The following is a 144,179-nucleotide window of genomic DNA, read 5'->3' on the forward strand; positions in this document are numbered from 1 at the left end:
CCCTTTAATTCTTGTTGCGTTGGAAAAACTTTATTGAATGTACTGTGTTACTAGTCTGTACAACACTATATTCAGCTATATTAGTAAAGGGATGTGCAGCATAAAGAGCTAGTATATGAATGAATCAAGCTGGAGTAAAAAAAAATATAATAGTTTTTTTTATAAAACATTAAAATGTTGCTATGTTTCTGCATGACAGCAAAATACCTCAGCAAATTTGTCATTATATCCAAAATACAAATGTTTAATTGCTTTATAATGTTTAATATCAGTGTATTGTTGAAAGCAGGCTATCAAAAATGTCTGTTCATTATATGAACAGGAATTGTTTTTATCGTTAATTTACGATCCCTACAGTCATAATGTAGTTTACACAGCAATGGATGCTGTGTTTCTTCTACCCAGAATGCTGCAGTGAGAGGAAGTTGTATGTGCATACGCTGTAACACTCAGTATAACAGCACAGGCAGAGAAGACGACGAGCGCAGACTGGAGAGAAGAGACGGCAGTGACGGTTGAAGATGGTGATGCGGCGCGAGCTGACAGAGATGATCCCATTAAAACGAACAATATCTTCAAAAAGAATGGCTTCGACACGTTCAGTTGAAAGAACTGATCACAATGGTGGGATTAGGGTAAGATTTCGTTATAGATTTTAATTTATTAACGTGTTTGAGCTTGTGGTACAGACGCACCAATATGGTGGAAAACGAGAGGGTTCGACGAGGTGTTGTAAAATGGCCATGATGGGGCCATTGCCAAGGACTGAAAAATGGCATTCCGGCGATTAAATCGACGATTTCCGGATCAAAACATCGTGTATTTTTTTAGGAAAACTATACTTTGTTATGTTATAGGAAACGTGTGAAGATTTCATCTGACACCAGCGAAGAGAAACAGAGATTTAACTCACTACGCATTTTAAATTTGCTTTGTCCTTGACAGGACAAAATGTCCTTGTAACATTTGAAAGCCGAAAAAATATTAAAGTTGAAATATTGTTGTAAAAATGCAACTTTGAACGTACCATCTCCAGCACACAACATTTTGGTGATCTTCATGTTGACTTTAAATGCTTTAATGCCTTAAATAAAAATGTATTGAATATTTCAGTGCATCTATTGTGTGTTCATTTCTTACAAACATGATTATTTTTCTTCGGATGTTCATTGTTATTGAATTTATACCGAGCACATTTTGAGTGTCAACTTGCCATAGGAATTAATTTGTAATTTTGATGTTTTACTTTATTTTATGATTTTATTGTTTTCTGCATAACATGTAATATTTAAAGTTATTCATTTAATGTTTATTTTCCTTTAAAGAATGAACATAGGTAAATGTAAACTTGTATTTATGTTTCTAAAAATATTTATGGTTTATTTTTCGATGTTAAATAATAGGGTGTTGGCTTTTAACCCTTTGGGATCCACAAGAGGACATTTTATTCTTCAAAAAAATGCTGAAAATTATTTCACATTCTGTTTTTACATTGTGTTCAGAGATTTGTGTGAAGTACATTTACACATGATTAGTAACATTTAAATTACTGATTGACCTAAAAATTTACTAAACTGATTGATAAAAATATAATATTTAACATGATTGTTTTTATCCAAAGGTTGTTACCAGAATAGAATAATAGAAAAGCAATAGTATAACGTCACTATTTTATTTAGTCTTACTTAAAAGTATAAAACCTTAATTTTTAGTTAGCACGAGGTCTTGGCTGTAAATACAAGTAAAGAATAAACTTATTAATCTGCTGCTGTCCAGAAAATGTGTAACAATGTAATTTTATATGTAAGCGTAATTAAAAACAATCTTTCAGTGATTATTCCATGTCTTAGAGATTTTTGATTTGTGTATATTCTTTTGTGTATATGAAGTTCTTTCCCGTTACATTTTGATTATTTAGAAAAATTTTCAGTTCTGTGTTTACCTTGATGCTAGCTAAAGAAATGCATTTCATGCAGAAAATCTTCTTTTGAAGATTTTTAATGCGGAAACAAGTGTAAATGTTCAAAGTAATTTAGCTAAAATCAAACAAATTCTCAATTTCTTTTTCTCCGTATACAGGCATCAAATCAAATGGATGAAGGATGAAGGAGTTTGGTTGAATATCATTCATAGTTACCGTAAGTTGAATTAATGCACTACTATTTTATTTTTTTTTTTCTAAATTGTGATCTGTAGATAGTGTTGGCGCAATCCTGTGCGCTTTTGTTACTTTTTATATCATTGATCACCACTAGGTTGTGCTCTAAATATAATAGTAGTATTAAATCTAATATAAAATCCTTTGTTATTAAAGGTTCGTGACCCTCCTTATGTTGAAGATTGACAAGGAAAAGGATTTCCATAGTAAGTATTGCACATAAAAGAAACCTTTTAACAATGCATTACAGCAGTATACATTTCTTAGCTTTTCTTATACGCTTTAAAAAAAAAGGGTTTTAGCTACTTTAGTAATGTGCTATTTTTTCTAATGCTCCAAATCCATAAAAGCCTGAAGACAATTTTTTTTACACAACATGAGCGCAAAACAATCAAATCACCTATAATTTAGAGTAGGAGAGTGATCTCAATTTTCGTAAACGTTTCAAAATGTACACCGCGCCAAATGCTGGAACGCGTATTTCTGCTCAAGATGTTAGGTAAACTGTCAAAGGAAATCATGAATTTAAATTTGCTGCGCTAACATTATGTTTTTAGGTAACGTTAACATTTAGCTACTCCCTATTAATTTCTATGTTGAGGAAAATGAGATGAAATCTCAAATTTATACAAATCTTTTAAAATTTAATTTCAGCTATTAATAGAATAAAAAAAATAAACATGCCACTGTATTGTGCAATATTGTTAATTGGGTAGGTTATGAAAAACTTAATGCCCCATTGGACAGTGTACTTTATTGTGCCTACACATTTCCTATGTACATTACAAAAATGGATAACTTTTTCATGCATTAAGAACATTTTTGACAGTTTACCTTTATTAGTCTTACACAATACCTAACTACATAACAAAACAAGCCACTTTCAAATCAAGCATCTCGAGAATAATTTACTATTTATTGAGCTTCTCGAGAATTCTTTACTATTTTACCACTCTGGACAATATACTTTATTGGGCGTACATGTTACCTATGTACCTAACAAAGCTTTTTCTAATTTTCATTTCATAGCATGACATGCACTCCAAACCTGAAAGGTGTTATAAGTAATACAACTTAAGGGTAGTCATCCACTCTTTTCAGACTAATTAGGTGATCTATTATTAATATTTTAAAACATTTCAACAAAAGTCTTAAAATGATTAAAAGCTTTCACTCTCAAGAAAGCTCTTCGCATATTAACGCACAAATGCAAGCAAGATTATTTTTGCAGAACCATTAATAGAAGTCAAACTGGTGCAGTTACACGTTGGACTAAAATTGAAGAATATTAAACAGTTAATTTAAACTTGATTAATCTTATCTCATTTCACCTCTGACTAATTAATTTTTGGTTAGGTGTTGTTTTTACTAACCAATCAACTTCTTTCAATTCAGTCTTGTTGAGTTCAAGAAATGTGATATGAGTGCAGCATTATCTGCTCAAACTCTTTGGTTGAGGTCAAATCTGGAAATATTTATGGTAATTTCAGATAGGAAGTTAACCACTTCAGTGCAAACAGAGTAATAGAGTCTCCATAGTAATTCTTGCCAAGGCAAGCATCATCATTATTGCAGCTCATATTTTTTATTAGGGGTTTGTTCTAAACACCTTAAGCCAGTTGCAAGAAAACCGTACTAGACACCTACAGTTATTAATAGTGGTTTTCTTAAAGGTGCTGTAAGCGATTTTTATTTTTTTTCATGGAATTGTATGCAAAAAATGTTTACCTGTCCCTGAAAGATCTTAATGAAATTAGGAAAGTGTCCTGAGATATCTCACCGGTCTCTGTGACAGCTCTAGACTTTGTAAACGGCAAACAAAAACATGTTCACGGACAATGACGCTTTGCGCGAATTGAGGCTTACTGCCATTTCTATGCCATGTTGTTCATAACAGTTGTCAGTTGAGGGTGCTATTTTGCTGCTGTTGATTTTGGCAGCCGTTTCTGCTTTTGTCAGTCTCAGTAAAGCTCATTTGGTATCTTTTTGGGAAAGGGGGCATGGCTAATCCAACTGCTGATCCTGGGGAAATTCTAGAATAGTTAAAATCGCTTACAGCACCTTTAAGGGGTATCTTGCAACTGGGTCTTATCCTAAGTATTACATTTAGGTCTGTAAAAGCACAGGTATGCTTCGTTTTGTTTTGTGTATCGGGTTGCCTAGTCGACCAATTTGCCTTTCAAAGTATACTCTTTTCACCGTGATTGAAAATGAATGCGTTTTGTCATACTCTTTTTAGTACAGTCAATGGCAGGCACATGCACCAACGATAGTTACAGACACGGACTGTATCTGGGCTGGACATGGACAGTTCGCGCAGACTGTGCTGATAATGAAATTTGCATCACGCATACTGTGCACAGAGCGATCCGCAAACGTGGCCAACGATACTTTAGCTCAACTCAGCTGCACAGACATGAATAAACTGTACTATTTTCCGAGCAATCAGACTTTACCTAGCAGCACCTTAGCAATGACACAATACACCTTAGCAACTGCTTAGCAACATGCTAATAACCACTCAGAACACCTTAGCAACCACAGGGCAACCACCCAGAACACCTTGGCAATATGGTGGTGACGAATGCACCGCTAAGCACCACTCTTCGGAAAATGAAAAAATCTAATTGTTAGTACAGTTGGCACATGTTTGCAAAATTGGGATCTGACCAATGGTACATTAATGCATTTAATGCCTAATTAGGTCCACTGCCAAATGGATGACGACATGTTTTACTTGAATTATTCATGCTAACTGCGCCGTCTCATGCTACTCACAACATATGTCATACTGAGGAAAGAAGGAAAGTGTTTTTTGTTTTATGCCTCTGATCTCAGTGATTGTCTTTCTCTCTGCAGATCAAGTTTGCCTGAGGATAGTGAACCAAATGTCCAAGAAAGAGAAGACTACTCTGTAAGTCCTCACAGTGTTATATGTTTGTAAAAATGGCGTTACCCATATGTCTGTCATATTAGCTTAATTTAGACCCCTAGCAAAAGTTCATAATTTGGCCTTGGGTAGTTAGGATTATTGTACACTGCATTAAATATAAATTTTGTGACCATAATTAAGAGTTGCTGCAGTTCCTTCTAAAGTTTATGCAAAAAATTTAATCCAGAACCTTTCTGAAATGTAATCCAAAGCTTAAATAATTAATGCACTAAGGATGTGTATTGGGAAAGGGCTTCCTGTTACAGCTGTATGTTCCACTTTTTATTGATGAAGACACATTTACTTTTGTACCTGGGAACGCTTGGGTGCTCTCATCATTGGATCTTGTATTCAGTGGAAACCTTTGCTTAAGATCAGTGACTTTTGATCAGTGATCTTTTCTTGTGGAGCTTATTCAGCTTTTGTGTAACTTGTTTTACACATCTTTCTTGATTCTGTGCCACAATTGGCCTCCTTTTGTTTTCATTGGCTGTTGCATACCTTGTTGTGCATTACTTGTCCATTTCTTGTATGACATGGGTAGAGTCATGGCTCTCAAGTTCTGCTTTTGATTTTGGCTGGTTGGATTCCCTGAGAAACATTGAACTGCCGACACCAATCTTTGAATGAACAAAAACATGGGCTCTTACCATTGCACATGAAATAGTGGGCCTCCTAGTCTTTGGTACCATGTCCTTCACATAAAGTGACTGTTTAATTGGAGCTGCAAACTAATCATTCTAATGAAAATAATTGTGGGTTTGAATCACTTTTCACCAACCTTCAACAATTTAAATGGAAGTCAAGTCTTAAAGTCAGTATCAAAATTGTCTCCTATTTACCTTTTAAATGCACATTCCTGGTCTTATTGGTCATGATTCATGTCTGAAACTATGCGACTTTTTGGATACCATCACTATCCTTCTTACTTTTCAACCCCTCACGTCCAACCACCTGGCTCAGTTGTAGCATAGAACACCTACTTTTCATGATCCAATCAATTCCCAATGGATAAAATCAAACCTGTCCTTGTTGAATATCTTGTTTCACTCAAATATGCCAGAAGTGGTTGCAGGCTGCGTTGCGTTTAACTTTGGTTCATCACGCAACTCTTACGATACCTAGCGACGATTGGGCTGCTGACATTTTCATGCAGTGACCAAATGCAAAACGTTCTTTGTGAATTAAGCTGTGTCTTCAATCAAGCTTAACTCTTTTCACCTGGCAAATTTCAAAATGTTTCGCTTTTATAAAAATGTACTTAATGATTGCACCCCTTTTGACCCCTCATTTGGTTTTCATTATGGGCTGACATTTTTTGTAAGCCTCTCTTGAATTTCTATGTTTGGTGAACTGAACTCTGGTGGTCCGTGAGGATCTTTTTTTATATATTTTTTTTTTTTTTTTTTTTCCGTCAATTACGAAATACTTTTGTAAGCTGTCCCATTCCTGAGTGACAAAGGTTTTGGTGCAGTTTTACCATTTATTGATTTAAAATTGAAATATTGTTTAGATATTGTAATGATATTGTTATTAAACCGTAAGGACACATGTTCTTTCAACCCTTCATTTCATTGCTAATTCGATGCTATGCTATATATTGTAGCTTCGACTTTTTAGACTTTACTTTTTATCACTTGGATACAATATTCTTGTATCATCAACGATAATGGCCATTACTACATAAAAAGACAAGATACTGTTGAAAAACACAGTTATAGCTAGAAATGGCTAAACACAGAAATTACAGCTTAATGACAGACATATGTTAGAGCTGTCCACTGTTTCAAAATGGTTGATGTGGTGTTTTATATTCTTGTAATACATGTAGGATAATCTGAAATGCTGGCCTATCAAGCTTTTTTCAGAGTACCAATAAGTAAATTTAGACTAGTTCTTCTGGTAGTTGAAATTGTTTATGCAGTTTTGTTATAATGCTTAATTGCATAAAGAGCTTCTTAATAAAATCTCAAAAGTATAAGCGACAACATGCATGTGTGCTGTTGCTACTATTTTATCGTCAAACATTTATAAATGGAGAAAAAGGCTTTTTATAATTGAATATTGACTATTATAAGTTGACTAATGGAGTTGTGCTTGTCAGTCAGTCAATGTTCAAGTTGCCCTAATTGACGATATAAATCTACCTTGAGAGATGAGGCATTTGTCTTAAACTTTCTCGAGCTTTAAATACTAGCTTAAGATCTTTATTAAAGAGGATTCTATTATGTCTGATTTCAGAAATAATGTAGTCTTGGATTGTTTTGTGCGTAGCTAGCTATACCATAGCTTGGTCTATGCCTTACAATTTTTATGAAAAGCTATCATTGCATGTTGAAGAGTAAATTGGGGGTTTAAATGTTTTTCCTTCTCCTTTTTGATTTAATTAAGAACCAATTCTGGACAGTCAAGTGGAGACTACTGCTTAATGAGGAAGATGGCGGCTCAGATTTTGCTTTTGGATTTGAAAAGAACGAGATATTTAATTTGTTTGTGATTTGCTCTGATATTCTGATTGATTCGCTAATGTGCTCAATTGTACCTCAAATGTAAATGTATCTCAGCTCACTATCATATTTTGCTATATTTGTTTTTGTATTAATTACATTTTGTCTGTATCTCATTGTCAGTGTGCTTTTTTTTTAATAAAAAATTTGTGATTGAACAATTTCGACTTGCTGTTTTTGGATGGAGAAAAAAAAGTGGCGTTTCTCAAAATATTTCTTTTATTTTTGTGCTTAACATAAAGTATTTTTATTTTGACCTTAGTTGGTCTGTTGTGTTGCTTCGTTTCACAACTGGGAATTGAGGTTTATTGACAAGCTGGCATTAGTTGTCTGATGTATTATAAAAATGAAAAGGTTTTATGTTCGGTGTTTGACTGGCCTCTTTGTTATTTAAAATTTTTGGTCAGATAACCTTGTTCGTTGTGTCTCAACGCAAACCTCCTGACATTTCTGAAAATATTTTCGGCTTATTGATCCATACTCTCTTGCATTTTAAGGATACCATCACATTCTTTATTTTAATTAAAATAATTGCGCATTTGCTCGCAAGTGGCCGACTGCAAATTCTTTGTTGCATTCAACTGTCCCCTTTAAAATATCACGTTAACATAATATAATACAATTACATGCACAAAGCAGGTTCAAATGGTTAAAATTGTCTGAAATGGTGTCCAGTGTAGTCCAACACTGCAAAATGGCTCCTCTTGTCTCATTTCCTGTCTGTGCAGGAAGTGAAGGCTCACAGAAATAATATCAATATCATAAAGAAAAAGGATCAAACTGCTCTGGGTGCATACTAATCATGTGCTTCAATACTTTAACTGTTGTTTAGCATTAACTTTACCATTTAATATATCATTAAAACAACTAGTTTTTATTTTATATAAAAGGGGTGGGACTTTGGTTCATCACCTGAGCTCTGGGTAAATGGAGAGAACGTCAATCAAAGGCTAAAGCTCTCAGAGCTGGGAAGGAGCTTTAGATGGCGGATGAACCTTGGGAAGGGGAGAGCGTCGAGCCTCGCAGGGCTCTCTTTAGCACTTGTGTCTCAACTTTGGTGAACTTTGAGTCCAGCTCAGGAAGCCATAGTCACGCAAATTCGTTCATTTTTTTTAGTTTTGGAATCTAGAAATGTTAATGCGTACGTTTTGTGACTTTATTTCGTCGAAAAATGCTGTGCTGCGTGCGTAGAGTGGCCAGTCGTTGTTTTCCCTGCCTTGTACTGGCAGCCATGGCGGTCCTCCATTTTTAGTGCGCTCTGCTGGGCTCTCTCACACACTCTCTCTCTCCAGTGAAAAGCCATCCTTGGATTACTGCTACTATTTTTCTTTTCGAACATTATTCCGATTATTATTTTTATCAAAATCATGGAATATTTTTGATTTTAGATTTTTTTTTCTAATGGACAATGTAACAAATCGAATTTTTTGTCAGATGTGAAAGTACTGCTACAATCCTTCTCCTGTCAGTGGAATAGGTATGTTTACATTTGTTTCTTTTTTTTATTTTGTTTCATCGTGATATTTTAATCGTCCTTTGTGTGATGACGCAGTAAGAATTTATGCATGTGGCTATGTGAATCTATTGCCTTGAAATGCCTTCGACATGCGTTATTTCACATCGGATAGAGTCAAGCAGGTGTTCTTTCAATTCCGATGCTTTTTAACAAGAATTATTGTAAACATTTATATCCTCGGATTCCAAGTTACTTTTTTTTTTTCCATATGTCGCAAATGCAGGACTTTTTTTGCTGTCCTTTTTAAGCCGACTGACTCGATGGTTCATCCCACTTTAAACTTTTGACAGTTAATACCTGGACTAAAGATCATCATTAACAAAAACCCCAAGACAAAATCATGATGAAGAATAAGAATAAAAAGCAGGAAGACGAAGTCTCGACCCAAAGCAATGCTTCCAGGTACGATCTTTCATATTTTTCTCCTATTTTAACATATGTCTTGATTGTTTACCTTTACAAGCATGGTTGATCACCTGTGCATTTGTTTAAACCACAATGTCTGAAATATATGGGTTTCGGATCATTGACCTTGATGTAGATGTATAGCCACACCCTGATTTTGTTTGCATTTTTAAAACTGAATACAAGGCCTATGGGCCTCATTGATGGACTTTACCTAAATCTGTGCTTAAGATGCCCAGTGTTTTTATACAGATTTGAGTAGTATTCAGAATTGTAATGTTTGAAGTTCTAAAGTGACTGTATGAAATGACCTTGTCTGATTAGTATGTGCTGCATTGCACCACACTATGTTAGGTTAATTACATTTTAAACAGTTTTGCTTTCACATCACACATGTTGAGACAGTTCAGCAATTGATAACTTAAATTGATGTTGCAGTTCTTTTATACAGGACCTGTTCTGTATTATACAGAGACAATCATTTTGGGATTTACTTGACCATTTTAATCCACAACCCACAAATACAATGTTTAAAGTACATTTATTACATTTTAGATAAAGTTAAGTTTTATTACACATAGGACAATGTATATAATTTAAATTTTTATTAAATGTCGCACCGGAACTTATTTCTTTTGACTGTTTACTGTGCACTTGTCTTTTTTTAATTTTGCTGACTGGCCATTACATTTGCAGGAAATGTAATTACTTTTATGTGTCAAACGTGTTTTATTTAAAAAGATGATTGTGTCCCATCCTAAAGTGTTATTTGTTTGAGGCTCACACAGGGCCTGTGTAAATTAAAATCTTTATGTTCTATACTTTCAGGTTGTAAATGTTCATGTAGAATACCCTAATGACATGTGGTGTGTAACCTCATATTACCATATTGCATTACGTGCTGAACAATTAATTATTTATTCTAAAACCCCTTGAAATAATTTACTGTATACAGTAAGTAATGTGCTTAATATTTTAGCATTCAGTATTTAATTTTTTTTCTTAAAAGGTGTATTCATTATTAGCATTGTTGATTACCAAAATATGTAGTTTTGTCTTGTCAGAATGGTTTTCAACAACAATGCTACATTTGTGTTTGCACCTGAAAGACAACTGATACAATCTACGATACAAGTTATCTATTGTGAAAAACTATGTTCCCACATTTTCCCCTCACACACCCAAACAAAAGTAGAAGGGATGTCTTGTCCATATTGGAAAATGCATGGAAGCAGATTATTACGGTCACTGCTACCCTCACAATTATACTTATTTCCACAAGAAAGCAGGAACTGTTGAACTATTTGGGTTGTAAAGATTAACATTGGGATCATATTAACAAAAACTTCTGCACAGCTTGGCATTCATGGGTATTTCTTCTGGTGACATGCATTCTGCTATAAAAATATTTCATAAAAATGTAAATACATTTGAATTTGAATTTTTGCAAAGTACCCACCAGATGTCACATGACAATGAAAGAGTTCATTTGAAATGGTTTGTAAGTCTGACATAATGATGTATCCACACAGCCATAATAGTGACATGGAATGGTCATTTATCTTGAATAGTATTGTATACACCTGCACACAGCTTTTATAATTTGCTTTAATGTGCTAGTAGCAAATTAAAAGGTACCTGATGAGTGCATCCCTTACACTTATATCAAAAGTGAAAATCATATCTGTCTAAAAAAAAATATATCATTGAAGATATAAATATTTTGATGTACTGTGTTGTACTTATGATCTGTCCTATTAATAAGGTTGTGCCTGTCAATTGTTTTCCTATGAATGTTTATATTCTAAATGGGGAAACTACATTTTAACAACATAAACAACTCTCTCTACAAGCTTGAGTGTGTGCTATTCAGAATAAGATGCAGCAGTTTTATATAATAGTTAGTGTATAGATTATCTAGAATTGACATGTAGCCCTGGCTTCAAAATAACATGTATGCAGACATTGACAGGTTGAAAGTAAATCATTTCTTTAGTGTTAAAGATGCATATAAAAGCACTAATCAATTTGATACCCTTAGAAATGTAGCTTCACTGTTGTTTGGCTCAGGCAGCCATTTTCTAAACATTACTGTAAGAATAGAACTGAAAAAGATGTCACAGATGCTATATTTTTTAATGTTGAGGTCCGTGTGCTTTATTTTATGTCATCACATGGCTCAAATTTGCATAAAACACTGCTCTGTTTCATCCATGTTTGAAACTGGCTTCATTAAATGGCTGAATGTCCTCAAAGTCACAAAATGGCTCTTGCTTTGTGCTGCATAGCTTGTATTAGTTGCTGCATTGCATAAAAGGTGCTTAGAACTACAGGAAGTAGAAGCCAGAAGTATTTTGGAGATCATGTGACTTCATACTGAGTTTTGATTGGACCTTTCCATGTCTAGCAATAAGCAGCCAATGAAAAATCAGTTGAGTGGTAAGGTCCAGCCCATATGTGATGTCAGAAGCCATATAAGGACAGTCTGGCTGGTACAGCTGCTTCCTCAGGGGGAGGAGGTTTCTGTTCTCTGTCTCATGTTTAACTCTGCATTGTGTTACCATGAATGTGTCAAATTAAATATTTTTACTTGAGGCCTAAGGAAACATTTTGCAATATATGATGAAATACATTAAGCACAGTTTGGAGGAGTATTTAATATCATAGTTGCTTAGCTAATCTTTTAACCATGTAAGGAAGACATGAGCTTTCTATTTTAAGTTGCAGTTTTGTTTATAGTAGGAAGGGGGAGGGCCTTGTTTCACATTGCACTTCATTTTAGACTCAAAGGGACAGCAGATCAAGTAGTCTGACACAAGATGACGTAAGATTATTTTGTAAACCTTTAACTGCAGTCTATATGTTTATGTGGGACGATCACTATATATTTAGGGGTAAGGTTATAATAGGGTTGGATTAGCACATTTTAAAAATACCTTTGCCTAATCCACACATGAGTTGAATTATAACATGAATAACCATTATTGTATTTTAATGTCTCTTCACCATTGAGCAATGTAAATGCAGGAAAAAATATTCTTAAAACTGAATTAAATGAATGATTCCAATTGAAAAGGTGTTGTCAAATGTGTCCATGTTTAAGAAGCATTCATTTAAAAAAACAATTGATGTTAAATTCAGCTGAATGCAAGGAAGTTTCCCATGCCACATTTGTTTTTCCCCCACTCCCAGTTTAAATACTTGGAATGCTATTGTTTATTATGACAATAACACTGCATGGTTTGAGACTTTCCTTGCTTTTCATTGGTGGACCAAGATAAAAAGGTTTACTAAATGGGCAGGTCTGCCAGTCTACAATTGGTTCTTAACATGATCAATGATTGTATGTATTATGAACATGCAATGAATTTAGCAGCCAGTGAATTGCTCCATTTTACTAAATCAAATAATAAAGTGCTTTAAAGTAAAATGATGATTTAAAAACCACTTATTCATATTTACAAAGTGAATTATTGAGGTCCAAAATATGAATCTGGGTTTTTCTAGGAGATTATTAAAAGCCAAACTTTGTGCACTGAATATGTTTTTTTCATAACAGATTGTTTAGTTTGAATCTATAAACATAGTTCCTACAACATTAAACTAATATTCTGGGTTCAATACAAGTAAAGATCAATCTTGGTCCTCCTTTTCTTAATAAAAAAAAAAAAAGCAATGTGGGTTACAGTTAGACACATATAATGGAAGTGAATGGGGCCAATCTGTAAATGTTAAAAGACACACAGTTGTATAAAGTATAGCCACAATACATAAACAATATGTGTTTTTAATATGATTTTAGTGTGATAAAATCACCTACTAACCTCTTCTGTGTAAAGATATAGCCAATTTTACAGCTTTGTTGCCATGATGACATAGCGTAAACCCTAAAACAACTGTAATGATTATTTAATCAACTTTACAGCTCAAATAATGCACAAGTTTTAACAGAAGATTTAATGTAAGGGCTTTTATAATTGTGTAAGCTTTACATTTCCCAAATTGGCCCCATTCACTTCCATTGTAAGTGGTTCACTGTAACTTAGATTTTTTGGTTTAAGATAAGGATGGACAAGTCAAAATATATATATTTTTTGTGGTAATCAACATTATGCCACACAAATGCTGTCGATTGAGCTTAACTTGTATTGAACCTGGAATATTCCTTTAATGGAGGTCAGTCACACTGTTTAGGAACACCAACCACATGAAATGTTTGTACTCTTTCTGAACATACACATCTTTAATATTGTAGCAACTCAGCATCAGAGGAATCTAACCGCTCTGGATCGGAGTCTGGGAGTCAGTCGGAGAGTGAGCAAGGAAGTGATAGGGCCCGTTCCCGCCGTTCTGTGTCCAACAGCACCTCTGATTCTGAGAGTCACTCTGAGTCAGAGAATGAATCCACTGGGTCTAAGTCCTGTCAGACGTCAGAACATGTCAAAGACAAACCAGTCAGGAAGAAAGACAACCTGGCAGATGTGAAGAAGGTAACGGTACAAAAACAGGCCAGCTTGCTCATTTAATATTTATACCAATATATTCCCATTGGATTTAACCATGGAGGTAAAAATAAGTTGTTGACTGAATGGTTAATAATTTTAAATGAATTGTATCCCTAATGATCATAGATGTGGGAGGAACATCCAGATGTTTATGGTGTGAGAAGGTCCAGTCGCAGCAGACAAGAGCCTGCCCGTCTCAACATTGGAGCTGAGGTATGCTGGTCGTCCGGAGATTTCCCTGTCAACACTGAACCCTAGTGGTGGCTTTCATGCTACTTCAACAGTAGCTAACTCACTGAAATACTTGGTTGACATTTGCAGCAAGTTGACAAGATGTTCTGCTTCTCGGACTTAAGTAATTTCTAACATGGTTGTTTAATAAAGTGTAAACAAATTTATATTTGGCCCTAAACCCAGAACTGATCAAGCTTTTTCACATTAACATATATGAAACATGACATTTTCATGCCAATAAATCTGAGTACCATACATTCAAAATGGATTTTCATGGATTTTTAGGGCAGCAGTGATTCAGAGAGTGAGAGTCCCAAAAGAAAAGGTCCACGGCAGAAAAAGAAAGAGTAAGTGTATTGAATGCTTTAAAATTGGACCGGCCCATTGTTTTCCATATTTACTTGCTTGAAATGTGTGATGTATGTTTTGTTAACCAAGTTTCTTTCCATAAATCTCTCTGTATTTAACATTTCGATTTTTGTTTTCTTCATAAAGTTACCCACATCCTTCTGACCTTGTGTTATTTCTTTACACGTCAGGCCTTTTTCATGAAACACAAGCAGAACAAGTTTGTGTCTTGCATAAATTGTCCTATTGAATTAAACTTGCATAAGAATGATTTTACTAATGATTTATGCACTAATTTGCTCTGCTTGTGTTCCATGAGGCCTATAGTTTATATTCATATACAGTGGCTCCTACAAGTATTTGGACAGTTAAGATAAACACTTAAAATGGATGTATGCCACTACATTAACAGCATTTCAGACCAAGTGGCATATATTTTTTAAAATAAATATGAAAGCACAAGCATACTTTAAAAAAATTATAAATATTTCACAAGATGTTTGTTAGGTTAAATTATAATACATATTTCATAAAAACAAAATACTGTTCAAAATGAAGATGAGAAGTATTGAGACACTTGCTGGTTTTCAAACTTGGAATATGTCCAGTTATGTGATGTACCACACCTGTGGTGTGTTAAAGGAAAATTCTGGGTTCAATTTAGCTCAATTGACAGCATTTGTGGCATACAGTTGATTACAACAAAAAATAATTTTCAACTTTGGGGCCAATTTTTGGAGGGTTTAAAGGCAGAAATGTGAAGCTTATAATTTTACAAAAGCTCTAACATGAATTCTTCTCTTAAAACTCATGTGTTATATGAGCTCTTATGGTTGTTAAGGATTTTAGGGTTTACGGTTTTACATTGTCATGGCAATAAAGTTGTAAAATTGTCTATAACTTTACACAGGAAAGGTTAGTAGGAGATTTGATCACACTGAAATAATGTTAACACACATATTGTTTATGTGTTGTGGTTATACTTTTGAAACAGAGTATTTTAACGTTTACAGATTGGCCCCATTCACTTCCATTGTAAGTGCCTCACTGGAACCCAGTTTAAACATTTTTAAATTTTTTTTAAAGAAAATGAGGGATGGGTCTAAATAAATATTTGTGGTAATCAACATAACACCACAAATGCTGTCGATTGATCTTAACTTTTATTGAATCCGGAATGTTCCTTTAATTTGAGGGGAACTGACTACTTCCATTTGATTAAAATGACCTTGGGATCAGTTGGTTAAAAGCAATTGAAAAGTGGTTGCAAGTTAGTGCTGAGAAAAGGTCTAATATTGTGTGGTTGCAGATGCCACTTGGTTTTAAATGTTATGAATGCAATGACATTAATACACTTTTAATTGTGGCATTAAATAAAGTAACCAGTGTACCTAATAAGGATGTATACGGATATTTGACACATACGAATTTTGAGTTAAAATTAATTTGAATTTACCATTTCTTTTAAGTTTTTCACTATTGTAGTCACCTTTTTGCCTTCACTAATGCATTTAATTCGTCTTGTGGTGTGACATACACATTTTTAAAAGTGCCAGTATTCCATGAAGTCTCCATTAATATGATATCATTAAAGCTGCATGTATTAGAAAATAAATGGCAAAATGCTGTTTAAAATAGTTTTAGTACTGTATGTCACACTGCAAGACATTTCATGTTTTTTACTTCCCATGCTCACATTCTGTATAGAAATCAATGAATTGTAATAGAATACAGTATCTCACAGCATGTTAAACTGCCTGCGTGATGGGGAATAGGTGGAACTGACTGGCTTGCAGCATTACAGTAGGGTCGCAGTTGAAGTCATTAGAGGCCCAGTAGTTGAACCTGTGGTATTTCTGTGTTAAAAGAAATACCTGGAAAGATGATGACTCAAATGATGACGAGGATGATGATGAGGAAGAGGCCAGCAGTTCAGAGAGTGAGCAGGAAGAGAAAAAAGTTAGATCCAGACGACTTCCTGCTAGAAGGTAAGAGTGTAGCGAAGCCTGGCCTTCAGACAGCGCTAATGAATAATTGAGGATGTGTCTTAAATGCTGTTTTATTAAATTCAAATGATGATAGAGCTGTTGCAACTAATTAATGGGCTTGTCTATTAAATGCTATGCTTGCACTGCAACTGGTTGTGTGATTTTGCTCTATCATTAATTGTTAAAGCATGTTTCCTATTTCTGGCACAGTGGTTTACATTGTGCAAACTATACTTCAGATTAGAACTGGTTTAAATGTGTGAAAGCTGTCTCAAGGCCATTGGCTCATGAGTCAGGTTGATAGGCGTAAAAATGAATCGCGACACTAGCAAATAGATCAGGGACACAGGACGAAAGGCAAGAGCATGGTAAATGAGTGCATATAAATATACATGTGTGCTCTCCTGCCAGACCACAGACCAAATCCTCTGCAGGCAAGCAGCAGTCACAAAAGGGACGGAAACAGAGGAAGCATGAGTACTCTGATGAAGAAGATGACGACGACGATGATGATGAGGAAGATACCCCAAAAAGACAAACAAGACGCCGAACAGCTACTAAAGTTAGGTATGGATTGTTCTCATCCAGTCTGTGTGAATGGAAGACACCGTTCCGTTTACTACTTGTTGTGTCTGTCACAGTGCCCTTGTCAAGCAGCATGTTTTTTTAACATTATCTGCATAAAGTATAATGGCCCAGTGAAAAAGTTACGATGAAGTGCGTGTTTGCAGTTATAAGGAGGACCAGAATGATTTTGAGACAGACTCCGATGACCTTATCGAAATGGCAGAAGGAGCTGAGGAGCAACAGGACGATGACAGTGAGACTATCGAGCGGGTTCTTGAGACCAGGATTGGCAAGAAAGGAGGTAAAAGCACTCTTGTTAGTTTCTTCCCCACTTTATATTCAGTGATAGTTAAGTTTAAGGGATAGGTCACCAAAAATGAGAATTCCTTCATCATTTACTCACCATGGAACACAAAAGATGATGTTAGGAAGAATGGCGATCTAGTTACCAAGATAAGAAGATGCAAAGAAAGTGAAGAGTGACTGAAGCTGTCGTTCTGCCTAATGTCTTCATCATCCTTCATTTGCATCAAAACAAAGGCAACCTTGTATATTAATTTTAATCAGAGTTCTGTTCCTCCTTGTTAACAGCCACTGGAGCTTCCACAACCGTCTATGCTGTTGCTGAGAATGGGGACCCTGGAGCAGATTTTGACTCTGAGAAAGATGAAGGGGAAACTCAGTTCCTCATTAAGTGGAAAGGCTGGTCCTACATCCACAACACTTGGGAGAGTGTGGATTCCCTTACTCAGCAGAAAGTTAAAGGGATGAAGAAGTTGGAAAACTTCAAGAAGAAAAATGATGAGCTCAATGCTTGGTAAGTGAGATGCTGCGTTTCCATTTTATATATATGATCTATAAAAGTAGCAAATAAGCATCTGTTAGCTAATTGTGACCGTTAGTTAAAAACTAACAGCAAACTTGTGCAAATTACAATTATGTGTTTTTTATAGGATGAAGAGAGCATCACCTGAGGATTTAGAGTATTACAACTGCCAGCAAGAACTAACCAATGACTTGACCAAGCAATTCCACATAATAGAGAGAATCATTGGTATGTCTTATTTTCTGAAAAACATCACAGATGACTCACAAATTGTAATACATTGTGCACTGCAAAGAATAATTAAGTAGGGCTGTCACAATTATGACATTTGGCTTTTATTATTTTAGGACTTTCTCGATTATTGTCTTACAAATTGTCATGTTTTTATCTTGGGTGTATGTGTGGTTTATAAACCTTAAAAAGTTTTACATGTTTTCCTTTAAGGATTTAAAAACTTATGAATGACATTAAAAATGATCTTTTTAAATATCAAAATACTTAAAATATACTTAAAAGTCTCTTTATGGTCAGTTTTAGTCTTGGTCCATTTTGCATTTACACAGTTGTTGTTGGAACCCAGCCAACCTGAATAGCTATTATATTAAATGAAAGAGTGTAGTAGTAAAATATTTCTATCCAAAATGTGTCACTTTCACACGTTACTTTAAGGCTGTCCGATTAAACCCACAAGCCCTTATTTCACATGTTTCTTTATTCTATTGTCTCGGGCGGGACACAGAGCTCCTCTGTCTCATTGCTTGTCATTAACACTGTGTGTATGAACCCATAACGACAAATACAATTTGTCATTACACAATCAGTAAATGAAAGTGAAACTGGAGGGGTTTGCATTCACTAAAATCCGCATTTATATTTTTGCTTGAGTTTGGTGCAAACATTTGCTGACAGCCTGTGCTTCAAAGCGCTTCAAGCCTGCTTCAGAAGCAGATAATCTTCACATGCTCCTCAGGAGCTGCTCTCAGTATGGTCTGCATTGCAACTCATTGAGATGGTCTGAGTTCAATTGAATGGGACCTGCAAATGCGCCATTCATTCCCTTATCTGGACAGTAAAATTTGATTGGGATTTAAATTGCACAATAACCGCGACCAGAACATTATTTAATAATCACGACAGGCCTATTATTGTATTAATTTCCTACCCCATTGGTAATCTTTTTTTTTTTCCTTCACATTTTAAGCATAAACCTCAATACATATTGTTATGCTTAAAAAATAGAGAGAGAAAATACCACTGGGGTAAAGAAAATAAATAAACATAAGTGTTGTTATCTTAAACAAGTTTTCTTTTCAAGTAAATTTATCTTATATATGACTTGATATTGAGTTTTCTTTTTCTCTTGTTTAACAGCAACAAGAACAGGGAAATCACAAGTACCTTCAGATCTTCCCTGTACGTTCATCATAACTCATTGATTTTGTATTTCTACTAATTAAGCTCTACATGGTCAAAAGGTATGTTTACTATATTTTTACTAATAATTGTCTGTTGTTTTGCAACAGCCAATAAAACCACTTCCAATGATCCAGAGTATCTGTGCAAGTGGATGGGGCTGCCCTATGCTGAGTGCACCTGGGAGGATGGAGCATTAATTTCAAATAAATTAAAGAAATTTCAGCCCTGCGTTGATAGTTTCCTGAACAGGAATGTCTGTAAGACAGTCCCTTCCAAAGACTGTAAGGTGAGTAAGAGAGTCATATAGTTCAAGATTTAAAGTGTTACTAATGAAGCTTTGATTTATTCATGTTTTATTTTGAGAAAAGTTCAGCCCACATGGAATCTACAGATGTTTTTGCACTGAGCTTGACACAAAATCTGTGGAATTCTGTAGAAAGGATTCCAATTATGTATTAAACGGAGCTGAAAGTACCATATTCTTATTGATTACTGAAAGCATAACCAGATTGGCCAAAATATGCAATAAACAAACATGTAAGGGATTTTTAACATTATGAATGTCAGGAATTACAAATCTGCGTAACATTCTATAGAGTTCTGTGGATCTGTTAATGGGTGGTAAAGCATTAAACCAATGTTTTGTGAACCCTACTGTCTTTTTCTGTCCAAATGAAAGGTGTTGAAACAGAGGCCAAGATTTGTTCCCTTGAAGAAGCAGCCTTCTCATATTGGAGATGACAACCTTCAACTCAGAGATTACCAGTTAGATGGACTGAACTGGCTTGCACATTCCTGGTGCAGGTACGTAACATACAAATGGAGTTTTTAGTCAAGAATTTTTCACATTAATTACTTTGTACTATTATGCTGTCATATGGATTCCTTGTGATCTTGGAAGGATCCTTGACTCCAACTTTCTTTGTATAGATATTTTAATTCATCTTTGATTCCTGTTTTGTTCTGCAGGTGTAACAGTGTTATTTTGGCTGATGAAATGGGCCTGGGGAAAACCATTCAGACGATCTCCTTCCTGTCCTACCTTTTTCATCAGCACCAGCTTTATGGACCATTCCTGTTGGTGGTACCCCTGTCAACCCTCACCTCATGGCAGAGGGAGTTTGAAACCTGGGCCCCTGACATGAATGTAGTGATCTATCTGGGAGATGTCACAAGTAGAAAGACAGTAAGACAGTTCTCATATGCTGAGATCATCTAACCTCAAATCCAACAACAACTTTACAGTGCCATTTGGATGCTTAGTTTGATATTTAATTATCTGTTTTTGACCAGATCCGTGACTATGAATGGATCCACCAGCAGACAAAAAGAATCAAGTTTAATGCACTTTTGACCACATATGAAATTCTACTGAAAGACAAGGTATAAAAAATGTAATTGATTCAACCTAGTGTAACCACCATGTGTGTCATTGAAATGAATTATTCTGTCATAGCAAATTGTTAAGTAAAGGCCTGTCTGTGTGTGCAGGGAGTATTGGGGAATATAAATTGGGCCTTTCTTGGAGTTGATGAAGCTCACCGGCTTAAGAATGATGACTCGCTGCTGTACAAATCTCTGATCGACTTTAGATCCAACCACAGGCTGCTCATTACTGGGACCCCATTGCAGAACTCACTTAAAGAGCTGTGGTCCCTTCTGCACTTTCTTATGCCTGAAAAGTAAGTGCTCACATTTATACTTAGCATCAACCACTTGTTCGTATTTGAAGAGATCAAAGTTCAGATTGTGAAAATACAGGCTCATTTTTGTCGTTAGTTTGGTCCATTTGTAACCAGGGTTCCCACACATCCTGGAAAACCTGGAATTTTGCAATGCTGTTCTCCAGTCATGGAAATGTAGAAAATTTATACCTAAATGTCCTGGAAAATAATTTTTTGTCCTGGAAAATATTTAAGGATAATAAAACGGTTTGACTGTTGCTAGCAAGGTTTTAATGATCGGGACGAGTCAAATACACAAATTTGAGTCGTTTTGTCACTGCCGGCAGCTGCGCATTGTGAAACATCATCAACAGTTAAGGGGGCTTACACCCTCATGATTAATTATTGCAGCAGCCAATCATGTGCTTGGCAATCGTGGTCCAAACAAGGCAGATCACTTGATTGGTTACAGCTTGCTTGGCCACAGCAGCGCATGCATAGTTAGAAGCGGCACTCTTCTCATGCTTCTCATTCATAAACAAACTGAATGAACTGGTACATGTACTGACTAACTGACCATTTGAGTCTACCTTGTTCATCATGGAGAGGAAAGGGCTGAAGAGCTATTAATGTGTAAGTGACTGATGTTTATACATGTTGAGGGGCTTTCACATAACTCGTGTCAGTGCTGCCGAATACATTGAAGTCTATGAAGTGACGTGTCAGCGCAACCTCGACTCCAACTTCACACATGTTTTGCCTCTTTGAGAGTACAAAGCTACAATAAATATTTTAAAACTGTCCAAATTTATTAACGAGTTATAACCTTATCTTTTCCGAGTATCCAGGGACCCCAGTTATTTAACTACAGTAATTGCATTCACCAAAAAAAAAACAAAAAAATGCTAAGACAAACATAAATGAGCCCTATTTTTATTTTCTGCAATCAAAGCAATTGCCATTTTTCAGTGTTTATTGTGGACACCTCCCACTTTCTTGCCTGGCAAGCTCATAAATTCGCCCCTCCATGACGCTTTCTGCAACGCTTGTCATGTGGAAGGGCAAAGCGGCGCTTGACGCTGGCCTTAAACGGAGCATTGACGCCTCGACTCAACTCCTGTGAAATGCACTTTACAATGACGAAAGGACATTATTGAAACTCATTATTATTATTAGGCTATTATTGTTGTCACAATTATTTTTGTCTACACTTTTCTTGTTATGGCACAATTATTGTTGTCTACACTTAAGTTAATATGACGCCGGTGAGGTCGGCTGCCATCGCGATTGCTCCGTTGCCAGTCAAACTGTTGCTGCTACTCTACATCTGTTACAATGCACTATTTCATATCATATGCATACTTTGTACATATAGTTTATTCTCTTTCCCCTATTTTATTGTGTATTTCATTGTTTTTAAATTGTGGTTTTACTTCTATTTCTACTTCTTATCTATATACAGTATATATATATATATATATACACTCACCTAAAGGATTATTAGGAACACCTGTTCAATTTCTCATTAATGCAATTATCTAATCAACCAATCACATGGCAGTTTCTTCAATGCATTTAGGGGTGTGGTCCTGGTCAAGACAATCTCCTGAACTCCAAACTAAATGTCAGAATGGGAAAGAAAGGTGATTTAAGCAATTTTGAGCATGGCATGGTTGTTGGTGCCAGACGGGCCGGTCTGAGTATTTCACAATCTGCTCAGTTACTGGGATTTTCACGCACAACCATTTCTAGGGTTTACAAAGAATGGTGTGAAAAGGGAAAACTGCAAGATGCTATATACAGGTGAAACTCGAAAAATTAGAATATCGTGCAAAAGTTCATTAATTGCAGTAATTCAACTTAAAAGGTGAAACTAATATATTATATAGACTCATTACAAGCAAAGTAAGATATTTCAAGCCTTTATTTGATATTATTTTTATGATTATGGCTTACAGCTTATGAAAACCCCAAATTCAGAATCTCAGAAAATTAGAATATTGTGAAAAGGTTCAGTATTGTAGGCTCAAAGTGTCACACTCTAATCAGCTAATTAATCCAAAACACCTGCAAAGGGTTCCTGAGCCTTTAAATGGTCTCTCAGTCTGGTTCAGTTGAATTCACAATCATGGGGAAGACTGCTGACCTGACAGTTGTGCAGAAAACCATCAATGACACCCTCCACAAGGAGGGAAAGCCTCAAAAGGTAATTGCAAAAGAAGTTGGATGTTCTCAAAGTGCTGTATCAAAGCACATTAATAGAAAGTTAAGTGGAAGGGAAAAGTGTGGAAGAAAAAGGTGCACAAGCAGCAGGGATGACTGTAGCCTGGAGAGGATTGTCAGGAAAAGGCCATTCAAATGTGTGGGGAGCTTCACAAGGAGTGGACTGAGGCTTCAAATGTCATATTCCTCTTGTCAAGCCGCTCCTGAACAACAAACAACGTCAGAAGCGTCTTACCTGGGCTAAAGAAAAAAGAACTGGTCTGTTGCTCAGTGGTCCAAAGTCCTCTTTTCTGATGAGAGCAAATTTTGCATCTCATTTGGAAACCAAGGTCCCAGAGTCTGGAGGAAGAATGGAGAGGCACACAATCCAAGATGCTTGAAGTCCAGTGTGAAGTTTCCACAGTCTGTGTTGGTTTGGGGAGCCATGTCATCGGCTGGTGTTGGTCCACTGTGCTTTATTAAGTCCAGAGTCAACGCAGCCGTCTACCGGGACATTTTAGAGCACTTCATGCTTCCTTCAGCAGACAAGCTTTATGGAGATGCTGACTTCATTTTCCAGCAGGACTTGGCACCTGCCCACACTGCCAAAAGTACCAAAACCTGGTTCAATGACCATGGTATTACTATGCTTGATTGGCCAGCAAACTCGCCTGACCTGAACCCCATAGAGAATCTATGGGGCATTACTAAGAGAAAGAGGAGAGACATGAGACCAAACAATGCAGAAGAGCTGAAGGCCGCTATTGAAGCATCTTGGTCTTCCATAACACCTCAGCAGTGCCACAGGCTGATAGCATCCATGCCACGCTGCATTGAGGCAGTAATTAATGCAAAAGGGGCCCAAACCAAGTACTGAGTACATATGCATGATTATACTTTTCAGAGGGCCGACATTTCTGTATTTAAAATCCTTTTTTTATTGATTTCATGTAATATTCTAATTTTCTGAGATTCTGAATTTGGGGTTTTCATAAGCTGTAAGCCATAATCATCAAAATTATATCAAATAAAGGCTTGAAATATCTTACTTTGCTTGTAATGAGTCTATATAATATATTAGTTTCACCTTTTAAGTTGAATTACTGAAATTAATGAACTTTTGCACGATATTCTAATTTTTCGAGTTTCACCTGTATATACAGTATATATACAATATATGTGATATATGAGTACAACCCTCACATTTTTGTAAATATTTGATTATATCTTTTCATGTGAAAACACTGAAAAAATAACAAATTTAGTGAGTGTACAGCTTGTATAACGGTGTAAATTTGCTGTCCCCTCAAAATAGCTTAACACACAGCCATTAAATCTAAACCAAAGAGTACAAAAGAGTCAAAATGTTCCCTCCCTGGTGTCATGTGACTCGTTAGTGTTACAAGGTCTCTGGTGTGAATGGGGAGCAGGTGTGTTAAATTTGGTGTTATCACTCTCACACTCCCTCATACTGGTCACTGGAAGTTCAACATGGCTCCTCATGGCAAAGAACTTTCTGAGGATCTGAAAAAAAGAATTGTTGCTCTACATATAGATGGCCTAGGCTATAAGAAGATTGCCAAGACCCTGACACTGAGCTGCAGCACGGTGGCCAAGACCATACAGCGGTTTAACAGGACAGGTTCCACTCAGAATAGGCCTCGACCAAAGAAGTTGAGTGCACTTGCTCCGCGTTATATCCAGATGTTGTCTTTGGGAAATAGACGTATGAGTGCTGCCAGCATTGCTGCAGAGGTTGAAGGGGTGGGAGGTCAGCCTGTCAGTGCTCACACCATACACCGCACACTGCATCAAATTGGTCTGTCGTCCCAGAAGGAAGCCTCTTCTAAAGATGATGCTCAAGAAAGCCCGCAAACAATTTGCTGAAGACAAGCAGACTAAGGACATGGATTACTGGAACCATGTCCTGTGGTCTGATGAGACAAAAAATAAACTTATTTGGTTCAGATGGTGTCAAGCGTGTGTGGCGGCAACCAGGTGAGGAGTACAAAGACAAGTGTGTCTTGCCTAAAGTCAAGCATGGTGGTGGGAGTGTCATGGTCTGGGGCTGCATGAGTGCTGCCGGCACTGGGGAGCTACAGTTTATTGAGGGAACCTTAAATGCCAACATGTACTGTGACATACTGAAGCAGAGCATGATCCCCTCTCTTCTGACACTGGACCGCAGGGCAGTATTCCAGCATGATAACAACCCCAAACACAACTCTAAGATGACCACTGCCTTCATAAAGAAGCTGAGGGTGAAGGTGATGGACTGGCCAAGCATTTCAGACCTAAACCCTATTGAGCATCTGTGGGGCATCCTCAAATGGAAGGTGGAGGAGCACAAGGTCTCTAATACCCACCAGCTCCGTGATGTCATCATGGAGGACTGGAAGAGGACTCCAGTGGCAACCTGTGAAGCTCTGGTGAACTCCATGCCCAAGAGGGTTAAAGCAGTTCTGGAAAATAATGGTGGCCACACAAACAATTTGGACATTTTCACTTAGGGGTGTACTCTCTTTTGTTGCCAGCGGTTTAGACATTAATGGCTGTGTGTTGAGATATTTTTAGGGGACAGCAAATTTACACTGTTATACAAGCTGTACACTCACTACTTTACATTGTAGCAAAGTGTCATTTTTTTCAGTGTTGACACATGAAAAGGTATAATAAAATATTTACAAAAATCAGAGGGGTGTACTCACTTTTGTGAGATACTGTGTTTGTATATGTGTGTGTGTGTGTGTGTGTGTATCTATATATATGTTAATCGTAAACTGTGGGGAGAAAAGTCGTATCAAGAATTTGATGGGCCATCTGGGACATCACACATGTCGTACTGTGTATGGTTATGTATGTGACAAATAAAACTTGAAACTTTTTATAAAAAGTCATGCTCAGCAGTAAAAATACTGTAGGAAAATGATTCAGTAGATCTGCATTGTTCTTATAATGCTTAAACATTCTACTGAAATAAGTAGATTTGACATGCAAATGTTAAGAAATGAGAAGGTAAGGACGTTTTTAATATTATTATTATTATTATTATTATTATTATTATTATTATTAGACTATTGCTGTCTTTTTGGATGAAAAGCCATGCTCGGAAGTTCACAAACTGAATGGAAATTACAGATCTGCTTTGTTCTTATAATGATTAAATACTATAGGTCTCTATACTATATACTATAAGTCTCTTGGCAGATTTCGATGGTGAACCTCTTAAAATTATTCAACGACTCACTCATTGCACATAAGGCGCTCATTTGTCGCCACCTAGTGGCTTCTCCAGAAGTGGTCACTAAACAAGTAAATTATTGAAACCTAACAAATTTGGGAAAACAGAAACAAGCAATGCCAAAATACACTTTATTTTTTTTGCTGCTAATTCTGCACAATTGTGCAGATCATTTTCTATACTTGAATCCTTTAAATTTGTGCTTTTAGCATATTCTTTAAAAAAATAACTCTGGAACCATAAACATGTCCGTGGATCAGTGGTTGTCTCAAATTTTGATCCTCATGAGGTTGCATGACATGGATTAAAAAAAAAAGAAGAAATTATTTCACACTTGGTTGGTAGCATTGTGATTTGGCCTAAATACTTCAGAATGTGAATTGCATTGTCTGACTCTGGCACATAATTATTGATGCAGTAGCAATAAGCAATAAGTTCTTACATTATCAAGATCAGGATTGTGCTGCCTTCAAGTTCACACGTTAGCTCTGTTGATGAAAGAGCAGGTGATAATGCTTTTGACTCCCATCAGGTTTGAGTCCTGGGAGGATTTTGAGGATGAGCATGGTAAAGGCCGGGATAATGGTTATCAGAGCCTACACAAAGTTTTGGAGCCTTTCCTGCTGCGTCGTGTCAAGAAAGATGTGGAGAAATCCCTGCCTGCGAAAGTGGAGCAAATCCTTCGAGTCGACATGTCTGCCCAACAGAAACAGTTCTATAAGTAAGCACTGTTTCATCCAATTACATGGCACTGTACAAGCCTTTGTGCTTGGTTATTTGAGATGATAATGTAGCTCTCTAAATGAAGGGGTAATTCTTTGATTAAGCCAAATCTTGATAGCATGACTATATGCAATTGTAATACGAGTGTTTTGAGTACCTGCCAATCTTAATGTGATTTATTTTTTTAAGGTGGATCCTGACAAGAAACTTCAAAGCCCTGTCCAAAGGCAACAGAGGCAGCTCTTCTGGCTTTCTTAACATTGTGATGGAGCTGAAGAAGTGCTGTAACCATGGTTTCCTCATTAAACTGCCAGAGGAGGGTGAGAATGAAAAGCCTCAAGAGCACCTACAGGTATGACTGGCTTAGTTTATTGGAACAGAATAAGCTTGTTCCTTGGAGAACATCGTTTTAAGGATGTTTGTTGGTTTGATCAGGCCCTGGTGCGTGGCAGCGGCAAGTTGGTTCTCCTGGATAAGCTGCTCACACGACTGAGAGAGCGAGGCAATCGTGTACTCATCTTTTCCCAGATGGTCCGCATGTTGGACATACTTGCTGATTACCTGGCTATGAAACGATATCCATTCCAGGTATGATCCATACTGCACTGCAAACTGTTACAGTTAAATGGTTTTATCTGTACAGTTTCAGAAGTAAAGTCTTAATAGCTTAATGTGCAGTGACAACTATAAAGAAGCCATTTGTAGTAGGTTGATTTCCCAGAAAAGTGTCTCAGTTTGGTGCTGCTAGTGGTGCAATAATTACTCCTTTAAGTCCACATGCATACAGTGTGGATTAATAACTAATTACTGAGAAGAATAAAGATGTTCATATGCATCTGGTCATTTATAGGTTGCATCATCATCTGTTCTAAGCCTAGATATTTTTGTAATGGCTATGGAAAGTTTCAGAAGTGTAGTGTATATGAAACTGACTAGCACTTGGATAAGGTGATTTAAGGAGTCATGTGTCAGGGTTGCAGTATGTAAGCTCAGACAGCAAGTTCCCAGAGCCTATTTTTATCCACAAGTTATTTTTTGATCGCCACTGCTTTGAACATTAGCACAGCTTGTGTTTTGGTCTGGCAAAAAATCTTCAGTGTCATCTTAATATCTGACAAATTGATGACTTTTAAGATATAAGAAGGTTTAGGGATTTCGTTGGAGCTTTATCTAGCTGTGGTGCCCTAGTTTGGTCAAAGTGCCAGGCTTGACATTGCTTAACCGTACCTGTGTTTATTCTAATGTTCAGCGTTTGGACGGCTCAATCAAGGGAGAGCTCCGAAAACAAGCACTGGACCACTTTAATGCTGAAGGCTCTGAGGTAAGAACCAAAACAGTGTTGTGTGTTTTGTTTGTTTTTTTGTTTTGTGTTTTTTGGGCAGAGCTTCAATGTCCACAGATATTTGTCATGGTTGTGATGGTACATTCAAGAGTCTGGGAATGCTTGACGCATGGGAAATTCAGGCCTAGTGCAATTATCAAGAGATTGCAACAGCAAGAGGACATGTAACAAAAATCTAAATGATTGTTGTGTTTCACAAAATAAAACTATCAACCAACTCTTGATATACATTAATACAGTATATGTATAGTTCCATAAGGTAGATTTATCATTTATCGTGGAAAATCTTTATTCAACCATTAGGGTTCCCCTATGTTATGGTCACATATACCTTAGCACGGTGAAATTTATGTCAAATAATGATCTTAAATGTAGGCTTAATTTTCATAATGCAAAATATGTATTTTTTTTTAAATTCTTTTTGACCATGTTTTTATTTTTTTTGTGAGAATCACCCATTAGATGTCACTAAGCAGACACTTGACCCTTGTTCTCACTGTCCCTCTGTGTCTTCCTCAGGACTTTTGTTTCCTGCTGTCCACCCGTGCTGGAGGGCTTGGAATTAACCTTGCCTCTGCCGACACAGTGGTTATCTTTGACTCCGACTGGAATCCTCAGAATGATCTTCAGGCCCAGGCCAGAGCCCACAGGATTGGCCAGAAAAAGCAAGTAAGTAGACTTTGATCTTTTGACCTAATATGGATCCTGCTGGATGAACCTCACTCATAAGCTCATAAGTAACAGCACAGTATATTTATTAGAATTATGCATTCAAATATTCTTTTTTTGTTCTTTGCATAGGTGAATATCTATCGTCTGGTCACAAAAGGCACAGTTGAGGAAGACATTATTGAAAGGGCCAAAAAGAAGATGGTTCTAGACCATCTTGTCATTCAGAGAATGGACACCACTGGAAGAACCGTACTGGATAACAATTCAGGAAATTCAAAGTGAGCACCTTTTAAATCGAACCGAATAGGAAAATAAATAAAATAACTGGAAAAAGAAAAGCGTCATTTTCTGATCATTAATTGGTCTGATTTTGTACTGAAGCTACTGAGCATATAACAAAAAACATGTATACCCATGTGTTTGCTATTTCCAGTTCAAACCCTTTCAATAAGGAAGAACTTACTGCAATCTTAAAGTTTGGAGCAGAGGATCTGTTTAAGGAACCTGAGGGGGAGGAATCAGAACCACAGGTAATCATCCAAAACAGATAGTGGTTGATCTCTACATTTATCATAGACAGAGTTATAGTGTATATATGTCTCTCTCTCACAGGAAATGGACATTGATGAGATCTTGCGGCTTGCTGAAACAAGAGAGAGTGATCAGGGATCTAGTGCCACCGATGAGCTGCTGTCACAGTTTAAGGTACAAAAGTCTATGGGCAACAAACTCAGAAAAATCTGTAAAAAATAGCATTTGCAGTCAGTAAACTACCTGAATCAGTCAAAAGTTTGGAAACACTATTTTTCATATTTTAGAATATTAGAATAGTACAGTCATCAAAACTATGATAAACACAAATGAAAGTATGGGAATTATGAAGTGACCAAAAAATTTAAACAAATCAAAAGTATCTTGAATTTTAACTAATCAAAGTAGCCACCATTTTCCTTAACAGCTCTGCACACTTTGGGCATTCTCTTCACCAACTTACTAATGTTTCAGGATATGTTTTAAACAGTATTGAAGGTGTTATCAGACTCAGTATGCTGGGCACTTGTTGGCTGCTTTTTCTTCATTATCTGGACAAAATCATTTATACACTCATTGAGCACTTATTAGGAACACCTGTAAACCTTAATTTTCATCTAATTAGCCAATTAGCTTAATTATCTAATTAGCCAATCGTTTGGTAGTAGTGCAATGCAAAAAATCATGCAGTTAGGAGCTTCAGTTAATGTTCACATCAACCATCAGAATGGGGAAAAAGTTTTATCTCAGTGATTTAGACCGTGTTTTGATTATTGGTGCCTGGAGGGCTGGTTTGAGTATTTCTGTAACTGCTGGTCTCCTGGGTTTTTGAAGCATAGCAGTCTCTAAAGTTACTCAGAATGGTGCCAAAAACAAAAAACATCCAGTGAGTGCCAGTTCTGTGGACAGAAACCCCTTGTTGATGAGAAAGGTCAACAGAGAATGGCCAGACTGGTTTGTGCTGACAGAAAGGTTAGGGTAACTCGGCAGAATAGCATCTCAGAATGCACAACATGTCTAACCTTGAGGCGGATGGGCTACAACACCAGAAAGCCACGTTGTGCACTTTATTAGGTCCATAATGTTCTTAATAAAGTTTGTTATATGTAGGCACAATTATATTTGTCTACAAAACTAGTATTAAGCATTTAAACATTAGCACTTAAAATTAAACGATCATGATAAAAATAAATTCATTGTTTCTTAACTTTTGATTAGTAGTGTATTTGAACATTGATCTTAGTCCAGGATTGTTCCTAATGTGGGGGTTTCATAACCAGCTCTTAGATCATTGAATTCAGATGTGTAGCCAAATGATTAGTCTGAAGCATGAACTATGTGTGTTTCTGGCAGGTGGCTAACTTCACCATGGATGAAAGCATCCCAGAGCTTGAGGAGAAGCCTGTGAGAGACTGGGATGATATTATTCCAGAGGAACAGTGGCGCAAGATGGAGGAAGAGCAGAAACAGAAGGAGATGGAGGACATTTACATGCTGCCCAGAAGCAGAAGCTCCAACAAGAGGGTGAGAAAGTGCTTCTAGGTGTACTGTCTATGGTTGTGCTGACTCAAATTGGCTAATAAGGTGATAAACAAGAAAGCCATTTTATGGTTGTCACAGTAGTGCCGTATTGATACATAGTAACTATTGATTGGATGTTTATGGTATTACATTATTGCTCTTCAAACCATGACATTTCAGCACCAATAAAAGGCAATTATATGTAATTCCAAAAAAAAACAAAAACAAAACGTAATATGGCTGTCATAAGATAATGTTAGAAATGTAAACCTACATGTAAATCAGTTTTGCTGATTAATCAGCAAAGATAACAATTTCTGGAACTATCGTTATCGGCAAAAATCCACACCGTTAATTTTCCCCCGTGCTGGATCGGCTGGCAAGGGCACACTGTCATTATACAGTATGAGAGCAGCCTCTAGAGGCGAAATAAAAACTATCATTGATGCCTCGTGGTGGTTGTTTTGACACGTGAGACTGCACGTTGAATGCAGCGGAACACTGCACAGAGCTGAACAATGCAGATTTAAAACACAACAACTAAAAGGTATGTATACAGTACATGTTGTCATATCATTATAAAGTAATTCATTTCTTGAATAGATGCTGCATTAATAGAGAACAGCAGTATGTTTGCAGACCAGGCTGAGAGGAAGCTAACATTAAAGCTAACCTCAAGTGTTTTGAACAGTGTGACAAAAAACATGCAAGTCCTACCCAAATGTTTAAATAAAATGTATTACCATCTATTTGCATTAGTTTATATCCAGTCACATTTATGCTTTAGCCAGCTAAGTTGTATATTTAATGGTAGTGAGAGATTTGAGAAAAATATCAGTCAAGAGAAACATATAAACAAATCAGAAACAAATACATTTTTTATCCTTACAGTAATACATATTTTTGTAATTTTGATTTAGATAATCATCAACTGACCGTGTGTGTGACGAGTTTCTTGGAGAATGTAAATCAGCGCAAAATACAAACAAAAATATCACTGAATCTCATAGAAGCTTTAAAAAAAAGCATAAGACATTGCAATTCACTAGTTTGCCCTAGTTTCACATTAAAAGACCCCTCACCAGAAGTGAAGTGATCAGTCACTTAAAGATGTGCATTAGCTCTGTGAATCACAAAAAGCTGTGTTTAATAAGTAAATATATAAAATGCACACACAGCGCCAGCGTGTCTGCTCTGTTTGCAAACACACTCGCGGCTATTTTTAGCCTTCACGTGGTGCACAATATTTGAACGATACCCACGAACAGCATCTCTGATGTAGATGCTCAGCAGGTCGGTTCACTTATAACATGCATTTGGACAGCACTGGAGGTGCATTTGACCAGAATTTGAATAAGAAGCGAATTAAACTACTGTGAACTTGCCTACAAACAGAGACATACAGGACTTCCTGGAGAGTTTGGATGGAATGTCAAATTTAAAAGCGTGAGGGTTTAAAAAGTGCACGATTTAAATATATTACTGTTTAAAATAAAATTATTTATGTATTATTATTATTGTCATTTGCTTACAATTTATAACAATATTTAAATTGAATGGGTTCCAAAAAATAACTGTGTGAATGAAAAGTGGACTGATGTCTTACAACTAAATTGAACAAAAAAGAGATCTGAATCCTTTAAAGTCCAGATGTAAGTTGAAACATTTTTAAATAAAAAAAAATAAAATAAAAAAAAAAATAAAACACTGGTTTCTTTTCTACTGAAGACTGGGATTACTGTTAATTTGCTGCTACATTATCCAGTATAATAGTTAATAATAAAATGTTTCTTAATAAGCTATAAGTTTCTATTGAAATAATGTGTAGTTATAGGTTTGTGTTTCTTTACATATTAAACAGTACTCTCAATTAGTTCCACACAATAACGTAAGGATATTCTAAACTGATTATGTAACAAAAACAACAAAGGTATCGGATCGGGATCGGATCGGTATTAGCCGATACTGAGATTTCCGGTTTCCGAATGGGAAGAAAAAATGGTGTTATGTTACATCCCTACTTTAAATGCAGTTTTTTCATTCAATATCAATTTTAAAAACTATCGGCCGATTAATCGGTTATTGGCTTGTCTTCCCAACTTAGTTATCGGGTTCAGCAAAATCCTATATTGTTCGACCTCTAACTTAAAGAGCTATCTGTTACTGTTCTCATTCATCTTGATGAGAGCAATGAAAGTACTCAACCTGCATGCTGCCATTTTTGCAAATGTGCATCGCTTGATTTTGAATTAATCACCTGAACCGTAAATGCCACGTGACTGTGGAGCCGCTGGAAAATGCCGTACTCCTGACCCTATACACATACATGTAATGTGATTATCAATAGCACTGTCCGCAGAAAATGATCCACTTATCAGCATGCATAATACTGTAAATAATTGCATATCAGCATACATTAATATGTACTTTATAAATATATGTATGTAGCAGAGAAGTGCTCCCTGTGGCTTTTCAACGCTTTCATCCTCACCTGCATGCTGCATCTGTAATAACTTACGCAGAATTTAAAGACTCATTCGATTTTATAGCCACATGCTGCATTCCCTTGTGATAACAGCACATGTTCATGTATGTGGCATCATATCTTTTGGAAATGAGTCATTAACTTTTACAGCATGGCAGACTCCCCAGCGATATGGCAGTGTGTGTGAGTGTGTTTTGCAGCCACATGCTCATTACACTTGCTTTGAGCCACAGATGATTTAAACCAGAGCAGAACAGAGGCATTCATAAAATATTCAGTGAAACCACTATTTTTATATTCTTAGAGCTGCTTTTGAGAATGTCTGCATGCAGATGACATATAAAGAGCAAAATACATATTTTGATTGCAGAAGTTGTTAGGAAGTACAGTCTGCAAGGCTACATTACATCATTTGGAAAAGGTGTGTGTAAAAGTAGTATTATTATGATTCATCTTAGGCCCGGGCCAATGACAGCGATAGTGACGCGGGATCCAAACTAAAGCACAGATCCTCAGGCTCTGACAGCGAAACGGACGACACTGATGATGACAAACGGCCCAAGCGCAGAGGCCGCCCGAGAGCTCGCAAAAACAACGTGGAGGGATTTAATGATGCAGAGATCCGCCGGTAAAAACAGAATGTCAAGTCACTTTTTTAAGTTAGAAATTGCTTTTACCATTGTATTAAGTACATTTTTGATTCATTCTAGGTTCATAAAGGCATACAAGAAATTTGGAGCCCCACTTGAGAGGTAAGAAATGCAACACCTCTGTTCGTAAATTATCCAAAATGATAAAGAATCATGCCGTTTTTGATAGTGATTTAAGAGTAATTCGTAATAAGCTATATTATATTTATTTATTTGGTTTGCTTGCATATTTTGTCAAAATGTTGTTATGACCAAAATTAGGTCTTTTGGATTTTAATCTGTCCTGTGACAGACAGGTTTGTCTTGGTTCAGATTTTTCAGTTGTGCGCTTATTGCATTTAGCCTTTATTGGGTTGTATTGGTTTCACAATATATTGCCTTATTTTCACATTCTTCATCATTATGTAGTCCAGTTAAAGCTATACAGAACTGTTGCCATGTTTTCTACAGGTTAGAGGCAATTGCCCGTGACTCTGAGCTGGTAGATAAGTCTGTTGCAGACCTGACGCGACTGGGAGAACTGGTGCACAACAGCTGTGTGACTGCAGTACAGGAGCATGAGGAGCACATGAAGGAGAACCCTGTGGAAGGTTTGTGGATATTAAAGGAATAGTTCACCCAAAAATGAAAATTTGCTCACCATCAGGCCATCCAAGATGTTTTATTCTTAATCAAAACAGAATTGAAGACTTTTAGGATTTTATTTCAGGCCTCCTCCTCTAAACACTGCAAGTGAATGTACTCCATTTTTGTTGGTCAAAAATGCATAGTTAGGGTGCATCAAAATAATCCTCACGGCTCCAGTCGACAAATAAAGTTCTTCTGAATGCAAACGATAGATTATTTTGAGAAAAAAAAAAAACACATACTTTTTAACTACAAATATTCGATCTCCACGGCCACAACAATTGTGTCCTGAGGAAGGCACTTAACTCCAGGTTGCTCCAGGTGGATTGTCCCTGTAATAAGTGCACTGTAAGTAGCTTTGGATAAAAGCGTCTGACAAATGCATAAATGTAAAATGTTTGCTTCCGTACATCTAGGGAATGACGAGAGGGATGACTTAAGCTCATTGGTAAGGTCACGTGTCACGTGGAGGAAGCACGTCATTTTTATTGTCTGTTAATTTGTGTAATATCTTTGTTGCAGCTAAAGGCCCAGGGAAAAGACGAGGCATTAACATAAAGATCTCTGGAGTTCAGGTCAATGCCAAATCCATTATCCAGCATGAGGAGGAGTTTGAACCACTACATAAAGCTGTTCCTACAAATCCTGCTGAAAGGAACAAGTAAGTCCAAATTAAAGGCATTAAAGCTGTTACAGATTGATTCCTAATTAGTTTGGCTGCACTTGAGAGTATTACCTGACTCAGCACTGTGCTAAACTCATGATGTAAGCACACTATTATGTACTGCATTGCTCATTGTTGATGTTGAGTTCATCCCCACTGACATTGGATAACTTGTACAGTTTCAAAGTTTATCCGCATGAAAAATAAATATCCATTTGTGAGGCTGAAAAAGGTGAGTGATGTATTTTTCTTTCTTTGAACAGATTTCAGCTGACATGTAGGGTGAAGACCCCCCACTTTGATGTGGACTGGGATATTAATGATGACACACAGCTGTTACTGGGTATCTATGAGCACGGCTATGGCAACTGGGACCTGATCAAGGCCGATACAGACCTCAAACTGTCTGATAAGGTAAATTGAGTGCAATTAACTAAGGGTTCCAGACAATTAAAAGAGCGAAATCAGAGAAATACGCAAGTTGCATTGACTTCAAATGCCTTGTCCATCTATGTAGATTCTCCCAGATGACCCTAATAAGAAACCTCAGGCAAAGCAGTTACAGATGAGAGGAGACTACTTGCTCAAAATGCTGAAGAAAGAACAGGAAAGCCAAGAAGCTGGTAAAGCAGGAGATGAGGTGATCATTGGGTTTTCTGTTTTTTTCGTTTAGTTTTTTCATCTGAAATGTCTTGCGACTTATAGTCCAAAGTGACTTATTTACATCATTTAAACGTAATTGATATCGGCCAGTCAAACACACTGCACACCAAAACACATGCTTACAAACGGATAAAAACATCAGTCTTGGAGACAGTAGAAGCATTTTAAAGTAGCAAATTCATACAGTAGTAATTACCTTTACAAATTACTCTATGCAACGAGTTAAAAAATTCTGTCCATCACAAAATTATTCTTCTAACAAACTCTAGACCACTGCCAAACACATCAAATCCCCACAAAATGTTGTGCAAATATCAGATATTAGACAGTCGCTAACATTAATGAATGAATATAATACAACAGGCATTTTGTTTTACTCGCAGACTAAAAGCTGTGTATTTGTGTACAGCACAGAGTTACATATGTTATAAACAGATGTGGCTTATTTGTTGCATTTGTTTCATGAAAAATAAACAGAATATTAAAAACTGTTACACACGATTACTTAAAGCAGATGCACCCAATTAAAACAAGTTCTGTGAGATGAGCAAGTTCTGCGCAGAACCGATCAATGGTGATCAATGGCAGGTGCATGCTGGTTAGAAATATGTCTGAACTTGCTGTGATGTCATGGTGACTTATGTCAACAAGGCAGGTGGTGCAGTTTGTTTTCTCCCAGCTGTGCAGACTGCAAGCATGACTTGAAATGACTTGCTGATGACATAGTTGCTCATTGGCTTAAACAACTGTGATACTTTGTTCTCTTTAAAAAAAAAATATTTTTTTAACTATCATGTTTTTATGTCTGTAAATTATGTGTAAATATTCCTAACACCCTCACCGTGTTATCTTTGTATGGGATATGTGATTATGATCATATTTCTAAAATATCTAAAATGCTTGTCTTTATTAAACTTATTAAAAAAGTATGGGAATGACACAGCTTTTAGGGAGAATTAAATAACAGATACATTTGTATGAATTGTTCATCATATTAATTTTAGCAACAAAGCACATGAACATGAATCACGCAGTTTCTGCCTTCGATCTCATAGATGGCTGATCTATGAATAGAAGTGAGAACTGTCCAACATGACAGCACTTATTTCACTCCTCCCTTTATTGCATCCGCCTGCTCTAGTCTACTTTCAAGGTGAGGCATTTGGCATCTCAAACGAGCCTAAGGCCAATGACTGTCATACGATACACAGACCCTGAGGTAAACTTCATGGAACGCGTCGACATGCTACTGAGCAGCTCAAAGGATGTCAGTGGTTTGCTGCTGAACCGAATGCCTGCCGCAACCTCTGTCAGTATGACTTGTACAGAGATGCGTCTTATCTGTGTGTTTTTTTTTTTTCCGTCTCAACGCAAATTTGACCAGGTGCGATTCACTGAATATTAAGGTGCGACTTTATTTTCGGAAAATAGAGTATACACATTTCTGGCCTGAAGCTGATGGCAAATGGATATTTATATTTAAACATCATCAAAATTGAATGAGAACCAGATCAAACCAAGGTACACCAAAGGTTATCCAGATACAATGTATAAAACACTTCTTTATTTGTTTTGTTTATTTGTATTGTTTTGTGACTGATTTCAAGTCTCTCTCTGTCAACTTCCCAGCCCAAAGTCAAAAAGAGGAAACCTCGAATGAAAAACAAGACACCTAACAATGAGCTAGTGAATGATATTTCTTCTCGTCTCTCTGACAACCCTTCAGAAGAGGGAGAAGTGAAGGTATGTTACTTGTAATGCATCTCATCTTGTATATAACCAAACGTAAACAATTAGGGTTATACAAACACAGAATCCATAGCAACAACCAGTCAGGCTGCATTTTAACAATTCTCTTTTTTCCAGGATGATGGAGCTGAAAAATCTCCCACAAAGAAGAAACAGAAGAAGGATAACAAAGAGAACAAAGAAAAAATAGGAACTCCTAAAAAAGAGAAGGAGGGCGACAAAAACAAAAAGCGCTCCAAGTCCAAAAAAGAGAAGGTAATCTCAGTCTTCAGTATTATGTTTCATCATGAGACCTTTCCTTTAGAAACTTGAAGTACTATATTTAATTGTCATCCTATGCACAATGGTTGTTAGTTTTTTGGATCAACAGGTTGACACAAACCAATGATTCAGGGATAAATTATACTGGTATTAGAATTAAATGTACTATATTATGAATATAACTCCTTTTTAGAATTAATTTACACTTTTAATTTTTTTTTAATGCAGATTGGATCAACCCCAGTACTTGAATAAATGTGTAGTATATAAAGGACTATTACATGTGACTGTGTTTCTCATAAGCTCAAAGTATTCTTTCACATTTTCAGGCTAAACCAGGAGGCAAAGGGAAGAAAGCTCAGGGCCCAGTGCACATCACCGCAGGCAGTGACCCTATACCTATTGGAGATGAAGATGATGAGCTGGACCAGGAAACATTCAGCATTGTAAGCATTTAAATGTCAATGCTTCATGTCTCTTTTTTTGTCATACTTCAAGTTAAGCATTAGTATATTAAATACTTTGTTTTTAATTTTGTAAGTGTAAATATATTTTTGGATAGTTCAGAAATGACATAATACTGATAAACTGTGATTTTTATTTGATTGAAACATAATATTTTGTGTAATGTGTGTGCGCAGTGTAAGGAGAGGATGAGGCCGGTGAAAAAGGCTCTGAAGCAGTTGGATAAACCAGACGAGGGTCTGTCAGTGCAGGAACAGCTACAGCACACTCGTACCTGCCTGCTGAAGATTGGAGACCGCATCACTGAGTGCCTTAAATCTTACAATGACTCTGAGCATGTCAAGACCTGGCGCAGGTATCTCATATGCACGATAAACGTCTGAATTGATTGTCCATTCTTAAAGGGATAGTTCACGCAGAAATGATCATGTTGTTCCAAGCCCATATGACTTTCTTCAGTGGTAATCAAAAGGAAGATTTACATTTATGCATTTGGCAGACACTTTTATCCAAAGCGACTTACAGTGCACTTATTACAGGACCTACACCCCCCCGGAGCAACAAGGAGTTAAGTGCCTTGCTCAATGACACAATGGTGGTGGCTTTGGGGATCGAACCAGCAACCTTCTGATTAACAGTTATATGCTTTAGCCCACTACGCCGCCACCACTCAAGGAAGATGTTAGGCAGAGTGACACCTCACAATTTACTTTGATTGTATGAAGAAAAGATGCAATGAAAGTGAATGGCAACTGAGACTAACATACTACTGATGTTAAATTTGTGGGTGAACTATCCCTTTATATTCCCATGGCTTTTTATTATTGCAGCCTTTTTGAACTCTGAGACAAAATGTTACATTCAACCAATTTTTGTTTAATATTTCAGAAACCTCTGGATTTTTGTGTCCAAATTTACTGAGTTTGGAGCCCGGAAATTACATAAACTATATAAGATGGCTCAAAAGAAACGCTCACAGGAGGAAGAGGTAAGCTCAACTTAAAGCCTCAATTCTCAAAGACACTGGTCCTCATGTACCACTCAGTCACACCTCGTGTTACAGAAAGAGCAGAAGAAGAAGGATGATCCTGCCAAGAAGAAGCCCTTCAGACCTGAACCATCTGGGTCAAGCCGGGATTCAACAGGCACCCAGCCCTCAACCAAGTCCCACCCTCCTGCCAACCACCCGCCTGGACCTCCCCCTCATGGCCACCACAGAGATCAATACAACCAGCCCAATAAAAGGCACTTCCCTAATGATGGTTAGAGGAGAAATTATTAAGAGATTAATTGGATAAAATACTTGATGTTCAACAACCACAAATTAACTGAATTATAATTCCAATCCTTAGTTCTATAATCAGCCATTTGTGTGACATCTCATATGGCATTTGTACATCTTTTGGCAGATAGGGGAGATTGGCAAAGGGAACGTAAGTACAACTACCCAGGCAACAGCAATCAACCCTGGCAAGGGGATCGGCACCACCCCTATGACAGTCACAGGTACAAGGACCATCACTATGGTGACCGCCGGCCTCATGGTGATTACCGCAGCTCAGGAGGATACCGTAACAGCGGCTCACCTCGCAAACGACCTTATGACCAGTATGGTAATGATAGAGATCATCGGGGCCATAGAGACTATTATGACAGGTGAGCAGAGAGTATTTGAGCATCGAAACTCTTTAAAGCTGAAATATGTAACTTTTCAGTGTTAAAAATCTCTTTTGTCCCAGCTTAATATGCAGAGAGAACTACAAGTAAGCCATTCATAAGTAAATTTTCTCGAAAACTGAAAACACTGAGTGCATCTAAGTCAGCTCCCTAATTCAGTATTTAGGGCACTGGTCAGGGAGTGGGCCATTTCTAGAGGTGTCTCAATAGCTAAATCATTCAAGTGCACTGAAATGTTCACTCCCTAAAAAAAATCACAAAAACCATGGAGCATCATTGCTCACTATGTTCTCTTTACCGGAAACATTGTCTTGTTTTCTGAAGTCTCTCGTGTCAATAGATTGCGAGCACAAGTGTAAATAAATGATGTCAAAGCCTTATTTTCTCTTTAAAAGAGATGTTTGTAATGTCTTTCATCAATAATTTAAAAAGAAAAGTGAAACAATTGTTTAAATATTAGTTGGTTGGTTAAAAATACACTTTTATTTCTTAATTTAATGTCATTTATCTTTCATAATAACACTGTATCTTCAACGAAAATAAAAGATAGTATCATTTATACATAGGGATGTAACGATATCAAAATCTCACGGAACGATACAATTTCGATATTGACCTCACGGTACGATATTTATTGCGATATTGTGGAAAAGCTCACGGTATTGTTAAATAGCTCACGATAGTGTTTGTGATGATAATAGCGAAAAAATACTGACATTTATTCTGCTTTTGCCAGTCAACAGGCAATTTATTGTTGTATTTATGGATCATGACAACATAAAACGCTAATCACATAGTGCTTTTAAAGTGCAAGTTGTAGTCAGGAACATCAGTATTCTGTATAGTAATATTTGGTTGCATAACTGATTCTTCTGTGCAATGTTCAAGTTAAGAAGCAACTAGAACAATTGTAAACAATAGGGAATTCCCTTTAAGTGCAAACAAAGATCAAGTTAAGTCAGGTTTATGCACAAGGCAAATAAAAGCAGCCTTTTAAAACTGGTATTTAGGAACATAAACTTAAAATAGTCAGTCAAAAAGCCTTAAAAACACTGACCTATCATTTAGCTTATGTTCACGTTTTTCATCAGAAAGATCAAAATATCTACATTGCAAGGGAGAAGAAAAAAAAAAACATAAAAAAAAGAATCCTTAAACAGTCTGGCAAAAAGCCTTCTGAAAAACACTGAACTATCCTTTAGCTAATGTTCAAGGGTGTTTTGACCGGACAGGACTTGATTTGTGAGAGAATCTGCAAACTTTTCGGGATGATGGGTCGTCAGATGACTTCGCATGTTGCTTGTGTTTCCCGTGTTGTATCGCAGTTTACTGTGGCAGTGCTTGCACATAGTCCATTGTCTGTCCGCCACCTTCTCTCCTTTTGCGTTTTTTGACACGGCGAAACCAAAATGTTTCCAGACATCTGATTTAAAAGCTGCAGGGGCTGGCACAATCTCAACTTCGGGGTTGTTGTTTTCATCCTTACAAGTATCGCTGTCGGCCATGCTGGCTTGCTGTGAGCTTGTGTGGACAGCGTGCAATCCTATTGGCTTAACAACGGTTGTTGTGACGACGCAGCGCAAAGGATCATGGTCTATGTAGTTAACAATGATTTGTTCCGCGGGACTGTGTTTAATCCTCTTGTTTTTTGACGGACACCTGTCCTTTTAATATTGTAACCCAACCACGACGATATCGAGACACGTTTACCACCGCGATAGTGCGATAACGTCAATATCGTTACATCCCTATTTATACAGCGATAGTGCTGATTAATAACAGTTGTGCTTGAATGCGCTAGCTCGTTATCATGTTGCAGGTGATTAGTGTCCCAATGTTCAGTGTGTCAACACCTTTTCCAGTGCCCAAATTTGTGTTCACGATATACTGATTCATGACATTGGGAGCTAGGTAGCAGATTGAGACGCACCCAGTGTGTCTCTGTGGTGCTATACAAATTTCTGTGTTTATTTTGAGGGACCCACTTAGACTCCCCAACAACATTACTCAACCAATGGTGTTCATTGGGGGTGGGGCTGTATGTCCATTCAGTGTTGCAGAAATTACACACTTCAGCTTTAACTTCGGCCTTCAGACTTATTATGTGCAGAAAACATTTGACTTTTACCCCCAATGTTGTGTAGAGCACTAAGTTTTGGCTCTTGCTTTCAGACATCCGGACCCTAAGAGGAGGCGCTCGGATGAATACCGCTCCCCAAACTACCATCAAGGGGGAGGAGGACACCCTCAGGACTTCAGAAGAATGACGGATCATAGGGGACCCCTTGGAAACCATGGCCCTCCTGGACCAGATCACTACCGCCCCTTCCACCCAGACAAACCCCCACCCCTGATAGACCCCCGTTCCCCTCAGGCCCAGAAATCCCCCCTTGAGCCAATCTCACCTGCAGAAAGAACTGCAGAGCAGAAACCTGTGACAGACTTCAATTGGAACAACAGGAAGACATGAGATGAATAGGTAGTCAGAGCAGAGACAGTCCATACAGCCAAAGGACATGGCAAAGGAGGGGATGTAACCAGCCACCACCAAACTCCTCCTTGGACACTGGATACTGTGTCTGGTGTGTCCTCTGTTTTCTTGTAGGTCTGCCATTTTGGACTGAGGATATTGAACAGCAAGGCATGGTTAGTCCTATGGACAATGATGTGACTGAACTTGATAAAGTGTTGTAGTATGCCTGAAGTTAGAAAGTGCCTCATTTATTTGGTCTTTTTATTTGGAGTCATTAGCAGAAAGGGACTATCCCTGAAGCAAAATTTACTTTGATGTTCATGTCTTGTTTTGTGTTATTTTGATTTGTGTAAAAGATTATTTGAAAAGGAATTATTTTAATTGCACCTTCAGATGTGACTTCATTGTTCTGTTGAACTATTTGAAACTCTAAAATGTAGATTATGCTCTCCAAAATATCCAGACCCTCTTTTCCTGTAATCATCATTTAGAGGGAGAGTATGGTCAAACAAGTAATTACATAGATATTTTTGTCTCTGATCTTCTCAGTTATGTAAAAGTCACAAATATTTGTGGTGAGCATCAGCTGCAACAAAATTACCGTTTTTCTCAATTTCTTGAATTAGCTTAATGTGTCATTGCTCTTGCAGATCCTCTGTTTGTTGATAATGTAATGTTCAGACACCCTGTCATAGGACAGTAGCCTTATTTAAAAAAGAAGAAAAAAAGGCTGGACAGTATTCGGGGTCTATGTAGACCTTGTCAGAACACTAGATAATCATAACACGTAAGCTATCCTTGTCTTATTTTCTTTATGACTGTAACGCATGGCACCACTTAAGCCCACTTTATGGTAAGTGCTTGTATGATCGGTACTGTTGCATCTTTATATTGCACTAAAAAAAAGTCAGTACTCACAATTTGTTTTTGAGTGTGTAGTAATGGTAGACATTACCTGAATTTGATTTTATTTTTTGTTTAGTTATTTTCTCAGTATGAGTGTGCTGAAATGCTGATACCATTGACCTTTACGTTGAAATATGCGTACTGTATGAATGAACACAGTAGTGGGTGGGTGTTGCAAGCTATTTTTGGTGAACCAGATTTTGTGCCAAAAAAAAAATCACAGACTGGCATGCTGGTAAATACCATTCTTTGGTTGTTCATTTTATGTGTTTCTCCATCTGTGCCTTATTCTTGTGTAGATTCAAACACCGGTTTGGTATAACGTCTAGCTGTCTGAAACAATGCAGTATTACGCTGTACAATTTAAAACATTTGCCAGGATGGAGTTTTTACTAGATGCAAGTTAAGCCAGATCTGGAGAGTGGGGAACAATGTGTTATGCTGAATTCCAAAAGTTCATGGTGGCAGGAATCAAGAGTAAGAGAACTGGTGAGAAATGTGAAATACTGAAGATGCTTCTCCTCTTCCCACTCAAGCTCCTGATCACACTCCACAGACATGTTTAAGATTTGAGGGGGGTAACGATTTAAAATCATTTATATTTGTGAAAAGCCACTGTTCAGATTAACTGTACTGTACATATGTTTATAAACCTAAATGTATTAAACTTTCCTACATCATGGACAATGTCTGTCTTGTTCCACAGGGATGCATGGCAAATACTAATATTCTAGAACCCACAAAGTCGCATGCACTTCATGCAGAGCAAAATGGGTTTTCCCCAAACCAAAGTTTGTTTTAATGGGATATTTAAGACGAATTAAAAAAGGTTAATCTGATCGCTCACCGTACAAGTTTCAGAGAAGCACGTGCACACTTGCAAGAACGCTTGACCGAAATGGCGCGAATTTCTGAGGTGAGTTATTTTTGCTTCAGGACAGGTAATTATTACAAAAAAATACAAAAGTAAAACGTGACATTGAGGCGGATATTAGTAAAATACAACTGAGCGCTGCTAACGTTCCAGTTTTTGAGATTGAATAACATTCAGAATGGCGAATTAGTAACTAAAGTCGTATTTGATTAAATATTATGCTTTGTATTTAAAGGTTCTAGAAAAAAAAGTGTGAAACCATCTGTAACTGTCTCAGCCTACGTTCTGGCCCTGAAAATAAAAAATGATAATACTTTTTTACATTTCTGCAGTATTATACAGTAATCAACGTTATATAATGTAAAATGCTTAAAATATGTAGGAATTATGTTCTCTAGCTGTAGATACCCCTTGTTGTTTCCCAAAATTAAGCAAATTAATGGGTTTTTACAGATTGTGCCATCAGATGGCACTCTTCGCCAAACGTAGTTGATAACGTACACTTCTTTGTCTTGGTTTTACAATTGTGTAGCCTGAACACTTTTACGGAAACACACACACACACACGACTGAATACAAAGATACACACATAAAAACAAATCAACATGACACTTTATTTTTTCTTCAATAAATAATTTACAGTATATACAGGTGGTGTGTGGCACCGCTTTAGTCCTACATACAAAAACAGACTGTCTGGCATCTCCCATTTAATGTTAATACATAAAAATGATATCTTTCATTTTCATATCATTACGAGTCTGATAACATCTTTTAACATCAAGTTAAAACTAAATAAGAGCTAAGTTAAAGAGAACAGAAACATAAAGTGCTTTTATTACAACAACACAAACACTGCAATTCACAGGTTTCCTACGTATTATTTAGTTACATTTAAGGACAAGATATCTCCTTTTTACTCTTGTACCAAATTAAGTCATAATGAATCCCTTGTCCTATGTTGTTGTGGTGTTTGTGTACACAATATCACTTTAAATTTAAAGGCAAATTTCACCATGCCCTCCGCTGTACCAAACAAATTTCAGCACAACATATTAGGCTATTTGCTAAATCAACAACTCACACAAACTTATATACATGTCACATTACGCATTTAAATCCAAAAAGCACTGATGACACAACCACACCTAAACACAAATGTCACTACAATCATTTTTGTATGCTTTCAAATTTATCTTTAAAGCCATTGACTGCACCAAACACGAGCTTTCTTAGCAGTAGTAAGGCTCACAAAACTTTACAGTGTAAGAATAAATTACCATGAAGCAATTCTATCTCTCAAAGAATTACTTGAGTATTATTAATATCTAACCCATAATTTCATAGTTTAAGCTAGTTATTTAGAGAAAAAATAAACACTGTTAAGATACGAGTGTGACAGATGTTCTTAGAAACTGGACATGGAGGCCACATGCAGGTGTGATCTGGGCATCATTTACTTTAACTTCACCCTTGGTAACGTCATAGTTTTAGTAAAGTTTTAGTTAGAGTGTTGTTTCCAAATCAGCATTGTTTGAACATTACTGTTAATACACATCTGTTTAAAATATTAGAATTACATTTCATTGCATTTCAGTGCTTTATAATAGTATGTTATATCCGCTAATTCCACAATATCTGATGTTTAATAATATGAGAAATTACTCATGATGTGAAAAAAAGTCTAATTCCATCTTCAGTACCCCTGTCCCTCAAAATAGTGGTGCTATGTAAGCATGTGTTTAGAGTGCCAATACGGCTAATGCTATCTAAAATACTGAGTACCAATACACATGAGCTAGCTCACGGCTGAAGAGAAAATGTCCCCATTTCAAACTGTCACAAGAAATGCATGGCAGATGCCCTCAATAGCTCCCTGCACTGAAGTCCATGCACCACACTGTGGTTAGCAGCACCTTTGAATATTATACACAATCAGGACATCTGGTTTGAGCCCAAATACTAAGAGAACCACAATGGTCCCATGAGAAAGTGAGAGAGAGAGAGAGAGAATTCAGCTGTATGGGAGGGAAATTGTTGGCACCAGGACTTGCTCTTCGGCAAAAAGCCTCCGCCATAAATTCACAGATCTACCAAGTCATGAATTAAATGGGGCCTACAGCACAGCCACGTCGACACCCTTTTGAAATGGAGAATGAGGGTTACTCTTTAAGAAGCAGTAAGGATGACTGATCTGCCTACAGGGCTTGTGGATCCCATCTTAAATGCCAAGAGTTGTATTAGGAACATGGCTCTTTCCTGGATATAAGTTGATTGTAAGGCTACATACTGCAAACTGACATGATTATTTTTTTAATGTTCTACTTTTTTTTTTTTTTTTCAGAAGCAAGTGTTCTTTTCTCATATACAACTGTGTCTTTGACCACAACATCAAATGGCTTGAATTTGTTTTTTGACTGAACAATGACATTTACTTTGTAAACACAAAGTAAAGAGGGAAATTTTCTGTGATTAATACACAACCAATATGACAATGGAGAGAATACAATAAATATTTTCAAGATTATAACACCTAAGCAGTGTAGGTGCTGTTTGACATGATTGACTCACTGAAAACACTTTTTATATAAAATTAACGAAAGAGCTCTTGGCAGGCAGTAAAACTTCTTATTGACACATGAACCACCAAACCAGAGCTACATTAGAACCCTGGGGGCAATATACAGATATTAGGACACACACACACACACACACACACGTTGGTGCAGCTGATGGTTGGTGAAAATAATTTTTATACTGTACAAACTATAGATTCTATCCCCTAACCCTACCCCTAAACTTAACCCTCACAAAAAACATTCTGCATTTTTACATAAAAAAACAAAACAAAACATAGTTTAGTATGTTTTTTAAGTGATTTGAATTATCGCGACACTAGAAATGTCCTCATAAACCACATTTATATCATAATAGCCTTGCAATTTCCAGTCTGTAACCTAAAAGATTTCCTCATAAACCACCCAAACCCACCCACACACACATTCATACAATCACCTACGCAATAATACACAATTTGCTTACACACACACTTACAGACAAACTATACAACAGGCCTGGTGTTATGGCCTATTAATCTCCACTTTAGACAACATGTCAGACTTTCTAGTCTGACATGGCCTTGGCCAGGGGGTTTCCTCTTGAAAGCTAATGCTTTTCCAAAGATGGAGCTTCTTGAAATAGTGAACTCCTGCTGGCCTCCATCTTTAGGAGACATTAATAAAAGCTCGTGTCATGTCCTCCAGCCTTGCTCCGGGAGAAATACTTCACCACTCACTTGGCATAAAGTGAACTGAAGACCATCTCCAAACTATTCTTTCTGCAAAGGACCATCCCAATCTCACTCCTGTCAGTAGAGGAGAGTTTAATCTAAGCCGAGTCTCAGGACCTCTTCGCACTGCCATCTACTTTGCTGAGCAGTTATGATCACTGCAGTTATGGGTGGAGCTGCAGAAATGCTCCTTCTCTGGCCTGATGAACAAACATGCATGGTGATGACAAGATGAGTCCATGGCTGAGATGAGCATGACACAAGACACACAAGAGTGAAAGCCCTCGTCAGAAGCTTGGGTTTTAGCTGAGAAGCCCAGCCTCCGGTAGATGAAATGAAACATGGCGAGAGCAGCATTTCACATGCACACAGCTTCTTACAACCATCTATTAAAAAAGGATGTCCAATGGGAACTACAGATAAATGGAACACAAGTCCGTCCACAACTTTGCGGTAACAAGGCTGAAAAGGACAAAGAAGCTAATACCAATGTTTTTGGAGGCAGAATTGAATATTGTATCTCTTTCAAAGAGATGGTACTTGTCCTTGTTTGAATGTAGAATTTTAACATCCTCAAAGGCATAGTAGGCAGCCAGGGTAAAGTTGATGTCCCCAGAAGATATCAGGTCAAAAACACAAGATTGGAAATACAAATCCTCGACTGGAAGACGTTCTTTGCACTTGGCCATGGCTGACAGGTAGGTGAAGCCATGGGCAGGGCTGCCTGGCCGGCCCCTACCTAAGCCATGGCTCTCTGCAGCCCGCATTCTAAAAGTCCTGAAGTCAATTTGCTGGTTGGCAGGGCAACCATGCAGACACAGGTAAAGATCCTGGTTGTCTTGGTCTTCCACCGAATTCACCACCTCCTCTGGCATCCGCACTGCAAAGGTGAGGTAGCGGCCAACCTGCCGAACTACAATAGTGGTGCCAATGTATCGTGCCTGGATCTCCACATGTTGTCCAGGCACCTTTTCTACCACACGTAGGGTGTTGGCCCCATGGCGGTCACCTCCATTCTTTGAACCATCAGCAAAAGCAGCTGGAAGCTCATCGGTCTCTGCATGGTACATCTTCTGGTCTACACACTCCTGAAAGTTCTTGAAGATGATTGTTAGCTGTGGAAAAGAGGAAATAAAATTAAGTTAGAGCAAGCCATTTGTACGATTATTTCAGCAGTATAGAGCATAACAGTGCCAGTCCACTTTTTCAGCCATCTTGGTTCTAGAAGTGTTTTTCCATTAATTTTTTTCCATAGGGATTACATGAAATCCTTCATAAAAGAGTTCTAAACCATGAATTAATCTAACCAGCTCCAAGAGGAATAACAACATTACAAACTTTGATTTGAAGAAAAACTGTTGAAAATTGGACAAAAAGATATTTGACATCTTTATTGAAGGAATTAACTATAATCCCATGAAGCATTGCATGTAATTAATGTAATACAAATAAAAATGATAGAAAATATAAAACTATTGATTTATAATTGTTCATTATAAGTATAGAACCAATAAATGTAAAGTATATTGCAAAATATTCATATATATTCAAATATATATGTAGTTTAAGAGTGTAGGGAGAATGACTTGATAGCATCGTTCGGATCAAACCAGACTGCATCATCATGGGAGTCAACGCTGGACACTTTTGCCGCAGTTTGTTTGCCGGGATTTTCTTATTAGTGGATTCAGGATCATGTGTAGTATAGTTCTTCACCAGGAAATCCGCTATTAAACTATATTTTTATCAAATACATTTGAAATAATGCAGACTAATGGTTTTAGCAGAAGCATATACCATAGATTAACAACTTTGGAACTCATACTAGATCTGTATTCCAAGGTTTATAAATTATCATTCAAAATCATTTCCCATTTGGAAATATTTGAGATATTTACCTCCAAAAGCAGACCGTTGCTCTCTATTAAGAATAATTTTTATTTTGTCCATAAAATATTGAAAATATAATACAACAATATAATATAACACACAGACTGCAATAATTCAGGAACTGAAAAATGACCAAAATACACATTTAATTGTAGAAATGGGTCATATTAAACAACAGCATTTTGAAATGGCAATCTAGACAAATTTGTGTACAAAAATACATTTGAAAAGTTGTGTACAAAAATAAATAAAAGTGCACAACATTTTGACTTGATTAAAATGCCACATTTGTTTAATCAAAACAAGCCAACAAAGAAAAGTCAGAGATATCAAAACAATTTAAGCACCACTGCATAATGATTTTGGCTAATTACTGCATAACTGAGCCTTGTCTATATTAAACCAGAGGATTGTGTAGTGCAAACCCTCCAAGCCTAGCAGCTTTCATAATGTCACATTTCAGCAGCAGCTCAAGATACAGGGGGCCAATGTAAACGCACTCTGGAGAAAAACAGGTCCAGTCTATGTTACAGCAGGCCTCAGTATACAGACACAAAGACAATCCATTCATGCTGCTCAGAGCCTGCCTGTGAACCTCGGATTCAGCTCCAGGGAGTGGACTAGTGCCAGCTAGAGAGCACAGCCTGCACAGGGGCTAATTAGAGAAGGCTGATCCTACCTCTGACTCCTACAGCAAGCTGCCATTAGGAGGCCAATAGGCTGCTGACACATACGTGACCTCGGGATGTCCAGGCTGCTCTGATCTTAGTGAAGAGAGGGGAAAGATGTGTGCAAGTGTCTGTGTATGTTTGAGTTGTGAGGACAGTCAGTTTAACTAAATCACCCTATAATCACTAATGGTCAGTAATCTGCCCCATTATCCCCACCCACCCAAGGCTAGTTCTTCTCAGTACAGCAAGAGCTTGTTTAAAGCAAAGGGCTTAACAATAAATAAGGGACGACTTGTTTGCACAGGTGTCATCTGCCTACAATATTGTTTTCACTTTTGCCTTGCTAAAATAACCTCTGAGCCACTGTCATTTATTTAAAAACAGCCAACTTAACAAAAATATAATTATCCCTTTCCCTTAGAAAAAAATGTTAATGGTGAATCATTAGCGAAAATTGGTCTGTTTCTAAATGTGACTGAGTTAAAAGTTCTTGTGTTGTTTCTCCTATCCTCAGTGATGCTCAACGGGGGCCACAAGGAAAAATGTCAACCCCCGGTCAAACAATTAGAGCAGTCTAAAGGACATTAGATGAAATAAATTAGGATTCTACAATCAGACAAAAAAACTTGGTAGTCCTTTCACCTTAGGCTCCACAACTGGCCAGTTCTAAGGCAGCTCCCCAGTTTGTCCAATGTACCGTAAAGAAAAATAATGATAATTTATGAGGTATGAGGGCCAACTAATGCAGAGAAAATCCTGGCAGTTTCCTGTATGGACTGAGCACTTAGTTAAAACAACAAGGCTATTCAATCACATGCAAACAATGGCAAGGACTACCACAGATATAGTAGCATTAGTCTTGGCAGTCTGAAAAAAAGGAGCTGAAGCCTGATAACATTCTAAGTTATTACCTCTTTTACTGCTGGCATTCCCTTAAAAAAATTTTTTATCAGACTTTCATCAATTGTGTTGCTTATCACGTCTTCATCTGTTGTGGACCAGATCCAAATGTAGATCCAAAGTGCAGACAAGCGTCTGCACTCAAAATTCTGCGTTCTCTTCCCACTGGTGAAACCACACTTTCACCATTAACTAGTTCCTTGCTGAAACTTCTAACAACTCTTTTTGGTTGATTTATGGTAGAGGAGAAGCTTGTGAATTGTTACCACAGACTGATGCTGAAATTATATTTGTGTATGTAAGCGTTTTAGTTTTTTTACCTTGCTAGTAGCTGTAGCAGAAGACCCAGGCACAACAGGAGTGTTCGTAACCTGCACAGACAGGTACTTATTGTGAATCAGTGGCCAGGCTCCCTCAACTTTACAAGTCTGAAAGTCATCGTTGAATGTGCGAAGGTGTGGGTCTCCAAAAAAGCCACAATGAGTGTAATTTGGGGGTGCAGTGTCACGTGGTAGACTCCGCTCGTAGTGGCACACCTCTGGACCATCCGACGGTACGTGGATGTCTGGTTGGGGTGGTGGCTGGGCTGGGGGAGGGGGCGTCCGTGCACGAGGTTGGGTAGTGGGCCCTTCTTTGGAGCAGTTGTGTTGGCTCATTAGATCCTCTATACCATGTTGGGCTGAATGGTAGGCCAGGTCTCCCCGGCATGTACGGGCAGTGCGTCGGACACAGTTGTTGTATGCTCGCAGAGCTGTGCAGAACTCTTCTTCTGGGCCAGAGCTGGAGGTGGAGGCCCAGAACTCTGAGTTACACTTGAGGATCTTACACTGCAGAGTTGCTGTAAATAGAAAAGATAGATAGCATAAACATACTGGCGAGAGCAAACAAATCTTTTCGGTAAGCTGTAAGAAAATAAGCATCAACTAGAGTAGCTGACAAAACTGATTTAGCTTTTTAATTGAAAATTAACAGTTAAAATGAAATAAAAAGATGTTGGAGAAAAATGTCAGATTTCTTTAACTCTTTTAATCAAGAACAGTTAATATTCATTTACATCACATTTTATTACTTTTCATATACACTATAGGGATTGCATATCTACTGATTTTTAATAATTGACTAGTCGAGCCCATTACTCGAGTCAAATTAGACTAGTCATTACGTCATTCCACACCCAAACCACCGCAAAGGAGCAAACCGCATCCAGGTAAGCATAACACTGGTATTTTGGTTATATTTAAAGTCTAATTTGCATGTATTGCAGGTTACCATAGCATTTGTTTCATCTTTATCAAAGTAGCCTATGGAATGTTCTGAACATTATCAGTGTTGATACATTGCTCTGCACTTGTGCAATACAGATACAGAGAATGCATAATGTTATTGTTGATACATCGATACCTTGCGTTGTTGAGCAGAAGAACAAAGAAAACAAACACCATTTCTAAGGTGCATTCTGTGTGTGCGTCTTTGAGTCTGACAGAACATCACACCCTATATTTGAACCTTTTCAGTGCAGAGCCACCGGGTTAAACAACCGCTGTATTTCCTACTGACGCGTTTTATAAATCACGAGGTTAGTGACTAGTCTACTTCAGACTGACGTGTCGATTACGTTAGATGTAGTCGACTAGTCTGTGCAACCAAAAATACACATAGTCATAGACTTCAAATTATTTCAGTACTGAACTTTAAATAAAGGTCAGTTTATTATGTTCTGTTCATGAATGCCAGTTGTGCAGCAGGCCCTTCTAACAACACATAAATTCTCTCTACATCTGGACAAAGTGAGGCTTTAATTTCATCAGTAATAAAAAACAACATTCCAAACTAAGTTCCAAGTTTCTGTGTTTTGCCAACTTCCTTGAAGTATAAATGCTCTTAATGCAGTATAAAGAAAGGCTGTTGTTGTTTTGTTGTCTTTTCAAAAAGAAATGTAACAAAAACATGAAAATAAGCCAATTAACATTGTTGATTTTATGTGAAACTTACAAAAATTGTAATGGAATATTTGTATTGTCTATATAACAAGGGAGTAAAAACAACACGTAACATCTATTGTAATACAAAACCAAAAGCAATAAGCATCTAAATAGGCATCATTACAAAGTAATGAACTCTCGACAGGCTTATCTAACTTCATTACCTCATGATGAATGACATCACTTTGTAATAGCAAATGGATTGTGTGCTTTATCGAAAAATGCTTGACTGATTCCAAGATCTTGGTTGGATTATAGTAATTTCACACTGTATAAGGTGCAACTCAAATTAACAGTTTTAAGACAAATGGGAAGGAAACCTGTAAACTGACATTCACACAGACAAAAGTATATTAGTTAGAAGTGCTAATCATCTCATATCAAATTCACACACATTCACACCAAGTGCTCACTTTGCATTGCTAAACAGGTTCTGGGGTGCTTTTGAATAAAGCTCTGTGTGTGTCAGCCACCTTCTCTTAGGAGCAAGGGCAAATGCACATCTGAAAATAAAAATCACTTAAGGTTTTAACAGAAGGGGGTAGCTGTTTGTGTAAGTGTGTGTGCGTATGTGAGGGGTGTGCTCCTAGGACTCTGAATGAAGACAATGCAATTTGCCATTGAGAGGAAACCAGAACAGTCATAAATTAGCCCTGTGTAAAGGGATTAGGTAGAGTTTCATCAGCCATGCAGGGCAGGAGAGAAAGAGGCCTGAGGATTGCCTTAAAGAAACAGGATCTCTGGAAAGAAACTGGCTCTAGGACCAATGGGTGGAACATATAGTAGGTCTCACCATTCCACAGGTCAAACGGGATATGAGATCTGTCCAGAGCAAAAGGCAGTAATCAAAGGCAAAAGCTATTTTAATCACATTCCCCTTCCTCAGATTGCAAAAGCTGAAATGAAGGTGGAAAGCTTTTCAATCCTGTTTTTTATGATTTAAAGAAGACCTATTTCATTTGATAAAATTATGATTTGCAATATGTGGAGGCGAGGGAATGGTCGAGCCTTCATCTGGAAAGACAGTAAGCGGTAAGGGTTCTCACCTGAGATGAATAGCTAGAAATAGCTTGTTTCTGTGTTCGCAGTGAGAGACGGGGGAAATAAAAAGGGCCAGTCCTCAGAGTGTGGGGTGAGAGAGAGTGAGACAGACACCTGAAGCTGTGTGTGTTGATTGCCCGGCTCTTAACGATAGATTGAAGCTTCTCCGTTTTGCCTTATGCGAATGTGTTTATTGTTGTGTGTATTAATAAAAAGAGACTGTTGAACTGTTGAACTGTTACACAATAGATTCGCATAGACATGCCAAAACTAAAAATGTAACATGGCACTTTCCTCTAAAAACAAAGCCAAAACTTTACACAGTACAATTGTTAGATTTTATTAGAATGTTTTTAGTTGTTACCAAATTATTGTGTATATTTCTTTGTAGGCTTTGTCACACACCTTCCACTTACTAGCAACAAAGTGCATTTACCACTCGTCTGATAAGGGACAATAAGCTAATTTAAGAGGTCAATGACTAGCTCTTGCATGATTGCCTTTTTTTTTTTTATTTTATCCTCTTTTTATCCCAATTTGGAATGCCCAATTCCCACTAGTGGAGGACAAGTCTCACGTGGCTCACTGTGCTTGACACCGCAGAGATTCAGAGCACGTGGAGGCTCATGCTACTCACTGCGATCCACGCACAACTTACCACGCGCCTCATTGAGAGCGAGAACCCCTAATCCCCTGACCACGAGGCGGTTACCCCATGTGACTCTACCCTCCCTAGCAACCGGGCCAATTTGGTTGCATAGGAGACCTGGCTGAAGTCACTCAGCACGCCCTGGATTCAAACTCACGACTCCAGGGTTGGTAGTCAGTGTCAATACTCAATGAGCTACCCAGGCCCTCGGCAGGTGGTTTTAGTGTTGTGGCTGATCGGTGTATGCTAAAACACCCCATTATACAGGTGAAACTCGAAAAATTAGAATATCGTGCAAAAGTTCATTAATTTCAGTAATTCAACTTAAAAGGTGAAACTAATATATTATATAGACTCATTACAAGCAAAGTAAGATATTTCAAGCCTTTATTTAATATAATTTTTATGATTATGGCTTGCAGCTTATGAAAACCCCAAATTCAGAATCTCAGAAAATTCTAATATTACATGAAATCAATAAAAAAAAAGGATTTTAAATACAGAAATGTCGGCCCTCTGAAAAGTATAATCATGCATATGTACTCAGTACTTGGTTTGGGCCCCTTTTGCATTAATTACTGCCTCAATGCGGCGTGGCATGGATGCTATCAGCCTGTGGCACTGCTGAGGTGTTATGGAAGACCAAGATGCTTCAATAGCGGCCTTCAGCTCTTCTGCATTGTTTGGTCTCATGTCTCTCATCTTTCTCTTGGCAATGCCCCATAGATTCTCTATGGGGTTCAGGTCAGGCGAGTTTGCTGGCCAATCAAGCACAGTAATACCATGGTCATTGAACCAGGTTTTGGTACTTTTGGCAGTGTGGGCAGGTGCCAAGTCCTGCTGGAAAATGAAGTCAGCATCTCCATAAAGCTTGTCTGCTGAAGGAAGCATGAAGTGCTCTAAAATGTCCGGTAGACGGCTGCGTTGACTCTGGACTTAATAAAGCACAGTGGACCAACACCAGCCGATGACATGGCTCCCCAAACCAACACAGACTGTGGAAACTTCACACTGGACTTCAAGCATCTTGGATTGTGTGCCTCTCCATTCTTCCTCCAGACTCTGGGACCTTGGTTTCCAAATGAGATGCAAAATTTGCTCTCATCAGAAAAGAGGACTTTGGACCACTGAGCAACAGACCAGTTCTTTTTTCTTTAGCCCAGGTAAGACGCTTCTGACGTTGTTTGTTGTTCAGGAGCGGCTTGACAAGAGGAATATGACATTTGAAGCCTCAGTCCACTCCTTGTGAAGCTCCCCACACATTTGAATGGCCTTTTCCTGACAATCCTCTCCAGGCTACAGTCATCCCTGCTGCTTGTGCACCTTTTTCTTCCACACTTTTCCCTTCCACTTAACTTTCTATTAATGTGCTTTGATACAGCACTTTGAGAACATCCAACTTCTTTTGCAATTACCTTTTGAGGCTTTCCCTCCTTGTGGAGGGTGTCAATGATGGTTTTCTGCACAACTGTCAGGTCAGCAGTCTTCCCCATGATTGTGAATTCAACTGAACCAGACTGAGAGACCATTTAAAGGCTCAGGAACCCTTTGCAGGTGTTTTGGATTAATTAGCTGATTAGAGTGTGACACTTTGAGCCTACAATACTGAACCTTTTCACAATATTCTAATTTTCTGAGATTCTGAATTTGGGGTTTTCATAAGCTGTAAGCCATAAACATCAAAATTATATCAAATAAAGGCTTGAAATATCTTACTTTGCTTGTAATGAGTCTATATAATATATTAGTTTCACCTTTTAAGTTAAATTACTGAAATTAATGAACTTTTGCACGATATTCTAATTTTTCGAGTTTCACCTGTATGAGCATTGTGCGCTGTGCTTGTAGTAGTAGATGACAGAAAAGAGCAAACATTCACTGTGAAGTGTGCAGCGGCTGCAGACTATATACTTTATATATACTTTATATAATTAAATTGCAGCAGTTTTGCTCTTTCATAATCTCGCTGGGCAATATAACCACTGTCTAATCCAGAGGTGTGAAACTACTGTCAAAAACACAGAAAATGGAAAAGCCTTCACATCAAAATAAAAGCTTGATTCAAAATAAAATGTTGACTCATGAAATTGGAGGAATTGCGACAGAATTTTTTTTACTAAGGTTAATTATAATGTAATATATTTACTGTTATAATAATTACATTAAAACTATATCTAACAAACAACAGCACTATACATACTGAATAGAAGTTTTTATCAATGTTTTCATTTATAATGTGATGCTCTGTGCAGCACTTTATTTAACTAAAATAAGACCAGTGTTGTGTTTTAGATTATGCTGTGAGGATCTTTACTGAAGCACTTCATTTGATAAAAAATTGCAATGGTATGATGAAAAGTAATTGTTCTATTTTCAACACTTCAAGGAAACATGTAATTGATTTAATTTATTATTATTTACATTGATGCAGTTTACCTGGTTAAATAGCCTTAAGAAAAATGTTCAATACCATATTAACAATTTTTTTGTGGTATCGAAATATTGTACAGAATACAGAAATGTTGGTACTGTGAAATCCTAACTGAGATACAAATTATTTAATAATCACATTCTCAAAAACACGTGCGACCCATAATCATGTGAGAGTGCCTAATACACATCCAGCCCGCTTTTAATGACAAAATTACCATTCCCCTTTGGTAATTTTCTGGGAACTCCTAACATTTCAGGAATGTTCTTTTTAGATTATATTTTCATAACCATATGCTAACCTTTCCAGAATTTTTTGTAAGAACCTAATAAGAACCAGACACCACAGACTTTTAATTATATTAACATGCTAATTATAATTACTACACACTAAGGTTATCTCTAGGAGACATTTTTGGCATTTTTAGATTTTAAGACTATGCAAGATTATTTGGCCCATTTATGAACCATGTTTTGCTACTTTTAAAAGTTTGTTTAGAGAGGCTTTACTGTGTTTGAGTGAACAATGTTTGGAAATGTGTCCCTTTAATCAATTTACCAAGTATGGTAAAGGCATGTTATAGATGATGAGAAAATGCCAGTAATGCAGGATTGCCTCCCCTCCCCAAAACACAACAGCACGTCTCTGCCAGAACTGTGGGGAACACTGCAGTAGTGCATTAGACTCGAATCCAACTTTAGAATCCAACTTTAGAATCATTGGTACGTTTCATTCATGCAGTTTAAACAATTGCTTTATCAATACAACTCTGAGAATCAACACTCCAGCGTTGCACATGAAAAGGCAACATTTAGCAATTATTTTTTTGCATCTTCTTTTTTATTTTTAAACTAATTTAGATAAAAAGAATTGAACTAATTAGCGACATTTCAATACCATTTCAAATCACTATTTGTAGGAAACAGCTTGAAAGCTATTTTTAAAATAATAATATTAATAAATCACTATACTGTACACTGACGTAGGGCTGCAACAACTAATCGATAAAATTGATTATTATCGATAATGGAAATCATCGGCAACGAATTTCGTTATCGATTATTTGGATATATGCTGCAAGCACAGAGAAGCTCTGTCAGTGAAGTCACTTTAAGCTGCAGACAAGCTGGAGCAGAAAAAAAAACACAACCTAAGTTGTCCAGTGCATGAGAGCACTTTATAAACACTTTAAAGAAGATCATAATAAGCCTACAGTTTAATGTGGAGTGGTTGCTGCATCAGGTGTGTTGAAAGAGTGTTTGCTTAAGAGTTGTTTCTCTCCAGCACATGAAAAAATTAACATTTTACTGCTATTTTCTGTTTTATAATGTATACATGTTATTAACGACCTGGATCGGTATCGGCTCTGATACTGACATTTTAGATGGATCGGGTATTGTCCAACAAGTCCGATCCAAATCCTATACTGTGTGTTAGTCATGTTCGTTCCTGTCAAGCTCCAAAAATGACATAAAAGAAGCAGAAAAACACAACTGAAGTAGTTAAAATGACTCGTGCATTTTATTCAAAGCCACTTGAAGACCTGTGATAGCTCTATCAATCAAAAAAGGCTGTGTTAATAAGTAAATGTATAATAAGAACATGCCTACAAACAGACAAATACAGGACTTCCTGGTGAGTTCAGTATGTCAAAATAAAAGTCAGAGGGTTTTAAATTTAAAGGTGCATGATTGAAATATATTACTGTTGTGTTTAAAATTCTAAAAGTCAATAATAATAATAATAATGTATTATTATTATTATTATTTGTTTACAAATGATACAAATATTTATGTTTAATGGGTTAAAAAAAATAACTGTGAATGAAAAGTGAACTGATATCTTACAAATAAATTGAACAAAAAAAGAGAGATCCGAACCCTTTAAAGTCCAGATACAAGTTGAATATTTTTTGCAAAAAATTAAAAATAAACTGCCTTCTTTTCTCCTGAACACTTAGGCTGGAATTACTGTTAATTTTGCTGCTGCTTTGATTACTCGTGCAACATCATATCGCGCTTTCAGTTTCAATGTAATCAATTGTGCAGCTTTCATTGATGTCACGTTGATGTCTCACATTAAAGTGTGCGGTTTAAGGTGTTTTAGATGTAATACAAAGAGCACCGGGGTAAGACTTTTCAGCGCGAGAGTGAATCTACACTGTATTTACAGATGACTGTACTATATTAAACTGTACATAATGCTGAATATAATGTATAATAATGCTAAGGGTCCTGATATTTGTTAGTGCTCCAGATAATGCCAAATGTAATGTCTGATTCCACCAGTAAATTTATACCATCCACATATTTGTGAAAGAATATAAATATTTAAGAAACATGTAATCAGCAAAAATAGCATTTTAAAACATACAGTATTTTTTGAAAATATTTAAAATGTATATAATCTGTGACCGTGTAAAAGCATACTGTATGTATCTAACATAATTATGATTTTTTCAGCTGGACAGAATTATTAATATTTATATTCTGTTACTATTGCCCTCTGCTGGGCTGATTTTTTTGTTCCACTCCATCCCTGGTGGATCATTTTACTCTTTAAGGAAGAGTACTTTTTGTTCTACAAAGTTTTACAAGTAATGAAAGGAACTGTTTTGCACGTATACTGAAATAATAATAATAATAATAATAATAATAAATTCAAACTTAACATTTCATGATTCAGGCTTGGTTCAATGTTTTGTGAGAGTATAGAATCATGAATTCAGTAATCTAAATCATTCCAAATACTTATGGCCTTTATCATTTCTGTTTTTTTTTGTTTTTTTTTATAATATTTTGATAAAATACAAGAAATAAAATTTCCTTTTTTTATCAGATTAATCGATTAATTGAAGAAACAATCAAAGACTAATCGATTATCAAAATAACTGTTAATTGCAGCCCTACACTGATTCATTTTATATGTAACTTTTACAACACATAACTGGGTCATAATGACTAAACAAACTACACCCAACTGCATTTCATTTGCAACCAACAAATTGTGTTTGTCGTCCTTATTATACTGCTCTGAATGTTCGCTGTTTTTATTTCAGTGTAGCTAATATAGAAAACTTCATTACTTCGACTACTAAATACAAAGTTATATATACATACAGTATCCTCATTTTCCACTCCTAAAAAATGTATTCATTATATTCTTTATGACTAATCTTTTTCTTACCTGCTGGAAACAGACAGAGAAACACCACAAGGAACTTGCAGACTTCTAGCGCGGATGGTCCTGCTCCTTTCCCCATAACCATCCATCCAGCACGGGACAGCACTTCTCTCCTCTCCCTAGTCAAAACAACAAAGTGAAGGTAAGCGAATTAGACCAATGCTGCAATTTTACGCTTGATTATTAGTTGTTGAATAACATTCATAATAACTCCGAAAACATGCCGTCTTTCCTTCGCACCAATCTTGTAAAATTTGTCATAGGTGTTCTCTGTGTTCACACATTCCCCAACCCTCCCTAGAAACATGCCATCGATCTTTCAGTTTGCTAGTGCCAATAAGGTGCAGCCTTCTGTGAAGTGCACCAATAAGAAGTCGATTTTTTAACACCAACCCCACTAGTTTCAAATTACTCCTGAGGTTTGAAAAGTAGTTTGCCATGTAGGCTGAGAACCCATGCAATTGAGAATAATATTTGTTACTCTTTTACACATAGTAAAATAATCATAACTAAAGTCTGAATAATAGCCTACTTTACAGCATGGTGCATGCATGTTACTTTACAGCATGGTGCATGCATGTTAATTTCTGACAAACTATTGATTGTAGGCCATATGTTGATATATCAAGGTAAATGTATTAGCCTTCATCATTTTCACTGCTTAACAAATCAACAGTGCAATTGATACCATTCACTTGTCTCACAAAGTTTATTTCACCCATTAAAGGCACATGAATTCATGAAAAGCAAGAGAGGGCATGCTAAAATAAGTTATGTATCATGTTAAATGATTATTAACACTGACATATAAATTTAGTCTTCATTAGAATACTGACCAGAAAACTAAATCTTTTTGACTCCAAAGCCCTGCATTGTAGGCTACAAGACAATATTCGAAGGTCCCCCAGAAACAAGGGAGTGTTGATAGATTAAAATACTTAATTACAATTAATTTTGACATTTTAGCTGTTTTAACATTAGTTAGGTTGTAACAATATAACTCATTTTAAATAATATTAAGTCATCTTGTGGCCCCCTTGGGGGTTTACTGAGCTGGTTGAGATCCACTGCACAAGACCAACAACAAATTGATTTTAGGGAGTGCATGGGATGAGCGAGATGCTTCAATGTCTAATCCAAACCTATATTTCAAATCAGAAGTGGAAGTGAATGCCACTCCACATATAACTAAACTGCAACGCCATTATTCATGCCGACCTGTGACATGCATAGGTTATCTCTGTCAACATAAATCCCAACCTCCGAAGCCAACATATTTAACAGGAGTTTATTCTTCCAACAATATATTGTAGTATTGCAAAGATTGCGGGCTGTGGCCCATTCCAATCACTATAAGATAACCTACTATAAGTAATGTGCATTATACTGTATGTCTTATAGAAAATAGAAAATGTGCTGTAACACTAGTCAAGAAATATTTTCAGGTTTGTGTCAAAACACATTTCTTTCACTTACAGACTGCCTGACAAATCCATTTTCCTTTTTAATAAGTTGCATTACTAAAGTATGTGAAATGGGTATATAATACACATATTAATAGTAAAATGCATATAATACTGTCAAAACAAATGCTGCCCATCTAAAACCATAAAAGCTTTAAGCAATGTAAAGATACTATCCACCAAGAATACAATGTTCCAATAATGACATCATTTGATTTTAAAGTTCTTGTTGAAATATTAACAACTCGTGCATTATTTGAAAGGGCCTACAGATGAGGATAGAGTGTGGATATGTTATAGGCTATGGTTGTGTTTTGATGGATCAGCTGTTACAATCCAATAGATGGCGCTTGCACAGTGTTGGAGAATGAATGATATATCCAGAGATGCGTTCTCGTCCATAGTTTCATTTATGGTTCTCTCATTTATAACTGTGAAGTCTTCATTTTCTGTAAATGTTTGAGAAAATAACTTGGATGGAGGTAGCCTACTGCATTAAGCCAAAACTATATATGATATCCCATCTTTAATGAGGTAGACAGATCGTGTCAACTCAACACCAATATAAGCTAACAATATGGGAATTTGTTTGATTTCTAGATTAAACTGTTAAAACGCAGAGGTAAGCTACATAATGTAGCCTATATAGCAAATCATTGTAATGTTAATATGCATATAACCTAAAAGTATAATTGTCTCTCCTCTATTTTAACTAATTAACAAAACATCCTTAAAAATAGTAAATACAAGCCTTATTTTATTTATTTTATATTTTTTGTCTAATCTTGAAGCAAAACATTAGGGTCACTTGGAATGAGACGCAGACTTCAAAACTTACCGTGAATAACTGTAAAAATGGAAACCCGATGCAGTGAACATACATTTTGGCTATATCATTTGATAAGAGTGGTTGAAGATGACAAATCAAATTAAAGTACCGCTGCAGTGTGTTACGACTAATAATGCATTTTAGAAGAAGTTGTAAAGATACGACCGAGTACCCACCTTTTCGAATGCATGGAGCTCTTCAACTCTTTCGGGTTGAATTTCTTTGCGGAACCGGGATGAAGCTCGTGGGTCGAATCCGGTTTACAGCGTGTGCGAGCGTGTTTTGTATTAGTAATCCGAAATTCTATACATCGATGTTAAACTTGAGGTAAAACGCTGATGTTGTCCCTGCATGGTGTCCCCTATTCCGTACATGCAATATCAGATAATTTTGATGTCGAGATAGGTATTTATCTAATGACTGTTAATCTACTTGCGGTGTCTAATGTTATTTTCGTCTCGTAGTGAAACGACGACCTCCGTAGTACCCGTCAACCAGTTTAGCGACACATTCACGATAAAAAAGAAAACCTCGCAGATATTTTCGAATCAACAGTGTTCCTCATTTTTCCGCGCTATTCCCAAATTCCTCTCTGCTCTGTCTCTCAGGAGTGTAGTAGGAAGAGCCCTCGGGGCAGTACTGTTGATAGCGCTGGCTCGTTTCCTCGCCTCAGTGTTGTGAAATGACTAGTTTGAAAGTGTGAGACACAACGATCAGCGCTGCGTGACGCCGCTGCAGTCTCAAAACTCCCCTTACTGCCAGATAGTGAATGCACATCTCTATAAAATCAAGCCTTAAATATACATGATCATGATCAACACGTTTGATATCACCCAAACGACTATTTGAATTCTAAACTAGGCTTATACAATTATGAATTATAGCACACAGACACCTATAGGCTACTATATGTGTGTGTGTGTGTGTGTGTGTGTGTGTGTGTGTGTGTGTGTACTAACAATTCATTATAATTACAATAATTTTAAATGTAATTAATTACAATTAATTCATTATAATTAATTACAAGTGTTATTACACATTGTTTTGTTGGAGACACACACACACACACACACACACACACACACACACACACACACACACACACACACTTTTTAGCCACTTGTGAAAACTGTTGAATAGTGTGGATGTCTTCAAAAATAATGCCAAAAATTGTTTTCATATATCAATTACATTTTTTTTTTACATTTTTATGCATTTGAAAGACGCTTTTATCCAAAGCGACTTTCAGTGCACTTATTACAGGGACAATCCCCCCGGAGCAACCTGGAGTTAAGGGCCTTACTCAAGGGCCCAACAGTGGCATCTTGGTGGTGCTGGGGCTTGAACCCCCGACCTTCTGGTCAGTAACCCTGAGCCTCAACCACTGAGCCACCACTACCCCATTAGTGTCATACAAGGTGCAGTAAACATAAAACAAGCTGAATCAATATATTGTGTGACCACCTGTGCCTTCAAAACAGCACCAGTTCTCCTAGGTGCACCTGGACACAGTTTTTGGTTGTTGGCAGATAGGATGTTCCAAGCATCTTGGAGAATTAGCCACACATCTTCTATCTATAGGCTGTCTCAATTGCTTCTGTCTCTTCATGTAATCCCAGACTGACTCAATGTTCAGTGGGGGACTCCATTGGGTTCATGGCTTATGTTACAGGGTTCCCTGTTCTTCTTTTCTGTTCTTTTCTTTCTGCAAAAGTAATGGTTGGGAGTCTAAAACTGAAGATATAAATAACCATCAAGACAAATGTTTTTTGTTAAACATCTTATGTGCCTAACACTTTTGCACAGTACTGTGTGTGTGTTTATATATATATATATATATATATATATATATATATATATATATATATATATATATATATATATATATATATATATATATATATATACATATATATATATATATATATATATATACATACATACATATATATATATATATATATATATATATACATACATACATACATACATACATACATATATATATATATATATATATATATATATATATATATATATATATATATATATATATATATATATATATATATACATACGTAATTAATATATACATACATACATATTAATTGTTTACATTTACATTTACATTTATGCATTTGGCAGACATTTTTATCCAAAGAGACTTACAGAGCCCTTATTACAGGGACAATCTCCCCAGAGCAACCTGGAGTTAAGTGCCTTGCTCAAGGACACAATGGTGGTGGCTGTGGGGATCGACCAACAACCTTCTGATTAACAGTTTTGTGCTTTAGCCCACTACACTACCACCACTCAGCACATTGTTTTGTTATTCCTATTTTATTTAAGTTTGGTCTGTGTAATAGTATATAGTATGTGTGAAATGGGCACAGTGATTACATGATAACAAAACATGTCATACAAATGAATTGCATCAGCTAGATTTTGCTTATTGTTGGGTGTAATGATGCAACATCACTCTAAAAACAGTCAACACACTGTTATATAATTAGACAATTTAAATGTAAGTGGCACGGATCCAGAAAGTAACTCAACCTAGTAAGTGCTAAAACCAAAAACTGGCTGCTCTGAGTCATGTACTGGTATACCAAAAGAGCAAATTCACATTTTAGAACCTTGAACAACCTGGCTGTTGGCAATCATAAATAAAAAAAGCCTAATGCTTGACAACCTAAAATGCACCTTGACTTAATATAGTTACATGATTGTGTACACATTCTATTTTCAATGCTATGACAATGTCTTTATGAAAATTACAAATGCTTAAAGGGTATCACTTTTACATTGATCTGCTAGTTTTCAAAAGGATAGGCTTTCCACCCTGGTGTGAAGAGAATGGCTTTAAAACAGCCGGATGCTGGACATACACCTCAAACACAGCTGGTGTAGGACAAGAAAGAGTGGGGGTGCAAGGGCAAACAGAGAGTTTGCTAAAGCTATATGCTCAGTTGATATATATTTGGCTGACATCTGAGTGATAAACCCTGCATTTGTGAAAAATGTAACTTGCAATCCATTATAGGCATTAACAAAAATGTCAGAGGACGATATGCTCTGAAATAAATTGTATGAACTGTACAGCATTAATTCCATGATAAAATTGAATGTGTCTCAAATTAAAAAAAAGAATCATACCATAAACAATTAAACACTGAGGAAAAAAACACATTAAGTAGAAATGAGAATTGATAAAGAATGCAATACAAGTCTGACAGAGACAAAACAACATAAAAGATGACAAAAATATATCAAGGCCACACAGCTACAAGATGCCACACATGCACTGAATGAAAAGAATGTAATTTATTATAATTCTACCCAACACAAAGACTTTGACTTCAATATATTTTAGCAGTCACTCATTCAGATATGAAAACAGATGCAATCAGTTGTAGTTATTACCACAAGAAATGAAAAAATCAAAAATCAAAAAGGCCCCTCCTTTTTTGCTACCCCTCGATTTCCTTTCATTTGCTTCATGACTGAATACTGACAGGTCCAATCTCATTATGTTTCATGTAATTCATTATAGACACTGTCAGTTTTAGGCACCCACCAAAGGTGAGGATTGGATTTGCCAGAGAGTGAGCTATTACAGCCAGTAATTATGGGAAGAAAGCATGGGATCCTTATGTGGGTGAAAACCTTTAATTTTCCAATTTGTCTTGTGAAAAGGCGAAGGATTGGGCACAGTCTGGTAAAGCGCTCAAATCTGACCGATGTTTATGTTTGTGTAAGAGGCTGCTTTAAGGACGCTATGAGGCATGGTCACACATTTTAAAAGACCACTTAAAAGAATGGGTGGACTGACTTTTCCCTTTCGTTATGGTCTACTTCACTTTATCAGCAGATATGTGGGCTTGGGAATATCCACACTATCTCTCTAAACAGCAGTTTGAAGAATTAAACAGGGCTATCTATCTATCTATCTATGGTAAATGGTCTGCACTTATATAGCGCCTTTTTAAGCCTTAACGGTATTCAAAGCGCTTTACATTGAGTCTCATTCACCCATACACACACACACACACATACACCAATGGTGGCAGAGCTGCTATGTAAGGTATGCCATTGGGAGCAACTTGGGTGTCAGTGTCTTGCCCAAGCACACTTCGGCATGTGGAGTCGTGTGTGCCAGGATTCGAACCACCAACAACACTATTTTGGTTGAATAGTTTTCCGACAGAAATCTCACACTATTCTATTTGTAAATAGAAGTATACATGATAATACACACAATAGGTTGGCTTTATAAACATTGCTGTATTTCATCTGTGGAATCTTATTGCTTCTCATAAATTCAGGCTATGACAGAACTGATGAATTCCGGTTTGTTTACATTCTCAGTCAGCCCTGTTTTTGCTTGAGGAACATTCATTTTAGTTATGTGTTGTACAGGACCTATTTTGGCAAATAGATTTGTCTCACTCATCAACAATTTTAATCATATGACTCATAATAGCAGAGAACTATTATCATGACATGACCTCGATCAGGTATATTGCATTTAAACCAATAATGTAGGTTGTTCTGTACTGATATTGTTTTCATTGATCCTTTTTAAAGAATTCATCAATAAAGAGTTTAAAAACACATGCATTGAGGCAGTAAAGAGTAGTACCTATTTGTAAAGGCAATCACACATACCGTATGTTCACATTAACAAAAAAATATTTCCCCTTTTCCATTCTCAGCACAACAATTGCTTCTCACAGAATGAGAGTCTGATAATTCAAAATTACTCTCACCAATCTCAAGCAGATTGACTTGAACGCCAGACTGACCCTGTCGTCAGTCATTCCCTGCTGATAAGGTATAGTGATTCAGCAATAAGTAATAACAAATGAAGCCAAAGCATGTCGTAGACAAACTCCAAACAAATATGTCAAAACAGCCGACTAGGAACACCCCCATCTGGGACTGCTGTGCCAACTGAAATAACTACCTTCATTTATCTCTTTCTCCCACAGCGCAGATCAGGATAATCCCTCTCTTTTAGACTTCATGCATAATGCATCAAACTAATCCTCAAGAATGAGTGGCAGGTGATTATAATTACTTAGGTATGACCGCATCTAAAAAACTCAGGTTTCCAATTGTCTCATTATCTCAAATGATCATTATACATTCTGATTGTAATATATTCAAATTAAGTGAATAGCTATTAATTATGGACTTCCCATGGAAATCATGGATCATAGTTGTCTATGAGGAATGGAAAGATTATCTGTGTGAGTGGCAGCATGAGTTGGGAAAGAGTGAGAAATGTCTTTACCATCCATTGAAAAGAATCCCAGCTCAGCTTCATGCAATGGTCATTATTGAACTATAGGGATAAATTAGTCCTAAACTGACATCTCCATCTAGTTGTTTTTAGGGGCTTGGCTTAAAGGTAAATAAATGAGGAGGTGGAGTTTACAATACAAATACACAACAAACTGTTTGCACACATACCAAATCCCAGACTGATCTCACAGTGAATTCAGAAACAGTAGGTTGATATTTCTAAAGCAAAACTCAATCAGTGCTTAACTAAATTAGAAGCACTGCCTCCAGTGGCTGAGGCAAGAAGTATTTTTTGAGTGTATGGGCATGTGTGAGTTCCAGCCTGATCTCATGAAATTTATGTGTCAACAATTATGCAAACTAAAATGACATGCTTAATTTCAAGTTTTGCTGCAGTTTCCCAGTGACATGTCCAGCGGTGGGCACCAAAAGAGAGTGAAATGATGTTGTAATCAGACAAGGTTTTTAAGGTCAATATTAGATGGTTGTTATAATGAGTAAAAAATACCTCCCTAACCTAAAACTTTAGCCTAAATGATAATGAGAGGTGAACAAAACAGACTTCATTACACTAAACCAACAGCTAAATCTAACCGATAGTATTCAAAAAGATAAATGAGAGGTGAACAAAACAGACATACTTACCCTTAATGCCTAAGCCTAACCCAGAGCTGTAACCACAATATACTTTTGAGTATTTGCCCCCCCAATAATCAATATCCTTGTTGCTGTTCTGCTGAACCACTCATCAATGTCATATGCCAATCATATAAATTAAGGTGAGACTTAAATTTAAAAAGCTAAGCGGAAACCTTGTGGAGCACTGAGCATCAGCAAACAGTTCAGGTTAAGAGTGTTTGTGTCATGTGAGACGTGCATATCTAACTAAACATGCAATATTTGACCACTGTTTTATGATTGAAATGTTGTACCGACCAACATTAGTGACCCATCCAAGGGTGCAAATTATTCACCAATTGGCAAAATTCGCCTTTTTAAATGTAAAATATGTCATGTACAGTACGTGATGTTTATGTCATTCATAACTGTGAATGTAAAAACATTAACAGAACAGTTTTCAGCATGTCAATCTTAAAACAAAGAGCAAATGTGTGTATATTGTAAAGGAATTGAATAAATGTGGTAATCTGGTAGGCTTTTGAAGTAGCTTTATAGAAAATTTTCTTGACATCGTCTAAGAAAATTATCTTTATAAAAAAAACACAAAGTACAGCATTATTATCACCCTCAGATTAGAACAAGAACATGATAAGACCTGTGAATTGTGACTTCTATTGTGCTTTTAGGTTTTGGCAAGGACAGTGTCATATGTTCTTAATGCAAATATTATTAGATAATAATTTAAAATCAGTTTAAGATTTTCTAAATAATTTCATTGTCATAAATTAATTCTGAATTTTCAACTGCATCTCCTAAGTGTCTACTTTTATAATAGATTGTATTATTTTGTGTATGTTCTTGTCAGGTCTGTGCTTAAAAAATGAGCCACCAGTTAAAGGTGTAGTTCACCTAAAAATGGAAAATGTACTTTTACTCACTCATTTAATCACCCTTATGTTGTTCAAAACCTATATGCTGGGGTTTTTCTTGGAACATAAAAAGAGATACTTTAAACAGCTCTATTCCATAGAATAACAGTTTATAGTGTGCAAGAGCTGTCAAGCTTCAAAAAGGACAAACACTTTTACGTTCTATTAAAGGTTCAGTATAAAGATATCAAAACAGTAGTCCATATCACAAGTGCACTATATTCCAAGCTTTCTGGGGCTGTACAACAGCTTTGTGTAATATGGACTACTTTTATGGTATTTTTATAATGATTTGTTTTTCCTCTTTGGACCTTGACTGCAGTGGTCAGTATGAACTGTTTTTGTGTGGAAAAGAGCAGCGTTAGGATTCTTTAAGAAAATATCGTGTTAAGATACTACTGGGAGGAAAAAACAATGAGGGCAGTAAATTATTTTTCTATTATCTTTTTGCTAACCAGCTGATGTCATGTAAGTTTACAGATACATCAATGATGAAAAGAAACTCAAATTACATTCATCTTTTCTTTGAGGCAGCACAAAAAAGCAAGAAAAGATGTCTGAAACAGGCAAATTGCTAGCAATGCAGACACAGTTTTTGTCTTGTATTGTGTAAACTTTAAAAATGCATGCATCTTTTAAAACCAAAAATTATACACTTTTGGGCCTTTATCGCATTTCAAGCCAGTACCAAAGAAGACCATTATATTTGTGACCTCAACACCCGTGACACCCCACCCCAAAAATGGTTTGCCCGACCCCCAATGTTCAAGACATGGTTACGGACTTGGACTAACAGATAGTGTTTTAAAAGCAAATTCGACATGAAAACCACATTTACTGAAGCAAATCCCTCATTTCATGTCACTTTTAGGCACTTCCGCTTCACATTCGCTCCAAGCATCCTTGGGTTTAAGGCTGGGTCTCCGAGTCCAAAGCCCAACACTCTATCAGGTGAGCTAGAGCGGAAGCTTTATGTTGGAATATGTGTGTAAATATAGATGGGTCTGTAATACATGCGTTAAAATGTATATTTTATTTCAAATAATTCCTTATAGTAAAAGTGTTTCAATATCATAACATAGCAAGGTGTGAGTAATAGAGCGAAAAACAAGTGTAAACAGCCATAGTACCTGTGAATTTTGTGAAAGTGAATAAAAGGACAGTTCTTGTAGTGCCTCTAATATTCATTTCACCAGGAAACTACAGCAAAACTTAGAGATCAACATGCAAAACTCAGTTTGCAAAAATGCAGTTAGAATAACGTTCATTCTATGAGACTAGGTTGGTGAGTTACATTTTCCAGGTTAAATTTATACAGAGGGGCACCCAAAGCGAGTTGTACAGTTGTAAATGATGTAATACAATGCAGAGAAAAGCATATTCGATTAACTCTGCCCCTAAATCCAAACCCCAACCCTAAACCTAAACCTGACCATTAGTGGAGAACAAATGTATTCTTAGAGGGAAAATGTAAACTTCGAATTGCACTCATTACTGGTTGTGCAAACGCAATGACTTACTGGTTTTAACAGGGGGAAGAACCTAGTTCTCCGACGCTACTGACGCAGCATTCCATCGTTCGCACAACAGAAGAAGGAACACACAATTGAACTGATGCAAACATGTCTAATGGGAGAAGGAACTTTTTAGAAAATGGGCAAAATGTGGCAGATTGTTTTTATGTTATGCTCAACACAAAATTAACAAATACATTTTTAAACAATGGAACACAGTTTGACGTAGCATATTTCATTCAGGAGAAAAAGTTTGGATTTTTTCCATTGTATAAATTTGGCTTAACTGACCCTGAGAGCTAAGCTTTACATCTGTGCATCACAAAATGTAGAACTAATTGCATGTTAACACACCTTTATGTTTAATATGCCAGATGACCTGATAATGCTATTTGCTTTTCCCATAACCTCCAGTATATTCTGCACACAAATACACACAGGCACAGACAATACATAGTCCTCGTGTGCTGAAACCCCACTGATGACTGCCTATAGACATGAATTATGCATTAGGAACGTTTGCTGAATAAAAGAGGAAAGGAATCAGTGGTGTGCTGTGTCTCAGTGCACTTACATCACCCCGGCTTATTCTCCTAGGCGTACAATTTCCCCCTTGATGAAACACAAAATTAAATGTGTGGCCCTGAGAGCAAATGAAAAAGAAATAGATGAGAATTGATATAAAGGCAGACAAGTGCCACTTGCAGGGAGCTACCAACAACACAAAGAATAGTGCAAGACTTAAAAAGGTGATCTATCTATGTGTGCAACTGAGGGTTTGTCTAACCCTCTCGGAAACAAACCATGATGTGGAGTGCTACGAGGCATCATTGCATTCACTTTATCAGACTCAGACAGCATTGATATGTGTCCTAGTGGAGGACTATATAAGCAGACACCTTTTAGGTGGAAGAATGGGGCGGAATGCTCCAAGCCTCATTATGTAAACATATCGGTCCACCAAGAGATATACATGCTTTTAATCCCCACTTTGCACATAGAAGTCAGTATGGTCTGCAATTGTAATTATCCCAGAGGCAAATAGAGTTGATGAAAATGAAAACCATTACCATGTAGGCTAGTTGGTTGTAAGGTGAATAGCAATGTTTTGACTCCTGGAAATGAAAGCTCATAATGAATGCATAGACAGTTTCAAAAAGGTTCTAAAATTTAGGTCACCAGTTTTAAGTTGTCTTCTGTCTTTTCTTTTTCTCTTCTCATGTAGTCCTCTATAGAGCATACAATGCAAGCAATTAAAGTAATGAAATTGCTTTTTAGATACAGATCTTTTCATGGGGCAAATCATTCAGAGCCCAAAGAACAATATTTCTGCAGAGGTATTAAGCAAACCTATTTGGAACCTATCTGGTGTAAATTAGGGTTTATATCTCAGTGGCCTTGCAAAGCAGAAGATATTTGACTTTTTTTTTTTTGCTTTTCACTGGTGGAATGATATCTCTGGATTTTCAGAGACTCTGCTCATGGTAAAAAGGAGTCCTCAGAATGACTCTGTGGCTGCTGTCATCTTTGTTTCCATGGCAACTAACCACTAATGGCAAAAAATTAAAAATCTAAATTATATAGAGGACTAAATTTTAGTTCCCTTCCCATTATGAAGCCATAGGACAGTCTAATTGTCTTATTATTCACTAATCCAATTTAAGTGCTAGTTTGTCAATCTGTCGAGGTAGACTTAAAACATGTTCTCACAGAACGTTTTGTAGCATCTGTTTGCTATATTTTTTTGGTCTATGTACACATGCATCAGACAGTCTCACTGTGGTTGCATCACTTTTTATTTATTTTCAACGTCTCATGCTACAAATGCTGCATTTTTAGGCCTTTTTGCTCGTTTAAACGTAGCTTAATTTTGTTTGTGCTCCATCAAGCTGTATTTAAAAGCAAGAACACATCCTACAGTGTGAGGCATCTTTACTCATTTTGTGAGTGATTTATTATCTGTAAAGGTCGGAGTTGTGCTGACTGTACATGAAAATCGCTATGAAGTGTCCTGTATGCACGATCAGGGGGCATGATTAATTGCGGAAAAATTTTAACACATAATTTTTAATATAATATAATTAATGTGCTTGTTAAATCATCAGCCCTTGTAGATATCTTTACACAAGGGCGTAGATTGGCTTGAACATTGCATTTCCATGTTTCCATTGACCGTGGTATAAATAATGGGGTTGGTTATACTCGCTTGTTTTGATTATTTCCATCTGATTATTTTGATTATACCCCCCCCCCATCTATGACCCTGTTTTTACACCTTAAAAATTATATTTTACAAAAAAGCGGGCATCAGAGAGAACAATCAGAAAGCAACTAGGTGGTGATTCATTTCAGAAACATGCCAGGTTTCTAATGGGTGCGTTGTTAGATTGGAGGAGGGTCGTGCAGAGTGGTCTTGTATGCACAGCTGTAGCGGAAGTCCTTTTTTCCTTTTGTAATGTCCATTCACCAAGGCCAGAGATACAGAGCTAAAATTACTACAGCTGCAATCCAATTATCGACCCCTCACAATTCTTCACAGCTACTCGGTCTGGGAGATGGAAGATGGCAGCTGCTCTGAGAGCTGTGATGGACAAAACTGATGTATTTGACTCTAAACCCTTGGATAGTGTATGCAGGTTCTATAGTGGAATCTCATCCCACAGATGCACTTTAGAACATTCTACAGTGGCTCAGGTGTTTGGAGATATAAGTCTGGGGATGTGCAATTGTGAGGGATTTCAAAGCAATTGAACAAGTTGGCAGGACTCCACGTAAAACTGTTGGCTAAATCACTTTTAATTAGGCAAGAGAAAAGCATAAAATCCCCATTCTAGCATACAAGCTGCCCAAATATTAAATAATTTTGCCAGGAGTGGTTACATGGTTTTACCAATAGCTCTTTTTGAATGTATGCTTCATAGACTGATGTTTCGATTTGCTGCTTGATATGGATTAAGAGCTGTAACTCAATCAAATCAATCAATCAATCAAATGATCAATCAAATTAAACTCTGCTCAAGCTCTGAGACAAATCTTTGACAAACATATTCCGGGTTATTTTCAACCTAATATCTGGAACACACTCACTGTCAATTACCACAGAGAGTAATTTTGACTCTTCCCTCCAGAAGTTATACACATTTAAGACATTTGAGCCAAGTTAAGCTCAATCAACAGAAATTGTGGCATAATGTTGATTACCACAAAAATGTATTTCAACTTGTTCCTCCTTTTCTTAAAAAAAAAAAAAAACACAAATTGAAGTAAAAAAAATCTTCTAAAATCTTGTTAACACACATATTGTTTATGTCTTGTGGCTATACTTTTGAAATAGTGAGTATTTTAACATTTACAGATTGGCCACATTCACTTCCATTGTAAGTGCCATCACTGGAACCTGGATTGTTTTTTTTTTCTTTAAAGAAATGTAGAGACAAGTCAAAATAATTATTTGTGGTAATTAGTGTTTAACTTGTACCCTGAATATTCCTTTAAAGAAAAATATGCATCTCTGATAATAAAGTTGCATGATTATTGTAGATGAAAAAATACATCTAAAATGCTGTGTCAGAAATCACCATTTCCTAAAGTTTAACTACATTTGTTCATCTAATCAAGTCATACCTTCCACAAATAATTTGCTTAAATCTGAAAATGTTGTCATTTTCAACCCACCCTCATGTTGCTCGAAACTCCACTGAACACAAAAGGAGGTATTATCAAAAGTTAATGTTTTCCATACTACAAAAATGCTTGGTGATCACTAGCTGTCAAGTTCAGTTGCACCTTTGGCTTGCTTGCAACCAAATATATTATATACTGCATATAGTTTGGGATTGGTCCCTGTGTGGGCTAAGCTAATCCGGGTGGCAGAGAATGAATCTCAGTTGCCTCCACGTCTGAGACCATCAATCCCTGGATTGAGGTGAGGCACAATGCCATCCACAGACAACTCACCACGTACCCCACTGAGAGTGAGAACCACACACTATAGTGACCACTAGGAGGTTACCCCTTGTGACTTTACCCTCCCTAGCAACCGGGCCAATTTGGTTGCTTAGGAGACCTGGCTGGAGTCACTCCAGGGGTGGTAGTCAGCGTCAATACTCGCTGAGCTACCCAGGCCCCCTATAATAACAACTTTGATATTTTCCAATCTTTTCAAACAAAATTTTGGATAACCCTTCCTAAACGTAGTTTGGCAATTCAGATGAAACATGGTTGTAAAACCAACTGCCGGTCTAAAATATATCTTGCAGGTTCTACAGTGATCAATAAAAAGAAGTAAATTAATTTGTGACTCAATATTTAAAGAAGATACATTTGAACTACTGGTTTTCATTAGGTGTTGCTAAGAATAGTCTTTGTAAGAGTACATTTATCAAGCAGTTAATGTAAACAGTAACAAAATAACAATTCTATTTGCTGGGATTAAATGTCATTGTCATGTGTGCTCGGAAGAGTACGTGAGAGGTTAACAGGATTTTATTTGATGCACTCTCTCTCATTAATGAGTTGCTTAAATGTCACTGTGGAGGACTAGATTAATTAAAAACCACAGACAGCTGATTACCGGAAAATGACTTACAGATATCCCACCAGCCTTTGAGACTCAAAGCCAACGTTCTGATGAGCTAAATTACACTATTATTGATCGCTCGCAGTAAAATTAGACTGTGATTGCTTCAGCTTGCCTCCAGTGTAACAATTTAAGATGGCGCAAATCGTACAAACAACATAAAAAGTATTCTGGCACTAAATGACAAACATATGAAAGTAATTTGTGGGACACTTAGTTGTTCAGCGGGGTGGGGGGTTGTGCTCTTATAGGCACTTCCGCTTAAAGGGGTACCTTTACATTTGTGATTTGTGCACATCAATGATATGGAGTCCTGTTAACCCTTATTATCACATTTATTTCAGTATTCGCTGACAGATGTATGATGTTGAACCATATACATATATGATGTTGTAAGTCACAGTTTGCATTTAAGTAGCAGCTTTTTGTTGTTGATGTCCTTGCTATAATGAGAAGTGTCAGATGCAGTACAATTAGTTTGACAGATTGTGGTAATGTTTATAACCATACTCCAAATAATCTTCATGTGTGGTTTTCAGTATATAGTTGCACCAATAGTATGTTTCTCTTGTCTTGTGCCATCTGTATATTTATCAGGGTAGGGTACAGAAAGCCCTGAGAATTAGAAACTGGCTCTGGTCAAAAGTTGCTGAAACAGAAAAAGGCAGAAGCCCAACACAACTGTCATTGCCAATATAATACCAGTGACTCATAGTTGCCTTCAAGCCATGCTGCCATTCTCCTCCTGCTTCAACATGCAGTCTGGTCTTCTTGCCATGAACTTTAATTAAACACACTATATAGAGAGAATACAAAATTTTCACAACTTTGCTTTCTTGAAACACAGAAACTGAAGAAACTGAAAGTTGTGATATTCTTCAATATAATCTTTGATGCTTTAAGTACACTATACAATCTGGATACATGCAGTTGTTATTTCTAGTAAACACATGGGATGAAAACACTGCTCTATTTGCAAATATTCAGATTTCTTTGTGCAAAAATTAAGTTTGTGAACTGGATGGAAACATGACTAATTTTACCGTTTCGGGTGGTAGGGACGCTCAAACATACAGAGCAATATTTTTATAGTGCCTCAGAAGAACCATTTTTACAGTTTTCAGGTATATTAACTTACAAGTAATTGTCCCTGCATATTAAAATGGGACTGGAGAGAGTATTTTAAAATCAATACATTTTAACATTTCCACTTTAAATAATATTTCTGACTTAAATAAAACCTGTCAACTTAGATAATAGCTGTTAAAATGTTTTTAGTTACCTGATGAAAATATGTTACTCTTTATTCTGCCAAAAAACACATGTACTTCTTTTATCTAGTTGGAACAATAAAGTATGTGGTATATTTAAGGGTTAATCAGGACATCTCCAGTGAATCAGGGCTGGAGCGACTTCAGCAGATGTCTGCATGCTTTGGTTTCCCTCCCAGAGTGGGATGGGAGTCGATTTATATGTGCAATGTGGGAAAAGGAACGGCAAGCTGCAATCCATGATTCCTCCATTACATGAATAAAAAAATCTGTCAAGCTGAAACAATACCTGGCAAGTCCCTTGAAAATAGCTCTGTTGTCCAAACCAAGTAAAGTGTGGGTGCCTCGACCTCTCAGCCAATACAAATTCTCCTGTACTATAACAGGATTGGTATTCAAGCAACAAGCTGCAAGTTTTAAAACAAGTGTTTGGAAATTGTAGAGCCAAGACCGGCCATCAATTTTCTGAGTGAAGTTGGAACAGGATGCCAATTCAGACACGGTAGTGGAGCAGTAATATTCGCAGCAGTTTTAGTGCTTAGGTCTCGTAGAGCTGAGTAAAAGCAGAATGATAGTGTTATGTAACCACAGTCCGTTCCAGTCTGTTCGTATCAACCAAAACAGACAGAAGCAGCTTTGAAAGGAGCAAGCAGTCCAGAATGCTAAATTAGACTGGCACATCTTTGTAAACAGTTAAATGAATTCTTTGTTTGAGCATAAGGCAGGATGCACAGTACTTTCTACAACTTATCCAGATGGCAAACACATGTTCGGTCCTGCTGCTGTCACCCTCTCCCTTTTTTTCTATGGTAAGGTGATCTGCACCAGGAGTCCCATCTATATCTGCCTGTTTGGCAAGCTGTATCATTTCAGTAGTGCAGCGCCTTGATCTAAACTCCACCACTCGCAGTTAAGAACCACCTTTATTCCATTTGGCAAAGGCCTGTAAGCATATACACACACAACCACAAAAGAGGGAACGCTATAACACATCCCCAGATGGTGCAAAGTTTTGAAGAGGTAGTGGAGAATTGAAAATGTGTCTCAGGGTAATCCTGACAACTGCAAACCATTTCTGCTAAATTCACTATTGATTTGGACCTATTGATTTGTGCATGTATGTGTGTAAGCATGCACGTGTTTCTGTGTGTGTGTGTAAACAGCTGCTCTTGTGACACATTGGCATTCCTGCCAATATCTGTCAGTATGGAGCTCTGAAAATAAATCCTAGGCTTTCAGCTGTCTCAGCCCACACAGAGGAAATTTGGAATCACACAGCAGTTTTAGATAAGAAAGTCACACAGCTCAGTTCCTGCCTGATCAGCCAGCCAAATAACTGCCCTGGCTACAGATGCTGTCCATACTTGCCTCTTTGTTGCATCTATATCAATATTTAGAAAAGGTGTTGGCCGCTTTTTGTAATTTTAAGTATGAGAGATACTGAGTAAATGGCTGAAGAATGAAGCCTCTCTTCTCATTGTTGTACAGTAGGATAGAAAGAAAGCCCTCAACATAGTTCAATCAGCAGCATGTGTCAGGTTATCAACAGATGATGACTGCCAACTTTGTCCGAGTGTATGCTTGATGTGAAGTTTTGACCTCAGAAAGTTATGTAGATATAGACTATTTCTCACAATAAACTGGTAAATATTTGCAACAAAATCTGCTGTGACTTGCTTGTATGTTTTGGAATTCACTCTGACATTAAAGAGATAGAAAATTCTTTCATCATTTACTCACCCTCATTCCATCCCAGATGTGTAAGACTTTCTTTCTTCTGTAGAACACAAACAGAGATTTTTAGAAGAATTTCTCAGCTCTGTAGGTCCTTATGAAGAAAGTATGGTGACCAGACCTATAGATCCAAAAATCAAATAAAGGCAGCATAAAAGTAATCCATAATACTCCAGAGGTTAAACCATATCTTCAGAATTGATGTGAGAGGTGTGGGTCAGAAACAGATAAATATATATAATGTTTTACTATAAATCTCCACTTTCACTTTCACATCATTTTACATTGTGAAAGTGGAGATTTATGGTAAAAAAAAGAACTTAAATATTGCTAATAATCTGTTTCTCACCCACACCGCTCACATCGATTCTAAAGATACCCTTACGAAACAAAAATACATGTTTATGTATTATATTTGAAAATATAATGTGATATATGAAATAATACATTTTCATATATGGAATCTAGTGCTTATTCTGCAATATATGCATGAACCATGTATGGCTATATACTGGTACGTATTAAAAAAAAATATAGCAATAACCAGACAAAAACTGTACCACAGTTTTACATGTACTAGCTTTATTGAAACACTCAAATCATTTATCTTTCATTAGTTAACGCATGGGTTTACATACAGCATTAAATGTCTCAAAAATATATTCCCAATCAGCCTACAAAGGTCCCCAATTCTTTACAGATTCAGGAAAATGAAGACATAAATGTAAATTCAGTGAAGATTTGCTTTCCACATAGTATTTCAAACCGTTGGACAGAATCTACAACCATTTTGTTTTATTTTTTTTACATTTGTACACACACACACACGCACGCACGCACGCACGCACACACACACACACACTCAGAATTGTGCACATATATATCACAAACAAGTTCCTATATATATGTTAACATATAGTGCATATATGTTCAAATGTGTTTATACACAATATGTATATATTTACAAATATAGAATTACATAAATATTCACATATATGGATATATATTACAGTATATATTTCCCCAGAATTGTGTTACTCATACATATTCCCATATAAATGTGACTATATATACAACATATTTCTTTAAATATATTTAAGCACACTCTACCATTTTTCATCACATGCACATCTATATATTATGAAGTGTATTATTGAATATAAAATGACATGCATTACAATATATAAGGACATATATTGTCATATATTTCCCAACATATGAAAAGCTGCAATTCCTTATGTCTTTCTCAGTATATTGTAATATATTAACACAACATATTATTATATATAATTATGAATATACTGAAAATGATTTAATATATTGGACCTTAATATATAAGGTGTATGGGTATGGATTTAACATTTGGAGTCTTATAGATTACTTCTATGTGATTTTTGGAGCTTCTAAGGTCTGGCCACTATTCACTTGCATTGTAAGGACCAACAGAGCAGCAAAATAATTTTAAACATCTCTGTTTGTGCTCAGCACTTTTTTCTGCTTTGGAACACAAGACGAGAAATTATAAAGAATGTTGACCCTGCTCTTTTTTTACATGCAATTAAATTGAATGGTGACTGAGGCTGTCAGTAGCATGTAATATCTCCTTTTTATGTTCCACAAATGAAAGTCAAACAAGTTTGAAACATCATGAGGGTGAGTAAATGATGACAGAATTTACAGTTGTGAGTGAACTATGCACCATCCCTGTTACTTTATTTATAAAGGCGTCCTTTTGCACCTGCAAATCCTTTGACACAATGCAGCTGTATGACAGAGGTGAAGCCTTCAATCTCATTGAGGCAACTGACAACCATTGAAGCTCCCAAACAAAAAGAAGAAGAAAATAAGATTCTTTAAAGGTATCCAATGGAACGATAGGAGGAAACAGCTAAAAAAAAAAAAAAAGAAAGAAAAGAGCTGTGGACATAAAGTGTGTGTGTGAGTTAAGAGTGTGTGTATTTGAGAGAGAGAGAGACAGAAGAAACGAACATAGGCAAGCTTTGCCACTCAAAGCAGCTCATCCCTCTCTCTGTCTTGCCCTTTCACCAACCTTTGTCAAACAAAGAAATCGTGACTTCTGAAAGTTCATTTGAGCTGCAACAAAATTAATTAAAGTGACAGATTTGTGTGCAGTTAAGCTAACACTCCTCTTCATAACCTCTCAACTGTGGTTTCGCACCATGAAAAAACCAAACAGATTAAATCAGCCTCATGAACTGTTTGCTTTGTCAGGCCTAACTGACTTAGTTGTGGGGATGAATTTCAGGTGAAAAACGCAAAAATGAATATGATCAAAATTAGGAGAGGATTATTAAAAGTGGGTCATTCATGCTTCATAAAGAAAAAAATGGAGAAATTGTGGGATAGTTTATCCAAAAATGAATATTCTGTCTTAATTTACTCACCATTAATTTGTTCCAAACCTGTACACTGTAAAACATGCATATGGTCAAATTCAAAGAAATTACTTCACATCTTCATAAAAACACATGTTAGACCAACAATATTCCCTCAAATGTTGTCTGAACAAATAATATCATATTGATCAGTGTTGCTGACTTGCAAGTTCACTTTCTTTGTGGAACACTAAAGGATATGCTAGGCAGAATGCTAGTTAGGCACTGTCAGCCTTTGTCCCATCCATTGTAATTGTATTGGAAAGAGCAGCATCAACATTTAAAAATACATTTTTCGCAGACTGTGAGGATGTTTTTTTGCCTTATTTCCTTCTTGAAGTTTAAAATGTATTTTCATTATTTAGTGTCAATGTATTTATAACAATATTATTTGTGTTATGTTGCCATTAAAAATGCCAACAACTAATCGCCACTGCTGTAATGGGGTTCAAATAGCTCATACTATACCCCACCTCTTGCAAACAGTGCAAAGTGCTTTGTCAGACACCTGGGATATGACTCATATGGACTGGCCTTTCCCTGTCAATGAAAGCCAACAGAACCGACAGAATCTGCAAGCCCCAAAGCATTCAAACAGCGGTGAAACATTTTAAGATGTGTTATATTAATACGAACAGACAGAGAAGTAAGTTTGGAAAAGCAGAAACAGAAATAAACCTTGTGTAAAGTGTCATGCGAACATTTAGCATTATGCTAAACTTAAATACTATTTTGAGCCTTTTTGCATGCACTTGTTACCAGGCAGGATCATATTTGTTCTTTCAAGAAAATCCACATTAGATCATATGTTTGTTTTAGTAATTTCTCTAGTAAGACCTTTGATATAAGGGCAAAAATCTTATTCTTGATGATAATTTAAAAAAGTTAATTTTTTAAAAATATCTAAAATCCTTAAAACAACAAAACTAGGCTTTTTCAGAGAATGTACTTTTAATATAAGTGTATTTTGTCTTACTGTACTGGCAGGAAGCTGTTACATTCATGTAGACAGGAACATCGCCAGTACTTTGTAAAATTATTTCCAAATCAGGCCCAAAAACAGCATGAAAACATTTGTTATTTTTGAAGGAGCAATAACTGTTGGTGGTGGTGTAGTGGTCTAAGCACATAACTGGTAATCTGGTAATCAGAAGGACACTGGTTCAAACCCCACAGCCACCATCATTGTGTCCTTGAGCAAGGCACTTAACTCCAGGTTGCTCTGGGGGGATTGTCCCTGTAATAAAGGCTCTGTAAGTCGCTTTGGATAAAAGCGTCTGCCAAATGCATAAATGTAAATGTAACTGTTAATAAAAAAAATTATGACTCAAAACAGGTTTTTCAGTGGGTTCATCATGTCGAATGTTATGGAAACTACATTTTTGGAGTATACTGTATTTATTTAAATCCTTCTGGAGGTTTTAAAATTAAATTTTTTTTTTTTTTTTTCAACTACATAAACTCTATAAGGCATTCAGGGAGAGGCACATACATTTTTTTTTTCAAACAAATGAGACACATTATTCAAAAGAAACTAATACAACAAGTCAGTTGTTGCACATTATGTATTTTCTCAGCCCCACCCACGAACCCATGTATGTCATGTATAACATGATTTAGGGTCATTATCACTCATATGTATATATATATATACACTCACCTAAAGGATTATTAGGAACACCTGTTCAATTTCTCATTAATGCAATTATCTAGTCAACCAATCACATGGCAGTTGCTTCAATGCATTTAGGGGTGTGGTCCTGGTCAAGACAATCTCCTGAACTCCAAACTGAATGTCAGAATGGGAAAGAAAGGTGATTTAAGCAATTTTGAGCGTGGCATGGTTGTTGGTGCCAGACGGGCGGTCTGAGTATTTCACAATCTGCTCAGTTACTGGGATTTTCACGCACAACCATTTCTAGGGTTTACAAAGAATGGTGTGAAAAGGAAAAACATCCAGTATGCGGCAGTCCTGTGGGCTGAAAATGCCTTGTTGATGCTAGAGGTCAGAGGAGAATGGGCCGACTGATTCAAGCTGATAGAAGAGCAACTTTGCCTGAAATAACCACTCGTTATAACCGAGGTATGCAGCAAAGCATTTGTGAAACCACAACACACACAACCTTGAGGCGGATGGGCTACAACAGCAGAAGACCCCACCGGGTACCACTCATCTCCACTACAAATAGGAAAAAGAGGCTACAATTTGCAAGAGCTCACCAAAATTGGACAGTTGAAGACTGGAAAAATGTTGTCTGGTCTGATGAGTCTCGATTTCTGTTGAGACATTCAGATGGTAGAGTCAGAACTTGGCGTAAACAGAATGAGAACATGGATCCATCATGCCTTGTTACCACTGTGCAGGCTGGTGGTGGTGGTGTAATGGTGTGGGGGATGTTTTCTTGGCACACTTTAGGCCCTTAGTGCCAATTGGGCATCGTTTAAATGCCACGGCCTACCTGAGCATTGTTTCTGACCATGTCCATCCCTTTATGGCCACCATGTACCCATCCTCTGATGGCTACTTCCAGCAGGATAATGCACCATGTCACAAAGCTCGAATCACTTCAAATTGGTTTCTTGAACATGACAATGAGTTCACTGTACTAAAATGGCCCCCACAGTCACCAGATCTCAACCCAATAGAGCATCTTTGGGATGTGGTGGAACAGGAGCTTCGTGCCCTGGATGTGCATCCCACAAATCTCCATCAACTGCAAGATGCTATCCTATCAATATGGGCCAACATTTCTAAAGAATGCTTTCAGCACCTTGTTGAATCAATGCCACGCAGAATTAAGGCAGTTCTGAAGGCGAAAGGGGTCAAACACAGTATTAGTATGGTGTTCCTAATAATCCTTTAGGTGAGTGTATATATATATATATATATATATATATATATATATATATATATATATATATAGAACTTAATTGCTCATGACATCATAACAGTGAAGGCACTGCACTGCCATATTGCTATGCACAAACATTCCAATGTCCCTAGTGACTTTATAGGAAATCATCTAATTTCAGCGAGTAAACATTAGTCATTTAATCACTGATTTTATTTCTTAAATCTGCATGTACATCCTTATAACACAAATGTCCTTCACATGTAATTATCTATTTATTTAAGTCTGGAATGTTTCCTGTTTCTTGAAATCCTGAGCAAGTTATGCATATCTATATCAAACAGTATCCACCTCTCACAAACTTCATCAGCGAACAGATCAGCTGAATGTAAAGAAGTTCACTGAAACTGAGGACAGACATTTTCAGACTTATTTATTGTGATCATCAAAGTGTTTGTTCTGAGTTACTTGTTTTATGTTTTTATCAAAAAGTGCCTTTATTCACTTGAAAAAGAGCGAGCACGTTCTCTCCCTCCCTCTATCATACGTGCAGCGCCTGAGGGAGACACATAAAGCAAAGCTGGTTAAAATTAAACTGATGCACTAGGTTTAAATGGCAAATGAACACGTAATTTATGACATGTATCCAAGGATGACTACACCGAGCACTTCAATATGATAATAAGAAAATCTAGAAATCCAGGTCTGACTTTTTTAAAGTCCGTTTCATGGGTAAGGACGTGTTGTCACCATAAACAAGCAGATATTACAGCTTTTCCTACTTAAATTACAATAAACAGGTGAATGCTCTGTCATCGAGATCCGCTTATATCTTCTCCCTCGTAACAAATATTATCCAAGCAAGCAAATTAAGTATTAAACATCATTGTTACTAGCGGGCGAAATGCAACTGTCGTATCCGCAAGTCGGAGACGGTGAAATTAGGGTGATTTTGCCTGTCAGTCATTGATGCTCTATTAGAGTTTGGGCATTCTAAGATGGCCGATCGAATGCTTCCGGTGGCTTCACCTCCTGTTGGCAGTTTAACGTTGCATCAGCGATCCAGTTATAGATATTTATCAGTGATCAATATCCTTTTCACAACCCACTATGGTTGTCCATGGTGAGAAAATACTCCAGTCTGTCTATATAATTAGACAATATGTGACAGGGCAATAGCCTACCTGTAAATGGGGCGATGCGGGGCTTGCAGAACAAGCATTGGTATGTATTTTCTTTCTTCTTTTTTTTTCTTTGTTCAGCGGTAACACTGTGGCGGGTACGTAATCTTAGGTTACAGTTGGGATATGATCACACAGGAAATCGCCAGGTAGCTTCTGAAATATGATGTACCCTGAAATTGACCCCCATACAGCTGAATTACTGATAAGTGGCATATCCATACAGACATTTGTACATCATTTCAACCTCTAAGACACAGGTTCTGGTCCTGTGGGAACCAGGAAGTAATTGTGTTCACATAAACAATGGTTAGCATGATTTGAAGTTGTATTTTTGGTCTAAAATAAAAAAAAAATATTCCACTAAAGGTTAGGTTTAGGTTTGGGGTTAAAATTTAAATATTAAATAAAATATGAATTCCTTTTGTCTGAATTACTTCATTTACATCTAAAAATTCTACTCGTTTTTGAACCCAAAATTGAAGCAAATGCTCCTATACATTCAACAACACTTCCAGCTTTGGCCAATGGGGGCAGTGGTTGTAATTTCTGTAAGTTTGTTTTTAAACACAATATGGCCAGTAATTTTGACTGATTAATGAATAGTTCCCAAAAAGTCAAAGCAGGATAAACCATTGTTTGTTGCACAAATGTTGTGTAACTGACAGCCCATCTGAAATGGCAAAAACACAGACAAGCAGTGGGCACGTACCAGTTCTGTTATACAAAATATCAGCACTCTTGGTACACAACTTGTCCAGTCAAATTAGAACTAACTATTGTAATAAAAAATTATGCAGTGACTATAATTAAATATTTTCAAATATTCAGTGGTGCATTCAAAATGAAAAAGTTAGCTCAAATTGTCAGCAGTCCAGATGCGGATAAAGCGTGCTGAAAGAACAAAAGAGCCACAGGTGCAAGCTCACTTTACACCTTGACCTGGTTTGTCAGCTTTTCTGCTGAATTTGTGCCACTGCAAAGTGCAGTGTCAAAAGCAGCAAATCTGGGTTGACAGGAGGGGGATTAGGGGCAGCGGTTGCAGAACAAACACGAAACTCTTTGGAGAAGGAGGGAAATTTCCGACAGATAAATACGTTTTTCACACACTTAAGGTTTTCTTCAAAGTCACACCCATTGAAAGAGTGGATATTTGATTGGTTGTGTTTAAATTTCAATGTGCTTCAGGTGTGGAAGACTTGGGCCTAGATTGTAATTGGATATGTTAGGTATGTGTGCTTTGTCCTTGAGTGAGTTCACATGTATTTGTTTGTTGCTCTTTGGATCCATGAATTGAGCAAGGTGATACAGAAGGAGAAAAGCAGACACAGCTGTTAAAAGAAGGTATCACACTTTAGTCAAGTCTTTGTTTGTTTATTTTGTGTTTTCTTTGTGTGTGTGTGTGTGTAGAAATAAATGCACCTGGGGGTGTCCATGCTTGAAAACCCTCTGAAAACCTCAAAGCTGTGCTAGCTGAGACATAGAATACCTGCATCATTGTCACTTCAGCACCTTAGGCAGGCAGGAGGCAGTGGATGTGGAGAATAAGTCATGTTTCAGAGTGGGGCAAGTTGAAACTACAACCCCATTTGTTCCACTAGAGCAGGTTATGGATCCAGCTAATGAGAAGAGACAAGGTCTTGCACATTTTCAAGCACACACACATTCACATGCAAACATTGACTTAGCTGTACACACACACACACACACACGATACTTGCTGTAATGCAGTCACATGGAAAGAGAGCGGGAGAAAGAGTGAAGTTAAAGTGTCTAAGCTTTGTCATATGTCTACATTACACTGAATTGGTAGATGTGAACAGTCAACTGAGTGGGTGATGATATTTCGATGGCTTCATAATCAAAAGAGCAATTATTATTCATCTTTAAGTTTCCAGAAGTTATGATGTGTCAAGAGGCAAAACTTCCTCTTGACATCTTCTGACTCATAAAATAATTACAAAAAATATCCTAGACTGTAAACAATATTTAGTGAGTTATCTTAAAATATGCTTAATATAATATCTAAATGTACAGGTTTTTTAAATAATAAAAAAATATTAAATTATTATTTATTATAAAACATTTAGTCCCAGTCCTCCAATCAAATTGGACAAGCAGTGTTCCAATAGTATTAATATTTATTGTTACCAGATCATTTCAAATCTTATGTAAACGCAGGTTTCTTGCGTTGTCGTTTTTTTTTCAATAAGTGGATTACATAGTTCATACTTATCATATTTTTTGCTATGTATGTTAACATTGTTTGCTATTTTTTGCTATGTATGTTAACATTGTTGTGTGCTATGTGCTCATCATTAGCAGCCTGGAACATGGTCCTTCTTCACAGCCAATTTTGGCAGCTGTTCTCAAACCAGTCCTGTCACCTTTCAGTGCTATTTCTGTGACACGGACATGCCTGTCAGCCAAACCTCACTGCTGCACTTTAAAACACTTGTGACTGCACAAATGCTACATTGCATCTCCATATGTGGGATCTGGCAACACAAATTCCTCCCTAACAAAATACAGCCACCAAAAATAATTAGACACTTTTGGACACTTAAAGGGATAGCTCACCCAAAAATGAAACTTCTCACAGCATTTACTCACCCACCTCATGCCATTCCAAAATGTGTACGATTTTCTTTCTTCTGCTGAACACAAATAAAGAAGTTAACATTCTCACAATGCAAGTCAATGGGTATCAAGTTTTAAAAAGCATATAAAGGCAACATAAAGTAATCCATATGACTCCAGTGGTTAAAGCTATATCTTCAGAAGCAATATGATAGGTGTGGGTGAGAAACCCACCTAATATTTTAGTCCTTTTTTACTATAAATACTCTGCCCTGCCCAGTAGGTGGCGATATGTATGAAGAACGCAAATTGGCAAAAAAAAGAAGAATGTGAAAGTGAAAGTGTAGATTGACAGTAAAAAATGACTTTAATATTGATCTGTCAATGTGACTTCTGAAGACATGGATTTAACCACTGGAGTTATATAGATTACTTCTATGTTGCCTTTATATGTTTTTTGACATAGTAAAAGTTCTGGCTACCATTCACTTGCAATGTTTGGACCTACAGAGCTGAATTATTCTTCTACATATCTTTGTTTGTGTTCAGCAGAATAAAGAAAGTCATACACATCTGGGATGGCATGAGGGCGAGTAAAGGCTGAGAGTTTTTTCATTTATAGGTGATCTAACCTTTTATGAAATAACAAAATATTACATTTAAAAGTGGCATCTGCAAACAAATTATGCTAAACCTTTTCACAAAAACTATCCAAAACCATTTTTCAATTTCTTTTAAGCAACTGATCTCAAGGTGATTTCAGTAGTTGTATATAATCAGTTCCCCTCAAGTTCCAACTGGTGCCCTTGCAGAGTATCAACAGGTGTAATTAATCACATGTATTATGGACATGTTCCACTAACATTTAACAACTTAAAAAGTGTTGGCAACTAAAATTCATTTTGAACAATATATATATATATATATATATATATATATATATATATATATATATATATATATATATATATATATATATATACTGTATATATATATATATATATATATATATATATATATATATATATATATATATATATATACTGTATATTTGAAACCTAACAAATGATATTATTAATAATAAAATTGCTTCAAAAGTGTGAAAAATCTTTCTTTCTTTAAAATAATTTTTAAAATAGTTTAGTTTTTTTGTTTTTTTTTATTATATAATGCAAAGACATTCATAAATGAGTGTGGCTAAAGTGTCCAAATACTTTTTGGAGCAACATAATAAGCATAGGTGTTGCATTAAGAAATATTTTTAATATTACACACTCTATAAAGATATGGCCAAAGGCATGTACAATAAAAAGATAATTAGCCACCTAACATTTACATAATATACACCTACAATAAATGTCTACAGATAAAAGGCACTTCAGAGTAGTTTTTGGTCTGAAATTGTGGCAGTTAAAAGGCTAGAGCTTTAGTATCTGTCAGCCATGAAATGTTTAATGAAGAATCAAGAGTTATGCAGGAAGAAGTGGGACAGTGCATATGGGAGTTGCTTTTCCACATTTTCCGCAAGTCTGCCATCTGACTGGCATGTCTGAGCACATTCTGTAGAAAATAAAATGGGGGGGTGGGATAATACAGTACATTGTTGAGAGGATTACTGTCACATCCATTTTAATATATTTCTCCAAGATGTTAAATGCAGGCTACCCTCATTGGCTGCTTCGTTCACAAAACTGTCCTCATGAGAAAAAAAAGGATGTGTCCATCTTAAAAATGTATAATCAAAAGTACATAGACATGACTGGGGCATTGCTCAAGGATGAGTTGTCTGTAAGGGGAAAGAATGCTATACATCTCTCTGGCACTGTTTGGTAAACATCTAGAGCCATCTTAATGGAGCAAAGGATGAGATTGTGTTTTTCATTGTGCCTTGCACTTTTCAATCCAGCTAAACATCGCTGATTTTTACATTTTCTTGTTTGTGCAGTCATATGTTAGTTATAGGAAAGCGATTTTGTTAAAATAAATCTTAAAAATATGAATGAAAATAAAGAAATAATATACAAATTAAAGTACAATTATCAAAGTTAATTAAAAATGAATTATTTATAAGATTTTTTGGAATGACAGATTACTGTGCTTTATGATGTTCTACACATTGAGCTCAGACTACCCTCCAAAATAGTTTAAGGAGAGTGTCTCAGAGTCATTCATTTTATGAATGGACATGTCATAATCTTTATGTAAAACTGGCATGCCATTTTGTGCATATGGATGTTTATTTTTTTTACTTCATCCTTAAATTCACTTACTTTATGAGTACTTAATAAAACAATTCAGATGAATGGCAAGAAATCTTGGATTCAAATACATTTTTAAAAGGCATATAACTAATGGCATTAAAAGTGCATTTCAGGTTTTAGTTTGATTTAATAACAAAGACGTCAGAACCAAGCAAATAATACATGAATACATAATAATTTGTAAGGCATGTGCCTAAAACGCAACAACTGCTTTATTAAGCACAAAATAGACTGCTTGGAAAAAGCCAAAGCATTTAGTTCAAAACATGCTTTATGAATAACAGAACTGTAAATACATTTTACCGTTTTTCTTTTTCAAATTGGCTAGCAAGTCTAATAAAATAGACAGATGAGAGAATGGGTCAAAGAATACACCAAAGCAGTTTTGACACTCAAACTGCAATGTTTTTGTGGCAATCCAAAGGTGCCATGATCTAATTTGAAAGCTAAATTGGACTTTATTGTGGGTCACAGTGTTTTTTAGAGAAAGGGAGAAAAAACAACAACGGTCCTCATTATTATTTATGCTCATTTTCTATAATGGTATTCTAACAGGGTCTCACCCAGAAACTGCAATCTTTGATAGGCAATCCAAATGAGGGAAGAACCGAATAAGACTGCTGGGTCTCATTGTGTGCATCTCTCTTTTTCATTCCAAGAGTTCCGTAACTAAGCATTTTCCAAACTGCAAAGAAAACATCTGATCTGTGCCCTCTGTTTCATTTCCACGGCCAACTAGTTGCCCCTCCATCTCTGTCACTCAAACACACACACAAAACAATCACAAATATGTTATTCAAATCATGAAACAAGCACAGACATCTAATGTTGACAAAAGACCTCTAGTGACACCACAAAAGACAAGCAGCATTGGAGCAATGACGGTTTTGTATGGGCGACAGCTTGTTTTGTTAATGTTGACTGAGAACAAACTCAGTTGTGCTGGAAGGGTGTAAGAAAAGACCTCAGAGATGTCTGATTTTGGAATGACGGCACAACGATTCTATCCTGTCCATTCAGCATGGACGGAAGGATTTTCCCATCCCAGTAGTTCTCACGCTTAGTACTGGATCTCAAATAAACCTCCTATGGATTCCTAACTTCAGAGAAGAGGCCAAGGAAGGGTTAGTGGGAGTGGGGCATTGGGGTTGGGGGAGGGAATGGGTTATGCGTAAAAAGGCGTTTTATAGAGATGCTGATTTCTCATTCAGCACAGGCTGTGGGGAACAGAGGCCCAGGAAGGAATGCAAAGTTTGAGAAAAGAGAGTGAGAGAGAGAGAGAGAGAGAGAGAGAGAGAGAGAGAGAGAGAGAGAGAGAGAGAGAGAGAGAGAGAGAGAAAGAGATAGAGAATGATCCAAGCTCTCTATACTGCATGATATATTTTGGAGTTAAAAAATATCTCCCTGCTGGGAATGCAGTGCCCTTTGAACTCTGACCCCCCAAAAAACAAAACACAATCCTCTGCTAAAGCACTCAAAGTTCAAGGTGCCTTCTTCTCACCTGCAAAGAACAGATTGTGAGAGAGGGTGGGAGGCACACCTAAATCCAAGTGCTTATCTGAAGCCCTGTTCTTCTTTTGCAGCCAGGCGAATATATACATGTATACGTCCCGCTTGATTATGAAGAGATGTGGATTTGCCAGATTGTAATCCTGTTCATTCAGGAAGACCACTTACAAGGCACACAGGACTTTAGCAATACATATTCCTGTAGCACTTCCCTTTCTCCTTTTGTTGTGTGGCAGATCAAGTTGTAGACATTTCCATGCATGAAGATGAGCGTGACAGAGAGCTATCATCCATGATAACGATTGTAAACACAGTAGACATTCGTCAAACATCCATGAAACAGGTTACAACATATACAGTACAAACCTTTTATCCATGTTTAGCTTTGGGAACTTTTTAAATACTGTAGTCCTTAACTATGAGTGAACTACTTGTTTTGTGTTTACAATTATTTAATATCCATTAGTGGATAGATTTTTGTTAATATTTTGAATGAAAGATCAAAAGGAGAAACAATAATGACCGAATTTTTCACAGCCTTCTTTGCTCTGGAAAATGGTTAAAGAAGTCTATCTAGAGTTTGGGCGTTTTCCAATTAGCATTTTTGCATCCTTGAAGGGCACTGCTGAAAGGGGACGCCTCACGAATGGTTGTTCCAAACTAAAGTAAGAAAGTGATTTTTTTCACTAAGGGCCCTTCCACAAGAGTCTTAGAGAAGGGTGCATTTACACAATAATGCCACGCTCCCTTCAGTGTGCCCACATCAAGAGTTCTGTCCTTAGGAGTTAGAGTTAGTAGGTCATAGGGATGATCACTTTCGATTGGAGTTCACCCCTTGTTTACCTTGAAAAACAGTGCAGACTGACGCAAAAACGAGTTCAGTGTGAATGGCCCCTTACTACACTTAAAATTAAAAATGTTTTAATACAATGACCAAGAAGAAGAGAGAAAGGGAGAGAAAATGCTTAAAATGAAAATAGTGTATTTCTTCTTGGATAAGTGTCATTGTTTTGGCAGGAAATAGTGGTTATCACAAGGGAAATGTTAAAAAATCTAGTTAAGAGTTTTAAATCTACATTATGTTATTTTTGGCCCTATAGCGGTTAAAAAATAAAACTGCTTGCATCTTGCGGAAGAACATTGTTATGGTTGTGCTTTGGCTCTGCTCCTCTGCGTGCATGAATGTGGTTTGAGGAAATCAGAGCAAATGGACAAATAAATAACGAAAGAAATGAAAAGACGGATATCCAAAAACATGTTATCTGATCAGGTAAGTGCCATATGTTATGCTGTAGTTTTGATTTTTTGAAATAAATGACATTACAAAAGTTAGGCAACATTCGATAACATTAGACATAACGATTGCTAGTCTGATAAGGTCAAACTTTGTAAATTTTTTATAACTGAAGGATATTCAGGCCAAATAGACCACAATAGTAACTAATTTATAGATTGTCATTGATACCAACCAGTGGTCAACATCATTTCAAGACTCACATGTCCTTGGTAAGCCTAGGACTAAAGGAATTATTTATTTGCTGTTATAAAGAAAAATACACACGTGTGCTAGCAAGTGAAAAGTTTTGCACCGATTACAGTATAATTATTGTATTATACTACACACACATAGGCATGAGTGTGTGTGTGTTATTACACAACTATACATAATATTAATAAAATATCTTACCTGTTGAGTAAGAAAAAAGCCATCTCTGGGTTGCTTTAAACTCCTTTCAGATCTCGGAGTTGTCACCACATCTGAAAAGCCAAGCCGATGTTGTTTCGAGTTTTATTATAGACTCTGTTGCTCTCCCATTTTGCTTGAAGACTTTGCTGTGTTTGGGGTTTCTTTGTTTTTACAACCGACAATTCCCTGGAGGTTTGCCATTTTGAATGATCCATGGTCAGATTTTCTAATTCGTTGAGACAACAAACTTTCAGCTTCACGCTACTCCCACACCATACACAATCTACAGTAGCCGGAGCTTATTTTCTCTGTGTACGGATATGACATCAACAAGCATGGGCGAATGACGTATGTATGCAAATTCCCGCAAAATCCATCCCGACAGCTCTAAAATATAAATAATTATTATAGGTTTATCAAAGAGTATTTGGGTAAAGTAAAGACATGGTTTGGAAGATGGATTTTTGTTACACTCATTAATAACATTGTATTATTTTTTTAACAAAAAAAAGTTACATAGTGTAGCTTTAACTAAACCTGTACTACCAAACTGTTCTTTTGCATTAAAAGTGCTGCAGTTTTTCTCACCGTCACTTAGCTGAGTCTCTCTCTCTTCCAGAATGAACACAGAAATATGCAATGGAATGTAATGCCATGTCATGAGTAGGCGCATTTAAACTCACAATGAGGGGAAAGAGTGTTGGGTAACGTTACTTTTAAAAGTAACTCGTAATTTTGTGTTGCGTTAAAATAAACTTCCATCCATCCATCCATCTTCACCCGCTTATCCAAAGTTGGGTTGCGGGGGCAGCTGCTCCAGCAGGGGGCCCCAAACTTCCCTATCCCGAGCCACATTAACCAGCTCTGACTGGGGGACCCCGAGGCGTTCCCAGGCCAATGTGGAGATGTAATCTCTCCACCTAGTCCTGGGTCTTCCCCGAGGCCTCCTCCCAGCTGGATGTGCCTGAAACACCTCCCTAGGGAGGCGGCCAGGGGGCATCCTTACCAGATGCCCAAACCACCTCAACTGACTCCTTTCGACGCAAAGGAGCAGCGGCTCTACTCCGAGCTCCTCACGGATGACTGAGCTCCTCACCCTATCTCTAAGGGAGAAGCCCGCCACCCTTCTGAGGAAGCTGATTTCGGCCGCTTGTACTCGCGACCTAGTTCTTTCGGTCATGACCCAACCTTCATGACCATAGGTGAGGGTAGGAACAAAGATTGACCGGTAGATCGAGAGCTTTGCCTTTCGGCTAAGCTCTCTTTTCGTGACAACGGTGCGATAGAGCGAGTGCAATACCGCCCCCGCTGTCCCGATTCTCCGGCCAACCTCCCGCTCCATTGTCCCCTCACTCGTGAACAAGACCCCGAGGTACTTGAACTCCTTCACTTGGGGCAAACTTAAAGTTATTTTTTTATGGAAAGAAAAGCCTTACTATACTTTTGCATTACATTTGTGTTTTTATTCTGATAGAAATAAGCATACAAATAAGCCATAGATTCCATACAAGAGATATCACAGGTTTTGCTAACTACTGTACAACACTAATGTCAAAACAACATAGTAAACAAACAGATATTAGAAAGTAGGTCTTCACATCATGTTTATAATAAAGAATCAATAACATGAAAATGCATAATTTGTTTTTCCATCAACATGGCCGCTAATATGAATAATGAAGAATAACCACTGTCTTACCTAAAGCAGCAAAGTCCAACACTTGAACCTGCATCATATATGTCATCATGTGCTGTGCCCAATGCCAGAGTCAACTTTCAGTGGGGAATGCCAGTCTAACATGTTCATGGAATAAGTCTGATAAATAAATGAATATTTTGCACTTAAGTCATCTCAATGAATGCTTGATTTAAGTTGATCCACGGTGCATACAGACGCCACAACTTCAAAGGCGCATGTTGATGCAACTTGAATGGAATAGTTTTTAATGCTACCAAAATGTCATACAAACAGTTTGTTTCATGAATCAAACAACTTGTTTATTATCCACCTTTTTCTTGGGGGTCTTACTGGGATGTGGGAGGAACATCCGCCGGAAGTTGTTTAACAGCATTCCCTAGCTCTGGCTGCAATCATTTTAAGACCCTGTTTACAGCTGGTAATAAGACGTGTTTTGGATGATCTGACCGCAATGGTCTAAATGAAAACACAGTGCATAATGTTTTGTGATTGGATCACATAAAACACATACAGAGGTAGTCAAAAACCACATCACATTTGAGGTTTAAAATGAGGTTCTGATGTGTCCCGGACAGCAGCGAAGCACCACCTCTCACCAGTCAATCACCCGCCGAACAAATGTTTAAACTTATGTGCGGATTGAAAAGGACAAAACCATCCGATCAGAAAACTTGAAAAAGCGATTACATACCCAAGTATGAGAACTTAACAGCTCTTCCTCAGTGTGTCTGTCTGATTTGCTAGTCTGATAAGGTCAAACTTTGTAAATTTTTTATAACTGAAGGATATTCAGGCCAAATAGACCACAATAGTAACTAATTTATAGATTGTCATTGATACCAACCAGTGGTCAACATCATTTCAAGACTCACATGTCCTTGGTAAGCCTAGGACTAAAGGAATTATTTATTTGCTGTTATAAAGAAAAATACACACGTGTGCTAGCAAGTGAAAAGTTTTGCACCGATTACAGTATAATTATTAGTATTATACTACACACACATAGGCATGAGTGTGTGTGTGTTATTACACAACTATACATAATATTAATAAAATATCTTACCTGTTGAGTAAGAAAAAAGCCATCTCTGGGTTGCTTTAAACTCCTTTCAGATCTCGGAGTTGTCACCACATCTGAAAAGCCAAGCCGATGTTGTTTCGAGTTTTATTATAGACTCTGTTGCTCTCCCATTTTGCTTGAAGACTTTGCTGTGTTTGGGGTTTCTTTGTTTTTACAACCGACAATTCCCTGGAGGTTTGCCATTTTGAATGATCCATGGTCAGATTTTCTAATTCGTTGAGACAACAAACTTTCAGCTTCACGCTACTCCCACACCATACACAATCTACAGTAGCCGGAGCTTATTTTCTCTGTGTACGGATATGACATCAACAAGCATGGGCGAATGACGTATGTATGCAAATTCCCGCAAAATCCATCCCGACAGCTCTAAAATATAAATAATTATTATAGGTTTATCAAAGAGTATTTGGGTAAAGTAAAGACATGGTTTGGAAGATGGATTTTTGTTACACTCATTAATAACATTGTATTATTTTTTTAACAAAAAAAGTTACATAGTGTAGCTTTAACTAAACCTGTACTACCAAACTGTTCTTTTGCATTAAAAGTGCTGCAGTTTTTCTCACCGTCACTTAGCTGAGTCTCTCTCTCTTCCAGAATGAACACAGAAATATGCAATGGAATGTAATGCCATGTCATGAGTAGGCGCTTTAAACTCACAATGAGGGAAAGAGTGTTGGGTAACGTTACTTTTAAAAGTAACTCGTAATTTTGTGTTGCGTTAAAATAAACTTCCATCCATCCATCCATCTTCACCCGCTTATCCAAAGTTGGGTTGCGGGGGCAGCTGCTCCAGCAGGGGGCCCCAAACTTCCCTATCCCGAGCCACATTAACCAGCTCTGACTGGGGGACCCCGAGGCGTTCCCAGGCCAGTGTGGAGATGTAATCTCTCCACCTAGTCCTGGGTCTTCCCCGAGGCCTCCTCCCAGCTGGATGTGCCTGAAACACCTCCCTAGGGAGGTGGCCAGGGGCATCCTTACCAGATGCCCAAACCACCTCAACTGACTCCTTTCGACGCAAAGGAGCAGCGGCTCTACTCCGAGCTCCTCACGGATGACTGAGCTCCTCACCCTATCTCTAAGGGAGAAGCCCGCCACCCTTCTGAGGAAGCTGATTTCGGCCGCTTGTACTCGCTGACCTAGTTCTTTCGGTCATGACCCAACCTTCATGACCATAGGTGAGGGTAGGAACAAAGATTGACCGGTAGATCGAGAGCTTTGCCTTTCGGCTAAGCTCTCTTTTCGTGACTAACGGTGCGATAGAGCGAGTGCAATACCGCCCCGCTGTCCCGATTCTCCGGCCAACCTCCCGCTCCATTGTCCCCTCACTCGTGAACAAGACCCCGAGGTACTTGAACTCCTTCACTTGGGGCAAACTTAAAGTTATTTTTTTATGGAAAGAAAAGCCTTACTATACTTTTGCATTACATTTGTGTTTTTATTCTGATAGAAATAAGCATACAAATAAGCCATAGATTCCATACAAGAGATATCACAGGTTTTGCTAACTACTGTACAACACTAATGTCAAAACAACATAGTAAACAAACAGATATTAGAAAGTAGGTCTTCACATCATGTTTATAATAAAGAATCAATAACATGAAAATGCATAATTTGTTTTTCCATCAACATGGCCGCTAATATGAATAATGAAGAATAACCACTGTCTTACCTAAAGCAGCAAAGTCCAACACTTGAACCTGCATCATATATGTCATCATGTGCTGTGCCCAATGCCAGAGTCAACTTTCAGTGGGGAATGCCAGTCTAACATGTTCATGGAATAAGTCTGATAAATAAATGAATATTTTGCACTTAAGTCATCTCAATGAATGCTTGATTTAAGTTGATCCACGGTGCATACAGACGCCACAACTTCAAAGGCGCATGTTGATGCAACTTGAATGGAATAGTTTTTAATGCTACCAAAATGTCATACAAACAGTTTGTTTCATGAATCAAACAACTTGTTTATTATCCACCTTTTTCTTGGGGGTCTTACTGGGATGTGGGAGGAACATCCGCCGGAAGTTGTTTAACAGCATTCCCTAGCTCTGGCTGCAATCATTTTAAGACCCTGTTTACAGCTGGTAATAAGACGTGTTTTGGATGATCTGACCGCAATGGTCTAAATGAAAACACAGTGCATAATGTTTTGTGATTGGATCACATAAAACACATACAGAGGTAGTCAAAAACCACATCACATTTGAGGTTTAAAATGAGGTTCTGATGTGTCCCGGACAGCAGCGAAGCACCACCTCTCACCAGTCAATCACCCGCCGAACAAATGTTTAAACTTATGTGCGGATTGAAAAGGACAAAACCATCCGATCAGAAAACTTGAAAAAGCGATTACATACCCAAGTATGAGAACTTAACAGCTCTTCCTCAGTGTGTCTGTCTGATTTGAACATGCAGGGTGACAAGATGACAAGCACACACATCTGAAGCTGAACTAACAAAGGTACTCCACTAAAACAACCAATAATTTTGCTTGAAATGTTGCATTTTTGCTTAGATTAAATCTCAACGGCAGAGTGCCGGTATTGTTCACACTTTCTTTGTCTTTCTAACTTTTTTGCAGTTTATTAATGTCCAGTAACAACACACTGATATAGTGATTGATATATGTCCATATGAATTCATACACGCTCTCCTCAAAATCTCAAAATGCACATACCCTGCAACAACAGCATAACGCCCATATTTCTCACTAAGCATCACGGGACATAGGAAAATGGTGGATTAAACAAAAATGTAGAATCTTTTTAGAAACTAAGACATTTTCTCTGCATATACAATCGATGTAGAACGTTGCTTGAAGTCACTGATCCAGATACAGCTTTTCTCATTCCATTCTCCCAGTTACAGAGAGCTCTAACATGGAGCAGTTCGACTGCATAAGTAAGTGAATTGAGTGAGTATTTCATCCCATGTATCATGTCCTGGCCAGTGGAAGACTAGTTTTATAATACCTTTGCCTAAACGAGTTTACTGACTTTTAAATGCAGAGTGCATTAACACATGAATCAACTGCGTTTCACTCAACCGAATGTTGACCTCATTTTACACTAAAACATGAAATGTGCATGTGCGTTAGCGAGTTGATTTACAGGCGATGTCTGTATCTAAAAGGTGATTGGCTCTTTTACCTGCAAGGTGGGACTTCTTTTCTACATCCATTGACTGTTGGGTGATAGAGCTTCTTGGTTGGTAGTTCAAATTTCTCCCATTCTTTTAAAAATCTCTGGCCTCACACTCAATGCCAATCATGCATTACGTCTCCTCCCCAAAGTTTGCAGCCTTTCACTCCTGATTTCTTCCAATACAGGGACAGTAGAGGTGTACAAAAGCCTATGTTTTACTTTAAAAAGTGATTCTTTTGGTCTAAAATAATTTGCATTACTTAACTAGTTACTCAAAAAAGTAATCTGATTAAATAACACACGTTATTTTATCGTGTTACCCCCAACACTGGTGGGAAACATTTAACATGTTTCTCCTGCTTCTGATAAAAAACACAACAGGTAGCGCTGATTGTCACTGATCTTTTTCCCTGCTGCTTCTGTCAAGTGTAACATCCTTGTTAATAGCAACAGCCAATATCTCACAATAGTTTCAGGTCCATTTCTTTGCTAAAATACTGGACAAACGGCATCCCGCATGGATTTCATATGGAACACATTTTTTCCCCTTAAATATGGGACGATTCCTTATTATACAGGATGGTTGGCAACATATTTGCCTTTTATTAATTTTACCTGATACTCCTTCAGTGTGAGAGTGTCTCTCCACTCACTGCCATGAATTCCCTCAGTCGATGACTGTGGTGAGAGCGAATGGTTGAATTCATAACTGATAATGGAGCAATTACAACAAAGAATAGCCACTTTCACAAAACAGCATGGGTTAGAGTTAAAGAGAAGCTAACAGGACAATAGATTATGGACTTCTGAAGCAGCAAAACAAGTGGGTATATGCAAATATTGATCCTTAGAAGTCATTATACACAAACAGCCTAAGGAAAAGTTAGCATATGGCATATACGTGTGTATTGCCCTGACTACACCACTGTTCTATTCTCATATGGCAAGGTTTACATAAAACTTGAGCATGTTTATGGTACTGTGATGAGGAAGAGGGCATGGCCGGGTCATGAGGCTGTTTTATGTTGTTTCAAGTAAATTTTTATCATTAAAGTTTATGTTAACTATTCAGCCGGTTCCCGCCACCTCCTTACCCATCCTTATAATGTTACAGTGGTGCCGAAACCCAGGAGGGAGGAGGGATGCAGTGTCACAGAGTCCTCACTGCTGCCATCCGCCAGGGGAACAGCAGTGGTGTCTGCCTGGGGGTGGAGGGGTCGCTGCCAGCCACTGAGATCCGGATGAAGTTAACTAACTGTTTAGTTAGTCAGACCAGTAGCCTGGACTGAATCGGGTGGGGTAGGAGTGTGATGAGGAGGGGGGCATGGCCGGGCTGTGAGGCTGCATGGCCGGTACTGAATCAGCTGATCAGCGGGAAAGCGAGATAAAGGGGATCCAGAGTTTTGAGGCTGGCTCTGGGACGGATGAGGATTCAAGAACTGGCTCATGAACCAGTTGGCTTGTGGACTGTGTCAGGCATGGGCATTGGCTCACGGACCATGATGGGGAACGCTGGCTCATGGGCCATGACGGGGAACTCTGGCTCGGCTAAATTATTAAGGCGCAAAGGATGATCATGTTCCGAACGTTCCCATTGGTTTCAAGTCACTTTTGATGTTGCAAAGAATAAGCTGCGATGCGAGTAATGGTTACTCATTGTGAATTGGTTTCGTGCAACTTTGTAGCCTATTTGCTGGTACTAGTTGTTCATTCCTGTTAAACAATACCATTTGTAAATAAGAGTGATACAATATTCTGTCGGATATGTATTTAGTTCAGTCAAACAATAATGTCATGGGGCCATGACGGGGAACTCTGGCTCGGTGGCCATGACGATGAACTCTGGCTCGGCGGGCATGATTGGGAACTCTGGCTCGGCGGCCATGACGGGGAACTCTGGCTCAGCTGCCATGATGGGGAACGCTGGCTCGGTGGCCATGATGGGGAAGACTTCTGCGCTTTGGCCAGGAAGATGGATTTCATTGAGTTCGCCCTCAAAGACTTTTTCCGTTTTGGGCCGAAGTTACTATTTATCATTAAAGTTTATGTTGACTGTTCAGCCGGTTCCCCCCTCCTCCTTGCCAGTCCTTATACTTTTACAGGTACATGCAATTAAAAAGTTGGATTTCAGTAAGACTAAAACAATTCATCGTTATGTAAATGCTTTAGTATGCCTGAAATTGTGCCAGTACGATTCTTGAGAAGTCAGACTAACAGACCTAGATAATGCGACTGAAACACGGCTTCATCCAGCATGTTAATTGGACCACAATTGGCCTTGGCTTGGCATTGTGGGTATGTATACTCCGAAAGACAGATGATGTTGGATGTGTATTTAACCTACTGAATTTGTTGTCCTTCCTTCAAATATTTGATTATGCAGTGTGTCCTTTTTAACTTGACAGACAGATGAAGACTGAGCTTGACTAAACCTGCTGTTGCTCGACTATAACTGCACATGTAAATGTACTGACTGTTTGGGATTGACAACCTACATTTACTTACAGTTGTGACTCTCAATTTATCCTGTAGAGCGGATTGAATACTGTCTGTATGAACAATGAACTGAAGTCAAACACCTTTTCTATTCTCACGTTAGCCTTGAGGAACTCTTATAACCAAAGTACTCATGGTGTTCACAATTGACAACATTATTTAAAAAACACTGTTCAATATTTTACAAGTTTATATACCAAACCTTAATTAACCAGCAGTGACTTCAAATTATTTTAAGTTTAACCTGAGTTGAGAGTGCAGCATTTGGGTTGTGCCCTGACCATAATTGAATGTGGAACTAAAACCTTTGGATGACACATATTTTATATACAAATTCCAGAACCCCACATGAAAAAATCAAAAACATCAAAACACATAAGACAAGTGTGCACAGTGCAGAGTGACTATTGCTATTAATGACATGACAGAAAACTAGATGTTGCACTTAGAGGCTAACCGAACTCAGTCTCAAAATACAGGTATGAAATCTAAGGTAATTAGTTTGGAGAACAGAATGTGGTTGTCACTGCTGCTGTGTGAACATAGCCTCTGGTTTTCTTTGTCTTCTCTCTTTCCATCTCTCTCTCTCTTGTCTTCTTATTGCCAGTTTGCCCACACATATGGCCAGTTTCATACTCTTTCTAAATTTGCTAAAAGTCAGAATTATGCATGGACACTGGCAGACTTTGTTGGAATTACCGATAATTCACTTTTCAAGCTGACGTGACTGTTAAACAGATGTTGAAAATTTGGACAATAATCCCCAGTGGAGAGAGACCAAGAAAAACAATTGGTTTTCCACAATCCGAGAGGATGAACACATGGACATGAAATTGCACATGTGGGCGTATGTGAGTGTTTGCGCGTGTGTTTGCATGTGTTTACCTCAATGCATCTCTGTTTATTGGAGCATCCGTAATGTAACCTGAGGTTCTGCTCACATTGTGCTTAACAAAACACAAACCCCTTTTGAATACATCAAAGGATTTGACTGGATTGGTTGTTGATCGGATGTGTCTCTGTCTCTGGGGACTTTAACTATAATAGCATCTTATTGCACATAAAAATTATGTGGATCAATCATCTGACATATCATGAATAATTAACATTTGGAGGAAGTAACAGTTTTTTTAGTAAATCAATGTAGAAACGGTCTCTGCCATATTAAAGATGGAGTTCTTAGGCTGGCCAATAGCATACTCCAGAAATATTGTCATGGTAGAGACATGATATAAGGGAATGACTGACAGCCAATGGAAACATTTTGGTTTCCTTGGTTACAATAGATTCAGTCCAGGCTGTACATACAGCCTCACATTAATGATTCTCTTTATTCTCTCGCCTTTCATGTCGTGGCCACCCCCAAGCTATGTTCACCTCTTTTTTCACAGGGCTCACCATTAGACGGCTGCCTAAAAAAGGTTAAAATAGCTTTTCTTCCACCCTCTCATTTTAGAGATGACTGAGTGCATATGTTGCACTCTCACCAAAGATTACTAATTTTTAAAGCATTTTTGGAAAGACAGTGAACATTATATAAAGAAAACATTACAGAAATTGAGTGACAGAGAGAAATAAAGAACAGTCCAATTAGTCATCATATACCACAACTGAATAAAGCATAGGCACCTATCTGCCAAACGATTAAATTAATAAAAACTGTTTTGATATGTTTTTGTCACGATGATGTCTTGATGATACACAACAAATTTTGTGCGAATTAGAGAAACAACCCTGGACAAGTCCGAAAAAGTATGATTTTTCACAGAAATTCACAGTGCCATTTTTTGTCAAAAAATTAAATCCATATGACATATTGATTAATTAACACTAAAGGATTCAGAATAAAAAAATGAAATTTTAAGCTAGCAATTGTTGTTCCACAGTTATTACCATAAAGGTATATTAGCTTATAATACTGCCACCTTGTTGCCGATTCTCACAAGATTTGTTATATAGCCTAATTTTGGCAACCTGTAAGTGAATGCCAAATATCATAATGATCTGCTGTTTCAGTGTTCCACTTCTGTCACTCACTCGATGTTGTGTCGAAGCAGTGACACTTGAGGTTGATCTTGAGAGCCCCGATCGCCTCAGATCTTTGAGAATAGGCCAATGAAAATTGGCTAGTGGAATTGGCATGCCAATCCCCCGGACATACGGGTATAAAAGGGAGCTGGAATGGGGATTCATTCAGATTTTTTCTTCGGAGCCGAGCGGTTGTACTATCAGCGAGCTGAATACTACTGCTGTTCCATTCACCTCTACAGAAGCGTATGCTGTTGGATATACGGTGCATTCCAGCAGCTTTCTCTCCTTCTGCACCGCAACTGCAGATTTGCCCCTGGGTGCGTCGACAGCGCTACTAAAGAGTATGTTTTCTGCTTAAAGAATATATTTCTTAAAAGAGCACACGCATTAATGTTGAACGTCTTTTTAAAGATGCCTTTCTGTCCTTTTGTGATTCCTGGGTGCAATTGTTATCTCTCCACCTCCGACGGCCATGGGCGCTGCCACATGTGTCTGGGCAGCGATCACACTGAGGCACCGCTTGTGGATGGCTCATGTTCTCATTGCGAGAATATGACCATGGCAGCGTTGCGGTCACAGCTTTCCTTCTTCAAACGGGGGAAAGCCAATCTAGCCGCCCCCCGTATGCGCCTTCTACCCACAGGTATGAGGCCGGCCTGGCTAGTGCTGGAGGCGATTTGGGGAGTTCAATGGTTGAGGTTTCACAGGGTAATTCCCCGCGTGCCTCCCGTTCCCCAGCATGCTCGTTTGCCCCATCCAGATCCGAAATGAGACCAGCCCATCTCACGGCCAGCTTGATGTCTCTTTCGGGGCCCTCGAGCTGGATGAGTCTTCGATTGCTGTATCGGAGAGTGCACTGGCTATGTCCCAATGCGCCCATCTCTCAGATTGGACTTTTTGACAACACTGTTGCACCCCAGCACGCCTCAAGATCCTGCACCCTGTCTGCTCACAGAGGGCGTCCCCCTGCTGCGGCAAAAGCTCCGCCTCAGCCCGAGCCCAGTTCTCGTCCCCAGCATAGAGCCCCCCGCAGAAAACTAATGCCACCCGTCTCCCGGGCTGGCACGAGGACCTGGAAGGCTCCTAAGCACCCCTGAGATGGACGACCCACGGAGCGAGACGTCTGCTACGGAGCTGGTAACCAGACCACTCCATCCCCCTGTGGAGGGCACGGAGGTAAATCTTCGTGCAGGGCAAGAAAGCCGCCACTTTCGAATCAATGGTCTAGGAGAACTTTTGAAAAAATTAATTTTTATGAAAATTTTATAGACAAATGAAATCGGAGATGTAACAATTATTTTGTTTAGCTTGACTGAATATTTTGATTGTAGCCTATATGGTTGCAAAGATATTTGTGACATTTGCCATTTGATAAAATACAAAAAAAGTGTTACTATTGGGCACACAGATGGATTCTGAGATAACTCATTATAAAGGAAATTTCGTCTTTTGACAACGTTAATGAGCAGATGTGTCTCTTATTTACAATTTGGCAGGCAGAGGTGCGCACATAGTTTTGTGTCTAGTCCACTAATGCATGAGGGTAGATGCGCAGTCACACTCTCAGTGGGGCCATGGGGAGGCAAACAGCCGATTCGCTGACAGGAGAGCAGAACGGGCTGCTCAAGCCAAAATAAATCAGCCTGCCAATTAAGTTAAGGCTGATTTAGTTTTGATGTGCCATCCGTGCCTAAGAGCCCTCCGCACCACAGCACCTGTGACTAGAGAGTAACTGAGAGACTGTGGACTGAATCCAGCATCAATCATAGAATCGGCCTTATTATTCCCCGTCCGACCTTTCCATCTATTCAGAGACAAGTAAAAGGAATTAAAATTGCAAGGAGAAGAGAGGAAGCCAGGATGCCAGAAAGCTCCTAATGAGCTTGCTGAATACAGCAGCGCTAGGCAACTAGCAAGCCCAAAATACAAGAACGGAAGCAGGACTTGAGGCCAGGCTTGTGACAAAAGGCCTCTAATTGAGACCCCAATAGTGGTGGGCCAGGCTTATATGCAGCATTGTATACACATGACCAGCCGAGTGTGAGAAACTATATTACTCTAAGAGTCTTAGAGTTGGAGGGCTCTCTGGTCTTCTCTGTGGACATTTCTTCTTTGAGAATAAACAAATGGCCAAGAAGGATTAATTCCTTCATTCTTTCTTTCATTCCTTCATTATTTTCTGTGATTTTGTTTATAGGTAGTTGACGTGAAATACTTTTGGGAAGTTGACCTCTGCAATGTGACATGAAATATAACTTTTATAATTACAGCTCATAATATTTGAGAGACTACCATTTGCAGTTTTTAAAATGCATTTGTCACACCACAGGACCATATAAAACTAGTGAAAACAAAAAGGCAATTAAAATGATAAAAGAGAATTAGTGACCAGTCACAGCATCTAAAATATAAACTTTCCTTTACATTCATTTAAATTTTAACCTAAAATCTTTATCTAAAGTGTCTTAAATAATTGATATAGCAGAGGGGACAAAAGGACCAACAGATCTGAACACCTCACTCATTTGAATCCAAATGTGTGTGGAAGCTGTCTGGCACCATGCACTGATCATCCACAGATGTGTCTGTGCACCATGCTGGATCCATTTAGTCTTAAGTTATAAGTATTGTGGTCAGGTCTAGAGAAACAGTGACAGAGAAACAGATGGCATAGTGAGAGGGCTACATGTCAGCAGCTTATAGCACCAGTGTGGGGCCAGAAGAGGGTTATGAGCAGAGTGCACCTCCTGTTTTTTTCTGGGTAGTGTTAAAGTAGGGAGGTGTATGTTCAGGTCACAACAAACTTTGAATGATGTTTTGAAGTCTTTCGTGTGGCCAAAGTTTGGGATGGACAAAAGTGTGCTGAGCATAAAAGTTTTAAGTATGCCTTTAAAAGAAGCATTTTATTTATTGCATCATACCATTCAAATAAATGTATTGTCTGTATTGCCATGTTTGACATTTAAGACATTATCTAGGCTACATTTAAAAGACCTCAGTTGCTAACCTAAAAGTACAATTGTTCTCCGAAACCAACCACATGTGAACCTAAAGGAATCAAAATTCATTGTGACAATTTTTTTTATAAAGCTCATAATAATGTCAGCAATGCAAAAACAAAACCACTCTTATCACTGTTGCCACTTGTAGAACAAAACAGCCACCTGTCTGACTAAAATGTGGTATGTGGGAAAACTGTTGTCACATAAAACACATTGCATTTCGGAGTAGGGCAGGTGATGAGGCTTACTGTGTGGCAACTGCTTTAAAAAAACAATGGGACCAAATAAGCAAGGGCCATTAATGTCTGCCTGCCAGACAAATGTTCGACTAAAGAGAGCTTTAGTCTGTTGAATCACTTTTCTGTTAACTCTTATATAATGCAGAAAAGTCTGGTGACTGTGGCTTACTAACTAAGGGTTACTAACTTACTACATTAACTTTTACACATTACTACTAACATTTACTTCTCAGCTGAAGATCTTAATAAAAATTATGAAAAATGTAAACACATTTACAGCACAAAGAGGTAATTGTAAAACTTATCAATTAAAACACATTTACACGGCATGAAAGAGCTCTATGAAATAATGAATAATTATAAAACATTTCCACATTACTATAACATGATGACAATTTTAAATATTTACACAGCAAGAAGAAACATCGCTGCAGCCATAAGAGCTTGAGAGGACTGCTGGAAAATATTCTGAATGTGATAAAGATGTAAACATATCTGATGTATCAATGTCTAAGTGAATTCATAGGTCCACAACAAGAATGTGCAGGCTTATTCATTTTAAAAGCTTAAATCTTTATTCAAAATATAAAAAAAACATTATATTAATTTAAACTGATAGTTCACCCAAAAATGAAAATTCTCTCATCATTTACTCGCCCTCATGCAATCCCAGATGTACACTCACCTAAAGGATTATTAGGAACACCATACTAATACTGTGTTTGACCCCCTTTCGCCTTCAGAACTGCCTTAATTCTACGTGGCATTGATTCAACAAGGCGCTGAAAGCATTCTTTAGAAATGTTGGCCCATATTGATAGGATAGCATCTTGCAGTTGATGGAGATTTGTGGGATGCACATCCAGGGCACGAAGCTCCCGTTCCACCACATCCCAAAGATGCTCTATTGGGTTGAGATCTGGTGACTGTGGGGGCCATTTTAGTACAGTGAACTCATTGTCATGTTCAAGAAACCAATTTGAAATGATTCGAGCTTTGTGACATGGTGCATTATCCTGCTGGAAGTAGCCATCAGAGGATGGGTACATGGTGGCCATAAAGGGATGGACATGGTCAGAAACAATGCTCAGGTAGGCCGTGGCATTTGTGTGCCAAGAAAACATCCCCCACACCATTACACCACCACCACCACCAGCCTGATGGATCCATGTTCTCATTCTGTTTACGCCAAATTCTGACTCTACCATCTGAATGTCTCAAAAGAAATCGAGACTCATCAGACCAGGCAAAATTTTTCCAGTCTTCAACTGTCCAATTTTGGTGAGCTCTTGCAAATTGTAGCCTCTTTTTCCTATTTGTAGTGGAGATGAGTGGTACCCGGTGGGGTTTTCTGCTGTTGTAGCCCATCCGCCTCAAGGTTGTGTGTGTTGTGGCTTCACAAATGCTTTGCTGCATACCTCGGTTGTAACGAGTGGTTATTTCAGGCAAAGTTGCTCTTCTATCAGCTTGAATCAGTCGGCCCATTCTCCTCTGACCTCTAGCATCAACAAGGCATTTTCGCCCACAGGACTGCCGCATACTGGATGTTTTTCCCTTTTCACACCATTCTTTGTAAACCCTAGAAATGGTTGTGCGTGAAAATCCCAGTAACTGAGCAGATTGTGAAATACTCAGACCGGCCCGTCTGGCACCAACAACCATGCCACGCTCAAAATTGCTTAAATCACCTTTCTTTCCCATTCTGACATTCAGTTTGGAGTTCAGGAGATTGTCTTGACCAGGACCACACCCCTAAATGCATTGAAGCAACTGCCATGTGATTGGTTGATTAGATAATTGCATTAATGTGAAATTGAACAGGTGTTCCTAATAATCCTTTAGGTGAGTGTATATGACGTTCTATCTTCTGCTGAACACAAACAAAGACTTTTAGAATAATATCTCAGTTCTGTTAGTCCTAGTGAATGGTGACCAGACCTTTGAAGCTCTAAAAATTACATAAAGGCCACATAAAAGTAATCTATATGACTCCAGTGGTTAAATCTATTTCTTCAGAAGCAATATGATAAAAGTGGGGTGAGAAACAAATCCAATTTTAAGTCTTTTTTTTTTTTTTATAAATCTCCACTTTAACTTTCTTCAAAATGTGAAATAAGAGATTAATATATTTATAAGATGACTTGGAATATGGTGTTCATTAATAAGACCTTTTATTCTTTCTTTCTAGCAATAAAGACACATTTGGTGTACCAGTGTGCTTTTATTGAACTTCAAGTTACAGTCAGGTCCATAAATATTGGGACATCTACACAATTCTAATCTTTTTGGCTCTATACACCACCACACTGGATTTGAAATTAAACGAACAAGATGTGCTTTAACTGCAGAATTTCAGCTTTAATTTGAGGGTATTTACATCCAAATCAGGTGAACGGTGTAGGAATTACAACAGTTTGTATATGTGCCTCCCACTTTTTAAGGGACCAAAAGTAATGGGACAATTGGCTGCTCAGCTGTTCCATGGCCAGGTTTTTCTTCTTCCCTCATTATCCCATTTACAAGGAGCAGATAAAAGGTCCAGAGTTCATTTCAAGTGTGCTATTTGCATTTGGAATCTGTTGCTGTCAACTCTCAATATGAGATCCAAAGAGCTGTCACTATCAGTGAAGCAAGCCATCATTAGGCTGAAAAATCAAAACAAACCCATCAGAGAGATAGAAAAAACATTAGGTGTGGCCAAATCAACTGTTTGGAACATTCTTAAAAAGAAAGAATGCACCGGTGAGCTCAGCAACACCAAAAGACCCGGAAGACCACGGAAAACAACTGTGGTGGATGACCGAAGAATTCTTTCCCAGGTGAAGAAAACACCCTTCACAACAGTTGGCCAGATCAAGAACACTCTCCAGGAGGTAGGTGTATGTGTGTCAAAGTCAACAATCAAGAGAAGACTTCACCAGAGTGAATACAGAGGGTTCACCACAAGATGGAAACCATTGGTGAGCCTCAAAAACAGGAAGGCCAGATTAGAGTTTGCCAAACAACATCTAAAAAAGCCTTCACAGTTCTGGAACAACATCCTATGGACAGGTGAGACAAAGATCAACTTGTACCAGAGTGATGGGAAGAGAAGAGTATGGAGAAGGAAAGGAACTGCTCATGATCCAAAGCATACCACCTCATCAGTGAAGCATGGTGGTGGTAGTGTCATGGCGTGGGCATGTATGGCTGCCAATGGAACTGGTTCTCTTGTATTTATTGATGATGTGACTGCTGACAAAAGCAGCAGGATGAATTCTGAAGTGTTTCGGGCAATATTATCTGCTCATATTCAGCCAAATGCTTCAGAACTCATTGAACGGCGCTTCACAGTACAGATGGACAATGACCCGAAGCATACTGCAAAAGCAACCAAAGACTTTTTTAAGGGAAAGAAGTGGAATGTTATGCAATGGCCAAGTCAATCACCTGACCTGAATCCGATTGAGTAGGCATTTCACTTTCTGAAGACAAAACTGAAGGGAGAATGCCCCAAGAACAAGCAGGAACTGAAGACAGTTGGAGCAGAGGCCTGGCAGAGCATCACCAGGGATGAAACCCAGCGTCTGGTGATGTCTATGCGTTCCAGACTTCAGGCTGTAAAAGGATTTGCAACCAAGTATTAAAAAGTGAAAGTTTGATTTATGATTGATAATCTGTCCCATTACTTTTGGTCCCTTAAAACGTGGGAGGCACATATACAAACTGTTGTAATTCCTACACCGTTCACCTGATTTGGATGTAAATACCCTTAAATTAAAGCTGAAAGTCTGCAGTTAAAGCACATCTTGTTCGTTTCATTTCAAATCCATTGTGGTGGTGTATAGAGCCAAAAAGATTAGAATTGTGTCGATGTCCCAATATTTATGGACCTGACTGTAAATGTACTGTATATATATATATATATTTGTGTTATTTATATATAAATATACTGTATATATTGCAGTGATTACAATCAATCATTATTGACAGACAGTGTATTAATCCATCTTACTTTCTATTTCATTGATTTGTTTAAGGTTTATTTTTCCATATACATTTTATGTCAAGAGTGGGTAAATGATTCGGGAAGCAATTAAAGTGTCTTTAAATAAAAAAGTGTCTTTTTTTCTTGTGAATAAGTAATTGTCATGAAAAGACAATTTTGTGGATTTCTGAAATTGTTTCTTTGAAGTGTGCTTTAAATTAGTGCAAGAGGGGAAGTACCTTGCATCAGAATTACGCTTATGTTCATGACATATTTTCTGAAAATTAGCAGTAATAATATCTAATATCCCATTTTTGCTTCTCAGGTTTATGTAATTATTTAGTTTAAATTATGTTAAAATATTTTTAAATGAAAAAAAAAACAACAACAATAGTGATTAAGAATATATATATATATATATATATATATATATATATATATATATATATATATATATATATTTTGCAGTGCATGTGAGAGCTGTTCTTATATGTTCACCATATAGCCACTGGGTGTAATCTGAGATTAAAACCACAAACAGTAACTGAAAATGTAAGACTGACTTTTTTTTTATTCCTTTAAACTTTAAGTGAACCGTGTATTCCTTTCCAGATGACAATGTCAGAGAAGCTTTCACAAATTTCCACAACTATTTTCAAGTGTTTGTGCTCCCATATGCATAAGGGGACTTTATGCGTCTAGGGGGCTGTAGAATGAGACAGTTGTTGAGGTGTGAGGACTGTGTGGAAGTGTGAACAGGTGTCTGGGTTCACTGGAGTGTAGGAATGGAAGCTCCTCCAGGTGCACAGCTGCAGGGAGGGGTACTGTTGAGACACCGACACACACACATATATTTATATCCTTGGGGGGGAGTGTGTTTATGCAAGCATGTAGCTGTGTGTGTGAGTGTGTGTTTAAGTACGTGTGGGTGGGTGGGCAGGTGAGTGTACATGCGTGTGTGAGCACTGGGAGAAAGACAGTGAAAGAGGCAGTTGTATAACTTGTCACTGCTGTCAATAGTCAACCTTTTCCTGGTACTTTTTCAATCACTACATAACTATACTGCAAGTGATTTGCAAACTAACCGTTTATCTGTTCTATTGAAAAAGCAAATGTCAAGCATTATTGTTTTTTCCTCATAGACACTGGCCTCATCCATCACAATTGCGATGGGTTAGCATTAAACACACTCTCTCACTGATAAACACTCATGACCTTCCTGTCACTGTAAAGGTCAGATCTGCGCTCACATTCAGAGAATCAGCAACTACTTGGCAATATTATAGCTCTAACTATTTAGTGTATTGTAATTCAAAACTGTGATATATTGCGACTTTTAACTAGATTGTTTCTCGTTCATTTAAATTGGACTTTGGTGTTTTGCGCAAAGGTGCTGACCACCTAAAGCTTAGGCCTACAGCAGATTCAGTGCTATACTTCATTGTATAGCATTAAAAGTGGCATAGAGCATTGCCATTATGGTGTCAGTAAAAAAAATGTGAGGGAATAGTGTACCTTGGTACAGATATCATTACTTGAAAACCCTTGCAGTCTAGATGCATGGATGCTCTGTATGAACATCTTTGCAAACGAAACGTTTTAAAAATGATACATGTTTATTCTTAGCGTGTTCTGTGTTTGTATAGTGCTCTTTGACATAATATGGTATGTTTCATCATCAGTAACACTTTACAATAAGGTTCCATTTGTTAACAACTTTAGTTAACATGAATAACAATGAACATTACCTTTACAGCATTTATTAATCTTGGTTAATGTTAATTTCAATGTATAGTAATAGATTTTAAAAATCGAAAGTTGTATGTATATGTTAACACTAGTTAATGCACTATGAACTAACAATGAAAATTTTTATTTTTACTAACTAACATAAAAAGATGAATACATGCTGCTGTATTGTCCATTGTTTTTTCAAGATACCTAATGCATTAAGTAATGTTAAGGAATGGAAACTTATTGTTTTACCATTTCGTCTTCACACACACACTTGCTCTAAATTGTGCTCAATCTTTTTTATTTTTCAGATAAATCACAAAACATTTGAACTAAGAATAGGAATTTTTGTCATTAGAATATTTCTGAGGTAAAATATCTCAATACGCTTTATATTATTGTCTTAATTATTTTCTAATCTCTATGGACATCCTTTAAAATTGAGGAATTTATATATTCTGAGCTCATTCTTTGAATGTTGGTTGAATAGAAATGTCATAGAAGTGTTTGTTGACCTTTTTAAAAAAAAATATGAATGTGAAAAATGTTACTGAAAATATCGATGCTCTGTGTCAGATACAGTATTGTGAGGTAAAATATCACAATACTTTGAAATATCACCCCCCACACACCTCTAATTCGTTGGTCAACCTATCATTATGAGGACTTTCCATAGATATAATGATTTTTATACTGTACAAACTATAGATTATATCCCCTAAACCTAACAAAAACCCTAAACCTAACCCTCACAAAACACTTTCTGCATTTTTACATTTTCAATAAAACATAATTGAATATGTTTTTTAAGCTATTTAAATTATGGGGACACTAGAAATGTCATCATAAACCACATTTATAGCATAATTCCCTTGTAATTACCAGTTTGTAACCTAAAAAATTGTCCTCGTAAACCACATAAACATGCCCACACACATAGTTCCCAACATTACAAATAATCTTTGAAGATAATGGTCCTGTGACAGAGGATAGAAAATGTGTCTGCCCTGATCCGATGCTCTTCCTCTGCCACTCTCCTTCCCTGATGTCAGTGTAAACTTTAGGCACTGTGTTAGACACTCCCTCACCTCTGGCTGTCCTTGGGACACCAAGAGCTGTGAAGTGCGTTCATCATTCGACGCCTTCTTTCATCCAATGAATTTTAAAAATTTTTATTATTTTCTTTCTATTTCCATCCCCCCAGCCCTGTGGTCTCTTGCTATGTTCTGACGCTGCTGGATTTATTTCTTGCGATTATCTTTCAGAACTCCAATTACTGTATGTCCTGTGGAGAAATAAAGCTTCAACTCACCGGCAGAAGAGCTGAATACTACAATGCTTGGCAATATCATCTGGATTGCTCAGAGCACACAGGCAGCTCAGGGAAATTAGTTCTCAGACAAATGAGAGTGAGACAGCCAGGCTTCAGGGCTGCCTCAGGCTCAGACAGAAAGGAGGCACAATACCTTTCAAAAGACTCTTAAAGTGTCTGCGTGACACCAGCGGAAATGTTATTCATTTGCAGTCATTTCCATAGATGACAAAGGCAAAGTAAAAAAAAAAAACAATTACATATACAATTACAGCCTTGCACGGTTTCAAAGCCTAGTGAGCAACCTCACTGCCCTGTTGAAAAGACCAGCTTTGCTGGGCACCATCATATGTTGTGTTTTGGATGCTGGTGTCCCCACCAGGTTCCTTAACTAGCTTAACCAACAAGACTTCATTGGTCATCCAGCTTCACCCCACTCAAATTGAAGCCATTACCTTTACTTAATTGAATTGTATAATTTTTTTTTTACAAGTAGTTTAATGCCATTCATTCAGATTAAGTCAATTTCATTGAGCCAATATAATTTAGTTGAACTAGGTCAAACTAATGTACTATTACACAGGCAGCATCCTATTGAATGGAACCTTACAAGTGACCAATATAGAATGCTCAACATAGGCAGCATCTCTGCATCATATAAATAGTGTTCCTCACATGAAGCACACTTTAGAGTTTTTTTTTTATTCCATCAGAATTTGGTGTTAGCATGTTGCTAAGCTAACAATGGAATTATAGACACTACATACACAATGATTCTATAAATATTACAGTTTCATTTTGTGTTAAAGCATGATTTTCTGTAAAGCTGCTTTGAAACTATGATTGCTGTGAAAATTGCTATACAAATAAAAATCACTTGACTTGCATAGGATGAGACAGATCACTGGTAAATTTAAGAATGGGAGAAATTGCAACGTTGATTATGGCAGCTCTAGTATTGGAAGTCCCACATTAAAGATAAAAGAGACAATAACCTTTTTGATACAGACGTCAGTTTTTCATTGAGGAAACACAGCCAAAAAAATTCACAATTTATGATACCATTGTTGCCAGATTATATTGCTGATTTGAAATATGTTATTTGCTCGTAATCTTGACCAACCGTTTTGGAGATTTCGGTCTTTCCCATTTTAAGTAGAGCTTGAAATAGCTTCCTGAAGGCTGCCCAGAGACGTAAGAAACATGGCTGCCATGTGACTTACAGTAACTTATCTTAAAGAGACTTGGGCAATTACACTAATAAGCATAAAATACACAAGCAAACTAACTAAATACTGGGTAAATAGTCATATTATTTTATATTGAGCTATACTTGTCTGTATTGCCATCGTGGATGAATATTTCTTTCACTGAAGTCATCACAGTGCATTCTGGGATTGTCTTCTCCACAAAACATAATTTTGGCCAAAAGAAGATATCTTAGAAGGCAGCACATTCATGTTTCCTACCTTTTGGAAATGCCATTGTGTCTGGATCATGTTAATGATACTTAAAAAGGTTAACTACTTAGGCAGCTCACTAGGTTTTGGAACAGCTCATGTGCTTGTAACCAGACAAAAAAGATATGGAGACAGGTGAAACTGACACCGCATATTACAGCTCTGAGGAAATTGAAGTAACAGAGCTAAGAAGCGACCGCCCACTCCCAAGAAGCATTGACGATGACAAAATCGAATCAGTTACCCTACAACCTTAAACCACGTATATATTTGTATACAGTATATATATTATTATTAATATATTAATTAATATATGAATATATATAAAAAACATTTTTATATAGACACTGTTTTTATAATTATTGTAGATATAGTTTTGTATTGTACCGTAGTTTTTTATTTAATTTTGTCATTTGCAATACTTCACAAAATTTGTAATGTTCTATTTCATGTTTGTAAGGTTTGGTTAAATTCTTATAACTCTTTATTAAAAATGTGTTTAATCTCTAAGGGGAAAATAAATGCAAAAAATACTTTCATAACCAAGGCTTGAAAAAGTGGGCAGTCACTGTTCGTGCTCTAGAATAAATAAAACAAAAAATAACAGACTGTGAATCACATGGAACCACAATTTACAATCAGCACATGCCACCACACTGTCTGACCTGTTGACAATTCATCATAATCACTCTTTAATAGAATGCAACAATCAGGGCCAGTGTTATTACCAGCACTAGAAAGTAAAAGAGCGCTGGACAGGCCAATGGACAAATTAAAATAAAATAATTCTATTAGCTAAGGTCAAAAGAGTGACCAGTCTCAGAATTAAATGTTGCAGTCCAATCAGCATTCATGTAGAGAGATAATATGATGGCCTACACAGCACAATTCAGGAATGTCTGTCAGAATCTATTTGAAGCTGGAAACTAATTACCATCGACTATGGGGTTGATTAAAACAAATCACTAAGCAGCAGCATACCATATTATGCTAATGATCGCTCATTTAGAAGTGTTATGTTCTGTAGCTCATAAAAGGATTTGGCCAAGTCTGTGCTCCAGTTTAACATCATGTGAGTTCTATTTGGATGGCATGTCATTAGATAAATATTTTCAAGACGATCAGTGTATAGTGTTGTTGATCTTCTCGGACACAATGGTATGAAGTAACGTCGATGACATTTCACATGGTGTAAAAAACATGGCCCAACTTAGTTGGTGAGTGTTTTATATTCAGATTACATTTGCAATATTCATGTTTTGATATGAAGGCAATAAATCATCCTTATAATAATCAAAACAACAATTGATGATTTTTATCATACTATACTTGCTTATTTTACCGGATCATGCATCAAAACAAGTACCAACAATTCTGTTGGAAAGGATCTTTAATTTTTGTGGAAACATTCTGACATGATCTAAGAGGATGAACTCCCACAGAATATGTCTCATTAAGGAAGCTAAATTAGCCTTGAAATATTCCAACACGAATAAGTCCATCACCTGCTACTTTGACACTTACACAATAAGAAAGACAGAAAGAAATCAGCTCCATTCAAGTTTAGCCCAAAGGCATTACGAATCACACAAAAGGGAAAGTTATACTGCTCAGTTTACAGTACGTTCCAGTTTTAATACAGTAGTGCATGTGTATAAGTAATGCATTCATTGCTATATAATAGTATATGGTGTGCATTCAGTTATTCCAGCCACATCATCCATGATTAACTTATTATGTCTGAAATGACACACTAAAGGCACAGTGCTGAATGTTGTCCCCTACTCTACACTCACTCATTTATCTTTTCAAGATGTGAAAAGTCTAACAAATGTTAGAGTATTAGAAAAACTCATGTGGGTTGTTGACATAAAACAGGTCTATTATATTATTTTTCAATGAACATCAAGATTTTAGGTTAAAATAAGATTTTTATTTTTTTTTACCATTTTAATGGTCTACTTGCATTCACTGGTTTATTTTAATTGGTCCTGCAGAATGCCAAAGATGTAGTCCTTCAATAACAGTTGCATGCATAAAAATGATAAAATAATTGGCAAAATACTGTCTAAAATATTTTTTAGATGCAGTAATTCATGTCATACTGCTGAACATGTCAACTTATACAGTCTTTGTTTACAGTAAAAAAAGTATTAAAATATACTTTATCTCTTTTCTTTCTCATCAACAGTTCAGGACAAACATTAATATTAAACGAGTAAAATAAATTTACAAATAGGCCAGCACTTAATAAAATAGGAATATACACTCACTTTGCACTTTATTAGGAACACCTGTAGACCTACTTATACATTAATTTCTCTAATCAGCCAATTGTGTGGCAGCAGTGCAGTGCATAAAATCAAGCAGATATGGGTCAGGAGCTTCAGTTAATGCTCACATCAACCATCAGAATGGAGAAAAAAATGTGATCTCAGTGATTTCGAATGTTGCATGATTTTTGGTGTCAGACGGGCTGGTTTCAGTATTTCTGTAACTGCTGATCTCCAGGGATTTTCATGCACGATAGTCTCTAGAGTTTACTCAGAATGGTGCCAAAAAAAAAAAAACATCCAGTGAGCGACAGTTGTGGACAGAAAGACCTTGTTGATGAGAGAGGTCAACAGAGAATGGCCAGACTGGTTCGTGCTGACACAAAGGCTATGGTAACTCAGATAACCACTCTGTACAATTGTGGTGAGCAGAATAGCATCTCAGAATGCACAACACATCGAACCTTGAGGCAGATGGTCTAAAACAGAAGAGGACCAAGTCGGGCACTTTTTAGGACCATAATGTTCCTAATAAAGTGCACATGAGTGTATAATGCATACTCACCGAAGAACTGGGTGTGATTCTGTCAGAGCCCAGGAGGAAATAAACAGAGTTCAAGTGAGAGGAATTCATAGCACGAGCTAAAGGCCCCACACACGGATACAATCAGTTAGCTATCAGCAATCCGGAACACACATTGTGTGCACTTCACACCCATTCTGTTTACTCTGGTTAGTCAATAACGAATGAAAAATAGCAAAGCTTTTCCCTTTGTTTGACAATGCAAATAAATACTGGCAAAGATATTCCATTTCCATATGAGAACATAAGCACACAGTCACATGCCATGAACACACAAACATTTATACTGCATGTATAGGGCTCATTCAAAAACAGGGACTTGAAGCAGATAAAACAGAAATAGTATCTGTGTATTTCAACCACATATTTTGATACTCACTTCCAATGTATGGAGCTAGTGTTTTGTCCACACTGACACCAGAACAGGGGACTCTGTTTTGGATTTTCAACCCTGTAGGGGTTAATCCACTGACTGAAAAGAATCACTTACCACTCTGCTTGCTTCCTTGCCCTTTCAGGATGCCCTTCTGTAATCCCATAATACCCATGCCTTTCATCACAAGTCTTGTACTGTGTGCTATCTCAAAGAAAGGGATGAGAGAGGGGAAGAGAAAGCAAAACATATCTTGAAGAGGTAGCACTGGGCAATTTGACATGCATACCCCTGTTTTATTTGCTCATTCCACAAGACTAGAGCAATTTCCTTCCCAGTGACTCAACCTATCTGGACTCATATAATGCAACAAAGAGAGAAAATGAGGAGTGGATTTTTCAGACATAGGTCAATTTTGAGGGAGTTAGACTCTATGCACAAGGATGACAAATTATTACTCTCAGATACTAACATAAAGCATTATATCACTCAATTTGACAATCCATCATCTTTGTAGATGAAACGCAGAGAGTGGCATCTCATTTCAATGGCATTCAATCATTTCATCACCCTCTATGAAAATCTAAAGTCTTCAAGGAATAGTTAACCCAAAAATGAAAATTCTCTCATTATGTACACTGTAAAAATCCTGTTGTTTTTACAAAAGAAATCTGGCAGCTGTGGTTGCCAGAATAATTATGTAAAAAATAAAGTTAAAATGAAAACCACTTTAAAGTACAACCTGTACATTTTACAGTTTAAAATGATTGTAATTTACATGCTGGCACTGTAAAATCATAAACATGCTTTCTGAAACTGTAAAAATCTGTTGTTTACTTTATAAGATATTTGTTAAAACCGTAGCAACTACAGAAGGGCACATGATGATATGAAGTTCATCAATAGTGGCTCTTCCAGGAGTAATGACCAATAAACATATCAAGACAGTGCTCAGTATTACTTACACAAACAATAAACACCATCATGGTACCACATGTGAGATTTAAATAATGCAGTAAACATGAACTAAACTACATCAAATATAACACAGAACACACCAGTGTATGTAACTGATATTAAAAATATCGTTTATATTCATCCTTTCAAAAAAGATGAAACATAACTATTCCCATAAAATATAATGAAATGTAATGGGTCATGCAGGGAATTCTGGGAATGAATGATTACTGTTTTTTACTGTAATTTTAACAATAATTTACTGTAAAAAAGTACATGTACTCTCTTGTTCTTTTTTGCATTAATTATACAGGAAAATCTTACTTTTTACATTTAAATAATTACAATTTTACATAATTTTATTAGAAAAACTACTGTATTGTCTTTTAAAATATATTAAAACATTTTACTGTATATTTTACAGTTAATATTTGTTAATCAATTAACATTTTATTTCTGTAGCATTTTTACAGTATTTTACTGTTAAAATTGCTGACATTTTTTTACAGTGTACAGTACTCACCCTCATGCCATCCCAGATGTGACTGTATTTCTTCAGCAGAACATAAACAAAGATTTTTAGAAGAATATCTCAGCTCTGTAGGTCCATAAAATGCAAGTGAATGGGTGCCACATTTTTGAAGGTCCAAAAATCACATAAAGGTATCATTATGACTCCAGTGGATATATGTATGTTTTTTTATGTGAAAAGCTAGGGGTGTTTGTAAGAAATAGATCAATATTTAAAGTTTTTGTTTTTGGTTTGTGTTCTGCTGAAGAAAGAAAGTCATAAACATCTTGGATGGCATGAGGGTGAGTAAAGGATGACAATGTTTGGTGAACTATTCCTTTAATGAGTCATACCTAAAGTCAATGGTGCCTGCTTTTATCAATTTTTCACATTGCTAAAAATAACTTTAATATTTTTGCCCACCCCCAAATAAAATATCTAAAATTACTATATTTTAAAGTGTTATTTTCTTACACAATTTTGCTTCTGAAGTAAATTAATTGTGTTTAAGGATGATTAGATATTTTTAAAGGAAAACAAGTCAAAAATAATGATTAAACATATACTGATATGTTTACTGATTAAAAAAATGCTTTTTTCTTTTTTTTTGGAGTGTGGTGCGTTTTTTGCATTGTGTGTTGCCCAAAATGTGGAAAGTAAGAGGGCATTAAAGGGACTGTCTTTAGTCAGCTCCCACATCTGTGTGGCCCCTCAGAATCCAGGAGATCCCCTTCATCTGTTTGTGTGCCCTAAAGGCAGGGCAAGCAAAGTAGCAAGCAGCCCCAGCTGCAGACATGGCTGTCCTGAAGGCCCTTGTGAAGGCCAGTATTGTCTATTCATAGGGTTCATTGAATGAGAGGTCAAAACAGAGGGAGAGGGGGCAAAGAGAGTAGGAAATGGAGGTGGTTTGGCCCTGTGGGCCTTTAAAGACTGCTTTTAACAGAATAAACAGGCAAAAATTGGTTCACAACATTGTCTGCTTTTTGCCTGGTAAATATTCCCACACTGTGGCTGTGTGTGGGGGTGAGACAGAGAAAGTTAGATTTATATGTGTATGTCATATGGTCATATCCTCAGTACCCACCTACACTCTCAGTCTGCCCCTGTTCTGTGCTTCCCACCGTCTATGTGAGCGCAGTTAAGATACATGACGTGGTAGGGGCTATAGAAAGCACTTCACAGATGTGGAGATAAATCTTCATTTTTCAGCCAGTTAAGCAGTAGAGGCTTCCGCCAACATTCTGGATCTGGCCAAAGGCACCTTGCAGGAGCCAGACATCCTGCAGAACAAATTGGGGAACAAACAGGCACACAGGGTCACTTTCACTGTCCTTTATCTCTTAAGTTAAGGAGCCCTGGTGGTAGGGCGCCACGACCAACAATGGTCAATAACAGCCATGTTATGATAGTACCCCAGTGGGGCTATTACTCAAAACTGTCTGTTAAAAACAGAGGCGTTAGAGAGTTTAAAATCACATGATCAAAGTTGTCTGGCTGAGTTTAATGTTTTAAAACATAAATTTTCCAATAATACTTAAAATGGGTGGAATTTGAAAAAATATCAATCTAAATCTCAAAGTTCGTAAATACAGACTTTTTTTGAGTAGATGGTTGATGTAAAAGATTCAGTTGTCAAGAAAGAATAAAGCAGTTTTAGAAAGAAAGAAAAAGAAAGAAAGAAAGAAAGAAAGAAAGAAAGAAAGAATTTGAGGTCGACCAAAATTTTTTATTTTTAAATGATCGGCCGATTGGTTTCTTAAGCCGCCGCAGTGGCGCCAAGAATCGCATGCTTGCACATAAGTCGTCTGAGACATGTAAATGACCAATCACAGTTAGTTTTGTTGTTACATGCCATCGTTTTACAACAATAATAAACCAATGTGCAACACAGTCTCATTTAAACTGTCCTGCATATCAGCACTTCTCCTGTAGATCGCTCATAAATATTACTCTTTAGCGCTTTTTATAACAGAGTGGATCAAAACGGAGTCTCTCTGACTCACAAATGTTGCATGATTGTCAGTCCAGGATACTGCAAAATATCAGCCAAGAAAGCTGGAAATGGCTCTTCTGCTTGCTGGATCTGTACGAGAGTGCTAAAGCAACTTCAAGTTAAAGAGTTAGTTCACCCAAAAATGAAAATTCTCTCATCATTTACTCAACCACATGCCATCCAAGATGTGTATGACTTTATCTTAATGAACACAAACAAAGATTTTTAGAAGAATATTTCAACTCTGTAGGTACAATACAAAATAGTAAATAGGCACTAAAATGTTGAAGCAGCATAAAAGTAATCTATAAGACTCCAGTTGTTTAAACTATGTCTTCTGAAGTGATATGATAGTGGGCGAGAAACAGATACATTTTTGAAGTCCTTTTTTTACTAACAATCTGATATAGATTTAACCACTGGAGTCTTATGGATTACTTTTATGAGTTCGGGTCACCATTCACTTGCATCGTAAGGACCAACAGAGCTGAAATATTCTTCTAACCATCTTTGTGTTTAGAAAAAGAAAGTCAGTCATACACATCTGGGATGGCATGAGAGTGAGTAAATGATGAGAGAATAACATTTTTGGGTGAACTATCCCTAAAATATCATGTTCACTGTGCACCGTATGAGAATTCTTTTTGAAGAATATAAGCTTTTTGACTATTATGCATAGTTTTACTGTCATGACACATTACATGGGATATAATTATCAAAGAGTGAACACACACTGGCACTTTTTTCCACAGAAAATTCTTCTAAGCTTTGAAGAGTCTCAAAGGTTCACCGCTTGTGAGGTCCATTGGGCTAAACAAATACTGAAAGTTGTTCTAATCTTGAATCAACCTGCAGTGTGTTGTTCCATTAAATCCTACTTTGCCTTGTTGAAAAAAGAAAGCATTTTAAATAATAATAATAATAATAATAAAAACCTTTCAGGAAAGACCTCAGATAGGAAAGGCTATTCAATAGTCTGGCCACAAAACATCAGGGTAATTTGTTTCTTTGACAAGACAATTTCAGAAGCATTTGTGAAGCTTTGAGCCTAATAACCCAGTCAGCTGCTGCTGGCAGATCATGTCTTGTCTAGACATGGCTGAATACAGTAATGTTATTCAGACTAGAGGTTACATTAATACTTTGCAAACTGTGTTGGTTTCTATTTACAATCATGTTCACCTCTTTTCTTCAAACATAGTTGTAATGCTGAGCCTCTAATGAGATTTAAAATTAAGGCCGTGTGTTCAACAAAGTTTCAACAATAATGGTGGGAACTCCACTTAAGAATGATTGCAAATGCCCAGGTCTGTGGACATAATACACCTAATTACTTCTTCGTAAGCGGCCTCTTTTCACAGGCAAACAAAAGCCTAACAAAAAGGGAGCAAAATACTATGTTGGGCCCAGAGAATGTCAGGGATGGGGGATTTTTTCAAAGCACTTAAAGCTTAACAAGATCCAATAGAAAGAAAAGAAAGAAAGAAAGAAAGAATGAAAGAAAGAAACCAGGTTAAAACTAGGCAGATAGAAGATAAACCATATGTAAAGAAGAGGGGGACAATGACAGAGAAAAAATTTTATTGGGCTATAGTGGAGGATTGTAGAAGGGGTGCATACATGCTGCTGACCAACCGACGACTCATTCAATAATAAATCAGGGCAATTATCAAGCCTCTTGAGCATGGTTGTTCTAGCCCCTCAGTCAAAGAGACTTAAATAATGCTAATTATCACCCTCACAGGCACTACAAAGCATGGCACAAAACAGTGTGATGCCACACCAGTTGCAGGATGGGAACAGACCAGAAATGCATAAACATTTTTAGTCAAAGAGGTTTTGAGTGTTAATCTAACTTAATGAAGACTATAAACATGTAAAGCATTTTATGGAGAACATATAAAGATTTTGAAGGTTCATCCACATGACTAATGCATATTTAATGACAAACTGTTCAAATTCAGTATTATTTTGAGCATAGAAAAACATGTATTCCATATGCTCCTGGTTTCAAATAGCAAAACTGTCACAGTTTTGCTCAGGATCTGCAGGGTCTAATTACTGACCAATAGCCCTCCTATCATCAATAGAGGGTGGGCTTTAAAGGTGCACTCAGTAATATTTTATGTCATCTTGGATTTACACTGACACTTATGCAGCATCATTCAAACGCAATATTATTTCAGTTACTGATGCCATTGTAGAAATTAACTATTCACAGTCAGCCATGACTAATTTAATTAATGACTGAAATTATCCAATAACAGGTTGGTTACTAATATTAAGCCTGTAGTATTTGGCTGGTCATGTGATCCTAACATGGCAGCCACCATGAGAGGACCCTCTCCATGTAGACTACTGAAATGTTACTGATAGTAACATAACTAAACTGATAGTACTGATAGTTACTGATATGACTGGAGTTTTCATCTCATGTGAGTGTTCATGATTTTATACATATGTTTCAAAATTAATACAGATTTCTTTAGAAGTAAAACTTTTTAAATGAGGAAAAATTACTGAGTGCACCTTTACACTTCATTGTAAGGAAGAGAAGAGCTTGGTTAATGAGAGCCACACAATAGTGCACACAAATTAAATATACAGTCATGCAATACAGTCATTTTGTGATATAAGTAATAGACAAGAAATATTTATTAAGATCTAGAATGAAGCATCAAAAGTTAGATCATACTGCCGGTCAAAGAAATGCTTTTGAATTTGAGAATATCACAGCAGTTACAAGTGCCTTTGGCAGACACTTTTATCCAAGCACTCAAAGTACATTTTTCACCCTGGGAATCGAAGCCATAACTTTGCAGTTGCTCGCACCACACTCTCAGTGGAGCTACATGAACACAGCAGAAACAAAACTTTGGTTATGTCGGTGAAAAATGTACATATCATCATAGTAAAATAATCACACCGAAATTCAGTGTTGTGTGTAAGGCATTACTAAGCAATTGATTACTATAAAATTACTTAATTTAAAGTAAAAATTTAAGTAAAATTAATTTACTTTTTCAATGAAAAGAGTAAAGTAAGGGATTACTCTTAATTTTTAAATAATTTAATTACAGTTACTTTTGCTGTATATTTGTTAAATTCTGTATAGACTATAGAACAATTCTATATAAAACAATAGCGAATTTAAAATCGAAATTCAACATCGAATTTAAAAATATTTTCTCTAATTTAATACTGCTTGCTTAGATTCTTTGGCTAGTTCATGAATTATTTATTTGTCCTTTATTTGAATTAAAAGAACAATTTCAGACGTTGATAAGGGTTTTAAAATGTAATTAGTAATAAGTAATGCAATTACTTTTCAGACAGAGTAATTAGTACAGTCATTGAATTACACTGTAGAAGATGTAATTAGTAGTCAGTAATTCATTACTTAACTTAAAAGAGTAACTTACCCAACACTGCCGAAATTCTATTGAAAAGTACTGTTCTGCTCCATTGCTCGAAATGTCAAAGGGGCTCACAAAAAAGTAAAGCAGAGCAAATCACAAGCTGCTGCCATCATTTCACACTGGATCTCCAGGTGCCAGAGAGCTGTGCACCATCACAACACAGAGTGCATACAGGGAGAGAGCACTGGCAGCCACAAGGCTGATTTGTTGACATGGCTTGCAAGAAGGAGAGAAAATCACATCAGCTATTTTCACATCTCCTCGCAAATACACACAGCCCTTAGTGTCACTATACTTGTTTTATTCTTCAGGGGAAAAGCCCTGCAATTAAATAGGATAGTCTACGGTAAAAGCAGTCTTATCAGCTGTCAGACAATATTACTGTCACAGCACAAGGCATCTAACCTGCCAATATTCGGTTTTCACATGTCTTTGTAAAGGGATTACACAGCTGCATGTAATTGACCTAGATAATTATGATTAGTTGGACAAAATATAATTTCACCACACAGAATCCCCAAAGGTGACCTACAGTTCTCAACACAGCAATGTTTTGCTGAACTTGTTTTTTAATTTTATGCAAATGAATGAGTGAAGAACTATACAAATTAATGAATAATACCAGTATCATTACTTTAGTGCTATGTCTAACATTTATTCATATTTAGGTTGACTGAAGCACACTATCAGGCAAACGCAAAGGAAGTGTGCGACGTGAACATAAGGAACTAAGGGGCCGTTCACACCAAACTTGTTTTTGCATCTGTCTGTGCTGTTTTTCAATAGTTATTCGACAGTATGCAAACATGCATTAGACGGACGTATTTCTTTAGGTTCCCAGCTTCCCTGAGGGGGGGAGGGGGAGGGGGGGTGGGCAATCGACATGCCAAGGGAGCAGGGAGCAGACCACGCCTTATTTCTCTCTATGTTTCTCGCATAGAGTTAAGGGGGCTGGGGACATTTAACGCTAAAGCACGCATCGGGAAGGCATTCTTTTCCAACTCCTATTCTTTCATGGGGAAAATACCCTGTGGAGACCACATCCTGCCCAGGCTGGAGGGAGATTAAATGTAGTGAATACGTCACATGGGTTTTCAGGCCACATGTGGAAGTGGCGTGGTGGTAGATCCTAGTGAGGGAGGAGTTGCTACAACCTGGTTCACTAACTCTGAGGGAGTTGTAGGAACCTTGGGCATGTATCCCGGTCGAGGTCTTAGGATGACGTGAGCATTTGCCAGACCGGACTCCAGGCAATTGTCACTGACAGAGAACGCTCGCAGGTCCCCAACCCTCTTGATGGAAGCGAGCGCAATCAGGAGTGCCGTCTTCAAGGAGAGGGCTCTAAGCTCGACTGACTCTAGCGGCTCGAAGGGGGGTCTCTGAGGACCTGAAAGGACCACAGAGAGAACCCATGAGGGAACAGGCATGGCATGGGAGGGTTCAGCCTCCTGGCACCTCTAAGGAACCTGATGATCAGTTCATGCTTCCCTAAGGACTTGCCGTCCACTGCAATGTGGTGAGCCAACATGGCGGCTACATAGACATTCAAGGTGGAGGGGGACAGCCTCCCCTCCAGCCTCTCCTGCAGACATGAGAGCACTGACCCAACTGTGCATCTCTGCGGGTCTTCAGATTGGGAAGAACACCAATTCACGAACAAGCGCCACTTCAGGGCGTAAAGCTGCCTAGTAGAGGGAGCTCTGGCTTGGTTGATTGTGTCTACGACAGCAGGTGATAGGCCACTTGAATCTTCCGCAGCTCATCCGAGGGCCAGACATGGAGGTTCCAGAGGTCATGGTGCAGATGCCAGAGGGAGCCCCATCCCTGAGAAAGTTGGTCCCTTCTCAGGGGAATCTAACTGGGAGGTGCTGTCAAGAGGAGCGTAAGATCCGAGAACCAAGTCCGAGTGGGCCAATAGGGGGCCACTAGGGTGAATTGTTCCTTGTCCTCCCTGGCCTTCCACAGCACCTGTGCAAGAAGTCTCACTGGGGGAAATGCACATTTGCACAGCCCCCGGAGCCAGCTGTGTGCCAGCGCATCTGTCCCGAGGGAAGCCTCCATTAGGGAGTACCAGAGCGGGCAGTGGGAGGTCTCTTGGGAAGCAAACAGGTCCACCTGTGCCTTGCCGAACCGCTCCCAAATCAGCTGGACCACCTGGGGGTGGAGCCTCCACTCTCCGCTGAGCATGCCCTGTCGCGACAGCGCATCCGCTGCCATGTTGAGGCTGCCTGGGATATCAGTGGCGTGCCGTGATCGGAGTCGCTGCTGACTCCAAAGGAGGAGATGGCGAGTGAGTTGTGACATGTAACGAGAGCGTACACCACCTTGCCATTTTATGTACGCCACCGTCATGGTGTGTCTGAACGGATCAAGACGTGCTTGCCCTGGATCAGCAGGAGAGACCTCCGCAGGGCAAGAAGTACAGTCAACGACTTTAGGCAGTTGACGTGCCAATGTAGGCGCAGTCCTGTCCAGGATCCAGCGGCTGTGTACCCATTGCACACGGTGTCCCAACCCAGTTTGGAGGCATCTGTGGTGACCACGATGCATCTAGACACCTGATGTAGGGGGACTCCTGTCCGCAGAAAACAGAAGTCTGTCTAAGGGTTGAATGCCTGGTGGCAGAAAGAGGTGATGAACACATGGTATGTGCCACGGCGCCATGCCCATCTCGGGACTCAAGTCTGAAGCCAATGCTGAAGAGGTCTCATACGCATCAACCCGAGCGGTGCGGCCACCGCTGAGGATGTCATATGCCCCAGAAGCCTCTGGAACTGCCGCATTAGAACCTCTGTGCCTTGTCCGAGCGAACTTAGGCTGTTCAGCACCGGCTGCGTGCGCTCGCTTGTGAGGCGCGCTGTTGTTAAGACTAAGTCTAACTCCATGTCGAGAAAAGAGATGCTCTGAACCAGGAAGAGCTTGCTCTTTTCCCAGTTGACCTGAAGCCCTAGCTAAGGTGCCTGAACACCTGGTCCCTGTGGGCACACAGAGACTCTCGAGAAATCGAGTATGCGGATGCCCACCTCCCTTAGCGCGGCCTCTGTGACCTTCCTGAAGACGCAAAGGGACGAACCGAAGGGGAGGACCTGATACTGGTACGTTGGGCCGTCGGAGGTGAGCTGTAGGAAGGGTCTGTGTCGAGGCAAAAGTAACGCGTGAAAATACGCGTCCTTCAGGTCTACTGCTGTGAACCAATCTATATGCTAGACACACATGTTAGAATAAGTTTTTGCATGAGCACCTTTGAACGGGAGTCTTTACGTATGAACAATGAAGGACAGGTATACAATAATTACACATATTATTTAAAATATAAAGTCTGATTCTGTTTAAACACATTGAAAAGTGGTGGTCAGTCCCAATAATCATGCTCAGGCATGTTGTATAATGAGGAAGATCATTAAATCAAACATTACTATACATAAAACATGGTTGAGAAGAGAGCATACACTTTCATACACGAAAAAACATGTTGATGTTAACCCCCAAAAATAAGGTAAAATTTATAAAAATATTTTTCTGGGGAGCACTCCCCCACCACAACCACTCTCCTAACCGGAACCAGTTCGCTACACAGCACCAGCCAATGTGTGGAGAGTGCAGCTTAAATATATTTAAAGGGTCATACACTAAATTAAGTAAAGCAAGTGGAAGCACCTATCTGATCCTATTACACAATACAAAATTAAATGGCCATAGAAATAAATACAGTAAATTTAAATAAGAGATTATTTAAATAAACATTATTATGTCCTCCTGCTTTTCACAGTGTTGGCTGGATTTCCAAAGCACTAAGAAGAAAGTTATCAGCATTTAAGTAGTACTTAATCTATATGGTGCATTCAGGGTTGGGGAGTAGTGGAATACATGTCATTACGTATTACGTGGGATTATGTATTTAGATTACAAAATATAAGTAACTGTATTCCAACCCATTTCAGTTCACCATAATCATATCAAACTTTTTATTTGAAATAACTATATTTATAACAGGAATATGATGATTATTTTGCAGGTGAGGTATTTTGCCTGCGACAAAATGCAGTTTCTTTTTATTTACAAAATGTTCTTATATTACTCAGTTTTGATTGGGTGGACCAGCCGTTAATCTTGGTGGACTAGTTCCACTATGTAATATATTCCAAAATATAATTTTTAAGAAAATATATTTGAATTTGTCAGTTGCCTGAAAAAACACTTCTGGTGTTAGGGTTTCCTTGATTTAACACATGCATATAAACTACCTTTAAAGTTAAACAGGGTGGCATGACTTAATTTGAGTAATGGTAAAGATGACACTGCATTTTCTTCTCTGTTGTCTCACTTTGTAGACAGCTGTACTTGCAAAACTCCATAGACACCTCGAGCAGTTTGCACTCTCTTGCAATGAGAGAGAAGCGAGGCATCAAGGTCAGACATATGGCATGCGGGACATTTGTGTGTGGGCAGGTTGGCTAGGTGAGTATTATGTGCTAGACAAACATGTTGCAAAAGTGACCTTGATTATGGTGAACTCTGCAGTTTTTTCTCTAAATTCATCTCTGCCTTGCTGAATGGAACATTAGTGAAAGACCTTGTGATCTTCTGTAAACCATGAAACAGGGCATCTATTTGAACCGCCTGATTGAAATCCAGCACAGTCTTGTCATGAGAGCCTTCCTTAATCAAATTAAAGTTCTCATAGATCTATAGAGAAAGTTTCTGGTGTCAAGAAAAACGGCTCTCTTTTAACTATTTCTCAAGGGCAATTACCAGTACAGGATGGCTCCATCTCATTAAATTAAAACTAATGCCAACATAATGCATTACAACACCATTTATTTAGTGCACCATTGATTTTAGCAGCTCTGTTAAGGATTCATTAGGCTTGTGTTCGACTGAAATCCACCTCTACAGAAGCCTGTTAGTACCACCTGGCTCCTAGAACAGTCCTTGGCACTTCAACAACTGAAACCTAATGCTGGCAGGATTTCAGTGTGAATAGGCTTTCAGCTCCGTGGTTCTGTTTCCTCTTCGTCTTCATGGAACTAAGCAAATAGAAAAAGTGTGTCAAAAACAGGTAAAGGGCCATGTGTCTTTCTGTGCTTCAAAATTCATTTAAGTTAATTTGAATATGTTTTTATGCTCAGTTACTCTGTTTAAATGTTGCTTTGTATTAAGCAGAAAGCAAAACTTACCATATTCATGACATTTATTATCATTATATCTAAATAATTATTTCTTAACAAGATCATCAAACAGACTTTCTGATCTTCCTGAAAGTAGTATAACACAGAATTATTTTACATGAAAGAAAGCCTAAATGAATAATAGATTAATAACAGAAAGACATCCACAGAGAGCTCTCTAATGAGATGCAATCAGTTCTGGCATGAATCTGAATCTGTCACAGAAACCTCAGGTCCACCTCACACCCACCTGTCCCTGCCAAACATGTCTGCCACTGACAGCTTTCTGACCTGCACACTAGATATGAGATCTGTATGTACATCCAGTGAGAATAATAAATAAATTATAAAGCTAAAACAATATTGTCTATTATAATTTTCTAGTAATACGTTATTAATATAAATTTTCAAAAGCATCTCTGTCTGGATGGGAAATTGTTGTAATTTTAAGAAGAGATGAATACAGAGGTACATTTTGCTAGGGCTGCACGATTATGACATAAATAATATTTGTCAGTTATTGCCCTTGATATTGTAATCACAATTGTTAATTGATTAATAGATGAAATGACTGTCATGTCACTAAGCAGGCAACCATGCTTGCAGGTTCTTCAGAACATCAGGTGGTTATGGGCTGCAGTTTATTTTAAGCATTAAATATTGGAAAAAATGGTGTTAATGCTACTAAAGGTTATTCTAAAGGTATATCTATGGTTTACAGTGAAAAATCAAATTTTTTCATAGAACTTATATAGGTTCTTTCTGAACTTTTGACAAAACCAGTTTTAAAGTCAATATGCCTGTGTGTCATGTAACAGGTTGATGTATACAACTCACACATTTAACACACTTCCAAAGCCTGAAAAATGTGGCATAATAATCAAAAACATGCAATATGTGTCTTTACTGCTTAAATTATTGGCCCACATACAGTAAATAATATTTGACATATTCAATAGTCAAACTGAATAGCCGATTTAGATTGAAATTTAGATTGTAAAAAAGTTTGCATAAGATAATCGTTAAATTATATTTGGCATCAAAACAGCAGTTGCACTTTGGAAGGTAATATCAGCTTGTTTGCGATTTTGTGTGATTCGTTAAAATGTAAAACTATCAACAACAGTTGTGGGCATTTATCCTAATCTATGACAATGACGATGGTCTGTGAAATTTTAAGTTCAACACTTTTTCTTTGTCCAAAACATCCAAAACAAGCTGACTTCAAAACAAGATACTTAAACTACTTGCTTGTTTAATACATCAATACCAATTCTTCTTTTTTTTTTTTTTAAGTTGTACACAAAAATCAAGCAACCGAACAATATTCAAACTCTCCTGTTTTGCGCTCACAAATTTTCTCATAATAAATTTAGCTGTTTAAACAACACAATAAATCACTTATTTAGACCATGACTGTACCTTGATTATAACGGTCAGGGATCGTTTTAGTTTTGTCAGATTGCTCGTTTGCAGGTTGTTTAACTATGATAATTAAAATGGGGTGACATTTAAAGGTGCAGTACGTAACATTTTCATGTAATATTCTTCTTTTTGTTTGCCAACGTGTGATCGTCTTGAAACGCAACTTAAAAAATTAGCCCTTCCCAGACTTCCTAGGTTGCATATTAAAGCCTGTAGACTGATTTCCATGCAAAGGGAACGGGTTGGTTTTGCTGGGAAAATCCAAAGGATGTGATGTTAATGTCTCTTCCGCTATTCAACAGCGACAACAAACTACAACACTAGGTAACGTTATCTTAGAGGTGGAATCCAGCAAGCGTCCAACTCCCAGCACAACACAGACTCCTACACAAACTCAGAGTAAGCCAAAAAACATTTATCTACTGAATCCCACCTGGCTAAGCGGGAACGTGATCGTGGTCAAGTGAAAACTAGAGTGAACATCGGCAGGGCATCGGCAGATTCCTGGAGGGACCTTCGATCGGTTTTGGGGATCAAAACCGACCCTGAATTGGGTCGGTTTTGGGATATCAGTGGCGTGCCGTGGCGAGCGAGTGCCAATGTATCCTGCTGATCCAAATTTCACTCGCAGACTTGAGTGAAATTTAAGATGACATTTATTTGATGAATATAAAACAGAAATGTAATGTCTTTCTTTGGCATAAGCCTCTTCTGGCGGTCCGAAGAAGTTTTACTCGGAACCATCATATCCTGCCGGAGATAGGAGGCAGGTGCGAGGAGCCTTCCCCTCGTGCAGGACGGGACTCAACTCATGGTGGTGGAGGTTGCTGTACTAGCACACTGAAACAGCAATGTGATAGATTGTGAGCAGACTTATAAAACATTGGCTTACATGTGATTGGCTAGGAATTACCCAGCTAATGGTGCGATGATGTATAACTGCTAGTCTTCCCGCTAGAGCTACGCTGTGCTTACAGTTCTTGTTATTGGACAGGTAAGCTTACATAAATGCAAAGCATGTTAAATATAGTGCCATAAGGATTGATCTGTGCAATTTTAGCTAACTTGATCTTGCCTGCAAACACTGACGAATTGCAAGCTATCTCACTTTGTAACTTTCAAATAATTTCAACAATCTTCTCTTTATACTAATTGTCAGGCATACAGGATAAATTTAAGCAAATACACTGGTTTCTTGATCGTAGTACAACATATAACGTACCAAACATACAATAGTGCAACATAACAGTGCAGTGCAACAGTAAACTGTCTAGTATATTTCGGTAGCATGTAGCTGTATGTGTATCTGTGTGCTATGTTAGCTGATAAGTAGTTTTAGTTTAGTCTCAAAGTTTGAAGGAAAACAATCATAACTGTGTAATTTTAACTATACCACTTCATCTTTCAGCATGATTCCAGTGAATCACGTTCAGTCTCTTTGTACGTTACGTCATTGTTTTGGCCGATGCTTGCTCGCTTGCATCCCTATGGAGTGTGTGCGCGAGCACAAGCAAAGGGTAGCTGGCTGCAGTTCACTTAACTGCCATGGTGTCATTAATAATAGGGGTTTCTGAATCTTACACACTGCACCTTTTAAAGAATTGAAAATAATTCAAAATTGATCACCTTTATTCTACAGCTTCTTTTCAAGTCTCAGGTGGCGTTTCTTTAACACTAATTTTCACATGCCATCGCAAACCAAGATTAAATATACTGTAAAGCAAGGACCTGGACGTCAGACTATTCAAAACTTGAGCATACGGATTGGTTCTCATTACTGATAGGAGTGTACTGTAGACTCACTGCAACTCTGATTGGCCAAATTAAGTTTGATTTGAGATGTTTGGCTGACACCTAACATTCTGAATAACAATAAGCTCTGTTTATTTTAAAAACAATCATCCCGAGAACCACCAGACAAGAGAAAATTGGTACAGATGATTCCAACTACATACATTATGCATTAGATGGAAATAAGATGTTATTCCAGCTTTTTAAAAGACAAGACTAAGATCTAATAATGTCCTGTCAAATTACACTTTAAAGATGAGCTTCCTAAAGATCAGTGGTGAAGATAAAAATAAAATTAAGTTTTGTATATTGTGCTATTTTCTTATTTAGGCAGTTTAATTGTTTAATAGTTTTAAACAACTAAATTTTTTTTTTTTATTTGACGGCACTCAAACATCGTACTTTAAATTTTTGGCGAGCTTTGTTTCTACCTGATTTATTTGATCTAACAGGTTAGTCCTTACTAGGCTAATTACTGCTTTACACAGTGTAAGATTTTATGCTGCCATTGAAATGTTTTTTTCTTTGTGCCAACATTTCTTATCGTTCTGCCACTGGAAGGTTTTGGCTTGTGTCATGTGATAGCAGAAATAGATGAAAAATGTGAGATAAATAAATACTGTACATGAATGTACTAAAATAACACATTAATTCAAATAAATCAAAATCAATGGATTAATGCAATCAAAACAAGTCTTGAGTGGTGAATATTAGTCAGGTGTAGAAAGCTAAAAAGAGAGTTGTATTTTATTTTTAAGTACAATATGGTTCGTAATGTTCCAAAGAGCATCTTGGGTGTTAATGGTATCAAGGTAATCAAGGTCTGAGCTTTTGTACAAAGGATTTTGCACAACCAATGTCACAAATTTGCTTATTTAAATAGTGACCTAGAATTAGTGCACAATCTCAAATATTTCTTACTCATTTTATAACATTTGTTTTTAATTTCTTAAAAAAGTTATTTATTTTAAATTAGATATTGAATCCCAGTATTTCAAAATTGATTTTTGAACCCCACTGTATATCCACATTATAACAATAATATCTTCCACCACAGCTGGGGTTGAACAAAAGCTGGGGTCATCTGGTGCAATGGCTAGCTGGAGCAAAAGGAATTGTGTGTGGGATCTGTGAATCTGGAGAGTCAGTGATGATGTGTCTGTTTGTTTGATATATCCATTTATCTTCTTTATTTTAGAACCTGATATATCTGGAAAAGTCCCAGTTCTTCAAACTGCAATTTAAGTGCTTCATTGGTCCAGTTTGCATGTATAGATCTTTATGTGTTGTAGCATATTGGCCCACCACAATGCATCTTGTTAAACCAATACAGATTGTTGCTGTTGGTCTTGTCTCTATTCATTACCTGAATCCAGACTCCCAGAGGCCTACCTCCTCTGCAACCTTCTTTTTACAGGTCACTACTGCTGTCCACTTTGTTCATATTTAAAGGGATAGTTCACCAAAAAATTAAATTCTGTCATCATTTACTCACCATTATGTGTTCCAAAACCCAATGACTTTCTTTTTTCCGTGGAAGGAGATGTTAGGCAGAATGTTCGCCTCAGCCACCATTTACATTCATTGCATTATTTCCATATAATGAAGGGTAATTGTGGATGACAATATTTTTTGTGTTGTGAGTAAATGATGACAGAAATTTTTTTTTTTGGGGTAAAGACAAGTGCTATAATGACTGTTTTACTAATATGATGGCATCCATTTCCACTTGATTTCCAATGAGTTTTCTGCCATTTCTAACATAGGCATAATTGAAAGCTGCTCATGCAAGTCTTTGGAAACTGTTTTAAGACAATTACTAAATGATTCCATCCTATTTTAATGTCTGGTAATTGAAACATCGGATTATCAGACTCCAAATATTTCTGACACTTAGAAATTATATGTGTTGTTGTTGTTTTTTAAAACTTCAACACGAGGCTATGGAAAAACTATTTCTCATTACTTTCTTTCTGATCTAATTGCACATAAATAGCTTGTGTTCTCCTGTTGCAACATGTCTTCACACTATACCTTAAAAGAGCATACTACTGTATGATTGTAGCTCACTCACCAAAACATAATTAAGCCATAAAAACTACTCCATTAAAAAGTTAAAATTAAAATCAGCCAGCAGTCACATATTAATTCTTTGTTAATATGACAGGGTCATATCTATGTATGTACAGATCCATTGGGTATTCTACAGTGGTGGGGTATTGAAGATATTGAATTTAATAAGCCTTATTAAAAAATGTAATTCTCAACCCAACCCTCGTAAGCCTAATTCCTTACCTTTGAAGTCTAGAGTGGAAGAATATGAAGAGCTAGTGGAAACTGAAAAGATTCATTTATTATATCTTCTTACAACTTTTTAATGTCAGAAAACTAAAAACCCAAAAAACTGTCCTACTGTAAGTGCATTCGCACATGCAAAATAAAGGGTATATTTTGCACTTAATGCACTTAAAGTAGGACAGTTTTTTGGAAGTATTAAAAAACAGTCTCAACAAACAATCCTGTTATGTGACTCTATTTAATTTGAATTAATTGAAAATACAATATCAGCCAATTTTCTGGTGTGTATTAAACCCATTCTTTCAATTTGTCTTCACTTTGTAGTCTAAGATGAATATGAAATATTGATGGGCTAAGCATCATCGAAGTGCTCTGGAGTGGTGGAGAAAGGTCTAGCCCTTTCATCGCCATAGCACAAAGGGAGCTATCATTTAGTGAAGTCTTTGTTGCTCCGCACCAAATCAATATTCGCTGACATTTTTAGTAAGGGATGGGCCTATAGGGGGTGTAGAGCCTAGTGGTGCTGTAACAAAGGCAGTGCTTTTGAAACTATGACAGGCATTGCATGGCCATTAGCTTCTCTCTGAATCCTGCAGAGAGGTGTAGGAAGAGGGGGTGGCCGCAATAGAGAGGCTGTCATTTGGGGTCGGTCTGTTTCATCCATATTCAAACATAGTGACACCTACTGGGAGTTGGGATTCACCTCGGTTTGCAGAATAGGTGCAAATAATTAAACAAAGAATTAAACTGCCAATCACTTTGTGCTCTTATATTGCTGGTATAGACATATACCAGAAATATATGGTTATATTTACTGCTCGTAAAATTTTGCAGGACCCTATAAATTTGTCTCGTCCCTCCAGGAGCCTGAAATTGTATCCATGGTCTCATGCTGTATGCTCTGATTATTATGTTTGCAATTAATATGCAGTGATTCATATACGCCATTCTAATGTAGAGTGCTGAGAATAGGAAAATACACCAACTCTCTGTTGTCGTTATAACACAATTATGAGTCACGAAAATGGAATTATGATTACTAGTCATAAGAGTATTAATTTTTCCAATTAAATAATTTATAGTCTTTCGGTCGGTGATGAATAAAAGGTTATTTAATAACGAAATGTCTCAGACAGTGTACGATTACCTACTGTATGCTAAAATTTTTGACTCCAGATTTTTGGAAGAACACATTTGCCTTTTATGTCTAGTGGCAGTTTTTTGCTGTCTGCATTGGAAGAGAGAAATAGGGAGATGTAATAGTGAATGTGACTGTGGATAACAAATATCGATTGGTGCCTGAGCAAGAAAGTTTATCTTTATCTTGCAGAGAGTGTCCCAAGCAGCGAGTTTGAAGTCTGCTATAGGAGTCTGCAACCAGGATCCCTTGAGCCTTCCTCGACTGTAACAGGTATAAAATAATGAGGGGAGCAAATTAATGATTGAAAAGCTCTTCCTGTCAAAGCCCTGGCTGGTTCAGTGGAACTTTACAGGGGTTTTTATTAGTATGTTATGCTGGTAGTGTCAGAAACTGTCTGCTGCACTGACTGTACAAGCTAGTTGTGGGCTACTCATGTGTGAGACTGCTGCATTTCTCAGTTATTGACTTTCACACCAAGTTGACAATCCACTCTCAGCAAGGACAAGAAAGTGCCTCAGGCCCTTCCTTGTGCCAGACAGAGAAAAACATACATGAACCAGACATGTTTTATCTTCATTGGATTTTGAGCAGTTTAACTGTGCATTCAGTGACACCCACATCTCTCCCTCCCAAGCAAATACAACATCCTGCATAAGAGAATATTCTTATCTTTAAAGTAGTATGGGGTGAAAATGCACCAACAGATTGTTATGTACATTTATTTTATATTCTTCAATGGAGGTAGAATTGTCATGGACATTCAATTTTGAGCCAGGTTGATTTTGAGTGGAAAAATTGTATATTTGATAAATAAGTTATTGCACATTTTTACATGTATAAAATGGTGTGGCAGAAATGTATGTCCAGATTTAGTTCAATCAAGTTGTTCCAGCCCGGCCCCAGCCCGGCCCAGGGGTTCCTCGGGAACCCCTGGCATGACGTACATCTCCCCCCCTCTCCGTTGGGGGTGGCAGGAGGGTAAAAACAACAACAAAACAATATAGGCAAGGGATAAAGGCCAACACCGAGCAACCGAGAGAGAGAGAAAGAGGAGAGAGAGAGAGAAAAAAACTCACTCACCGGATCTCTGATGCACCGTCACGTTGTCCCCGATCACTCCTTCACTCTCTCAGGCAGACGGCAGACGCTCCTCCCGGGCGGACTGGAGTCAGACTGACCCCCAGTGGACAGAACGCCCCTCCATGTTCTCGGCGACCCGTGGGGACTCTTCTCCGCCCCTGGCAGCGACCCTACCGCTCCAGGCGGTCGGGGAGTCGTTTCCCTCCTTCCCTTGCGGACGGCTGTCCTCTCGACCCCTCGAGCATTGCTGGGGGACGGTAGGGCACTCCTCCACCCCTGGCAGCGGCTCCATCGCTCCAGCCGGTCAGGAAGTCCAGTCCCCACTCACCCGCGTCTGGGCGGTCGGGCTACTCCGTCTCCCGGCAGATGGCAGCAGCGCTCCCCTGGGTGGATGGCAGTGTAGAGGACTCCGCAACGGGCATCCCTTCTCCCTCCAGGGTTTGGGCACCAATGTAATGCGAGTATAAGGGAAAGGAGGAGGCGAGAACCGGCTTGGCAATATAAATAATAGTTTAATGATAAACTGAACGGAAAACACACAAACGTAAAAACAGGGCAACTGCATGTCATTCTCTCTCGAACCGTCGTCACCGGCCGCCTTTATCCCTCGCGCACACCCATCAGGCTGATTGGGGACAGGGCTTGCTTCGTTCCAGCACGGCCCCACCCTCCTCCGCTCTACAAACACAAACGGAGTTCTTAAAATGTCAAATTCCACTGTGATTACTGACTTTCAAGTTGAGTTACATTTTTGCTTGGTTTATATGAAGAAAAAAAATACTATATACATTATATGTACAGCTGAAGTCAGAAGTTACATACACTTAGGTTGAAGTCATTAAACCTCATTTTTAAACCATTCCACAGATTTCATATTAGCAAACTATACTTTGTGCATGACACGAGTAATTTTTCCAAACATTGTTTACAGACAGATTGTTTCACTTTTATTTGACTGTATCCAGTGGGTCAGAAGTTTACATAAGTTAACTGTGCTATTAAACACCTTGAAAAATTCCAGAAAATGATGCGAAGCCTTTAGGCAATTAACCAATTAGCTTCTTATTGGCTAATTGGCTTATTGGAGTCATTGGAGGTGTACCTGTGGATGTATTACTACTACTATCAAACTCGGTGCCTCTTTCCTTGACATCATGGGAAAATCCAAAAACCTTCCAAAATTGTGGACCTCCACAAGTCTGATTCATCCTTGGGAGAAATTTCCAAACACCTGGATGTACCACATTCATCTGTACAAACAATAGTATTCAAGTATAAACACCATGGGACCGTGCAGCATTCATACCACTCAGGAAGGAGATGCATTCTGTCTTCTAGAGATGAACATAGTTTGGTGCAAAAAATTAAAATCAATCCCAGCACAACAGCAAAGAACCTGGTGAATATGCTGGATGAAACAAGTAGACAAGTATCTATATCCACAGTAAAATGAGTCCAATATCGACATAACCTGAAAGGCTGCTCAGCAAGGAAGAAGCCACTGCTCCAAAACGACCATAAAAAAACATGGCCACAGTTTGCAAGTGCACATGGGGACAAATATCTTACTTTACGGAGAACTGTCCTCTGGTCTGACGAAAACAAAAATGTTACTGTTTGGCCATAATGATCATCATGTTTTGAGGAAAAAGGGGGAGGCTTGCATGCCGAAGAACAGCATCCCAACCATGAAGCATGTGGCTGGCAGCATCATGTTGTGGGGATGATTTGCTGCAGGAGGGACTGGTGCACTTCACAAAATAAATGGAAAATTATGTGGATGTATTGAAGCAACACCTCAAGACATCAGCCAGGAAGTTAAAGCTCGGTCACAAATGGGTCTTCCAAATTGACAATGACCCCAAGCATACCTCCAAAGCTGTGGCAAAATGGCTTAAGGACAACATAGTCAAGGTATTGGAGTGGCCATCACAAAGCCCTGACCTCAATCCGATAGAACATTTGTGGGCAGAACTGAAAAAGCTGTGTGTGCAAGGATGCCTACAAACCTGGCTCAGTTACATCAGTTCTGTCAGCAACTTATTTTGAGAAGCTTGTGGAAGGCTACCCAAAATGTTTGACACAAGTTAAACAATTTAAAGGCAATGCTACCAAATACTAACAAATTGTATGAAAACTTCTGACCCTCTGGGAATGTGTTGAAAGAAATTGGTCGCTGTCCTTTTCTGCATATCGCTGCCCTCTTCGGCATATCACGCCACCATTTTGTGGCATGTACTGCATAACGCAGTGTCCACATCATACAATGTTTTGCGATTTTGCCATGAGTTATCATGAGACAAATAGGAGTTGTTAAGAAAGTGTTTTTCCCCTTTTTGGCCATATATTTTGTGAGCCAGAATTGACAATGGTGCCCCCACAACAAGAAAACAATGCCCCCCACATATAAGCATCCAAAAACTGATATTTAATCCCATCTGGTGTCCCTTGGCAAGTGCATATACCTATTAATTTACAGAGGTGAGAATATTATTTGTGTGCATGGCAGTTGAGGGCTCCAATATTTCACCCGTGCCAGTGAAACCTGGGAGATAATCAATATGACATACCAAACAATAGAACACAATGATTGGAGTTTAATACCCTAAACTCGAGAACCGCTAATGTTCCTGTTGTAGAAAATCGATCCTTGTAACACCACAGCAATTCAAACTTAAATGCACACTGCTTGAGTATTAGAGTCCCATCAATAAGATCCTCAATAAAAACAAAAATAAATAAGATAGATATATAATATTCTTCTTATAAAATAATCTTTTAGGTTTCCCAACATAAACTGTGGTATTTCCATCCTGTGAAAACAAATGTTCAACTCCTGTTTATCAGGAGACTGTGAAACATCCAGAGGGTATTAAGATATGTGCCTGAGGGATTGATACAGAGATAGACGGATGAGATGTCATTTTAAGAGTGGATACTGTAATAGAATCTATGTACCTATTTCTTGATACTTATCTAATGATAAGCTCTTATAAATAATAATAATACGTCTGACTAATAATAAGTCTGTTACTCTTACCGCACAATCCTTGAAGCTAAAGATGATGTGTTCAGGCTTGTCTTTGGGAGTAAGGGAAGCTTTTAAACAGGGGCCCATTCTGATGGGCTTACAGATAATTAATTAAATGCAAACAGGGGAAGCTAATGACAGCCATATTGCTCTTCTTCTATAATAGGGTGCTGAGTTCCCTTCCCCTGAGTTTGCTACCTCTAACAACCTTTTTCCAATATCAGGGACATGATAAATATTCAATGACACAGAGACTTATGGGCAGCAATTTGATCATTTATCTGTGTTTGAAGGAGAATGAGGTTGTGAGTGGAGTGACATAATGCACTGTTTCTCTGTGAAAACTAAATTCAATACCTTTATCAACTCCCCCTGGGATCCTTGCTCTGATCTCCAAACCCAAAGATGCCAGTAATCAATGCCCAGATGTCAGTAACTAATCCCCAAAACTGACTTCACAAGTAGGTGTTACAAACACATATAGTAGTATTGATAGTCTTGCCACAGAGAATAATTATCATTATACGATATAACACTGCAAAAAATTATAAGTGACTGTCTTTTTCTTGTTTTTCAGTCAAACAAAAAAAATATATACATCCTCAAAAGAAATCACATGAAAAGCAAAATGATGTAAGATATGAAATCCTGTTTACTTAACCCAGAAAGTATAATGAATATCAAAGGTGTAGATTTAGGTAGGGATGATGGGGACATGTCCCTATCAACTTTCAGAAGATAGGAATTGTCCCGACCAACATTTGTGTTGGTCAACCACCAAGGCAAAATTATTTTCCTACCTCCTGCCTCTTCTGAAGTAGCACATAAACGGTGTTGTCACATGACATCTGTTACTTTTCTCAGTGCCATTCTGGATGCACCAATCACAGTTGTTTGTAAGATAAAAAAAAATAATAATTCTGGAGATTACATGGGCGGATTTCCATTGGTATTTTATGACCTATCCTTGAAATTAATAGATTTAAACAAGCATAATTTCCATGTTCAAATGTTTTCACGTCTAGGTCAAAAATTTTTTTTAAGGATGCAGCCCAATGGAGGATTCTGCTTTTTTGGCCATTAAGCACCCTCTTGAGGAATTTTAGATTTAAATGGTTGTGACAGAGGGGCAGAATTGAAGATGCCAGTATATCTCACAATAAAAAAAAATTTGTGAACTTTTCAAAAAAGTAATTAGCTGTTTAAGAGGCCTAACTTTTCAGATAAAAATGCAAGTACATAAAAATAATAAATATTACAAAATATTATGTGGGATTGAAGGGTGTTGGAAAGCAGAAAGTGCGGGAAAACATCAGTGCTCTATTCTCCACAATTTGTTAATTTTGATGTCATTTTGCACATGCAGTTAGTTAATTTGCCCTTCATTTTATAGATTTCCATTTGTTCAATGCTGTAAAATACATTTTACAGAATGTAACTTCATGTCCCTTGGATATAATTTTCTCAAGGTTAATCTTCTTAATTTGATTTTGACCCATATCACATTTTAACTTCTAACCTTGAAGCCATAGTGGTTATTAATTTGTTTGTTCTTTTTAAATAAAAAAAATAAAAAAGAATCAATCAAACAAACAAAGGCCAATATTTCATATTGCAGGGAGGGAAATAAGAAATTAATTTAATTGAAGAAATTAGAATTGTTATATGAGGTAATAATGTTAATTTTGCCTATAATATCAGACTGACTTTCTCGCATTTTCTTAATACCAAAATCTTTGAATATTATCCTTGCTATATGTCCATACCAACTTTCAAACCAAACTGACACCCTCGATCAGGGGCAGACTGGCCATCGGGAGAACCTGGACTTTTCCCAGTGGTCCGGCCACGATAAGCTGAAATGGGCCACTGCGTTATGCAGAACGAGCCACAAAATGGTGGCGCCGAAGGGGCAGTGATATTCAGAAAAGGACAGTGACCCCCCCCACACTCAACTACTTTTAGACCAGACCCCCTCCCCCCCAACAACTTATGGACCACTTTCTATTTAAAATCACAGGCAGATTTATCTTCCCAGTACGCCCCTGCCCTTAATGAATGTTAATGTATTTTGCACTTTTTCCACTGGCAGATTTTTTCAGTAGTTTTTTCACTTGGTCTGAATTTAGGGAGTTTTATGCTCAAACCAACTGACCCAAATCTGCCAATGGAATAAGACAGTACACAAATAGACAAAACTATCTTGAAACAAGTCTTAATGTCTTTATTCAGTGTTAAATTGTTTTAAGGATTTTTAGATATTTTACCAGAACACAAGACAAAGACGGTGACTAAAAGGGATACTTCGCCCAAATATGAAATCATGTTGTGCCAAACTCATGACTTACTTTCTTCTGTTGAAAACAAACAGAGATGTTAGGCTGTATGTCTCAGTAACCATTCACTCTCATTGTCTCTT

At 37.5% G+C, this 144,179-nt stretch overlaps 2 protein-coding genes and 1 long non-coding RNA gene across 5 annotated transcripts; 2 read left to right on the forward strand and 1 right to left on the reverse strand.

Moving 5' to 3' along the window:
- The first annotated feature begins 471 nt into the window (after nt 1-471).
- LOC127661858 (uncharacterized) lies at nt 472-7,758 on the forward strand. The gene is made up of 5 exons (XR_007972800.1): nt 472-635; nt 2,080-2,138; nt 2,315-2,364; nt 5,018-5,072; nt 7,482-7,758. It is a non-coding gene; the product is annotated as an uncharacterized LOC127661858 (long non-coding RNA).
- A 784-nt stretch (nt 7,759-8,542) lies between these two features.
- Nucleotides 8,543-44,595, forward strand: LOC127661467 (chromodomain-helicase-DNA-binding protein 2-like). Of its 2 annotated transcripts, none has more exons than XM_052152210.1 (39): nt 8,543-9,074; nt 9,337-9,515; nt 13,774-14,008; nt 14,150-14,236; nt 14,543-14,604; nt 16,474-16,593; nt 17,005-17,160; nt 17,325-17,461; nt 17,752-17,977; nt 18,114-18,214; nt 19,358-19,399; nt 19,510-19,688; nt 20,082-20,206; nt 20,372-20,588; nt 20,696-20,785; nt 20,894-21,084; nt 27,042-27,230; nt 27,422-27,584; nt 27,668-27,820; nt 28,482-28,553; nt 29,094-29,243; nt 29,376-29,524; nt 29,680-29,776; nt 29,859-29,951; nt 31,131-31,301; nt 34,242-34,411; nt 34,494-34,535; nt 34,884-35,023; nt 35,583-35,721; nt 35,988-36,138; nt 36,242-36,364; nt 38,017-38,130; nt 38,254-38,391; nt 38,727-38,843; nt 39,039-39,217; nt 39,751-39,850; nt 39,926-40,124; nt 40,272-40,518; nt 42,712-44,595. In XM_052152210.1, the coding sequence occupies exons 2-39, from the start codon at nt 9,454-9,456 to the stop codon at nt 43,007-43,009; spliced, it is 5,424 nt and encodes a 1,807-aa protein (XP_052008170.1). In that variant the 5' UTR covers nt 8,543-9,074; nt 9,337-9,453; the 3' UTR covers nt 43,010-44,595. The 2 variants fall into 2 exon arrangements, with proteins under 2 accessions (XP_052008170.1, XP_052008169.1); XM_052152209.1 differs by having other exon boundaries at nt 9,404-9,515.
- Nucleotides 44,596-48,485: 3,890 nt separating this feature from the next.
- On the reverse strand, nt 48,486-63,780 carry LOC127661942 (repulsive guidance molecule A-like). 2 transcript variants are annotated; one of them, XM_052152909.1, is made up of 4 exons: nt 63,297-63,780; nt 60,832-60,947; nt 51,863-52,380; nt 48,486-49,196 (listed from the first exon to the last, which is right to left on the reverse strand). In XM_052152909.1, the coding sequence occupies exons 1-4, from the start codon at nt 63,308-63,310 to the stop codon at nt 48,495-48,497; spliced, it is 1,350 nt and encodes a 449-aa protein (XP_052008869.1). In that variant the 5' UTR covers nt 63,311-63,780; the 3' UTR covers nt 48,486-48,494. The 2 variants fall into 2 exon arrangements, with proteins under 2 accessions (XP_052008869.1, XP_052008870.1); XM_052152910.1 differs by lacking the exon at nt 63,297-63,780 and adding an exon at nt 61,053-61,102.
- Nucleotides 63,781-144,179: the final 80,399 nt, after the last annotated feature.

The sequence above is a fragment of the Xyrauchen texanus genome, chromosome 21 (genome assembly GCF_025860055.1).
Source record: "Xyrauchen texanus isolate HMW12.3.18 chromosome 21, RBS_HiC_50CHRs, whole genome shotgun sequence".
In the NCBI taxonomy this organism is placed as follows: Eukaryota; Metazoa; Chordata; class Actinopteri; order Cypriniformes; family Catostomidae; genus Xyrauchen; species Xyrauchen texanus.

Excerpts from the sequence above, each read along its gene's own strand:
- LOC127661467 (XM_052152210.1), top strand. The coding sequence starts at position 9,454 with ATGATGAAGAATAAGAATAAAAAGCAGGAAGACGAAGTCTCGACCCAA. Across the intron at positions 29,525-29,679 it reads AACAATTCAGGAAATTCAAA|TTCAAACCCTTTCAATAAGG; the intron begins GTGAGCACCTTT and ends TGCTATTTCCAG. Across the intron at positions 39,851-39,925 it reads AACGCTCACAGGAGGAAGAG|AAAGAGCAGAAGAAGAAGGA; the intron begins GTAAGCTCAACT and ends CTCGTGTTACAG.
- LOC127661942 (XM_052152909.1), bottom strand. Across the intron at positions 52,381-60,831 it reads TCTCTGTCTGTTTCCAGCAG|CAACTCTGCAGTGTAAGATC; the intron begins GTAAGAAAAAGA and ends TTCTATTTACAG. Across the intron at positions 49,197-51,862 it reads CTGCTACAGCTACTAGCAAG|CTAACAATCATCTTCAAGAA; the intron begins GTAAAAAAACTA and ends TCTTTTCCACAG.